Consider the following 102,624-nt stretch of genomic DNA (forward strand, 5'->3'; position numbering starts at 1 on the left):
ATGCAGACTGGTTTTTCTTTATCTCTGGGAACAATTTTTCAGCAAAAAATAACTGACATCAGCATCCTAAGAACAGAAAACAGATACAAAATGTAGCAGATTTGATAACTGATTGCTATTAATTTATGTCAGCTCCTTATTTACACTTGTGGCTATACAGGCTTTTCACATCAGAGAACTAAAGTTGCAGTAAAAAATAAGACTGTCATATTAAAGCAGTGACATCTATATTTCAAAAACCTGCAAGACTGATTTGATTTACCAAGTTTTCTAAGAGTTGAGCACACATCTCAACTAAGACAAAATAAATCCAGACTTTATTGAACAACTAATAAGTATTTTAAAATATCTACTTTCTTCTTCTATAAGTTAAATTTTGGCTTATGAGACAGGGGTAGAAGTATTCTTGCTATATTGACTAAAAGAATAGAAACTAATACTACTGTGGAACTAAAACAAAAGAGGAGCTGGAAACCATGTGATAAATATAGAATAGATGTTTATTACTATGAGATTAAAGATAAAAATAACTGCATTATTCTCTGTATGCTACTTTTACCTGTTTCCCTTAGTTGTCAGAAATGTTATTTCATTTTACACCTATCAAGAACAGAAAAATTCTGAAAGTGTTCTTTTACTCTTTAGAAATAATAGGAAATAGACTGACAACACTAGAACAAATACAAGTCCATTTCTAGAAAATACATGTGTAATATCCCTTTTGATTTTATTGCACTAACAATAAATTAACAACTCCAAATACACCACAACAATGAATGAAAGCAAAAAAACCCAAAACTTCCTGAGTATGAGGTTTTCAATTTCTGAATATTTTTCACATGTTCAAGCTACATCTCCAATGCAGCAGATGCCAAAACAACATTTCACTGTGGATAATCCCAACTGAATTCCTAAGTAAGCTTCTTTTAAGCTCATATTAAAAAGTAAGTTTATAAATACTCTGGTGGATTTTTTGTTTTGTTTTGTTCTTTCAAAACTTTACTGCCTGAGTTATTTGAACAAAGTAAACAGGATTTTTTTTTTCCCTGAACCCACCAGAATTATAAAAGAAATCCCTGTATGTGCTTTTCAGCATAAACAAATATTGACGCTAATAATCAGAAACTCCTGTGGTTTGGTTTGACACACATGATTTCCTCTTCCACTCTAGTTGTCAAGCAGTTGGAGAAAGAACCTGACTTCCACATCTTTCATTTCACATGAACCCAAATTTTAGTGTGAGTGGGGCTTATTGCTGTCCCCTTATAAGGTTGTTGGGGTTTTTATTTCATGTTTTAGTAGGCATGTGTTTCAATCTAAAGTCAGTATTTAGAAATCAAAAGACAATTTAAAGAATGTACAGAACTTGTAGTAAGAAAGATCTCAAAAATTTCTTTGAATTATGTTCAAGATAATTTATTACTGAAATATAAAAGGGAGGGGTGGAAGGTCTTCAATCATATACTTAAATTTACAGTTTAGTGAAATGTGAATCAGCATTCCCAAAAAACATAAAAGAAAGCTGAGGCATAATTCATCAGCCAGCAGATTTACTGGACTTCTTGAATTTAGTGCATCCACATTTGGAAAAATTACTGCAAGGATAAAAATATATGGTGGAACAATTTGAAATGCCTCTTTTTGTTGTTTCATCCACTTAATATTTCATGCTGATCAAAATTAAATAGCTACAAAATTAAATAAACTACATTTTAACACAGATTAGTATCTTGCAAGGATCCCCATTTCATACTGTAATGTAGTATTTACCTTGACAGATACTGACAAGAAGGAATACGATTAATCTACACTGAGCTAGCTCTACATCATAAGAATTCTCAAAAATGTTGCTGTGAATGCAGGAGCCACCCACTCTTGCAGGCAATAGGAGCATTGCCAAGAAAGGTCATCTGATTTGTGCATACCTTCAAAACTTGTAAGAAATGAGAAGCGCTCAGGCCCAGCCTGGCCTACAGTTTTTTGGGGGATTTTTTGTGCATAATATATATGTGTTCTAAATTTATGGCAACATTTCTGGAAAACAACACTATCAGGGCAGGAGTTACATTGTCTTTGACTTTAAAGACATATCTATGTTTCATTTTACTTAACTGAATTCAAAGGCAGACAAATAGTTAGAGATCCTTGAGAGAAAGATCTTTGTTTAAAGAAAGATATTTAAGATATGTCTTTCTTTAAAGTGTATATGTATTCATGTAAGCAGATATCTCCCCAAAGTCAGATTTTAAAATGACACCCACAGGAAGCAGAATTACTACCTTACAGGTATATGGACCAAACTTCACCCTCAGTTTGCAGAGACGCAATCCCTCTTTCACAGACAAGCTAAGTTTTCTGATATATTGGCTTGCTTCCAAAAAGAAGAGCCAAAGGAAACTATATATTTTGCAAAATGAGAAGTATAATCTGATGGGGAATTATATGGGAGCGTTCTATGAAATTATGTTAAAAAGAAAAAACACAATAGGAACCTCTTCTAAATGCTCACAGAAACTGAAAGCATCTGAGCCAAACATTGTGTAGATGATTACTCCAATGACTGTTTACAATGCTGATCACTTCAACATCAATATAATAGTCAATATAAAAACTGGGGACATGCAACTTCCAAATCCTATGTATATGTAGACACTTACAAAATATACCAAACAAATCACAGATCACAAAAAAAAGCCCCCTTACAGCTTAAAATTTACTATGAGCTGTAGTGGAAATATGATTTCTTTTTTTTAATTCAAATATAAAATTTTGTAATGACTAACATTTGAGCATTAGTTTTTTTAATCAACACCAAAGTACAAAGTTGCTTTTAATGGTTTAACCTGTATTAGAACACCAGTTTTGTTAGAAATACTTCTGCTGAAAACTTCTTTTCAGTCTTTATTCTAAAAAAATCATATTGCACAGATTGATTTTTCTGTTTTCTGAGCTTCAGCTGTTATCAGAAGACATCAACAGAAACAAATGTGGATGCTGCCTAATATAATTGCACTACTGTTAGACAACAGTCCTACATTCTGCCTGACATTAACAAGTTAAATGCCAAATGGAATATACTATTCTTTGTGACTTCTAAAATCTTTCTTCCAATTGCAACTTTAAAACATTCAAAAGCTAAAATATTGTAAAGACAGGCAAGTCCTAAAAGTCAGATAATATTCAAGATCTTTGTATTAAATCCACAGAATATTCAAATTCATCAATTCAAAATGAGAAAAATTGATGGTTGTGGGTCCAATAATCTGCTGCTTTATTGTGCAACTTTTTCTTAGCATGTGAAAAGATTTGAAGAAAAGTTTCCTACAAATTTTTCAGTCTGTCATGACTACTGTTTAAACCAAAACTTTATTCTTGGTTTATTTATTCTTGGTTTATCTCTGCATCACAATCAATAATAAAGAGAAAGTAGTATTTCTGCAATTTCCTGAAGAGCCTTTTGCACTCAAGAAAAGTGAGCATGGGGCTGAGTGGGCTCTGACTGAAAATGAATTATTTGCACATGTATACATTCATTTATTTAGTAAGGAGCAGAAAGAGAAACAAAAATTACTACCACTTGGAAATAAACTTGTCACAGTCATCTTCCTAAGAAAATATAACTTGGAACCATGACCCACATCATCAAAAATGGCACTGATGGGAGAGTTCATCCAGGTAAGGGGTGACCCGCTCCTGGTGATTTGTTAATCTGTACAAGAAACGCCACCACAAGAGAATGCAAGCGGAGTCAATAAAGCTAATTCTTTTCATTCCTTGTCTATAGGGTCTAGCTAGGGCAGAGAGATGCTGCACTCAGTCACCTGTATTTTGTAATTTTGGACAAACCCTTGGCAGTGATAAAGAACAGGTTTTGAAGGATGCAAACACATGACCTGTCTGCTTCACAGCCGTGTATCACACTCAGAAGGCTTATCTGCATCATCAGCCTCTTCAGTGCTTGCTTCCACTTCTATTCCAAAGGCTGGACCAGCAGTTTCCAGCGTGTAGTCACTTCTTCTCAAATCTATGGCACGAAAACAAATTCAATAATGTGGCCAAGTGAATGTTTGAAAAGCACAAACATCTCAAGCAGTGTTCAACCCAATAACTCGTGGCAGTTTATTTGATGTTTCCAGGAGGAAGAAAATCTGGAGCAAGGCAAATAAGAAGCAGGGGGTTGAGAGCCCTGGGGAACTCAGTGGTGTGAGCCCATATGAATGAACCTTCCCTGACTGTATTCATTCAGCTGATTTTCCCCTCTATTATCTCCAGCTGCCACAGACAAAAATAATCAAACCAATAATACTGCAGTTTCTGTTTCAGAATCAAATAGCAATTATTACTCCATGTAGGCAATGAAGGGAAGGAGCTTCCTCTACAGAAAAAAAAATCAGTGGCTGAAAGTCATACAGAAAGCATTCAGTTTTGGCTTTCAGTCTTTAAAACCTGCTATACATCACACAGAAGCACATTCTACCAAATGTAATGTGAACAACAGGCAATCCAACCAAGCCTAAATAGGGGCTGCAGCAGGGCCAGAAAACCTCCAGCTTTTCCCCAGCTGATGCATTGCAAATTTTCTATCGTTACTCTTTCTTGCTGTAAAAATTATTGCAGATGTTAGCTGTAGTGATGATCCTGGAAAAATGGGCTCCCATTTAGCAAAGAAAGGGAAAAAATTTAATGGGAAGAAGCTTTCATGCTGAATGGCAACATCAGGCTGATAAGCTCCCACTCTTACATGGATGCTAGGCAATAGAGCAGTATTCTAATAGCTGCCTTTGCACAGGAAGACTATGGCTACCTGAGTCTTTCAGCTCAACAGAACTTCAGTTCTTGTCTTTATAGCACATTGAGGCCTTTACTTTGTTGCACTTACAAAGTTATACATAGATTAAAAATTAATTTTTACTTTGCATACCGGGAAGTTTCAGCTTTCTGCAGCAAGAATTACAACGATGCTTTGCAATGAAGTTTCTTATTGCATCTTCTCCTAGGTTTGCTGGTCCAAATACCATTTTTCCAGACCTAAAAGAAACATTCTTTAAAAATCAGTGAATCTAAAATGAAGCAATTATAGGGGAGGGAGATGATGCCATTTTTAATTTTTTTTAATCAGTTAGCCCTTTTTATCAAGACAATCAAAGGTTAATACACATTAAAATTTTCTTAGATATGAGACAAGAAGACGGTCAGTTCCAGTAAAATATTAGCCTAAATATATCCCAAACTACTTTTTTTTTTCTCTCTCTAAAGGCAGACAGGACACACCCATCGGTGTCTACTAAGAGGCTCAAAGGAAATCTGGGCACAGTGACATTTTGATGATGCTTGCTATAATTGGTATGATTCTGCTGCAGCCACCACTTTTTCCCAAGCAAGTAGTCTGGTTCGAGTTTTGATGCTGGGTATGTGAGAACAAAACAGAGCTAACAAGGACTTATTTTCTCTTCAATTAAAACCAGAAATGCAAAGTCTAGCAGAACCCTTGCCACAAAAACCTGCAGCACAGAAAAATGAAAAAAAAAAAATTAAAACCTCTGAACCCACAGTACACAGCTGACAAGCGAGGTTTTAAAATGTATTGTCTTCATCCTGTGCTCATCTCCATGTGTCAGTTCTCTGACCAATTCATCAATGCTACTAGGGGATCCATTTGTGGAATTATATTGCATATTCTGAAAGAAACTGCCACAATTACAAACAGAAACCACCTCTATCCACACACATATTGGAAGTACCCCACAGTTACCACAGATTCTTAAGGTAGTCTGAAAGCTACACTGTATTTTAGTATATGCACCTTTACTCTCAAGAATTTGACAGTCTAGACACTATGGAACACAGCACACAAGAAACACTTCCAAAGAAACTTTACTAATACCAGTATTTTATTTTAATGATATGCAGAGGGGAAACAGCACATTTCTGAATCTGAAATCAATTACAGCTCTGAGAAGCTATAGAAAAAATACTTTAATTCTATCAAATCTATCTATAATTCACACTAACAAAACTATATTCTCTCTAGGGAAAACAGTGTTCAAACATGAAACTTTTCCCTTTCACACAAGACAACAGCAATGATTAACAAAAAGTACTATACAAAATTTCGTGTCTTTCTGATTTCTTGCAGACCCTGGAGAACATGTGTCTCCTGGATGTTGTGAAGCATTCATCTAATCATCTTATAATGCAAATTAATACATCAAAAAAGGAAAGAAGTGAATTATCAATCAAGGGCCATACTTTAAATAACATGATGCAGTATAGCCATTTCTATGCTTTTCTGGAATCTGATGAAATGCTAGAGAAATAGAATGTACCTAAGTATTTGCTTGAGCAGATATAGGAAATTAGGAAGACTTTGCTAATTTCAAGGCCACACAACCACTCTGATACCTCCTCTAATCTAACCATTACTCCAAGCAAGGTGAAGCAAGTAAGACAGAATGATATCTTCTCGCACTGTTTTGAGATAAAAAGGTATACTCTCTGTAATATACATGAAGTAACCTTTCCTGTCTACTCATTATAGACAATGCTTCATGAGGAATACTGCATTTAAATTTGGAAAATTATTTCAAGGAATCTGGGGATAAATGGGAAATGATCATCAGCCTAGAAACCACAGCTAGAAACCATAACATGTGAAGATTAGGGAGTAGTTTAACATGAAAAAAAAAGATTGAAGGAGAAGACTATTGATTCTTTTTTCTCTGAGTTGTCAGTAGGTAGCATGAGAAAGAAACATTTCAATTAAAAAAATAAAAAAAACCTAAACAAAACCAAACAAACAAAAACAAAACCAGGAAAAATCTTTCAGGCAGTGATAATATCAAACAATTGGAAACAAATGCTCTGTGAATGTATCAGTTCTTTTCAGTCTGAAATTTAGAACACTTTTCCTCATTTCTGAATGTCATATAATATCCCTGAAAACTCTACCCTCATTAACTTTGTTTTGGCCTTACAAACTAGTACATGTTACAAAAAGCACCCAAAGTATTTCTTTTGAGGCAATTCTTCTCAACGTTTGGGTAGGGCAGAAGTCTACAAGGACTCTGTTAAACTGCTGCAGTGCTGTTTTAAAGGAAATCTTCTTGTGTATGTCATATCTGTACCATTTTATCACTTCATACGTTCTGTGCAGTTCCTGTGGCCAGATCTTACACTGATTTGCACTAGCTCAGGTTCTGTCTGAGCTGTCACAACATCAGGCGTACTTTCCAAACAGATCTATTATATTTGTCTTGACATGGATAAAAAACCAAGACATAAAGCTATCTTTATGGACTACAAAGCTATCTTTATGGACTACCGCAGACCTGGAGGTCACACTTCGCCACTGCAAAGACCTTTCCAAAACACAATATGGGATGCATGAAATAAAAGACTTACATAACACATGACAGGAAAATGACATGAGCCAATAAATTGATGGAGTTAAAAGAGCAGAACATAAAGAATTTAACTATAAGTAAAGCTAAAATTTCAATCAGCCCCATAAGTCAGGAGCCATCTATTTTATCCTGGATTTTCAAGAGAACATGAACGCCAGGTATCTTTTGAGGCAGGTTTTGATTGTATCAGAGTATCTCACTTACAAAAGAAAACTTAAAACACATCTTGCCTCTGTCAGAAATGTTTCTCCTGTGAGAAAATGAAGGTTAGAGCAAAGACAGTGCTTTAACAGTGTAATTCTTATTACTCTTTTACAAAGCATTTCTAAGAATTGGGTACCTACTTACAGAAAACACCACAGTTTCACTGCTTTATTCCTTTATAGCCCTAAATCAAACAATATTGTTTTACTAGTTACTGTTCTGAAAGTTTCCCTAAATACAAGAAAATCAAGCTAGGTTTGATTAATTAATCAACACCTGCTCTTTAACTAGGACTAACTATTTTGCAGATGATAAACAATAAAAAGTCCTAAAAATAAGATCAGTAAACAAAATAATTTAATAGCAAAAACAATAGAGAAGAACACTAATAAAAATAAACTTCACGGTAATTAATGTAGGTAAATATTATCCTTATGTTAAAGAGGATAAGCTGACTTGTCTTGTGAACTACTTTGGTCAGTGCCTCTCTGCTGTTTACAGCAATAACTGTTACTGTTTATGTGACCACAGACATAAAAAATCTACTTGAATAGTAGCAAATCAGAATTTCATACATCCGTACCTTAAAGAATTAAAATTTGCTAAAGTCATGAGAACAACTACACGATTGACCTCTCTGCATCTCTAACTTGAGCTATCTATGTGCTTCTGTCATGAACATATGGTCTACTTAGGGCAAAGATTTTGTCACCGATAAGCACTCAGCATATCTTTGCTCTCATATATTTGCTGTTTTCAAAATAAATTTTAAATGTACAATACACCTAAAGTCATAATTAATCATTAAGACAGTCATTTATTAATTATCTTTTTGAAATACTGATTATGGTCCTGGAACTAAGAACTTGCTTACAAAATTAACTTGGATTTCCAAGTTGTAGGCAAGTAATCTGTAGGCAACTAACATTTCTATAGTTAGTTGCTCTTTATATTAAATTAGACTATTTACATTTGCATCTCCCAACCTTCCTACCTTCCAAACATGAGACTTCCCTTCAATCAAACAGCACGAGCTGAGCAAGGGTCAGTCAAGATGAGCAGCAGAAAGGGGAGGGGCAGGGATGTCAGGGCAGATCTGGAGAAGGGTGAGGTTTGGGAAGAGTAGGAGAGCTGTAGGAGAGCAGCTTCTGCTCTTACTGCAGGAAATTCCACTGAAGAGCAAGGTCACAGAATGGGAGAGCAGCCATGGCTCTGATTCTGAAATTTGATTCACAAAGGCAGTCTGCTGTTTCTCTGTGTCTAGTCTATCCAGTTTTTGTAAGTTCCCACTCATGATTTACCATTTGCATATCACATTTCTGAAATCATGCTGCGTGCTTAAGTGCAGAACTAAAATCTATTGGAGAGGGGCATGAGGCCTTCTCTTCGTCCTCTTAAGCCATTGTGGCCCCATATACTCCTAGAAAAACTCAGGGGAGACTGGACTGCCACATTCATATCCTTTGTACAGCTCTGTGAAGAGACTGCTCCCAGCACAGCAGCGCAGACCCTCCCGCCTTTCATACACCTCTTAGCCCACGTGAGAGCTGGGACACTCACAGTCCTTCAAAGCATGGCAGAAGACCCAGTCTCTCCAGTGGCAGCATACTATTGTTTAACTCAAACACCATGTGAAAAAAGAAATTAAAACCTCCCCCACAAAATATAGAAAACCATCCTAAATATACAGACTGCTGGCTGAGTGTCTGAAATGAATGACAATTTCATCAGAAAGAAACCTACTTTTTATCTTCAGGTTTAATCACAGATGGATCTGTAAGGTTTTCCCCAACACCTACAACAAATAAACATTGTGTGTGTTACAAAGGAAGGTAGTCATGATTTCGTAATCTGGCACTTAACAAAAGATGTAATTAACCATTTAATTGATACATCATAAAGTGTCATAGTTAAAGTGGTCATGAGCTAGAATGAAAATGCTATGAGTATAAATATTTGTAAAGTACTGGCAATACAGTTACAGTTCTTCAGCTGCTTTGAGGTTAATTTATTTGTAGATGGAGAGTGTATGAAAATACAATAAATATTATGTTGAAGCTCAACTAACTAAAATGTGACCAACCAAAAACTGTTATTTTACTTGGAGTAAAGGTACTAATCAGATACGGATCTTACCAGTATCAATAGAGCTACTTTCAACATAACAAACACAAGAAGCCACAACTTCATGATGTGCAAATATTTGCATCTGTTATCCCTTTCTCCATTTGGGTGGCCAAAGAAGCATATTAAATAAATAATTACATTATGACACCTACGTTGCAGTTTTCACCAAACTGATTAAAGTATATTACCTTTATGAAAATCATCTTTTCTTGTATCTGAAAAAATTGCTGTGCTTTTACACTAATGAAAAATCTATGGTCATATGACCATGTGATATGTAATTTTTTTTTTTTTATTTCAACATGGTTAATTTAAGTTTTGCAACAAAAATAAAGATTCTGGAGACAGGATAATGCTGCTGAAATACCCCCAGACTGCAAAATAGGCCATTTCAGTTGATTTAAATTAGGCAAAATGTGTACATACATATATGTGTATGTAGAGATGGCCATGGTATTAAATAGTAAATTGTTATCTAGATTCATTCTAGTAGAACTCCAAGGAGAGCAGCCCTTGCACTTTTCCTGAGTTTCAGATTTAGAGAATTAAACATGAGGCAAAAACTAGAGCTGATCTCTGTTTAAGATGAAAACTGAGATTTACACAGATGTTTATATTCTCCATTTTTGAGCCAACACAGTTGCTCTGGAATTTTGAGAGTTATGTAATAAGCCTGAGCAAATTTCATTCAAATTCTTATAGGCTATGGCAGAGACACATTTATTCTTTCTGTATAATTTCTTTTTTTTTATATGCAGCTATAGCAAATCAAGGCAAGGATGGAATTAAAAGCTTATTTTGCATAATAAGTGTGTCTTTTTTGTAACTTACAGCTTCTGGATGCAGTAAAATATAAATATGTTAAGTCTTTGGCTACCCATAGACCTTTCCCTTGACAGAAATGAAAAGTGCTAGTGTTTATACTGTTTGATGGGTGATGTTCATCTGAACATTGTCAACTGTTTTATCTCCTCAAAATATGCCATCTTCCCACTTACATATGTACAGTAAAATGATCACATGCTCTTTGAAGGAGTCACCAGACTTTGTGAATAGCATTCAGGTTTACAGCTTATTTCAACTGCATACAGATCTATTAATATGAACAATAAAAAATGCAGAAAGTTCACACATTTTTGACAGATTTACATACATTTTGTGTGCATACGTACCCAAGTACATTTGAATCTCTGTATTATTTATACATTTATGAAAATATTTATTTATTAAAAATACAACTACCTTAACTGTGGAGTGGCTTTTTTGGGGCTGGATGAAATGTTCCTGCAGTTTATCTAAGTGCTCTTTTGGTCTTTCAGCCTGGAAGCATTTGAAGCAATATTATTTTCCCATTACACCTACATTAACCTAGACTGTTTCTGTGGATTCTCATTTATTGGCATCACACAACAGATATCCAGAGGTTTTTTGAGCTGTGCATTTTCTCATTTAAGTGAGAATTTGGCCCTCAGTACTAAAGTCTCTTTTGAGATTATTTCATCTGGTTTCAAATAGCAGTCCTACGCTAGCAGTCACCTTGCATATCCAGGACCAGGAGCTCCCCACGGGTGTAGACGTAGGTCCAGTGAGAGAAGGCCAGCATTAGCTCTTCCAGCAGGCTGATGGGAGTAATCTCATCTCCATTGTTGTTGTTGTATTTCCGAAATTCGCCAGTCATGTACTTCTCGATGGTCAACCACTGCTTTGCAGAATGGCAGTAGATAAGGAAAACTTCCAGGAACCTGTAAGTATAAATACTGTCTGTCAGCAGCTGGCAAGGTAATGAGCACCCTCACAGTCAGCAGCCATCAAGATGCACAGCAAACATACCAAAAAGGAGGACATGTCTTCTTTGACTGGAGCATTTTCAACAACAGTAGGTAGGTAGAAACAATAAAGAGAACAAAGGCTTTTTTGGTCTGACAACTCTCAAAGAAAAGCACCTTATGAGAAAGTATAGTTTATGAGCAAGCAACATAATCTGATTTACCCCAGTGCGCTGTAAATGAGCTACACCCAATTATTTTAGTTAATTATGTAAAAGGCAGTTCTTGCTTAAGTCTATGGAACAAAATGTTTATTTTTTCACGACATGTAACTGTAAGGACAAACTTCAAAGCTGCCTACCTTTCCTCTTAAAAGTTCATTACCTATCCTTAGACATCATCATTAGCACTGCATTATCAGTGCAACCCACAATGGAAAAGGAGGATGAAAAGAGAAACTTCAGGTGCTTTCACCTAGTACCCAAAGACTTTGAATTTACCTTGGAGTATAGGGAATAGTATGAGGCTTCACTTGGTTGAAGGTATAGATTAACTTCTGGGCAACCCTTTGCTGTTGAATCTCCTGAAAAAAAGATAGTATAAACACTACTTCGTTTTCATGAAGAAAAGTGTAATGAATTTAAAAAAAAAATGAACAATCACACACATACCCTGATTATCTAGTTTTTACAAATCAAATAGGAGATACAACTTCCTCAAAACCTTTTTTCTTTCCAAAAGATAACATCAAAACACATGTCAACCTCGTTGAAGACATTAACAAGTCCAATATCAGGCTAGGCCTGATGTGTTGTTCCTTCAGGTCTGAACTCACCCTGAGACAGAGATGTAATACTGTGCCATGGTGAAAGATCTTTTGCCAAGCTTGAACCACCTCTGGCAGGAAAGACTTCACAATGAAAACCTGTCCCAGCTTTAATACATCACTCTCAGACCAAGTGCAGATGACCTTCATGGCCCTCCGCAGACCCCCATCCATCTCCTCCCGTGACAGGACTTGGATCATTGCAGTTGTGCCACACTGGGACCAGGATGACATGCTTTTATCAAGATTCAGAGGTGAACTCTCTTCTAGCTGATAGACTGTCACTTCCTCTCCAGCTTAAATAAAAAGAAGTCTTGTTAGCAAAAGTCACTGGCAGAAAGAGGAGAGAACAGAAGTTTCATTTGGTGTCTTTAAATAACATAGCTCTTTACACACCTTTCTAAGCCATATTTCTTTAAAAAGAGAATTTTTTATCATAACTGTTCATCTGTCTGAAAACTTCCCCAGCCTAAACTTACTTACTATTTATTCTTCTACACATTCATTCTTCTACTATGATAATAGGTGGTCCAAACAGCTTGTCTTAAGCCTCTAAACAAAGAAAAATTCAAGACCTCCTGGATTCTTCCACACAAATACGGCTCACTGATACTCAAGTCCATAGCAGTCATTTAAAAGAACATATTTTTAAAGGGTCACCATTTTTATTTCCAGTGTGCAAACTCTAAATATCCCATGTGTAATTCCCTCTCTTTATGCCCTTATATGAAATGAGAATTTTTAGTAAGTCTTTTAAATTAATCATAATCTGTGGAACACTCTCTGATTTTTTCTTTTAACTCTGTGTTTCACAATGTAAACCCCAAAAAGCAACAAACACCAAAACAAACTTGCAGGAACAGAACATCTAAATTCAAATCTTAGTATAAAAACAGTTTAAATAATAGTTTAAAATAAATCTAGGGAAAAATCTTAACAACAAGGCAAACAGTTTGTAATAGTTATTGAATATTAAAGGGATTTAATTTTGTAGTTGATACAATATTGGCTGTAGTCAAGAGTGCCACCTTTTGCTGCAGAGAGCTGAGTTTGTTTCAAAAATTGTGACTTGGCCATGATGTGATGAGCCAGGGAAATTAAATTGAAAAAGACATTTCCAGGAGAATGAGCTAAAGCTTGTTCAGGAAGCTTGTTCAGGAAGCTCATTCAGAAATTATTAGGAAGCTTACAGCTTTGGTATTTTAAAGAAATATTTTGATTTTTTTTTCTAGAAATTCCAATGTTATATGCAAGGATGAAATGTTTGAGGTGTTCTGCTCCTGCTAGTAACATTTTTTCTGCAAGCAGAACCTAGTGACTTTTAACTCAGTTGCACTCTTTCCCCCTGGAGAGTTGTAGTGGCATTCTTCTCTTGCAGCAGAAACAACAACACTTTTCTGTTGCCATTTGTAAACTAACAGCAAAGTGGACTGATTTTTTTTAAAATCTGGCTTTCCTTCTTACAACTCACATAATTTGTAACATTAATTAATAAGAAATAGGTTTTCACTGGCAAGTGTGATGAGGTAACTAAATTGCCAAAATAGCAAAGACCATCATAAGCAATTGAATTCAGACTTGTAGATTTCCTCCCCACTTTTGAGCTTGCCTTTCACTAATTAGCACAAATGCAGATGCTGTTGAATCCAGTAATTTAGGCACATTTTAATTTAAAATAAAGCAACTGGAAAAGTCAGTACCTTACATAAAAGACAGACACTTTAATAAAGATAGTATAACTAGACACATTTTTTAATCTTACATTAAGTCTTTATTTTATTATCTTTTGACAGTTTAATACCTAGAAAGCTCTCCTGGGAGCTTCAAAGATTAGATTAGTTGCTATGATCAATTAGTTGCTGTGAGACAAAGTATTCTACCTATTGAGAAGGCAGCATCTAGATACCAAGAGTCTAGAGGCAGACCTTCTGCTGTTGTAAGCCAATACTGCACACTATTTTCAGAACTCTTCCCAAAAATTTATGGATTGTGCTCTACCATTCTTCAGTTACAGCAAAGATTTTTTTTTTCCTTGACAATAAAGACACTAAAAGTTTTCTGTGCCAGATAAAAGGATAATGCTCTTTAAATCACTACCTGGTTTTCTTCTTGATGGCATATCCTATACATAGATTTACATATGCATCTGTGTTTGTGTCAGTGTGTGTGAAACAGAAAGAATGAAGTTATCAAGGTTAAGGGGAAGCTTCTAGCTGTCTTCAGGTATCCTAAGGATGGATACATAGAAGATGGAGTTAGACTCATCTCTGAGGTTGACAGCAGTCACGTGAATACTAGCAGATACAAGATACAGCAAGGGAAACCCCAACAAATACAAAGAAACTCTGGATTCATGATTAGGTCAATCAAACAATGTAAGAGGTTGCCCAATGAAAATGAGGAGTCTCCATTTATAGACAAAATCAAAATGCAATTCACAAGTGCTTCAGCAATCTGATTCAATTGACCATGGAAGGAGTTGGAAAAGGTGACCACCAAAAGTCCCTAACTACAGCACAACTACCATTCTATCTTGTTTTGTCTCTTTCAGAAAAGAAGAATTGTTGAAATAAATCCAAGACAATTTCTCAAACACGGTTTTTTAAAAGATAATGCACCAACTATTTATAAAGCAAACATAAGCTAGAAGTTGGTACTCACCAAAGAGCTGGACTGGTGTAAATGGTATGGTCTGAGCAAGTCTCATTAAGTTGTTTCTTTCAACAGCTGCAAAGAACAAAGATTTCACTGCTAGGTTGAATAAACAAGCTGACTGTGTTAGAAAAATGCTTGGCTGCACTTTACTGCAGTGTACAAAGCCAAGGAGGAGGCAGCAGTGTGACATTGTGTCACATCTGATCACCATTTCCTTTACCCAGACAGCAGCGCCCCTTTGCACACTGTTGTGTTTCAGGAATGATATTCCCCAGTTTGGTGTTCCCACTGAAACATGTCAAACCATGCACCATTCTCTCACTCCTCCTCCTCCCCCTGCCCTTGCCCCTGCTGGGGCTGCAGAGGAGAACAGAGGGCACAAAGGGTAAAGATCATGGGTTGAGATAAGAACAGTTTGCTGGAAACAGCAGCGAGATAAGGAAATCAACAGCAGCAACAAACTGATGACAAGGGGCACAAAAAATGAACAATTCACATGGAAAACCCCTGACAAGACAGCCCTACCTTGATCCAGAAGGGACCCTGCTCCCCAGAAGAAAATCCCTTCCCCACAAGCCTTGGCAATGACCTGACGTGACAGAGAACAACCTCTGGGCCCCTGGCTGGCTTCTGCAAGTAATTAACCCTGACCTAGTCAGAAACAGGAGAGAAAGAGACCAGAAACTCAGCTAGCATTAAAGTCTTGCATCTGGAATCATAACCCAGATTCCAAATTCAGTCATTACTCTCACACAGGCTTCAACAGGCTTCAGTCTCTTCTACAGGATTAACTTCAGTGTAATTTATAGTGACAGCTGACAGTCCAGGTCTCCTTTAGACATGTCAGAAGTTAATATACCCTAGGAAATGGAGATAAATTCTTCACTTTTCCTCTTTTAAGAAACCAAACATCCTTCAACAACCCAGATGCAACTGCCTCAGGCCTCAGCTGTACTACTTGTCCATTTAGGGGCAGGTTAGGTGTAAACATCTGCAAGACTCTCGAGATGTGCATTCTAAAAGAGAGACTTTTCAGTGGAGATGAGTGAGAACTAACTGGTGACAAAGAAGCAAATTTTTTAAACCAACCAACTAACAAACCAACCAAAACCAAACCCCAAAACAACAGGAAGGAAATGCAAGGGGTGAGCTGCTTTAGTAAGGTATTTCTTGATACCCAGAAGCCATGAAATTAGGTCTGCACCCCACTTTTCCAACCCAGGCAAATTAGGTTTGTTTTATTCAATGCTCTGCCAAAGGAAACTGGAGAAGGAAGTCTCCTACACTCTTGGGGAACAAATAATGAAACTATTTTAGTCAGTGGAGAATTAAAGAGTTGTGGCAGACTGGCACTGTAGAAAAGACTTCAGTTCTATTCTCCCATGCATGATGATGGTAAGCTAAAAGTCAGAAAGCACTCAGGGTTACCAAAAGTGTCCAAATTTTTGTCAAGATAATTCAACACAGATTAGTTTTTCTGTATCACCTACGCCTTTTCCCTACCTGAGACACTTAGTGGGATTCCACAGAACTTGCCAAAAAGAAGTCAGATACATCCTCCTTCCAAGTATATACATAGATAGAGATGTATATGTAAATAAGAACTGGTATGTCCATAATCAATGGCCAAGATATCTGTTGAGCTCACTGAGCCCATGGCTGTGGATTCTGTCTGTCCGAGACGCCTTCTAGGGCAGGAGGGCTGCTGTGCTGTCAGGTGGTTGCAAGCTGCATCACAAGCTCATGACCAGTGTATCTGGAGCAGTCCATACTCACTGTCCATGGCAGTTATGGCACACAGTGCCAGTGTCATCCAGCAACCAAAACTACACACACAGTTTGGCATTACAGACTGTTGTCACTCAAAAATCAAATCCCCTTCAGGTACACATCCTGTTCCCCATCCATCTGCAATTCTCCAAAAGTTCAATCAGGTCATTGAACAAAAACATTCCCATGGGTGGCTTTGCCTTTGCTTGAGACAGGCTAATGCAAACTGACTTCCCAAATACATTCTTTATATGCACCACAGGGTCTTTATCCCCTTCTACAGCACATGAAGCTTTTGATTGAGCTCAGTTGGTGGAGCCTCTAGTGTTAACTAACCAGGTGGTTTTTGCTAAATCTAGATCCCAATATTTCAAAGTCCCACCAATGTAGTTTGTAGCAATCCATTTTATTGTTCAACATTCCTAGAGGCTGGTGCATGACAGAGAACACAATACCCATTTTGATACTGTACTCTCTGACCCAGATTTCTACGAAGCTATTTTTGAAATGGGCCCTATTGTCTGACTGACCTCTTTCTGGGGTGCCAAGACAGTGTTCTGGGCACTGGGGTGAGACACAGGGTGCATCTCTGCCATCAAGTGTTTTTGTCATTGTATCTACACAGAGTTTGCCTTGGCACATGTGCAATACAAACAATGCCAGGCCTCTCCATATTTATATTTTAACCATCATCTCCCCATACCACAGAACCTTTATCCCCTTTTCATTTCAGCACATTTCACAGTTATCAATAATGTCCATGGTTAATAGTGCCCATGGTTAATCCACCCCTCACTCATGAGCCCATCTGTATTGCTGCATCTCTTCCCTGACCTGAGGTGTCATGGGCCCAATGAGCCAGAAATAATCCACACTTATGCTGCCAGCCCAGGCCCACCCAAGACACTTTAATCTTGGCAGCCCAATCCACCTGTCCATTGTTGTGATGTTCTTCAGCAGCCCAGCCCTGGGGATGTGTGCATCTACACAATGTGCTTTTACAGCAGCTTCTCTGCATAGGCACTGGTGTCTTTCCAGAGCTCAGCAGCCCACATGGGTTTACATCTTCACTACCTATTTATCTTTTTCCATTGGTCCAGCCACCCCTGCAGTGCATTTCCTGCCATCCACAGGTCAGTGCAGAGGTGCAGCACTGGCCATTTCTCTCATTCAGCGATATCTAAAGCCAGCTGGATGGCTTTCAGCTCTGTGACCTGACCTGATGCACCTTGTCCCTCCATAGCTTCTGTGACTCAGAATGTAGGACTTCATATAGCAGCTTCCTGTCTTTGGTGGGAGTACCCTCCAATAGAGGGAACATCAGTGAAGAGGCCATATAACTTTTCATTTTCTGTTAACTGGTTAAATGCTGGGACCTCCTCAGCACAAGTCACCTTTCCCTCCTCTGCTTCCAAAGATATTCCAAAATTTTCATCTTTGAGCCAATTTGTGATGACTTCCAAGATTCCTGGGTGCTTGGGACTTCCTATTGAAGCTTGTTGTGTGATCTGAGTGATGCACTTATTCCATGTGTCATCAGAGTCACGATGCGTGTCAGGGACTTTCCTCTCTGAACATCCAGCCCAGCACTGGCAGTCAGGGTGCCAGGAGGAGCTGTGCTTCAGTGCCATACACTTCTGAAGAAGCTCAAACACCTTCATGAGCTGCCAGAGTCTTTTTCAGTTGGAGTGTGGCAGGCCCTGAGTCCTTTGTATTCTTGACTCCAGAACCACAAGGATCATTCTCAAGCCTCCATGGGTGCGTTTTGTCAGAGACTCCAGGAAGGACCGTTCTCCTCATCTGCAGTGTAGAGTAGTTTTCACATCTTGTCCAGTCCTAACTGGCCCACTGGCTACTGCTACAAATTAATCTCCTGTTTAATTTGTTTAAGAGCTTGTTGTTGTTCAGGATCCCATTTAAAATCATTCTTCTTCTGAGTCACATGATAGAGAGAACTCACAGTCTGACTCTTATATGGACTATGCATTTGCCAAAAACTCACAGTATGTAGGACAGCCTGTGTGTCCTTGCTGCTGCTTGGTGGGGACGTAGTTCTATTTTGCTAACTATGTCCATTGGAATCTGACAATGTCCATCCTGCCATTTTACTTCTGAAAACTGAATTTCCAGCACAAGTCTCTAAACCTTACTTTGACTGATGGCAGGACTGGCCTTCAGGAAGATTTGAATTATCTTCTCCCCTTTTTCAAAAGCTTCCTCTGCTGTGTTGTCTCACAAGTTGATGTCATTAATGTATTGCAAATGTTCTGGAGCCTCTCCCTTTTCAGAGCAGTCTGGATCAGTCCAACACAAATACTGTGGCTGTATTTCCACCTCTTGGGCAGCTGGTTCCAGGTGTACTGGACGTCCCTCCAAGTGAAAGCAAACTGTGGCCTGCCCTTTACTGCTAAAGGAATAGAGAAAAACACATTTGCAATATTGATGGTGGCACCACTTTGCTGTCCTGGACAGCTCATACTGAAGTTCCAGCACGTCTGGCACAGCAGTGCTCGGTGGTGGCGTGACTTCCTTCAGGCCACAATAGTCCACTGTCAGTCTCCATTCTCCACTGACTTACACACTGGCCACATAGGGTCATAAAAGAGTGAGCAAGTCTTGCTGGCCACTCCCTGACTCTGCAGTGCAAGAATCACCTCATGGATGGGGTCATGGAGTAATGGTTGGTGTGATATTGCTGATACTGCACTGTTGTGGCAGCCACCAGTACCTGTTCTTCTTCAATCCTCAGCCACCTCACAGCAGAGGGGTCCTCTGAGAGACCAGGCAAGATGTTCAGTGGCCCAACTTCCTCTGTCTCAACGGCTGTCCCAAAAGCCTAATTTTTGGGTCATTGAAATACCCTCTCCTGAGGGTATTTCCCAGGAGATCCTCTGCCCAGGATGCACAGGGCCCCTGGGCCAGTCACAGTGGGGCGTGTTTGCCATTTGTTCCCAGGCAGAGTCACTTCAGTTTCCAGTACAGTCATGTGTTGGGATCCCCCTGTCGCCCCAGAAATAGAGACGGATTCTGCCCCTCAATATCTTGATGGCATCAGGGTACATTGTGCTCTGGGGTCAACTAAAGCCCAATACTCCTGTGAGTCTGATGAGCCAAGGCCATGACACCCACAGAGTCCAATAGATCTGACTGTCCCTTTCCCCTGGAGGAGGAAGGACCTGGCTGAATGAAAGAACCCTCTAATTCTGATCAAAGAACTGTTCACGTCTTGTAAATACAAGCTGAAAGTACCTTAAAGAGGACTGAAAGTAACATCAGCCCTCCTATTCTGTCTGAGGACTTGCTCATTGGAAACCAGAGTGATATTTGGTGGTTGTTCTTCCTTTCAACTCATACTTCTGCTGCTAGGCTGAGGTGGGTTTTCCGTCCCACTTCTTCATGCCCTCTCCATGGTCACACACAGAAAAAACCCAGGTTGCCTCATGGTGTGTACCCTTTCTTGAGCATGGGGGTACTTGCTCCCAATAGCAGACACTCTGGTCCATACTGGTAAGGCATGGTAAATTTCCTCTTTATCTTGCTTGATGGACTACTAGGCAAATTCACAGATGACAAAAAATGGAAGGAGATGTTGACTCCCTCAATGGCAGGGAGGCCCTCCAGAGAGACCTTTCCACAGCCAAGGTGCAGGCCAGTAGGGCGGAAAAAAAGATGATCATATTGCCAGAGCTACGTAGTCACCATTCCCTCACACTCGACAGGAGTTGCCACTGAGAGTTTCTGCTCTATCCTCAACCCCTTTGTCAATGCCCACATCCTGGGACAGGGATCCCAGCTGATTGGTTGCACTACCATAAAGTTTCATATCATGCGCTGTGATACCCCAACACCAGAGCCCCCAGGTCAGCAGGGACTCTCCTGACTGGTGGCTGAAATTTTTTCACATGCCTTGTAGTTAGAGGATGATTTTCTCCATTTCTGCTTCCCATTCTGAGGGCCCTGCTTCCTCTTCAGTATGCAAACTTGTCTAGGCTTGAATTTCTTCTTCTGTATAGGAACAACTGGTACCAGCAAGGGTTGTTCCTGGGGTTCAGCTGAAGTTTGAGTGGCCACAGTGCCTGTTGTTCTGCTTTCCTCTTCTTCCCCCTAAGGGTGAAGTCTAGTGTTGAGAGCAGTGTCTGATAAAGAGTAAACAGGGCCCTGCACATTGCAGAACTTTGTGTTTCTCTGTAACTGCCACAGCATTTATCTTTCAAATATTCTACCACCTTAACAGGGTCCTGTAGCTGTTCAGGGGTGAACTTCCAAGCCATTGGAGCAGAATAATCCTTCAAAAGCTGGCCCATTTTCTCCCACATCACAGGCCAATCATGACTATCCACCCTCAGGGTAGATCTCTGAAAGACCCTCTTAAGAATCCCTTCTTCTAATCAGGGTGTAAGACTGCACTGAAGAGACCTGGCAGACTTAGCAACAAAAGCATGATTTCCTTAATATCCAAAGGGAATTTAAAATCCTCCAAAGCTGTTGTAACAGGTCTCAAGAAGGAAAAATGAGTGAAAAGCTGGGGAAAATAACGCTTCCCTGTCCTGCTCACAGACTGGGTACCATTATTCAGAAACACAGTATCATACAATATGCTGAGGGACCCATCAGGAAGCAGACCCATTAGGATCATCAAGTCCAAGTCCTGGCCCTGTGCCTGAGAGCCAGACTGTGTGCCTCCAAGTGCTTTGTGAGCTCTGTCAGGCTTGGTGCAATGACTGCTTCCCCGGGGAGCCTGTTCCAGTGCCCAAACACTCCCCAGGTGAAAAACCTTTTCCTGATATCTAGCTCAAACCTGACTAATTAGCCTCTGACTCAGTTTCATGCCAGTTCATTGAGTCCTGCCACTGGTCGTAAGAGTGAAGAGATCAGTACCTGCCCTTCTGCTTCACTATGAGGATGGTGAATACAGCAGTGAGGTCAACCTTCAGTCTCCTCTTCTCCAGGCTGAACAGACAGCTGCTGACCTCAGCAGCTCCTGACAAGGCTTCTGCTCCAGGCCTCATGGCCCTCTTCTGGATGCTCTGTAACAGCTTAATGTCTGTTTCACATTGTGGTGCCCAAACTGCACACAGTACTCAAGGTGAGACCTCACACCAGTGCAGAGCAGAGCACGACAGTCATGTCCCTTGACCAGCTGGAAATGCTGTGCCTGACACAGGCCAGGACATGGTTAATGGTTTCCTAAAGGCAGTACCTGAGGTAAGGATAGAAGACCAACACTGAAAATATATCACAAATGACTCTCGCTGCTCTTGAAGTTATCATTTCATAAGCTGATATGACAGAGTTCAGCAACAAAGCAATCCTGATCCCTCTCCCTGCTCTGAAAAGGTGTGGGAGTCCACAAAATTAGAGGGTAAATTAGAGGGTTTTGGGGAAAGCTGCAAAAGGCAGGCCTCAGATACAGCAGAACTGTGAGTAGAGCTAAAGCAGCAGCCATGAGATAGGTCAGCAGAAAAATTATTTAAACTGTAGAAAAAGCAAGGGCAAATAGAACAATGGCCTGTGTATTAACGCTTGTCTGAATAGCTCTCTAAGCTGCAGAAAGTTATCTAGCAAGATATTACAAAGGTTAAAACTCAGTAATGGAGCTCTGTGCATTGTGTTTTAAGGCTTACAAGTAGATATTGTATTCTAAATAAGCAAGCATTGTTTTAACCAAAGGTACATGTGTTTAAGGTGATTGGATAGAACTACTGCCAATATGCTTTTGCTTTGTGTGATTGGTCAAGAAGCTTATAAAGTAAGTTGTAACATTAAGATTTTTGGCCTGCTGCCTAGATTGTGAGCTGCTAGCATCTTCCCATTGTCATAATCATATAATGAGACTGATGCTGAAAAATAAACAGCTCGAGGCACTTCCCACAGCAGCCCCGTCTCGGGTCTGTAAATAGCCCCCGGCCAGCATCAAAAAGGAGCACCTCAATGGGCACACAGTGCCTACACTGAAACATACAGGGTTAGGTTACAGCATTGTGACATACCTAAAACAACAAGTACTTGTTTCCCACCCACTCTTACCAGATCTGTTGTTATCTCAGCTCTTCGTGTTTCAGGTGAAACACCAATAAGGTTGTTGTGGTTTAGGAATGGTGCTCCCCACGTCAGTGTTCCCACTGAAACATTCCAGACCAAACACTGCTCACTCATTTCCCTCCCTCTCCTCCCAGCTGTGGAATGGAGAGGATTGGAGACACAACAGTTAAAGACCATGGGTTTATATAAGGTCAATTTACTGGAATTGACCAATGGAAACAGCAATGAAATAGGAAAGTGAAAGTAACAGCAGCAGAATTAATAACAGAGGGTACAAGAGAGGCAAACAATTCACACGTGAATACTCACTACACAGAAACCAACAAGTCAACCTCCACTACCCCAACATGAAGGGACTCCCTTCTCCATCACCAGAAAATTATGTGAATTGGTACTGAATAACCTCCAGGACCTAGCCATGACCCCATCTGGCCAGATACCGACCCATCATATCTCACCGTGTTCGTGAATTCCCTCCTTCCAAAGAAGCAGGCTCTCTGGGAAAGCCCCTTGCAGCCTGCCTAGAAGGACTATTGCTATCTTCTCATCCTCCTCCTTTCACAAAGGGCTGGCTGCTTCTGCATCCTGCTCCTGCCAACTCCAGTACAGCAACACACACTCACACTGTACTGATGAGATTGTCTGTCTGGTCAGGGTTAGAAGCATCTGAAGACTTAGCAAGGTATGACCGGAAAATCTAGACTTCCCCTGCAGAGAGTACTGTTTCTTCATTCAGGCTTCTTGCCAAAAAAAAACATCAGTAACATTGTTATATCTCCCTAACTTGCAGCATATTTCTCAGGCAAACACCTTCAAAACTTCAGAGAGCCAACCAAATACTTATGGATTTGTCTTCACCATGACTGAGTTATCAGGAAGGGGAAGAGAGATGTAAAACAAGGCACTCCTAGAACTAGGAAGCAACCTGGATGCTACTGTTCTGACTGTCAATGGATGAAGGCAAAAGCATCATCCAAAGCAGAGAGTGAACCAAAGCAGAGAGTTAACCACAGCAGAGCTGTGTTTCTTTGCAGAGTATCAAAAAGGCCATGGTAACAAACTCTGGAGCTTATGGAACTTAGGGAGTTTGTCAGCAGCTATCCTTCTTTTAAGATTATCTCTTTAAGCAAGATGTAATTGGAGATTGTTGAGTCCAGAAGGGCAGAGCAAATGGCACCCATGACACATCCACCCCATGAACTGGGGTCCCCATTTGAGAAGATCTGCTCTTCATACTCCAGCTCAAGATTGTTTACACATACCAAATTCAACAGGAGTTGGCTACTATGTCTGAACAGTGTTGGAGCATGCACTGAAAAACAAGATCTTCTTCTGGTGCTGCACTAAGAGCACACTGATCATGAAATCAGTGCATAGCAGGAAGAAGGATGTGAACAGAGGAGCTGCTAAAATCCATGCCATCTGTCAGACCCTGCCACAGTCTCTCTGGAACTTTGAGAAGCCATGTGACATGGACATGCAGCAGCTGCCGAACTTGGGACAAAGATCTAGCTCTTTTGGGTATGCAGAGAGGCAGGATTATATTTGCTTTCTCAAACTGATAGTAAGAATAATACAAAAGCAGTATGTGGTACAGAGTTCTATTGCAGGATTTTTGAGCCTAGTTGGCTAAATTCTGTCCTAATCTTCCTGCAGAAGGAAAACATACACTGAAAACCTCTGAAGACATTTGTCACCTCAAAAGGGAAACCTCTTCCATCTGTGCTAAAAAGTCCAACATCAACTCAAATAGCACGCCTGACAAACAACGAATCAATATCTGCAACAATGCCACCTTGTCAGAGAAACTGTGTCTGTACAGTTGATTGCAAGCCAGGAGGTGTTATTCCAAGTGACAACTCTGTAGATTTTGGACCTAAGAAGGCTGCTGGCCGCTTTGGTTTATTTCAGCCCTGTCTGTCCCGGAGGCCAAGTCCTGTGGGCAATGGTGACATCTACTGGCAATTTCTGCTCTCTTCTCCTCCTGGAAAAACTGACATCCAGGCCTTGTGGGAAAATCCGTGCCGACTCAGCCGGGGGAAAGGCAGGACTGCAGGAAATTAATATTCAAAGGATTTATTCCCTGCCAGATTTTCGGGAGTTCATAAATACACAAACACAGATTAGGTAGTACAGGACCAATTAACTGAAGAAAAGAACTCCAGAAAGTACCAAGGAGAGTTTGGGAGGTGTGAGGAGACTGACAGCTATAAACAAACTAGTAGGGCCTCTTCTGCCTGCTTAGGAAGCTGACCTGTATTCATGATTTCCACTGACATATTGACAGTGATTATCTACATTCTGCTCTGGATTTGCCATAAATACCCAGAATGAAGCAATTATCAACAGAAAAAAAAATCAAAAATCCTAAATTCATGTTAGACATGAATTAAAACAGAACCTTCTTAGCAGTGGGCAATTGTGCAAGTCCTAAAAATGAAAATCGCAGTGGATGACAAAGGGACGACTAATGTTTGTTTTAATTTCTTAAATTCCTCAGCTGTCATTTTTGTGTCTCCTGCTTACCTGAGTAGTGAAGATGCAAATCTTGAGATGTTTTCAAGCAGGAGAAGATATCTGAAATAACGTTTAAAGGATTGTTGTATTAATTATTATAGCAGACACAAATGCATGATTTTTAATTCCTTCCATCCCAGAGTTTGTCGCAAAACAGATTAATCAGAACTGCTGACTCCGCATTCTAAAGAGGAGAATTACTTATGAGCTTTAGCTGCATTATCATGTACTGTATACTGCCAAATTTCAGTTGTCAGTGTAATGTAGGCAGACGACTTATTTATTCAAGGAAATTGTGGGGAAAATCATATATTAACCTCAACGACATGTTAAGACAGCTAGACCCCACGGATATCAAAAGTATTTTACTATCCACTGTGCTTCATGGCCTCCCAAAGACATGTTTTCCTACTCCATCCTCCATTAAGTATTCCATTAACTGTACTATTGCACCAAAACTATAATAATACTGTCCCATTAACCCACAGCATCCAAAGTGCTGTTAAAATATAAGCAAACAAACATTTTTGGTGGTTACATATGCTCAGACAGATCAATTTTGGTCCAAAAATGTTTGCTTTATAAAAAAGCCTTTTTAATACAACCAAGAAAAAGGAACACATTTTCATTAATTAGATGAAATAATTTTGTTGTCCTGGAAAACCATACTTCAAAATGCCAGATTTCAGTATCTATATACTGTACTACTATTAATTTTCAAAAAATTACATAATCAAAACAATGTTCACCAAAATTTTTTGAACTTTACACTTTTCTTCTTGGTGTATGACATTTGCTTTTAGTCCCTTATCTAGTGAAAGAGATCTCATATGAAAACATTTATGGATACTGGGGGAAGGGTCAGCATTTTTCACTCCTCTTAGTGATTCAAAGTTCCTTGTGATTTTTTTCTTGCTGGACCCATCTACTTTTGCCACATTTTGCATGTTGCAAAAAAAACAAAACATGAAAAGGGGCCTTCTGAGAACAGGAGAACTGGATTTTAATCAAAAGAATGGTGCGCTCTAGAGAGCAGCCTTACAGCTCAGTGTGCTTGCAGCAGAATGCTTCAGCACTGCAGTGTTCTGGGCACAGATGGACCCACAAAGAGCATCACTTGCAGTGGAGATAAGACCAGCAGCAATTGATTCCTGCACCACTGCTAATCTCAAAAAGAGATAGGTGCCCAGCTGCTCAGCCTCTTACGGCTAAGTGTCATGCCAGGAAAACTGGGAGATGGACTAAAACACAACAAATACTACACTAGCTCTCTGCTTTTCAGGAGCAAACTGATTCCTCACTAAAACCTTTAATTTCTTCACTGGACATTTCATAATAAATTCAGTCCACAGATTTCAGAATTCCATGTAGACAACCCAACTAGAAGTATTACAAATAATTGCAATTTGAAAAATCAAGCATACATTAAAAATTTTATAACTTCAAACATACACCCTGGTTTAACCCAGGAGATCACTTGGACTGTTAGGGATCAAAGCAGCAGCATCTTAAAGAGTTTCTTCCTGCTGAAAGGACAACATTACTGGTCAGACTAGAGTGAAAATAAATGTTTTTCTTTTAAGATTATGCAGTTGTTATGAGAAAAACATGTTTCTCATAAAAAATCATTCACTTTAAAGTAAAAAATAGTTATTAACACATGAAACAATATCTGCGCTATAATCTTCAACTACAGTAAATTAGCTCGTTTTTGGATTTTGCGCTTCAGAATTGTCTGCATGAGAATTGCAGATGGGAATTAAAATGAGTGACAAGCAGTAAAAAACTTACTGTCAGTTTCCTCTGGAGATCTCAATCTGTTTAAAAGCAAATATTTGATATTTTAATCCAACATTTATTTCTGTCATTAAGCTAAAACTAGTACACATGGATCATATGTGACTAAGCAGAATTAAGGCAAAATAACCCTCAGTGAAATTTTGTTCAACAAAGCCATGAGCAAACAATCTTCAGGCACTGAAGAACTGACGCATTTTTCTACATGTTTCTTTCTCTGCTTTATGTTCAACTGCTCTTGAGTCTGCACTGCTATTCACATCTTTTACACTGCAATAACAGTATCAGTTACAGAGTTTTCAATCCCACACACAACTGCTCGTTTTTAGTCAATGCTGAGATGCATTAACAGTTACTTTTGTCATTCCTCGTACAATAGCATACTTTTAAAATTGATTAGAATTGGTGATTCTTTGGATTAACAAGTCTGATTGCAAAAGCACTGCTGCATTAAAGCAGTCTTTGTTACAGAACACAGAAGATGTGATTCACCTCATCTACCAGAGATATCCCACTGAAGACAACAGACTAAGCAACAGATTCAGGCAACTCAACAGCCCCTACATCCTGATGGTAAGTGTGCAGTTTGTCTACCTCTATAAATGGTGGGGTGTAAAAAAAGAAAAGAGAAAAAACACCCTAAAAACCCCAAACCCACAACAGCAGCAGAACACCCAACCCCGCTCCTCTGGCCCCACACACACACAGAGTATCCATAAAACCCCCAATAACTCTTTTCCTCTCCACAGTGAGATCATCTGGGATGTGACAGCTTTCTAGTATCTTCTAGTAATTACCTGCTCAGTGCTGAAAAGAAAAAAGAAAAAAGAAAAAAGAAAAAAGAAAAAAGAAAAAAGAAAAAAGAAAAAAGAAAAAAGAAAAAAGAAAAAAGAAAAAAGAAGAAGAAAAAAGACAAAACAAAAACAACAACAACAACAAAAAAAACCCCAAATAACAAAAAACAAAACCAAAACAAAAGTTTAGAAGAAACTGATGAAAATAGGAAGGAAAAGGAACATAAAGACAGATCTGCATGTAGCAAAAATACTACTAATATTACGATAATGATTAATCAATCTGGGAAAAAAATTGAAAGCATCACAAGAAAACAGAAACCACTTGTGAAACCAGTATACTTTCACTAAATGTAATCAAAGCTTCATAACTTCTGAAAATGGATTAAGAAAACTGAGCTAAATATTTAGTAAGTGTATGAAAGAGATAAATCAGTCAATGAGAGAAGTTTTCAGGAGATGCTCACATTGCAATTATTAAAAAATAAAACATGCAATTGCACAGCAAAAGCAAATACAACTTTTCATGCTAACTAGATTGGAAAAAGGGCTAATTAAAGATGCTATGGCCATAGAACCATGGAATCACCACAGAATCATAGAACCATTAAGGCTGGAAAATACCTTGTAAATCATCAGGTCCAGCTGTCATCTTAGTGACTGAATTAGAAAATTCAGTTATTGTTAGAATTAGAAAGGGTGTCTATTCCACCTAAAATCATACACTTTTTTTAAATGGATCTCTTTGGTCTCCATTTGTAAGATTTCCTTTAAACAAACTTAAATACAATGAATGGCCTCTTCATGTCTCAGGAATTTGTCATCCTGAGAGTATTGCGGAACTGAAATGGAAACCTGCAGACACTACAGACATCTCTTTCTGAAAACCTGTGGTGAATATCTTAACATACTAATGATACATACGAGGAGTTCCTGTTCAGATTACTTTTCTTGATATTTCCAAATACGCTATTACTGAAATCCTAAAAAAAGAAAGACACTTTTACTGGTAAAATATGGACATCTTTATCATATTCATATTGCACAGCTCAAGAAGGTACAATGCTGAGAATGGTTGTTGATATGATTTTTGTTAACATGAATAATGACCCTGACAGCAGGTGAATCATAACACTGCCATACCTACACTAAAATGGAAATAACTTGCTCACATTGCCATTTTCCATGTTGTCTCCAGAAATTTGAATTAAATACTCAGGTCACCACCTATATCTCCATACACTCACAAAGCTGGTTAAAGGTCTTCTAATAAGCACAATATTAGAGAACTTTCTTTATGTTGGAAAATTCCAGTGTAGGCATAACTTTTACTGTTGTTGAAAATAAGCCCTGGAACAGAAGAACGTAACACACTGAGCAGCTTTCCAGGGATATTTAGATCACATATTTTCAAGGTCTTTTATTTAATGAAATACTCAAATAATCTTTTAAACTTCAAGCCATATTAGGAAAAAATGGGCCAGCCAGGTCCTCCTAGTATGGTAGTAAGAAATGGAATTTTTCTTCTCAATAGTATTCAGACCAATTTCAATCCTCAAAACACACACACACACTAAAGTTTAAGGACAGCTAAGTTTAAAGATGAATCAACTAAAGTTAAACTTTTAATTTAAACTTCAACTTAAATAAATTTTAATTTTTTTTAAATTTCCCTCACATTTTGAACGTGTACCTTGCTTTGAAGATGAGAAAGTCTTTACCAAAAGCTTCCTACACACCCCTTCCTTTGCTCTCTGCTTCCTCTCAAGAGCAATTTCTGAGCCCCTGGTATGCCATGAGTGAGAAGCTTCACTTTCAGAAAGATACCTATCTTTAAAATACATAATTCTCCAAGTGGAACAGTTGGATACAGAAACTTTGTTACATCTCAGTGTAAATACAAACTTTCATAGTCCAGAGAGAGGCACAACAATTCAGTGGATACTGGAGGCTGTACCTTGGCAGAATAAATAATTTGAAGTTGATGTTTCAGAAACAACTGGTTTCGACGTAACTCCAATACTGCTATTAATCAGCAGAATGGGTTCTTTTACGATTTAAAAAGTATCACACTTGTGTCTTATATAAATATATCTTAATATGAGCTATGAAACACCAGATTACTTGGTTACCTCACACAGTTTTCCTGACTTTATTTTGCCTGGCTGCTCCTGTGATTCACAATTAAAAGACGTATTGATTTTGAGTCCAAGTTTCAGTTTTACAGAATACAAAATCAGTAAATTTATTTCTCTTTCTCTCTCTTGTCACTTTTTCATACAAAACCCCACAATTTTTTAAAATTAAAACATTAAAGATCTCATCCATGGTATTTCAGATTCAAATTCTACAACACTCAGAACAGCATAACTGGAATTACTTGTTTCATTTTTATTCCTAAAAAAAGAAAAATTATAACATTTTCCGTGAAAAATAAGTCTTTGAAAGAACTCCATTTTCATAACCAAAAGTCCTATAAGTGAAATTAACAAGGAAGAGTGCTTTGGTGCCCTTGAAAAGAAAGAGGAAAGGATTCGCTCACATTTCCTTTTCTTAATTTATTCTTTGGTAATTTCCTTTAATTTCTCTGAGATATCCCAATAAAACTGAATGAATGGTACATTCTCTTTGATTAGCTATTCCATTTCTTCTATTAGCTACATAGTTTTAAAACAGGTAGTAGTTTCCACAACCCAGATTCCTGCTCACGTCTTCAGGAAATATAAATTGGTCTAGTTCCATCAAATTCAAGGAGTCTATATTAGTTTTCACACATGAAATGAAACTTTAGATTACAGAGCTGCAGATTAATTCTAGTAAATAATAAAATACAATTTTTATAAGAGAATGGTTAAAAAATCCATGCTTTGCAACTATTATCAATATTTATCCACCTTTTTGTAAGAAACAACTGTGTGAAAAAGTGAATGCTATGTAGTTAACTCTCCAAAATTTTCTTCTAATCCATTCTGCCCACAAGTTCAAGACCAAGTTGTGTGCTCACTCATTGCCTGATGAAACATCAACACATGTTATTTGTGACTAAGGTCATATTCAGAACCACTGGAAGATTCAATAATTTAATGTTGTATTTCAATAATCTTAGGAGAGTGTTAGTAGAGCAGCTGTTAAATTATTCATTTACTTCCACATGTGCACTGTTCCAGAAGACAACAAAGATTCTCATCTCTCAAAGAGTTATGTCGTGACAAAGAAACTCTATTGGCAAATCCAGGCATGACTGTAGAGCTACTGTGGGCTCATCCCAGCCAAAATTATGGACTACAATGTGTAATCCTAGGTCTTACCTCTCGAGAATGCCTCAGGTAATCACGGAATGGTATGGTATGCCTACCAAAGTCTGGATTTTTAATTTTCTGGTGCTTGTAATGGAGACGTTCCAAACCTAGTCAAAAGAGAAGCTGTCAGCTATTTCTAGAGCGTAAATGAACAACTCTATTGCTATAAACTAAGTAGATATGCAGTGTTATAAAATAAACACCTATACGCCATATTGTCCCAGTAAATGTGTAATGGGTTAAAAAAACAGTGATAGAATTTCATAGGGCTAAACAGACTATTTCCACTTTTTTCAGCAAACTTTGGAGTACAGCCCTCCTCCTTGGGCTGAGTGCCGAGTGGTAGTGAGCTGCAGCTCTGTCTTGTACTTCTCCCAGCAGCTCACAGGATGAAACCAGTGAGCCACATCACAGCAAAGCTGAAAGATGAGATGAATGATGCATAAAATTTCTGAGAATGAAAGAGATTGAGAATTACTAAATGAAGGGTCAGAATGCCATTCCTTTTCACCCCAAAAGAGACAATACAGAATTAATTTCTTCCCTTTGGAGGATATGTTTCTGAGCAATGAGAAATGAATAATGCAGGCAGAGGATCTGCCAGTAAATACAGTGTCACAGCGCTGCCTGTGAGGGTAAATGTCCTGAAAAATAATGAGTTTATTTTTTTGCAATTAGCCAGGATATCACTTTAGAAGACACTTCAGGAGAGGAGACAAAGACATCATTCTTCTGACTTATTCCTAATGATTAACACTCAGCTATCTTCCATGGAAGACAGGCAGTGGTCCCAAATAAATTCACCTGATCTTCCATCCATCCTATGAGTCTTTTGCCTCTTCAATGTTGCATAAATTACCAAGGCAAACTAAGTCTAATTCCATAAAAATTATGCCATAAGGGGAAAATGGTGGATGACACTTGGATTCTCTGAATTACAGTTACGGCTTCTTTTTGAAAGCTGTTCTGAAATTCACTTTGTGTAACAGGTAACATACTTAGCTGACTGAAATTAGACACAGTGAGCCAATTCTTGCTGTGTTTCTCCTGCTCATCCCAGACATTGATTTCTGCAGGCTCTGAGTTCACTTGAGTGTTCTGGGGACAATCATCCACTCTAATCACCTGCCAAGACACAGACAAAACAATACTGAATTTACAGGATGACTAGTATCTCTACAGTTCCTCTGACAGCATTATGATGTGGCCTTTCAGAGCACCTCTGAAATGCCAGTGAATGAATGAATGCATTCCCAGCTGAGAAACAGATGTTCCCAGTTTTGTTACAAAGTGCAGAAGACATGTTGCTCTTGTCTAGCAAGTACTGTGGTCTCACACTGTCTGAAGGCATTTGAACCTTGAGACCTAATACCTTGAGAGATACTGGATTTCAAAGTTCAAGTCCAAGATCCTTTGCTGACCTGTGTATCTTCTGTAAATAAACTAGCCTTCAGTATTCATCTCATTAAACAGTGATAATTCTTTCCAGATAATGAAGACCCTAGAAATTTCTGTATAGGCTCTAGAAATAGATTTTTATTTATGAACATACAGAATCAGTTGCAAAGGTTGCCCCACACCTATACACACACAATCAATATACTTTCTGCAATGTGCTAAATGTTTGATGGATTCAGAGAAAAGTCCATGGGACTCTTGCAGGCAGGAGAAAATGTTATAAGGCCTATCTTGCCTGAGTTCAGCTGTAACCCCCCCCAGATATGGTCACTGCTTCAGTCTAGTCTAGATCACATGAAGCCTCCACAAGTTCTCATGAAAGCTGAAATGCAAAGACTGATTTACATTTGTGAATCATCACAAAATCAGTATCAGCATGGTATAACAAAGTCCCTGGATGGCAGCAATTCAAAACAGAAATCTCACACATCCAAAAAAAAGTAAAATTGAACCAAAACTAGACACACACAGGAGATGCTGCAGTTTGTGTGCAGCATTTTAAATGCTTGCATTTTCAATTAAACGACACTGCAGAACTGCTCTTAAGGAATGAAAAAGACAATTTTGAGATACACAGTTCTCTTGCATCGGCCCATACCGGCACCTGAAGAGGTTTTTGATTCCTCTTTCCTCTCCCAGACTTTCTGTCTCTGTTTTGCTGTTCTGCTTTTGTTGTCTCACTGTGGTGTAGCTCACAGGATCCTAAAGATTCTGCAGGAAAGAGTCAAAAAACACCTTTAAGCTACAGAATATCTGTTTACTAAGGGATAATCTGATAGGACCAACAACTGGCAGATGTCTAAAGCAACCTGAGAAAGAGTTGTGATAACCAAACTCAGTACTCAAGCAGTTCCGTGCAAAGATGTGCACCGTCACAAGATATAAAACAACCAATGTCATCCATCATGTCATACTCTTCAGAATTAAAACTTGAATCTGATTTATTTTAACACTTGGTAAGCAAACCTGGTGGTGGACTGAGAGGTATTTAAACTGACTACAGAAAAGTATGCCTTTTAATTCTCCATGCACCCATCTCTGATACTGCTAATGTATCTCTACAGGATCATGTATTTTGGTTCCTGCAACTCTGTCTTTGCATCCCCAGGGCAAGAGACTTCCCCAGAGTGAGCACAGTCCTTCTGCCACCTGGCTGTGTAGCCACAGACATGGAGATTCCATGAGATGGGGCAGATCAGGGTGGCTGGCAGACAGGTGTGTTGCAGCTTGGATACCAGGCACACTTTGGATATTCCAACACCCAGACCCACACTCTGGACTCTCAGCTCCCATCCTTCACTGCATCTAATACCTTCTGGGTGCAAATGAAACATTTTTGTCATGTCTTGGACTCTCCAGTAGAAGATACTGTACACATTTAATGTTTTGTAATTACCGCCTATGGCCTTGCAGACTTTCCCTGATCTCTCTTTCTTAGGGGACGGTAAGCTGTTGCTTCTGCAGAAACTCCAGTCCCTCCAGAGAGGGCTGATCCAGAAGGAGATGCTTCTCTTCAGCCTGTTCTGAGAGATGCTGCTGCTGGGACATGACTTGAATGAGTTGTAGGAGAAGGACTTCGAATGACTTAACTGGACATGCCTGGTGGGATTGTTCTGGCAATTGTTATCCCTGTCATAGGAGGAATGGAGGTACAGAGCTTTCTTCTTTGAATTTGAGATGAAAACTCCTTTTTCATCACCTTCAGAGAATCCCCAGTTCACATAACCACCTTCAGTTTCTTCCCTGTCATCACAGGGGGATGCTACACTTTCTTCAATATCCAGTGGTAGCTGGAGATCAAGAGGATGATCAGCTTCTGCAGCATCAATCTTTTCTGATGGCAAATGAATAACAAAGTCACTCTGGCTCCACTGGCAATCTTCTGTCTCTTTGCCAAGGAAGCTGATACCCGGCAAGTTTTGAGGAACCACAATGCTACTTTGCAGGTCATCTCTGAATGCTTCATCCTTGTACTTGGCAGCAGTGTTCAAAAAGGACAAACTTAAGGTGACATCCTCAGGAAAAGACCCTCCCTGATGGTCAGGGGGCACCAGCAAAAACTGCCCATACCTAGGAGTCGACCTAGTCTCAGAGGATACTCCTGAAGTGAGTGTGTCTGTTTCTATTTCTACCTTCTGAGAGCTGTCTTCTACCACCTTGTCACACTCAGACTTCAAGAGTTTGCACTCTGATGGAGACTGAGTCCTTACCAAGCTCCGTAAGAGGGAGGGTGGCATGCTGTAATAGTGGTATTTCTTGTCACACAAGCCCTCCAGACTGCTCAAGGTCTTGGAATAGAATGCATTGCTCCAGCTATGGGGCAGCTTCCTACGGGTTTGAAGTTTTGTGTCAGCCAGTAAGGCTTCTTCCACCTTCAAGGTGTCTACAGCAGAAAGCACTTTGAGAATGTCCACTGTCAGGGCAGACAGGTCTTGCAAATGTCCTAGCTGGCTGTCCAGGGAGAGTAAAGACTCCTTGATATAGAATACCTTCTCATGCACTTCCTTAAGTTGTTGAAACATCTCTTCCACTCTAGGTCAAAAAAGAAAACATAACTAAAATACCAAAACATAGATCTTTACATCTGTTGGAGACATGATGAGAGAAACCATTAATAAATTTCAAAAAGTCAGCGTTTCAAATAGGCTTTTTTTTAAATGGTGACTTTCATTCCCATTAATACCTGTGTTTGACAAAACCCAGCCAAACTGCCAGTGGGTTTCTTAAGGAAACAGACATTTTGCTCAAGGAATATCTATTTTAAATATTGTTGTTTTCCTACTAATACCCATTCATTGCCATAGAACTACTAAAACATTGGTGGCAGGTTACATAGGGTATGGCTGCAAATGAAGTATACTTCCTGCCAGCTGGACATCCTGATTTTACATTTCTTGTGCAAGCATGAGAAGGATAAGGCTCACACAAACTCTTTAATTTAACCTTGCATTTTTCAAATACTAGAGACTGCTGAGAAACAGGTCTTCCCAAGAACATATTTGGCCTCCAGAAGCAGCTCCTATGCATCTTATAGCTTTGGTTATCTTCAGGTAAAATTCAACAGCCCAAAAAACTAAAGCCTTTTTTATTATCCTCAAATCCCCAGTGAAAAGTGCAGGAACTTCTTGGCCTGGAATTAAATAATTTAACCAAACCAGTATCTTCATATTTCCTGAAGATATTCTCTCTTACTTTATCACTAAGATAATGATAAATTATCTGCAGGCAATATGCCATAGTAATTTCTTTTCTTCATCACAGAGTAACTAAAATATGTAGTATTAAGGCATTGCCGTATCAAATCAAGGACCAGTGTTCCAGAACATTTTATTAATCTAAATTAATTTCTTGCATTAATGTCATGCAATGCTGTGAAGAGTGTTTCACTTGCACTCAGAAAAAAATTTCTTTCCAGATATATATATATCTCCAGTAAATGAGACCTTCTTGAAGTAATCAATTCTGCAGTTTCTGAACAAAACTACTTATTTAATATCTTTTGCAGAGGATGTTTCTTGGCTTCTGTGTTGAAGAAGCCAAGAAACTTACTTGTGTTCAACTTCTGTGTTGAAGAAGCCAAGAAAATTATTTTGCAGAAAATAATGCTATGTTTTCTCTGGCAAAACAAATTTGTTAGATGAAATCACTGTTGGCATTCGGTAAGATTTTTATAGTGTTCGTTTTTTTTAACTGTTCACATTAAACTTAATGGTATTTTTAAGATTGATTTCAATAAAAAGCTTAATTAGGCCAATACTGACAGTTTTGAAACCCAGTTGGTAGCTGTGTATTGACATTGTGCAAACCAAGACACCATACTGCAAATAATGCTAGAGTGGTTGTTTGCAGGCTGTTTCTGTAAACAGCAATTACACCCAATCACAAGCAATACTCTCTGTGTCTGTACACTACTAAGCTTTTAAATAAAATTACATGTTGTATGCTGTTCTCTGGCGTGCTTCTGTAGTGCTACCTGATCTGCACAAGTGAAACTGAGCAGCACCTCTCTGCACCCCTTTAACCATGTGCACACTGCATGGGTTTGGGGATTCAATTCTGTCAGCAAGGCTGCCCAGTCAGATCTGACATACACCTCAAAGAGATGCAAATACAGAAATAGACACAAATCCATCAAATTAACAAGGCCTATGCATGTTCAGAGTGGCCATAACCAGCTTCAAAAGCATGAACTTATCAAAGTCTTTATATATGACAAATTTATACAGAGAACATAAATATGTATCAAAACACACCTTTCTGTGGTCAAACGGATCCTTTCACTGACACTGGAACTCAGGTTTTCATTCTTTTCAAGAAAATATTCTTCTACACACTGTTCCTCAAAGTCATGGAGTTTCTTTAACTCCTCATCACTCAGGTAGAGCTCTGAATAAAGGAGGTAGGAATCAATATGAAGCATGTTAATAATTGCAATCACTTATAAGTATGCATGAGGGAAAAAAAAGAAAAAAAATCCAGTCGAAAAACTTGTTTACACTCCCTCCTTTGACAAGAATGAATCAGGCCTAAATGCATTAATTTGGGCTTCAGTATAAAGACTCAAATATATGAAAATGTGTGATTTTGTCTTTCCTTACATAGGGAACAAAATCACACAGGCAAAAATTCCAGTACACTCTTTTTAAAGCTTCAAAAATACATATCTGAATGGCAGGTCACAAAGATTAATTTTCTCACAAATTTTTTCCTGTACTTTGTTATACATGTGTCATTCACAAGACTTAGATATGAACATGCAAACCTTACAAAACTTTCACTCCATTTTGGCCCAGGCATTCATTTAGTGCTAGTCACCTACAACAATTACAGTTCATTCAGGTGCTCAAAGCTCCAAAGCTTTTTTTTTTTTTTCACCTGATTAGTTAATATGCTCATATCCATAAAACATTCAGATATCCTTAATAAAAGTTCATATGTACAAAACATTAAGACCTTCAACTCCAAGATTTTTGGGGGGAAAAAAGCATTCAGAAGTTTAAAACTCCATAACTTGGGCTGCTCATGGTGCTATTCTTCTAGCACACCAAGACTTCTGAGACAGCAGCCATTACTGCCATTACAAGGTAGTATGAAGAAATGCATATGGTGGAAAGCTGCTTCTCTGGCTCAAACTCCACATTTTCTAGGCTCCTCTTTTCTGTCATTTTCTATGTACCAAAGTCCTCACTGTAGTTGCTAGAGAGGTGCCTGTTCCAAGCAACAAGGCAGTGTTTGCTATAAGGATGTAGTACTCAGCTGCAACACACAGCTCAGCAGTGAAGACCCCTCTCACTCCAAATGAGACTTCATCACCTTCCAGACACTTTTCTACCCTATTTGACCTGTGTTATTTCCTCCCAAATTTTACTCTGTGTCTTGGTATTGATTTTCCACAGGGTGGCTCTGGGTACTCGTTGTGAAAATGAGTTAATTATAACAACACTACAACTAAAGTAAGAGAAAGCTGCCAAGCCAAAGTGTATAGAAAAAGGTGCCCAGAGGTACCTAAACAGAAAAAAAATTCTCCTTCTGAGAGACAGTGAAAGCAAGCATGAGCGCTCTTCTGTGCAAGGACTTTCAGATGTGCTAAGCAATTTTCCTTCAGCTCCTTACAGGACACCCTCTAGGCTATGCACCTGACTTATGCTGTGCTTGCACGTAAAACAAGCAATGGCACTTCCAAGGCAGGCTGGTCTATACCGTCATGATGGGGGAGCTGAACCAGCGAGCAGCAGTTCAGTAGTTCAGCATTGTCATGGTTTGATGCTGGCGCAATGCCAGTGCCCCCCTGAAAATATATGCTCTCTAGTGTCTGCTGTGAGATGTGACTAGGAATAGAGCAAAGCAGGCTCTAACTTAGGAATAAAGAAGAAAAACTTTATTAACTTACAACTATATATAAAGAGAAACACACACAGAACTCGGAATGAAAACTTTCTAAAAAACTTTCCTCTTCCCCCCACTAAATTTCCAGTACATCCACCTTTCAGATCACCAACTCTCAGTCTATCAATTCTCAGTTCATCAAGGAGAGAGGAGTCTTTCTTGTACTATAGGCTTCCCCAGGAAACACAGCTGGGACCTCTTATGTTTCCATGTCACTCGTGGTACCACCCGGAGATCATCTGCCATTGTGACCTCTTCCTTCCATGCCAGTGCTCTCACCACTGCACATGGACCAGAGCTGCTTCTAGGGTTTTCCTTTTAAGGATGCTTTGTCCCATTCCAAAAAGAGCACAGTCTCTCATCTTTGGGACATCTGTCCCCCCCAGATTTCACCCTCTGGGGTCGAGGGGCCTCAAGAACAGAGATCTTCTTCTTCCACTGAAGATCGAGGGCACCACCACCCTCCTCACCCGTTGTCTCTGTTCATGCACTCTTTCACATAACATCACTGCACTCTCTTGGCTCCAAGCCATTGCCTTCCCCTAAATGCAGTCTCTGTCACAGGAAAAAATGGTTCCGTCCATGGCTATACAAGAAAAGTCCAGCTAAAGGCCACTCCATCACCTCCTCCCACCCAAGATGCTTCTCCACTTCTCTCATGGCCCATTTCCTCTTATCTCATCTCTATCTCTCTTCTCATTTAGCTCCAGGAGGATTAGCATTTGTAAGGTTTCCATCATCCAAGAAAAGGGTTAAAAATCTCAGGCTCTGCCTGTCCAGAGCTCCCACAGCTGCCCTGCTGGGCACCTTCTCACCGCACCTCCCACCGCCCCTTCTCCTTTTCAGCACAGACACGAGCGCTCTCTCTCTCTCTCTCTCTCTCTCTCTCTCTCTCTCTCTCTCTCTCTCTCTCTCTCTCTCTCTCTCTCTCTCTCTCTCTCTCTCTCTCTCTCTCTCTCTCTCTCTCGTGGGGCCTACTTCACCAGGCCGCATGGCTTCCCCTGCCCCGCCCAGCCCGCAGCCGAGCAGGGCTGCTCTGAACCCTTCACTGTCTGGAACCAAGAGAGCTTCCCCCTAGTCAGAGGCGTATCCATGTCCTCAGTGGCCACAGCAGGTGCTAATATCCAAATCTCAGCACCTATTGGGGTTGATCATAGCATCCCAAAAAACTCACTTCCTTTTCAAACCAGGACAAGTATTGATTAGGGAAGCCTGTTTTGGTGCTCTACAATCACCTGTGAGCATGCCAGCTATCTTCAGGGATTCATGTTCAGAAGAGAAAATTCTAAGTGAGGCATAACCCACACAGGATCTGCCCACCTCTATTATAAAGCATCAAGGCTTTACGATACATCAAAAAGGATGAGACTGTATAATATTAGATACCAATGCTTCCCAAATTTTTTAGATGTAGTTACAGTCACCTTTTCCCCTGCCTTACACCCACAACCAAGCCCCACTACTTTCCATCCCATTATCTTGAGATTCTTTTCCCACAACAGCCCAGGCTAATCCAGGCAGAGGTGGTGAAAGTGGGACAGGGAACTGGCCTAAGGAGTCATTAGGAAAGACGTGGCATGAAGAAAAGTGGCTTTAACACCCTTCTCTGGGTGGGGAAAGTGAAGGCTGGGAAAAGTGAAGAAGGTAAGGTGCAGTCAAAAGCCAGTGCACAAAGGGACAAAAGCAGCAAGGAGGTGGGAAGCCTCTGTGCATCTGCAATCACTGGATCTCCTCTACCCTTGGGCTCTGCCACTACTTTCCCCAGGTAGTGATAAAGGAATTATTCGTCTTTTCATGACAAACATACAGAAATTTATACCTTTGGCACTGCTTAATTTCTTTTAAAATATGATATTGTTTCGTTCCTACACAGTAAGTTGCTGTCCCTTTATTTCACCTCAGAGTTGTGAGGTATCTTGACTGATGCACAGTATGCAGCACAGCAAAAGCAAGGCATTACCCTCCTTTTTTTCTGTCTTTTTTTTTTTTTTTTTGGAACTCAACTCCTCAGTTATGGGAGTGATGATGAACTATTTCTTTTGGCTCCCAGCTTACTTAGTCCAACGTCGCCTTCCTCTTGGTCCGACTCATTTGGGGGCTGGTGGTGGAAGATGCACTTTAGCAGAAGCCCAATGTGACTGAGGAGGATGAAGGGTGGAGGCAGCCACGGCTTCTCACGGTAGGTCATGATGTAGCGGTAACGGTTGTACTTCCAGAGCTTGTTCGAGATGGATTTCAAGTCAAAATAAACATTACTGAGGAGAGAGCCACAGAGGAGAGGAGAAGGAGGGTAAATATTCCCAATATAGCACAAGACACTTCTCTACAGATCTAATCTAACGCTGGTCTCATTCCTCCAGTGAGGTAAATCAGCTTAGCAACTCATGTGCCTGCAGCTAGTGCACTTAGAATGAGATCTTCAAAGCTGCCCAACAGATTTGGAGATCCAACTCCCATTCACATTAATGGGAGCACGGCAAAAGATGCCACCGACATGGCTTTGAAATCCCAGTCATACTATTTAAATTTTAATATATACCCTAACTACAGAATTCAGCATTGTTTTTCTCTTTGGACTGGATTAAAAGTAGGTGTCAGGCTAAGGGAAGACTGTGACAAAATAGTTTGCACCTACATGAGCCATTCTTCTGCAGAATACTCACTGGAGCTGCAAAATTAATAAACATGACTGCACTGAATAATTTTCTGTATCTACTATGATAGACTCAAGCACAGGAAAGAATTGTTGTGGCTTCTACCATTCCATTTCTAGTAATTTCAGATTCACTGTCATTCTACACAGCCAGCATATAATCACAAAAACATCAACTTTCCTTCTGAGAGCATAATTAAATGTGTTTCTCATAGCCACCCATTTCTGGTCCCACTTCTGGAACAATCAAATCATGATGCAGAAGATTTACCATATCATCATTACTAAAGGTTTAGTTCCAGAAATAATTCTGATAACAATTTCACACATGTAAAATAATACATAATGTGCAAGATAATAGATTGATTCCTTGACACAGTTTCAGGAAAGGGATTTCTTATTGGAAGTGGAAATAGAATGAGTTTTCACAGTTCAGGGTTTTTTGCATATGAATGAGTTCTTTTATTAATTTGAATTTTTTAAACCTGCAGCTGACTTCTTCTTCCCCAGAAATGCTAGAACTATAAGAAAAAATAAATAACTGCTTGGGTTAGGCTGCTCTTTACTAATATTTTACAGAACATGATCCACTACAAGGGGTTCCTGTTAAAACATAAAGGGTTTAGAATTACTATAAAGACACTGATAAAGTACTATGAATTTCTATAGAATTAATATAAAAACCCTTTGTACTGTGGCAGCACACATTAAAAGGCAAATTGCTGAAAACACTACTGTAAGATTTCAGTCTAGAACATATGGGATTGATTAAAGTAAGTAAGAATTTTCAAATTATTTCCTAAAGGAAAAGCATACTCCTCCTTTATCCTCTTCACTTGAATGCCTTTCACTTATCTGCCAGTTTGGCCTGTGCTATGATGAATTTTATATAGGCTCTTAGCACAACAAATACAACTTTTAGGAAGGGAAAGTTACTTCAGAGATGAATTAATGCTGGTTTTTTTGCCAACTGCAATTGTCCGCTCTCACAGAGTCACATTCTTTTTAAGTGGCAAAAGAGCTTAGCTGTCTTCTCACTATACCTTGCCTTGCACCATCTGGCTACCACCATTCTTTCCTTCATTTGACTTACCCCCATGGCTGATGGGGTACAACCACCACCATCAACATGCCCTTGCTGAGGCATTTTTGGTGAAAATCTTTCCAGAAGTGCAGGCACAACACACCTTAGTTGCTTTTGCAGCAATATACCAAGGTACCTACTTAAAGAATGCGATGAGCAAGTTGACCATGATGATGTACTGCACAAAGAGGTAGACAGCTTGCAGAAAGGGTGTGAGAAAGGAGCCGGGAGGACAGTCTTCATTGGCTTCACAAACTGGAAATGAAAGACATACAGAATGTGGGTAGCACAGGAACCAGATCAGAGCACAGCAATGGCCCATGCTTCTCATTTGTCTCAGCAAGAAACAGAATAGTCTTCACTAATTTCACAGAGATTTTGCATCACTGAATTTCCAACCTAAAGATCAACCTCTACCAAAAGGAGAACTGAGACCCCTTTGTGCTACTACCATCTTAGTAACCGCTGTTCAGAAGATGCAGACACCACTTCATACAAATCAGTTATTATGCCAGTCGTTCCACTTTTTGTTATGGGGAACATAACACAGCTGAAATGGGGAATACACAGCTGAAATGTATTTGGGGGATGGCTTTTACCCAAGTAAGCTGAAATCCAAATCTTTGATCCTTTCTGATGCTTTTAAATCATAAAAATAAATACTTCCCAACCTTTTAAATTTCTAATCAAATTCAACTCTTTGGAGGAAACTTTGAAACATACTTATAAAGAAGCAGCCCTAAATTCGGGACATATTCTGCAGGATAAAAAGTCACTAGAGAAATCATAGCTTTAGTTGGAAAGTGTCAAATTTCTAAAAGTTTAGAATTGTTAAGTGATTAAATGGATTAAACTGGGGAACTTAACAGCGTGCTTTCATTAAAAGAATTTTGATTTATTTAACCAAAATACATATGATTGTTTCAGCAGTAATAATGGAGGCAACATGGTCAATTATTTTAATGAATTGGGTCTATGCCGAACTTAAATATATATTTCTGTACCTTAAATATATATTTCTCTTTGGATTACTACTTTTCTATTTTAGGGACTGTTTTACTTTTACCTTCAGTCAGTAGCATGAGAGTGCCTTACATCAGTAATGCTTAAATATCTCTGGGGTGCCTGATTACTCTCTCTTACTGAAACAAGGTCAAAGCCATAATCAAGGTACACAACTTTTCCTGTTTAAATTGATTGGTTCTACTTCTCCTATGTACATGGTTTATCTGTTTAAGAATAGTGCCAGGCAACTTATTTCTCCCTTTCTTATCCTCCTTTATTCTTTCTTCCTTAAAGACAGCTTTTCTCTTTTCTCCAAGAAATCAGCAGCTTTGGATTCACTTAATTGGAAATTTATTTCACTGGCAGATCCCCTGACCAGGAAGTATCTTAGTATTAGTTCCCATGTGCTAGCCCTGATACTTGCAGTATATTTAATTTGAAGCACTAAATTTGAAGGGTTTAGATTTTAAACCTCTTTATTTTTCACAAAGAATCTTGTATTTTCAACTTCATTCATGCAGTATTACCCATTACATATACTGGAATATACATATATACATATGTACATATGTATATACATATACTGGAATCAGAACTGTTTAAGGAAGAAGAGACTCAGTAGGTAGTCAAAAGACCAAAGAAGACATGCTTCTCCACATATTAAATTTAAGCCGTGAGCTATAGCCTCAAAATTACCTACCATCTATTTCTCCAGCATAGACTTCACCAAACATCATCCAGTAGGGCTGAAATACAATATCCCGCGCCAGGGTCCAAGAAGGAGGCTCCTCTGGTGAAAGAATTGCCTTTCGTGACACCCCAAAACTCAGCAGGACTATGGCCATCATGATCACAATATAGAACATGTTTCCTGTCTAGAAGACATGTTTGTGTAAAAGAATTACTTGTGTTAATTATATGTAAAAGAGACATTCATTTTAGGGAAGAGTATCAATCACTGTTTTTACAAATCGGAGGTAATAATCTAATATGCTGGAGGAAATAAAAATATTTTGTTTCTATGACCTAGAGTACATGAGCATTTTATAGATGTTAAAATCATCTTAGACCAAAAAAGCCCTACTTGCCTCACATGTCCCTCTTATATCTTAAGCAAGATCTAAAAAATGCGGAGATCTTACAATGGTGATTTTGCTCAGTGGTGCTCTTTTCAAACTGAGAGCAAGGAACAGCAGTGAAAATTATTTTGCCTCCTAAACAATCACCATGAAAGACAGAATATAAAAGTATTAAGAAGAAAGCTCTCAGTAAAGGAGGCAAATTACGGTAGGAATCTTCACATGTCCGCCAGGACTAGACAGCTGTTCAGCAACAGTTCTTACAGCAAAAGAGAAACAAAATTAACTTGGATTTCACGGAAATTGTGACAGATAAACAAAGAGGCAGTTATTTGAATCAACAAGTAAAACAATAATGATACTGTTTCCAAGAGTTAGGGGAATAACCTGTCGCAGTGAGCGCATCTCCAAGAAGCAGTGACTTTTCTTTCTCCTGTTACCAAGCTAGATTGGCAAACTAACTCAAACAAAACCCTTCTCTAAGGAATTAAGTAAAAATGGATTTTGTGAATAAATTCATGTAATTAATAAATTAAAGAAAAGTGTAATCTGATTATGGTCAACTCACAAACAAAAAGAATCATGGTATTTTCAAGTAAAATATTCACTGTGAGCCATTAGACCACTTCTCCTTTTCTGTCACTTCTGAGATTTACATATTCCTGAAGGAAGATGCCTTAGCTACAGAAATACTTCTCCAAAGCGCATTACTTACCATTTTCCCAATCATTGTCAGGTATGGGCCAGCATGCTGATTCACAGCAAAAAGATCAAGGAGCCGAGTGTACCAAAATATGATATCCAAGCAGTAAAGCAGCCTCCCTGCAGTTTGAACAGGGGGGTTGGACCACCGCAAACCAAAACCAATCATAAACAGGATGATTGCTACAGAATCAGTAAAATTCCAGTATTCATAAATCCACACCTTCACCTTTTGGCAGAATTTTCCAGGTTCTGAGATAAATACCTAGGTAGAATTGGGAGGAAAATGCCATTAAAATCACATATACATTATTTGGCCTTTTCTGCATTATTCTGCATTATTTCTGCATTGGTCCGCATTATTTTATGATACTTGAGAATGTCTAATTTTCCCCCCTTTTTTTTCTTTTGTCTTGGACCCATTTACTGCATATTGCCATTCATCATCAATTGAGGTTTTTACTTAATCCACCATGTCATATTGCTCAAGATGCAATATCAAATGGGATAGCTCTTCCCAAAAAAGATGGATCCTGAACCTGAATCTATTCACTAAAGGGCACATAGCTCAGCGGAAGAGAGCAGCCAGTAAAGAATTGTTATGCACACATATTATTAGAAATTAACAAGCATTTTCTAGAGGGATGGTCATGATCTGCAGTGGCCTTTTCATTAACCCCTAAGTCATGGAAAGTACTGGCCTAACCTTGCCACTGGGAAAATAACTAATGTCCTTTATTTCAGAACAAAAATATAACGAAAGATCCTTGTATTCTGCCAAGGACAGGTTAAAAAAAGAAGTGCTGGCAACTAGCAAGGTAAAGAATGAAATGTTCACTCCTTGAACTGTAAGGTGCCCCAAAGGGATTTTAAGCTTCACTGAGCAAACATGTGAAGTGGAATCCTAGGGAGGAGGCAAATAAAATGTTTGCACATTGCCACAAGTGAAGCCAATTATGCAGTGCTATGTGAGATTACACTGATAAGTACCGAGCAAAGGAGAGATTTTGAAACATTATGCCCTGATCCTGCAAGAATTTATGCATATGACCACATAAATGTAGACAAGTGATCTAGACTAACTCACATGAGTAACTAGTTGCAGGGCCTAAGGCTTCAGCAATTATTTGATAAAATCTAGAGCAACAGAGCTTTGCAGCTATATATAACAAAGCCCTCAGCAGCTAAGCAGCTGCCCAGCTAAAATAGAGTGTCCTACAAAGTCTTTGCCAACAGACCAGAACTAGAACATGGATAAAGAAAATCAAGTAAAGACATCAATTTCAAAGTGTCCAACCAATGACACCAGAAAGAAGAGCTATTCTTTCTGCTGTCCTAGCATCAAGATGGTGCAAGAGCACAACAGTGATTTCAAAAGTATTTTTACTGTCCCTTGGAATTCTTCACCTCTCTCATACTGATTTCACAGCCATCTGAGTGATCTGTATTTGCAGTGTCCTTTGCTCAGAACTGTGGCTGGCTTTTTGTGGCTAGCTTTATTCCCCTGAAAGCACAGCGTTTCAAAAGTTATACAAAAGAGTATTCACATTACTGTTTGCTGATTTGTTATGTGCTGATTCTGCAGTGAAGGCATGTCAGAGCAGATACAATAACTGAGGAAATACATAGCTGTATTTGTCCCTAGACTGAGGTTTGGAGCTCAAGTTACATTCAGAAGTTTGGATCTAATCAACTGTAAATAATTGCAATAATTTTGATTGGAATATCTTTTTCTTTTTTGTGTGTGTTCAATAAATCCAGCATTAAAAGTTGATTGTATTTTTTCCTAAGTGCATTTATGGAAGGCTAACTAGACTTGAGGGAGAGCCATGGATTATTCTATGTAAAACATCTATTAATTCATAACAAGTTCTCACTCAGATTAAATATCTAAAGACAAATTTTATTACTAGAAGTCTAATGGTCAGCTTAAGAAAATTAAGGACCAGGTGCCTACATCAAGGTGCTAAACATCAATTCAGCAGTCACCTACACATTACCAACCAGCTCTACACAGAAAGGTAGAGAATAAAGGCCAAAATTTAAGATGCATTTTGACAGACCAAGAACTGGTCTTTGAATAAAAGAATTCCAATAAATAAATTCTCTGTATAATTCTCCCTAAAATAAAGCAGGATTTAGCATTCCCTGGTTACAAGAAAAATGAGAATGCAAATGGAAAAACTTACCTCCCTGACTTTTTCAATAGCAGTAGTGAAAATATAAATGATAACAAACCACTCTTGCACGCTTGGTCTTGGTTCCATCTTTACCAACACAGTGTAAGTAAAGAGCATGAGGAATGCCAAGTACGACATCTGCAAAACACATGGTGCATAATCCATACACACAAAAACCTCAAACAAATTTCTGCAAATAAAACAGCTGGTTGGCTTCACTATAGGTACTCAAACTACTGGGACACTGCCACGTGTTTGAGCCCAGAATCTTTATTGCAGTTCTTGAAAATTTTGTTTTGTTTTGGTTTGTTTTATGGGAATGTCCCTAAACATCATTGGAAATTGGCACTTTAATGCTGAAAAAATAGGTGGGAGCAGAAGGTAAACAATTGCAGCATATGCTCATCCCCATAAAAGAGACATATTTTTTTATCTTGGATGTTGGACTAGATGGTCTCCAGAGGTCCCTTCCAAAAATAACTATTCTGTGATTTTATTCTGTGATCTGCACACCATTCCTTGAATGCAAGGGCTGTCTTATGCCTTTATCCTAGCCTTCCCTAGGGATGAGCAACAATTCTCAAAGTTAAATAGGCAACTGCTAGTTAATCTGTGCCTTCCAAAACACAGGAATGATATTAGGTGGAAAAGACATATGATCACACCCTGATCTTAAACATCCTGAGCTCTACTGACACAGAGTTACTAAAACTGATTTAATAAATGTACATTTCCTATAGCAAAGGATTCCCTATAGACAAATATTTGCTTTTCCGGAGACAATTCTTAAAGAAAGGAACGTGAATATCAGTGAAGTATTAAAGGTACAGAAGGTCACTTTCAAATCTATGTCAGCTTTTGCAACTGACCATTGTAAAAGGCTGTGCTTGAGTTTTTCTTTAGTTCCTTATAATTGTTTTCCTGGGTTTTTGGGTTTGGTTTTTTGGGTGTTTTTAGTTCAGTTGCATGATTTTAGCAGACAATCTTTACACTTAACTGTCAGAGAAACATTCAAATGTCTTCCCATTTACACCCACCACTAGGTGACTGCAAATCCATGCTAGAAAAAGTAAAAGCAGGATTAAGTGGCATTTGAAGGACCAAAGGAGGGGTTTATCACTCCAAGTTCTAGAATGATGACTAACCGTGTGAAACCAGAACTTGACAATTGGTGCGTTGTAGAACTCATAGATTTTTCTAGCTCCAGTCAGGTTTCCTTGTCCACCATCTCCTTGGCTTTCATCAGACTTCTGAACAGCCTTTTCTACATCATAACCCCTCTTTAAAAGAAAACAGCATTTTTTAAGTAAAAAACAATGGTCTATAATTGCAAAGGGAGTGTTGTTTCAGGGGGAAGACAGACACAAATGTCTAAACTTAGTTCTGAATACACCAGCCATTACTGCAGCTTGGTTTTGTCTGGTTACAAATATCTCATTTGCAATAATCAACAAGCACTCTGTGAAAGATGCCCTATATGGTACAGCTACACTGTCTGTATATTTTGTATAGTATTTTGTATAAGAGTATTTAAGGAAAATCAGTAGCCTGGACTTCTGCTAGAGTCTGATAGATAAAATCACAAGCTAACATTAAGCAGAATGTGTGTGAGCACTTTTCCTAGCTGCCTCAGGTTGGGCTGCTCCCTTCCTGCACTAGGAATACATGTGAGGTTGGGAAGGACTTTCTCATTATGGCCAGCACAGAAGTGACATCCAGGACAGATGAAGTAACTTGTACCACATTCACTTAAGTCCATATCCAAACTAGGCACCTAATCCATACTTCTGGAGAGAACTGGCCTCCAGCCATTTCATTACACCTGATGAGCATCTTCTCACTCCTCAGAACTGCACTGTGGTAAAGAGACAGACTCTGGCACACAAATGACTGATCCTCACAGACTAACCAAAGTCTCTTTAGAGCTGACTGGGCTCTGTTCCCCGTGATACCATAACTGGTGGAAATCTTGGGACTGAGGCACGTGAGACATTTCTGCCTTGCTTTTAAACTCCAGCATCAGGATGGTGGGAGGCAGGAGAATACTCATAATGACCTAAAAGAGAGACACAAGATTAACTAAGCAGTGATAGCATAAACTTGAGGCCACAGTCAGCCATGCCTGGTGCCAGCACAAACCCAGTGCAATTCCACTGGCTGCAGAAGGAGTCACTGGTGCTTGGAATCTGTATCACAGAGTCTGACAGCCTCTGAAGATTTGTGCTGCTCTTGCCTGATTTCTGGCTTTGAAGAGTGTCATTGTATCTGGGATGCTTTCAATACAGCTCCCTGTGTCTGGAAAGCATCCTTCCCATCAGCAGCTCTGCCAGGGAATAGGCAATGTGGGGAACCACGAGCAGGTGAGGAAGGACTAAAAAGTGCTGAGAGAATGGGAAGAGCAAGAAAAATCCTTTATCCTAATGTGATCCCACATATGCTTTTGAAAAGAAATAAAACAGAAGCAAGAACTGTTTTCCCTCCCTTGCTTTTTTTTCCCCAGATGTTCACATTCCAACATATGCTTAAGCAGTGCTGTCTGAAACTGCATAAGCGGTGTCCATAGCAAAAAAACCCCACATATTAAGCATCTAAATAGCACCTGAATGGTCGGAAAAAAACAGAGCAATGCTACCTTAAACCAGGAGTTCTTCCGCATCTTCAAGCGTCCCATCCACATGTCGGTCAGCAGCATCTGTGTGCACGTGTGGGACACAAAAGGCCGCAGCCCCACGGACACAGCCAGCTTCAGGCACGTGGAGTTGCTCCAGTTTTTCAGTTCATAGGTCAGCAACTTCATGGCCATCTGCTCATTTTGTTTGAATGCCTTGTCCAGCACATCTAAGGCAAGCTGCCCAAACTCCCTAAAGCAGAAAGGAATTAACAGTCAATATAACAGGATTCAGTCCAAACTCAGAGTTACTGCTGAGAAGAGGTTGCTGTGAATACTCTGGTAACTCAAGTTCAGCTATCCATCTCAGTAAAGATGCCTTCTCCCATTTTTCTCATTGCTTTATCAATATACCTAATGAAAAACAATTTGGGATGTAAACCTAACTGTTTAGTCCTAATCATAACGTTTAGGGCCATCCTGTCTTGTCATTTTTCATTTGTTTTGTTCTTAATCTCACTCAGTGATCAAAATGAACTGTACAAAGCTTTCTGCATTTGCTTCAACCAACAGATTCACCACCACTGTGTGCAAACATTGCAGCCAGTTGCAAAAGTCTTTTCTTTTTGGACTGACTTTAAAGCACTTCTGCAGAGAAGAATCTTAATGGAAGGCACATACCCTCCTTCAAATTAAGATTTGGAGCTGCATACAAAAGAACAAAGTATGTTTTATTGCACCTTAAGTTTTTATTGAATCTGAGCATGAAATCTACAAAGCAGAAAATACATTTCTAACCAGAAAAACTACCAGAAAACACTAAATGGAAATTACAAACTCAAAGAAAAATTTTGGTCCACTTCCCTTTTAATTCAATCAGTTATCTAACTTTCCACTTAGTCTTACACAGAGCAGGATTTAAGCACTGATTTTGGTTTGCTCATTACTACTTGCTATAAATTTGAACAGGGCAAACCTATGTGCTATATGGCTTTTTAACAAATTGAACTGGAAGAAAAGCTGCAAAGGAAATTTCAGCCTTTCACCTGACCATTTAGCAGATAATGAACTATACATTACTCACCTATATTTTCAAATATGCATTCAGGTAATATGCAAATAGTTTTCCTTTAACTCTCAACATTACACACCTGTACATAGATCCATTATATAGTATTAATAGTGAGTATCTGAAAGTACTTTTTTTATACTCCATAATCCACAGCATCACTAACTTTACTAACTCTCAGTGGATTAGGGCAGTCTCTAACAATTCTCATCACCAGAGAACTTTAAATGAAATGAAGGCAGAACTCATACTTTGAATACTTCTTGAGTTCTTCTGAAGTGTCATCCACCATGTTGCTCTGTTTAGCTTCATGTGCCATTGCTCTGTAGAGTTTACAAGCAACAACAGCTTTGACCATGGCTTCCTCTCCATGCTGCCAGAAGAACATAGCCATCTTCTGTCTTTTCATTAATACTGCCCAAACCAGGAGGTCATTATACGGGTAGATGAAGCCAGTTGACTCATAATTCTCTGTGTAGTTTACATCCTCTTTTAATTTCTTCTTATACTTTGGGAAAGGGCTGGATCTTTCCTATAAATTTGTAAAAAAACAAAAGAAGGGGAAAAAAAACACAAAGAAAATCCCAGTGAATTGTTGAGATTCAGATTCATGAAAATAAAACTGCACGCAAATCTGATTTGCAAGTAGCAAATTATTTGATAGCTGTATACATTTAAGTCATAAACCACAGCTAGGACTATGTTCAGATTACCAATGCTAAGAAGCTGGTAACGTTAATGAAGGAAAAATACACCTTGCTCTGCATCCATGCCTTTAATAACTTCCCTTTCCATAGTGTTGGGCACTCTCCAAACACCATGATTCCCCATGCTTTTACTCCCCATGCTTTTATATGTGTCATGATAGAAGAAAAAGTACACAGTAGACTGAATTAAACACCTTAGATCCTTAAAGATTATTTTGTCTGTCTGTCACATTTGCTATACTTTCACATCTGGGTATTTCTTGGTGAATAGTACAGGGAAAAGAGTCTTACTGACGTAAGTGAGGAAGTCTCAGTGCTATCATGGGTTCTTTTTGGCTCTGACTAATCCCAACACAGCCATTTAAATCCATATCACTTTAATGTTTTGTCAGATAGATAAATAGATAGACAGACAGATAGATATTAAAGCTAATATTAAAGCACATCTTTGCTCTTCTATCATTCTTTCTCTGAATGTTTTTCTTCTTAACAGTCTTACTATAACACCTCAATAAGCCCATCATGGGAAAACATTGGGAAAGTCAGAAAACTCCTATGTTTCTTCCAAATTCAGAAGAATTTTTACACATGCTTGATACTCAGATATTTGGTGATACTACATGTCAGTGAATTAAAGCCCTTAGCAACTAAAGGATGGAAGTTAAAAATTATCATAGAGTCTGAGCTTGGTTTCACCAATAAAATGGCAAGATTTGTACTTTGTGAGCAGTAAAGTATTGTTTCCACTGCAATTTAAGTAGAATTATAAAAACTAAGAGCCTGACCAGCATGTCTAAAATTTGTCAATAAAATTATTAACAGCCTGATATTTCCTAAGCAAAGCCTAGAATAAGCAATTATATTACCTTGTATTTGTAAGGCTGTGCAGTCCTGAAGAACTGAGAATGCAAAGTACCTTCACTGGATCCCATGCCACTATCCATCTGATTACTCTGATGAAAGGCAGGAGACAGGCTTTGAGGCAAGGTGGAGACCACTCTCTAGATCCAAAAGCAAACCATAAAACATAAGAGGAGAAATACAAATTAGAAATAAACTTTTCTGGTACTTGCTGACTAAAATAGTGCATGTAGAAATTTATGTTATTCAAAAACCAGTGAGTCAAAAATCACCATAACTACCACTGAAACTTATACCATCAAGGAAAAAAATGGCCTGTTTCACATTTCAGTTAACAAATAAATATTTTCTGAGTCTCTGAATTCAAAATAATGATTTTCCACTCACAGCATTCCACGAAATGCAACAAGCAGGGTTTCAACAGATGGAATCTCCCAGTCTGGATGCTCTTCTGAGTGCCAACCTTTATAAAATGTGTCATAAGCTGTTTGAAAGACAGAACTCTCTGAACTTTTTGCTGACATTTTCCTTTGGAGGATAGCTCATCCAGCATCTTGGCAAATTTTGTTCAGTGTTGGCTAAGAGGTAAGGATGTTAACAGCTGAATCCCTAATGCTCTTCCCAACAATTTCTAATGATATGATTATATGGTTTCACCTATCACTGTGAAGGTCATATTTCATTAGGAAGGAAGCAAAAAGTGTTAGAACTGCTCACATCTTTTTAAAGCATTATGCTAAAAACTAGTGACACACAGAAAGCTCTGTCTCCCTGTTTCTAGTCACTCCAAGTTACAAGTTCCATTACTTCTTCTCATTTTCCCTGATAATGATGAGGTTTTTCTATTAGTCATGGAAAGATTTCATGGGGATGGGAGGGTTTTTTTGTTTGTTTTTTAACATATGGAAGTACTTAAATGTCCAGTTTTACTTCAAAAACTGGGGGTCATTTTTATGCAGTAAACCTATACCTTCTGCAATGTTGGGAATGACTTTCAACTAATTTATTGAGAAGTTTAGCTGTTTTTAACCTACTGATTTTGGAAAACCAACAGGGTTAAATCTGCCCTAAACCTACTTCAAGACACGTGGAATTTAGTATTTCCATGAGGTGGTTCAAGCTGCAAGAAGTAGATATGTAACTGTTTCAAAAAAGAAAATGGTAATTGGCACATTCTTGTCATACCTTATTGATAGACAAAATGCAACCCAGATACTGGACACAAAGGTAAATTTACTGAACTAATAAATAATTTAACAACCACCAATGCTCTTGGGGATTTCTCTCTTTTATTTGCAACCTCTCTACAGTTCTCAAACAGACAAGCATGGCACATATTTACATGATACTCCTCAGACAAACCAGGATGACAACATGAGCTATTTTCAGGTGTCACATTTTGGCTTTTCTTGGTAACCAGTGTTTTGGAAGAAGCTACCTTGTGTTTTCTGTAGAGATCATTGTAGAGAATTCGGAAATTCTTCCTTGTGTAGCTGCTCTGATAAGCTTCACCAAGGAGGTATTCTATCACCAGTCCAATGTCAATCAGTGATATCTTGTAATCCAAAGAAAGGCTATTCTGAAACACCAAAGGTCACAAACATTTCATTATGCTGTTATGTGCAACATTCAACCATGTTATAGCCCTCCTGTTGTAAGGGAATGTCTGGATAAATGTGTCAAGAAAGTGTACACATTCATTAGGCATATGGAACTCTTCTAGAAAAGAGGGGAAAATGTGATTCCTGCAGTTCACTGTACCCACATTGCATATTTTGCAATGTTCACAAGATCAGCTGCATCCAACAGTGAGGGTAACAGTTCTTCATGACAAGGACCAACAGCAGAGGTACAGATAAAAACCTTCTCACAAGAGAAAATTAGCATGGTACGATCAAGCACTTTGATTAACTAAAATTGAAGAAGTAGCTGAAGCATGTATTTAAGCTGAAGCAGAGTCATAATTCCTAGAGACTGGAAATATCCTGTTGAGGCTCAAGACTGTCTTGACAACTAGGACAACAGCAGTACGTGCACTAGCTCTACCTTCTGAGTATCTCACCTCTTCTGCTTAAAGCACCAGTGCCCATCTTACTTCCACTGTCCTTCCAAGACCCAAGGTTTGTGACAAATTCTCTGAAGAATAAATTCACTTCCATGCAGATTTTAAAACTTATTGGTAAAACCTCAACTGCAACTTTTTGAAGTGAAAAATGAGCCTGTATATAAATGGGATCAGAGATGTTATGCATTCCTGGCAGTGTAAGCCCTTCAGATTGTGAAAAGTCTTTTTCTTCATTGGGCTGTTTTTTCAATATACTTCAGTAGCAAACCTCAGTACAGTCAGCTAAGGCCACTCAGCCCCACATCACTGAAAATTAGGCAAGTATTTTTGAATACCTAAGCTTGTAGATACTTCTCTCTGCACTAATCCCTATCTTTTACATCATCAGAGCAGACTGCATGTATCTTCATTCAATTGCAGCAGCATCAAAGCTGTTCACAGTAACAGAAAATATTCTAAAATCCAGGGTCACATCACTCTGTTGACTGCCCCAACTACAGTGTCACCATGCTTAATCAGACTGCAACTGCACAACCCATTCACAGAACACTTTTGTGAACTTACAGAAGCTCAGGTAAATAAGGCTTTTCAGCAATTAGACCTGTTTGCAGATCCCAAATTTAGCTTTGAAATTGTGCAGATATTTTTTACATTAATTCCATTACTGTATGTCAGGTGCCAAAAGCTTCTTATTAGATCACACACTGGGTTTTCCCAGTGTCCTGAGATATAAAGACATATATATATGAATATATGAATTTTAGAGATGTGATCATATCAATCACTTCAATGAACAAGAGAATTTTCTCAGCCTGGAGAAGCTCAATGTTTTTTCAAGATTTAGACCTTTCAACCTATAGAATCCAGATTTATAACATAAAATAGATCTTGAATATGTTTATCAGTATGGAAAAGCACAGAAAACAGTTTTTTGGGAGACCAGGATACCCTACATCTATCTAACGAATCATAAATGGAATTGACATGAAAATGACCCACAGCAGCAAAACAACACCAAAAACCCAACAGAACTCTGCAAATAGTCAGACTTGCTATTTCATCTTAGCAATCACACCCTGGAAAGAATTAGCCAATTAGTCTAGACTTGGATCTAGGAATCTCCTGTGCTGAAGTCTAGATGCAAAAAGCACAGCTCATCCCTTTCTGGCTAAGCAGTGCTGTGAGGAACAATAGCAGAATTGTGAAATGAATTAATGATGTATCTAAATAACAAGGCTCCTACTAAATCACTAATGCAACCAGTGCTCCATGCAGTGGTCATCCACTGCCACCTTCTGTTCTCCTAGGCAATGCAGCACATCCAAATATTATCTCATGTTACAATATCTTTTCATTACTGCTCTAACAAGGAAAGACCTTAACTTTGGGGGAAAAAATAGAAAACCTTAAAGCAAGGATCAGAAGCACTGCATTAATTCACTAATCCTTTTGTACTATCACTTCAAAATATCAATTTAGTAACGTGAGAGAGTCTGATCTGGGTGAACTACTAGGCTTTGAAATTAAGGTACAGGACCTTGGGAGCCTCAGCAGCAGTATATTGGTTAATTGCTTAGGGGTCAGTGGAATTAAGATTAAACTATTTAGCAGATATAGCACTGCAGTAATGAAACTGTCACTTCTATTACCAAAATTCCCCTGTATTATCTAATAGCAGCTTGCCAGTGGACACTGAAGTATTAATCTAGCATTTTTGTCCTCAGCCTTCCCTATGTCTATTACCTGTTTCACATCTCGAACTAGATGGTGTAAAAGCAGATTTGATGGTCCTTGTTTCTGTGGCATGAATAGAAAAGACAGTAAACAAACATGTCACTCTACACTAGAAAATCAATACATATAATATATATAAGAAACATATAACATAACATAATTAATACAGCAGCTTAAGAAAATCTACAAAATAAACTATTGTGATTCAAACTCTCCCCACTCTACCCCCAAATCTTTAAAAAAAAACTTCAAAACCAATCAGCAACACCTCCACTACCTTAAATCTTGACTTATTCTAGAAAGAAGCTGATATAGCTTTGGTCTAAACAACATATCACTTACAGCAAGGTAAGCATGTATTACATATCAGATTAAAATCTGAACATATTTCTTACCAGCTTCCAATGAGTACTCAAGCTAGTGACAGTGAGTCAAAAACAACAACCTGGTACACCATTCTCAAACCCCTGCATTACAATCAAAAATAACCAAACCCATTAATTTTCCTTTTTTTTTTCCCCAAAAGGCCTTCATAAAAACATGGCCTAATCATCATACCCCTTAAGTAAAACAGCATTGTTTCCAGGCTTTCATATCTAAAGTGGTACACTGGGATTTCAAATACTCACTGTATTGTAGAGTTCTTCCAAACGAGATATGGTAAGAAAACGGTGCATGTTTACTCCGTGTTCTATTAACAGTTTAACAAAATCCACACGATCCATGACTAAAGCATCCAGCATTGCCCGTTCCAAGGCACCAACCTCCAAGTGGACAGAGTTGAAGGAAAATATTAGAAAATTAGTTTTGGAAATAAATAAAACATTCTTGAAGCTAGTAATCTCTCCACCACAGTGACTTGTCTCTATGTATATTTAAAGCGCAAGTACAAAAGAAAAAAATGCTGGAGGAAACATCTGTGTAAAATGCCAATAGAGGGGAAGGAAAACAGTTTCCATACACCCAACATCTCTAGAGCCTTCTACAAATGTTGCTTCATGACCAGACTCTGATAATCCATTCTCTACTCTGTAATTCAGTTCAGAAGATAAAATAGGATATTGCAGGGCATGGAGGGAAGCCTTTTTCTTTTTTTTTTTTGACACATGACAAAAGCTCTTTCAAAGTGCCCTAGAGAAGTCTCTCTAGAACTGCAAGTTCTTTAATGCAAATTTTCTTTCAAATATGAGAGAGAATATGTGTTAGAATAAACTCCCTCAGAGGAAACATGAAGCAGAGATCTACCCACAAGCAGTGTCCAAATGGTGGAAGTACTCTACTCATGGCATTTGAACAGAGCTCAGCAGGGCTCATACATGCAAAGTGGCAAAGGAGTTAGACATACAAGGTTTGTATAAATCCATATAAAGTTTTTCTACAGAACACATATGCACAGGAAACACCATGGGATGAGCAGAATGAGGAGGCTGGAGCACTAACAGGGCAGGTGCTAGTGCTAAATTGAAAATATTACATTCAATGTCTGTATTGAGGTTTGACAGACATTATTTTAAAAGATGACTAATAAATGTTACAGAATTCTTCCACATAAAAAGAAAACTTTTCCACTGATCCTAAAAAAATCCTTATTGGGTTTTTTCCAGAAATATCTGAGAATGACTGGCCATTCTTGCATTAAATTTCTTCTAACAGTCCTTGAGCTGGCAGTGTGTCTGAAGAGGTCAGCAGCCCATTGATAACTATTAGAATGGTATTCTTTGGTATTTGAGGTAGAGTCGACACTTAAACAGAAACACAACCACAGCTGGTTATAACCTTCTAAACTTCTTTCTAAAAAGAAATGGCCACAACACGTGCATAATTATACGTTTCCAACATCTAAGTAAACAGAAATATTATAGGAGTACCCAGACAATCACCAAAAAACTGCCCCTAAATATGTAACTCAAAATTTGAACACCCAACCACAATAACTTAGCAGAAACTGGAGAACCTGACAATTGCAGGTCTGGCAGTACCATGACAGTCAGAGGGTTGCTTCACTTTAATCAAGAAAGCAACTAAGTTAAAGGCAAGCTTTAAAACCATTCTTGTATGTTTTCTTTCTTTCTTTTTTTTTTTTCTTTTCAGTGCAGGAAAAATTTTGGGGTTTTTCCCTACCTCAAAAGGAAAAGCATTCAGGTATATATGTCATCCCAATTTTTGCTTGGAGAAGAAGTAAGAGATGTGAGGCTTGTTTATTATGAGATCTTTAAATCTTACATGAATGGGAGAACACAATGGCTTTTCATTCAAAATAGTGCTAAACTTTGTACTGAAATAGATATGAACAGATACATTGGCTTTTTTCAAACATATCAGAAGCAGAGGAGTGGGAGTAGGGGGACTGCCAGTGGACCTGTAAGGACAGAGGATGACCAGGTATAAAAGAAACACTTAAGGCTATTGTAGACACAGTAAACTAATCTGTTGTCCTACTGTTTACCAAACAGGCTGGGAAAGTCACCTATCAAAGCTGTTCTTTATGGCAGAAAAATCTGAGGAACTGTGTCAAACTGAAGTATCAGCAGAAAAGATTATAGAAACCATCCATGAAGTGGTAGTGGCAAATTGTCAGGACCCTGTGGTATTCACCTAAGAGTTTCCAGAGAACTGAAGTACAGTTGAAATTGGCCCCTTTGACATCAGAAACACAGACAGTAGATATGAAATATGCAAATTGTTAAAAAACCAAGTTGTCAAAGTATGGCATATCAATAGAATTAGGACTTCGTAAGGGCAAATATAACAGAAGTACAATAATAACAACATGAAAAAACACAGCAGAATAAGTGGAAGCAAGGTAGTTACTTTGTAGGAAGAAATCAGAATTTTGGCAGTGACAGGTAGAAGAAAGTTTTAATGGACCTATCTTCTGCAATCATTAATATAAACCAGCTATAAGTTAGTAACATTTTTAAAAGGCATACAGCCTATTAAGATTTATCCTTTAGTTAATACAGAACAATATGTAAAATAATAATTTTTCCCTAAATATCTAAATGAGAATATTGAGTGCTGATCTACCTATCCCAAAAGATAACTTTTACATCTGAATATTCAAGTACACAGAAGAGCAGGAAATATTGTTAAAAATATGGAAAAACCAAATTGATATTCACCTTGGAAAAGCCAAGAGTAAAGAGGCTGAACTGCTCAATCAGTCCCTAATCCCTTCTGTGTTGAAGAGGTAGGAATCAGAAAAATGTTATTTCCCCCCCGCACAGAATCATAGAATGACTTAATTGGGAAAAGATCTTTAGATCATCAAGTCAATCAGCAAAGCTAACACTGACAAATCCACCACTAAACCCTATCCTTAATGCCACATCTATGTCTTTTAAGTAGTTCTGTGGTTGATTACTCAACACATCCCTGAGGATCCTGTTCCAACAGCTGATAACACTTCTCATTAATAAATTTTTTCCAATATCCTGTCTTTAATTCATGGATCTTCTTCTTTAATTCCTGGATCCCAGGCATAGTCCTCCATATATTCAGCCTTATGCACCACAAAAAAATATGGTCTGGTGATTAAAAAAATCAGGTCTCTTGTTGCAGCAAACAACCAGCTATGGCCACTCAAATACACACAACTGCCCATTTTTCAAAATTTACATTTTAAAGAAGAAAACACACTGGGGACTGAAAAAAAATCAAAAATCAACCTTGTAATTCTTGGCAGGGAATGAAAGAGTACTTCTGGAAAGTACTTCTCTGACCATTTTATTTCTTGAAGAAAATATTAATTCATGTAACAAATGGGAAAAATGTGTTGCGGCGCATGGAGTTTTATATTTGTCACCTATAAAAATCTTCTTATGTATCAAAAAGACTCATTTATGAAGGGTTATATTTAAGTACTGGGTTACATATGAAAATTTGAAAACCATAATTTAAATTTAATTAAATAATTAATTAATTTAATTGCTACTGTATGTTCTTTCATACACATGCAAGTCTAAATCCTGGCTTGCCTTCTGCAAGGACCTAAAAATGCACTTAATTGTCCCAAAACACGGTCCTGATAAGATAAGCCACCACAACAGAACCTGAGATAAGCACAGATGGCACAGCAGGAAAGAGTTAATTCCATGCCTAAGGGAGGTAAATGTTTGGTTAGCATCTGGACAAAAATTCCCACTGTGGCAAACTGTGAGAAAGGAAGCAAGTGCTTATCTGCATGCCAACTCAAGTAATGGGAATGGGATTTCCCATATGGGAACAGCACATCTTGTGAGTATCTGGTACTTAAACTGTGTAAAAGTGGTGCCTCCAGAAGGACAGCTCAGGCACCACACCTCTGAAGACCAGGGTGAAGAATAAGCAACAGGACACTGCAGGAATCCCTGTGGTAGTATCTTCTGTTCAACCCCTCTCTCTCTCACTCTCTTTCTCTGTCCCCTTCTCATACCTCACACTCACTGTTATAAAATCTCTACTATTGAGTATGGTCACTTCTACACCTTAAATTGAGTAGAGACATCTCTTATAATCAGATCATAACTCTCTCATTACAGCTATTCCTAAGAAACTACATCTAAAATAATGACATTACTTTTTTTTTTTTTTACCTGGTGATTTACGCTGGGATTTCTGTATTTCTGTCTAGAGCTAGGAAAACAGATGCAACATCCTTTTGGGGTTTATATCTTTGGAGAAAAGAGTATTCTAAGCTACAATGACATATCCCTAAGCACCACTGACTGCCAACACAGGCTTGAAAAATGCATACCCAGAATGAAACTGAAACTACTTGGAAAAGCTCACAGCAAAACCAACCTTAGGATATCATCTCTTCTCTGAAAAAACAAATACGATCTGACGCACTGCATAGTTGAATACTTCACTATTTTAAGGGTAATGCTCTGCCAATATTGAAGCAGACTACACAAGACTGAGTCCAGTCTTCAAACGATTAATTAAAGCTTGACAAATGCAAATCATTAAAAATTCGTCACCAAAAAAAAATGTAAAGATATGGTGAGAAAGAGCGGGTAATAGTACCTTCCAGTGTTGTCCATAAACAAGTATGTGTTTCTTGGCAATATCTAGCTGGTTCCAGGCCAATGCCAAATCTAGCTGATCTGAAGCAGATATATTCGTACCTAGGAGGCAGCAAGGATTTATCAGTTTCCACATATTTAAGTTACTCCCTTACTTTGTAAAGATAAGTCAGTGAGCCGGCATGTCAGATAAAAACAGGTCGTATTTTTCAATACCTTTCAAGAGTGCTGTCAGAATTGCCAAATCAATGTCCTGCTCGTCTTCTGACTCGGCATCAAATATGGTTATCTGTTAGAATTGCAGAAGTACACTGTTTGAGGTGAGGCAGAGAAGTCTGTAGTTATTTCTCCTTTGTATGGGCTGTGGTAGATTAAATCATACACATTTCAACACAAACAATGGCAAGGGTCCAGACACAATTTTCCTTTGCTTCAGACAGAAAGGGCACCATTTTGGTTTTTAATGCAATGGCACCCCAGGAAAATTGGAATAAACCTACTGCAAGAGTCTACATGAGTTTGTTTCCTTTTGATTAACCTCTAAACCTGAGAAATGTACAAATGCAACATTGCTGATATTCACTCAGTTCTCAACTAGAAAACAGACACTCGAATAAAGTAATACAAAAAATACTAAAAATGTACTGGGTAGTACCCATTTTAGTGATTATTAGTCCAATTATCATTATTTGTTTAAATACTGGGAACTTCATCATATTTGAAATGTTGTGACAGAGGTAAAGTAACTGGAAAAGGGGAAACAAAACTACCGTTTTTTAAAAGGCTAAAAAGAAAGACCTAGGGAACTACAGGCCTATCAGTTTCAGCACAAACATGGAGCAGATGCTCCTGGAAACTACGCTAAGTCACATGGAAAATAAGATGGTGACTGGTGGCAACCACTTGAGTGGTTTACTCAAGTGCATGGCCAGCAACTGGAGGGAGGGAGGGGATTTCCAGTTACCAGCGGTGTTTCAGAGACAAGTTCTAGCACAATTCTCTTGTGAGAAGGAGAATGGAAGGAAACCTTTCTAAATTGTAAATAAGACTCTAGTGGAGAAGAAAAATTTATGAATTACTTGATCTTTCTTGTGAAAACAAAGATATTTGGTCTTTATTAAAATCAGAAAGGCTCTCATTTTATTAACAATGTTTGAAACTGAAACTTGATAAGTTAACTAAACAAGCCCTGTAGAGCTATTCAATATAGAAATTGCCACAGACACAATTGTGTTATCTTTATCTTAGATATAACACCTTTGCCTATGCCAGCCCACCAGAGAAAGAGCAAAAAGAGTAACAGGAAATGAAGACCTGGTAAACTCAGCACATGAGCCCTACTCACAGAGTCTCTGTGTTTCATGCATTCCATCAAGACATGAAATAGACGACTGGACTTCTTCTGTTCCAACCTAAATATGTTCTGAATCATCATTAAGATCTCCTCCTCCACCTGAGGGCACAGATCCCTGGAAAACAGACATATAATCAATGACAATTCTATTTTAGATATTTCTTACCCACCCAAATGGCTCTTCAGGAAAGCTGAAACTTTCCTGAAATTTCTTTTTCTTCTACTTCCCTGTTGACTTAATCTGTTATTCAGCACAAAGAAAAGTTGTCCCATAATATAAATTATTATTCACATACACATTTGTTCTGACATACATATTTACTGTTGAAAATACAACACATGAGTAAATTAACAATGTTCAAAGGATTTTCTGTGAACATAGAGCTAAAAATTACTGAAAGTGATTTTTATTTCTTTCAATAAAGAAAGAAAAATAGACATAAAATGAAATTCCTTACCATTTACTCATTTGACTTCATCTCTCTCCCATTTTTCCTCATTTTTGTCTTTATGTTAACCTTTCCATTCACATTGTCTTTGTTTTTAATGGAAGGAATTTTTTTTAAATATCATAAATATAGGGGGAAAAGCAAGTGAAGAAAAAAGTTCTCAAACACACTAGGGGTAAGTACCACATATCCAAAAGTATACTCATGAAAGACAATAAGTAAACAATTAGGATATGAAGTTTATTAAATTTTAAAGAGGTGCCCTGTGTTGACTCCCATTTTCTTAAATGGGAGTGAACACAGGGCACCTCTTTAAAATTCAATTTTTTATTTAAAAAGCTCTTTGACTTTGAAAAACTTTTACATATAATATTAATTTGCTGTACAAACATATATTGTTATGTCCAGTTCAGATGCAGAATTTTCACCAGGGCAGGTTCAATAGAGTCTGCAGCTGAGACTGGACTGGTGGTGACACAGACACCTCGACAAAGGTGACAAATCTGGGCTACCACTGAGTAACCCAAAACCAAAGATGAAGAAACGTAGTCTTCCTTCTACTCCAGCCTGAGGCTTCTCCAGCAGTGAACCCCAGCTCTAGTCTCAAAAGTTTTGTACAATCCAAATCCAAGCCCACAGACAGAATATTGATAGCTAGAGACACGGCTGAGCTGAAACAATAGCAAATACTCTGGGGGTAGTCCATGAGTGTGTCTCACCAAAGGTGAGAAATTTCATAACTCAGAGTAGCTACATGCAATTTTCTCTCTTAAAAAAAGCCACAGCAAATTTGGCAGAGTAATAATCTCAGCACTAGTTTGAGGCAGGGAAGAAAGAAACTCCATTCTCTTACCACAGAAGTTAAAACTGGCAAAAGACCAGAGGGGCATCATTACCAGAAGCATTAGAAATGATCCCAGTAGTTTGAGACAGGGGTTTGCCGCCGCATGGCAGGCCAGGGAGGAGGAGCATGGTGCCACTACTCACCCCGTGTCCCCCGTGTGCTTGTGGGCAAAGGCCAGGATATCTGCAGCTCTGCCAGTGCCCTCGTAGACCACCACCGGCACAGCTGGGCTGGCCCTCACGTACTCCCACACCATCAGGATCACACTGGGGCCTCCTTCCAGCACCAGCCCGACCATGGGAACACCTTGGCCCATTCCTGTTTCAAAACACACCTAACCAGTTACAAACCAATCTCAGTCACACACCCAAAAGTCAAAACATTGGGGAAAAAATACTTATACGTGGTTCAACATGGAGAGGAAATCATTCCTTCACCATCTGTCATTTCACTTACATCTTTTAAGACTTTCAGAAAACTTCTTCAACTAGATCAAAAAAGATCATTAAAAACTACTGAAAAAACTGAAAACATCAGGAAGAAAGAACATCCTTCTAAATATCCCTCTTCCCTTTATAATAGCTGTCACATGCAAGGGCAATTGAAACATGTTCAACAGCCACATATTTACATATTACCACATATTTACAGACATAGAAAAGTAATCAGGTATTTCTTCAGAGACTCTTCTCAGTGTTACATCAGCACTGCAGGTTTTTTAAACAAACAGAAAAGAATTTCAAGTACAATGCAATAGAAATGAAAGTGAAAGCCTGACTTGCAAAAGCTCATACTAAGAAAATAAGAGTCCAAGTAAAAAGCTCTATACACAAACATGTTAAAAATTGTGTTGGTTTCTAAGTTTGTCAATTCTATTATGTGAGCAGATAAAGGAGGCAACATCAACGTCATAATACTAATGCCTTTTTAACATACCTCAAGATTTGAATGACTAGGTAAGAGTGCACTTCCAAAAATAATTTGTACAATAAGTGCATAAAAGGAAATAATTGTCTATGTAATAAATACTTATTTAATTATTTCTTTACTGTAACTTCTTTACTCTATAAATAAACAGTGGAAGCAATGCAATCTGTCAAACATTGGCTAAAGGTTTTGCTTCTTCAACCACTCTTCATTGCTGTACTTGAGGAGGTCATAGACTTGCAATAGAGAGGCATGATGAGGGCAAAAGTAGTTAACATGGTAAAAAGAATTTGAATTCCACTGAATGTAACCATCTTTCCATCTCACAAAATGCTGGAGAAGTGTCTAGTGGTGAAATAGCGACCATGTAAAACTGTGAGCAAATGCTCAATATTTTCTAAATAATCTGAGTCATTTAGATGTCTCTACAACTGAGAAACCCATTTGTAAGTTCAACCATACGCATAATGCTGTATAAAAATGCTGTCCTTTTCATTTTCCTGAGTTTTAGAGTTCAAGACACATACAATTAATGACATTTGACCTCAGTGAAAGCTATGGCAAATCAAGATGTACAATACATAACATGAAAGGTAAAGTACCTCCCCATATTTTAGGGCAGGTTTTTCTGTCATAAAGCAGATATTTCCACAGCAATACTCACTTGTGTGTATTTTTTGAAGTGACATGTACTTCTCCAAATTCCTCCTGAGCATCATTTCATTCCCATACTTGCCTACTGTCCCATCATCTGCCATTAGAAAATGAGAATGCATGCTGTTGAGGGTACTCAGCTTGCTGAGTGGGTTACCAAGAGTCTGGTACAGGCAAACTACCTGAGAAAACCAAAATAAAAAATGTCCTCAAAGAAACCAACAAAATAGCACAATTTATGTTTCCTCACTTGCATATATTTCTTCATCACAGTGTGGCTGTTCAGAATTCTCCATCATGCTTTTAGAGCTACTCAAACATTTGATTCTTAACAGCAACAAATCCATAGATAATACCGTGGAAAACACTTTTGATTGGGTTTGCAACCCCTAGAGTCACTGCCTGGCATTCTTTGCAACAGCTGGAACATCATGGCATAGTTTCCCTGGGTTGTATTCCCATTAATAATACATGAGCTAACATTTATCAGGAATGATTTTACCTTGCTACTTAAGTTCTTTTAGACACCTGATTAGATTATGCTCTCACATAAAGTCATAGTTTGTGAATATAAAATAGACTGTGAATAAAATAATACACATTAATAGCTTATTTGTGTACATTGCTAACCTGACTGTTCATTCTGAATCTTAATATAGAAATACAACTACAAGAGAGTTGCCTACATAATTACAAAATTTTAAAAAGGAATGGCAATTTCCTGTAAGAAGAGAAGTATTTTAAAGCTGTTCATTTATACATAAAAAGCAAAATTCAGTGCCTCAACATGCCAAGCAAAATTCTGTTGTTGAGTAAAACCTAATCCTCTATTATAGTGAAAAAAAGATCAAATTAGTGAAGTTAATCCACAAGACAATCAGGTATGCAAGAAAGCTCTAACATCCCATGAACATGAAGGCTTTTGTTATTAAAATGCATCCAACTCACATCTTTTCCAATGAGATCCCTCTGATTCTCAATGATACCCCATGGAGGAATCCCAATAGCACAGATCTTCCTCAGGTGTGGTGAGGCACGGCCTTTGAGTGCATCCCCCACGTGCCTGGACACTCCTAAACAGATAATCAAATGATAATTTTTTTCCATATTCAGAGACCTGTTACAGGACACCAAGAAAGTTTTCACATCACATAATTTGTAGTTGTGTTTCAACCAAAACCAAAATGGTGTACCCAACTTGTGTATTTGATGTACACTTCACAGTTCGGGTGTAATGTACCACTGCTTCAAATTCAGCACATATTTCTAATTAATAGTACTCTTACATGTTGCTAATGGTGCTTTTCACACCCATAAATCTTCATTAGTTACATAAATGCCCAGGACAGTTCTTCTGTAAAATCACCAGATTAAATAACAGCTAAAGAAGTAAAACTTTCAGTTCCACAGTTTACTGACCCCTCTGAGTTTTTGAGAGTAGTCCAAAGAGATTTTCAGCTACTAATAGGCTAATTATTGGATTATCCTGATTCAAAACTTTATCAATTATAAAACACAAGTTAAATTGAGCTTTGAAAATTGTTTCAAAAATACTAATCATAGTCCACAAAACCCAAATATTTTAAAGAAGCAGATAAATTTACTGCAAATAAGTTCTGGCTATATGCAGTGTTTCTTAATACATGCAGAATACTCTGCTCTAATTAAAATATGTAGAATGTGTGTCAACAGCAAACTAACATGATCCCTCTCTTTGAATTATGCACTGCTCTTTATATAAAAACGTCTTCATTTTGTATTAATATATCACCAATTTTCAGATAATTTCACTCTATTTTGACCCTACATGCTATTATGCAGGGAAAAAACACCAAAAGGAAAAGTGAAACAAAGAAAAATAATTACACTACCGCTGTTGATGCCTTCTGTAATTATCCATGCTCCTGTAGACTCAGCTGCTTTCACTAGCCCTTTGCTGAAAACCTGCTTGACCTTTGAGGGAAGCTTGAAATTTTGAATGCCTCCATGAACAGAGATCACTAGCTTTGGCAATTCCATCTGCCATTCTTTAACCATCAGGTGCAACAGCTGATCCAAACTGCTGTCATAAGAAAGTCTAATATACTAAAAAGGAAAATAATGGGTAAAATAAATATCTTTTAAATTCTTCAGGAGAAGAAACTACAACACATTACAAAGTTGTAAGGATTAATGTCCTGTAGATTTGTGAAGGGTTAGAGCTGTCATACTACCCTGACATGATAGCACCAAAATGCATGTGCAAAATGCAATACAGACAGTGTATCCCTAACCACACTGAAGTTCAACATAAAAATATACACACATTTTAAACCGGTTTGCTTTTAGATTCCCCTGCCCTCTTAAGGCAATCAATCTGCGATGCACCCAATCAAATCTTTCCCTTTGTTTGCCTTTCTTTTCTTATGCTGAAATTGCAAAAACAAGTCAGACATATAAACACAGCACCTATTACCTTGGCATGGTATGTGCGGTCTCCATCTTGAAAATTGATTGTACCAAACGCGTCTGTCGGACTCATCTTTGTGTGTTTTTGCACAGACCATTCTCCACCATCGCTCTGCGAGCCTGCCTGATAAACAGGCCAGCTGCATTCTGTTCCGGGGTGCTCTCCAATCAGCCGGCCACAGCAGCACCTCACATTAAAAATACAGAAATTATTTTATATCAGATTCACTTGCATACACCTTTAGTATTTACATGTGAATGGCCCAAATAACTTCCGGCAAAGAAAAATACTGCAGTTGTCTCACATGGAATGCAGTAAAAATTAGCTGTGTTGAAAGAAATTGCAAGAATAGCAAAGTGACATGGAATTATATCATAAATATGTTCAGTTGGGTATAGAATTTGTTCTCTATCTGAGGAACACTAATAACAGTTGGGGGGATTTAACTGGACAGTCTTCAATAGTCCCTTCCAATCCAAACCATGCTGTGATTCTGAGCGGTTCTGTAATTGTTTGAAAGTCCCATACAGAAATTCTGACCGGAGCAATGCAGGTTCTGATCTGTTCCAGTTCAGAGGAATGTTGTAGGACACTGAGGTTTGCTATGAGTAGTACCACTGGTTATTCTAAGTACTAAAGGAAGATCTAGGAATTATCTTCAACAACCAGGAGGAGAATTTCAGGGTGACCTTTATGTTAACCCTTGGAAGCCAGCAAAGTGCATATACGAAATACATGGATTGAAGGGCAGTATTGAGGGAGATTGTCATGGTTTGGGTATGGTAATCCTCACTTTAATGCTCCCACTGAGACTCTCCAAACCACACACTGTTCACTCACTCACCCCTTTCCCTTCCCTTCCTTTCTCCATGCAGTGCACTGGAGAGAAGAACTGGAGACACATATGGTAAAGATTGCAGAATGGGATAAGAACAATTTACTGGAAACATCAACAAGACAAGAGATCAAACAGTAACAGCAACAATACTAATAATAAACAGCACAAGAAATTAATATTTCACACAGAAACCCCTCAACAATAGACAACACCTAACCACTACCTCTGTCACTCTATGCCAGCCCATAGCTTTGAGCCCATGGTATGACTCTTGGGAATAGCCCTATCAGTGCTCAATGCTCACTGTAGATCCTTTCCAACCCAGCATATTCTGTGATACTCCCTGGAAGAGAGAGAATCCCTCACTCCCAGCAGTGATATGAGGTGGTGGAGAATAACCCCTAAATCCTAGCCATGCCCCCCTTGGCTCCTGCAGAAAATAATTCTGTCCTGGCAGGAATGGGGACATTTTTCACCTCTTATTCTATACCATCTATGTCATGACCACATCATATGCCTTACAATTACATACATACATACATGCATATACATATACACACACATATACATGTGTATCTATACATATATATACATATAAACATACAGACACACAAGCTTGAGTATCATCTTAGGTATCATAGTCAATGGCTATCCCTTCAAGATATCTGTAGAGTTCATTCATTGAGCCCATGACTGTGGGTTCTCTGCCCTAGATCCCTTCCAGGGCAGGAGGGCTGCTGTGCTGTCAGGTGGTTGCAAGCTGCATCACGAGCTCATGACCAGTGTATCTGGAGCAGTCCATACTCACTGTCCGTGGCAGTTATGGCACACAGTGCCAGTGTCATCCAGCAACCAAAACTACACACACAGTTTGGCATTACAGACTGTTGTCACTCAAAAATCAAATCCCCTTCAGGTACACATCCTGTTTCACAGTTCCTCTGCATTATCCCCCAAGCATACCCAGGTCATTGAACAAAACATTCCCATGGGTGGGTTTGCCTTTGCTTGAGACAAGCTGATATAAACTGACTTCCCAAACATATTCTTCATGAAGACCTTATCCTCTTCTCCCCTTCTACAGTATGTGAACATTTTGATTGAGCAAGGCAAGTTCAATTGGCAGAGTCTCTGGTATTAGCCAGCCAGATGGCTTTCCTAAATGCAGATCCCACATGGGTTGAAGGTCCTACAACCCATTGCTTTCAATGTGGTTTTAACAGTCCGTTGTACCATTCAACTTTCCCAGAGGCTGATGCATGACAGGGAATTTGATACCCCCTCAATACCATATGATGTCTGAACCAGGGATCTATGGAATCAATCTGCCAGGCCTCTCCATATTTATATTTTACCCATCATCCCCCATACCACAGAGGCTTTACCCACTTGGCCTGCTTGATCACAGTGCATGTTTCACAGTTATAGATCACTTGGGAAGCAGTGACCATCATTAAATCCACCCCTCACTCATGAGCCCATCTGTATTGCTGCATCTCTTCCCTGTTGACCTGGGGTGTCATGGGCGTAATGAGCCAGAAATAATCCACACTTATGATGCCAGCCCAGGTCCAACCAAGACACTTTAATCTTGGCAGCCCAATCCACCTGTCCATTGTTGTGTTCTTCAGCACACCAACCCCTGGGGGTGTGTGCATCTACACGATGTGTTTTTACAGCCAGTTTCTCTGCATAGGCACTGGTGTCTTTCCAGAGCTCAGCAGCCCACATGGGTTTACCTCTGCACTGCCTATTTATTTTTCCACTGCTCAAGCCACACCTACAGAGCATTTGCTACCATTCATGGGTCAATACAGGGGTAGAGCACTGGCCATTTCTCTCATTCAGTGGTATCTAAAGCCAGCTGGATGGCTTTCAGCTCTGCAACCTGACTTGATCCATCTTGTCCCTCGATAGCTTCCGCAGCTTGCCACATGGGACTCCAGTACAGCAGCTTCCCATTTTTGATGTGTCCCTCCAATACAGCAGGAAGCCTCGGTGAAGAGAGTATATCACTTTCCATTTTCTGGTAGCTGACTATATGGTGGGATCTCTCTCAGCTCCTCTTTGTCCTCTTCTGACAAAAATCCAAAATTTTTGACTTTGGGCCAGTTCCTGATTCCTAGGTAATTGGAGTTTCCTGTTCAAGCCTCCTGTGTCATCAGCACACTCCACTTACTCTGTAAAGCATCAGTGCCATGATGTGTGGCAGGGAATTTCCCTTTGAACATCCAGCCCAGCACTGGCAGCCAGGGTGCCAGGAGGAGCTGTGCTTGGTGCCCATCACTTTGGAAGTAGCTCAAATTCCTTCATAAACTGCCAGGGTCTCTTTCAGTTGGGGTGTAGCAGGCCTCAGATCCTTTGCATCCCTGTCCTGCTTGTGCCCGGGACAGGGTTAATTCCTTGCAGTAGCTGCAATGGGGCACGGCTAGGGCCCAGATGTTACTCTTCAGCACCTCACATCTTTGCTGTAGGCAGAGTTGCGCCTGTCTCTCTCTCTTGTGGGAAGAAGGGATTACTTCTGGTTGAATATGTGTAGTGGAGGGAGCTGGTTTCAAGCCAGAGACACGTTCAGGTAGGGCCAGTCCCAAGAGGGACAGAGCATTGAGGCTGGCCCTGCTGAGGTCACAAGTTCCGCAGTGAGCATTTCATTTCTGCATTATCACTCCTCTTTTTTTTTGTATGCTTTTTAAATTAACATTGTTGCTGTTACTGTTTGCTTTTTTCTTATCAAATTGCTGTTTCCAGTAAATTGTTCTTATCTCAAACCATGATCTTTTGCCTTTTGTGTCTCCAGTTCTCAGCTTCACCCCACTGCAGTGGAAAGGGGGAGGAAAAGATGGAGTGGGAGAGAGAGGCATGTGGTTTTGGAGAATCTCAGTGGGGGCACTGCACTGGGGAGTACCATTCCACAACCAAGAACATCTTTGACTCCATAACCCAAGGGGTTCCTTGAGCCTCCCCAGATACACTTTTCCAGAGGTTCCAGAAAGGACCATTCTCCCCACCTGCAATGTAGAGCACATTTTTCATGTCTTGTCCTGTCATGACAGTGCAAGAGCTGTCGCATGATCAGCTTCCAGTTTGATTTTTTCAAACGCTTGTTGTTCAGGACCCCACTTAAAATCATTCTTCTTTCAGGTCACTTGATCGAGAGGACTTTCAATCTGACTGTAATCCTAAACCCAGATCCTTCAAAAACCCACAACACCTAGGAAATCCTGTGCTTCTTGCTTGCTGGTTGTCTGGGATCACAGGTATTAATGTGTTGATCACATCCATTGGAATTTGATGACATCCATCCTGTCATTTTATTCCTAAACTGAATTTTATTCCTAACTGAATTTCCTGGGCAGTAGGTTGACCTTACTTTGGTTTATGGCAAAAGCAGTCTTCAGGAGAATTTTCCATCCCACTTCCACACATCGTCTCCATGATCATGCAACAAAAATCACAGGTTTGCTCATCATCAGCACCCTCTCTCTTGAAGGGGTCCACTTGCTCCCAATAGCAGAGACAAAAGTCCATACTGGTGGGGCATGGGACATTTCCTCTCTACCTTACTTGAGCCTTTTGAGTCTGTCTGCAGTCTTGGACAGTCTTTCCACAGACAAGGTGCAGGTCAGTAGGGAGGAAAAAAGATGACCATCACATGGCTGTAGCTAGGTAATCACCTAAAGCACTTTGTTCCTCCTCCTGTCATGGACATGGATGCCAGAGAGTTGGTGTACGATGATCATGTGCTCCGTACAAACTTCTGCCACGTGGATTGTGCACTCTGGACCTCATCCAGATCTACAGGGGACTGCACCTTAACTGAATCCCTAGACACTACCTCCAGAACACTCATTCTCCCAGGTACTGGATACCTTTCTCCATGGTGCCCCACCTGCCTGGGTGCACTACTAGATCATCCCTGAGAGAGAACCTTTCTCTCACGCTTGACAGGAGTCACCTCCAAAGGCTGAGAGCTTCTGTCCTCTTCCCAATGCCCTCGTCAGTGCCAGACCCTGGGACAGGGATCCCAGCTCCTCAGCCTCATTACCACCTAGTTTCATATCATGGGCCACAACACCTGAGCATCAGAGCCGCCAGGTCACCTGACTGGCAGCTGAAATCTTTTCACATATCTCACAGCTCACCCAGGGATAGGGAACAGGGGATCTGGCTCTCCCTCTTCCTCCTGTCATGAAGGCCCTACTTTCTCTTCAACTAACTAAGTGAACTGATTTGGTCTTGGACTTCTTCATTTGTAGGAGCAACCACTACCGGCACTGGCTGTTCCTCTGGTTCAGGTGCAGTTGAGTGGCCACAGTGCTTTTTGCTTTGCTTTCCTTGTCCTCCACCTGAGGGCACATTCTAGTATTGAGCAGTGTTCAATAAAGAGCAGTCAGAGCCTAGCATGTTGCAAAACTTTGCACCCTTCTGGAACTGACACAGCATTTTTCCATGATATATTTTATCATTTCAACAGGGTCCTGTAGTGGTTTAGGGGTGAACTTCCAATTCACTGGAGAAGTCTTCCAAATACTGGCCCATGTCCTTCCACATTGAATGCCACTCATGATTGTCCATCCTTGGGGCAGAACTCTGAACAACCCTCCCAGAAATTTCTTTCTTGACTCTAACCATGGTGTGGGCCATGTTGGGGAACCTGGCAGACTTAGCAACAAGAATGGCTTCTTCAACATCCAAAAAAAAAAAAAAAAATCTCCAAAGCTGTCATAACAGGCCTGAAGGAGGAAAAGGGGATGAAAGGCTGGAGAAAATCATCCTCCACTGTTTTCCCAATGGACTTGATACAATTATTAATGGACTCCCAAAGGTAGCACCCAAGATCAGGTTAGGAGAGCAACACTGAACACATATCACAAATGACCTTCATGGCCCTTGATGCTATGATGCCATAAGTGATATCACACAGCAGAGCAACAAAGCAATCTTGATTCTTCACCCTACTTAGGGAAAGATCATTGGAAGGAGCTCATGTGGCAACATAGACAGCGTTGGGTACCACAGCCACATGAATAGACCTAGTAACGTTGTGACACATGGCTCCATGCCTACTGTGAAATAGCGAGATCAAACTTGTTTCCAAGTGGCTCTGTTATCTCAGCTCTTCCACCTGCACATTAGGTGCCAAATAAGGCTGCCATGTTTTAGGAATGGTATTCCATGGTTTAGGAAGACATTGAGACACTTGAATACAGCCAGAGGAGGGCAACAAGGCTGGTGAGGGGTTTGGAACAAAGGCCCATGAGGAATAACTGAGGGAGCTGGTGGCGTTTAGCCTGGAGAAAAGGAGACTCAGAGGTGACCTTATCACTCTCTGCACCTTCCTGAAAGGTGGCTGCAGTCAGGTGGGGGTTGGTCTCTTTCTCCAGGCAGCAACTGACAGAACATTCACAGTCTTAACAGGACATAGTCTTAAGCTGCACCAAGGGAAGTTTAGGTTTGATATTAGGAAAAAAGTGTTTTACTGATAGAGTGATAAAGTACTGGGATCATCTGCATGGGGAAGTGGTGGAGTCACCCTCCCTGGATGTGTTTAAAAAAAGACTGGATGTGGCAGTTGATGCTATGGTTTTGTTAAGGTGGTGTTAGGGCATGGGTTGGACTCAATGATCTTAAAGGAATCTTCCAACCTAGTGATTCTGCAATTCCCCAGTTTGGTGTTCCCACTGAAACATGTCAAACCATGCACCATTCTCTCACTCCTCCTCCTCCCCCTGCCCTTGCCCCTGCTGGGGCTGCAGAGGAGAACAGAGGGCACAAAGGGTAAAGATCATGGGTTGAGATAAGAACAGTTTGCTGGAAACAGCAGTGAGATAAGGAAATCAACAGCAGCAACAAACTGATGACAAGGGGCACAAAAAATGAACAATTCACATGGAAAACCCCTGACAAGACAGCACTACCTTGATCCAGAAGGGACCCTGCTCCCCAGAAGAAAATCCCTTCCCCACAAGCCTTGGCAATGACCTGACGTGACAGAGAACAACCTCTGGGCCCCTGGCTGGCTTCTGCAAGTAATTAACCCTGTCCTAGTCAGAAACAGGAGAGAAAGAGACCAGAAACTCAGCTAGCATTAAAGTCTTGCATCTGGAATCATAACCCAGATTCCAAATTCAGTCATTACTTTCACACAGGCTTCAACAGGCTTCAGTCTCTTCTACAGGATTAACTTCAGTGTAATTCCTCTTCTACAGGATTAACTTCAGTGACAGCTGACAGTCCAGGTCTCCTTTAGACATGTCAGAAGTTAATATACCCTAGGAAATGGAGATAAATTCCTCACTTTTCCTCTTTTAAGAAACCAAACATCCTTCAACAACCCAGATGCAACTGCCTCAGGCCTCAGCTGTACTACTTGTCCATTTAGGGGCAGGTTAGGTGTAAACATCTGCAAGACTCTCGAGATGTGCATTCTAAAAGAGAGACTTTTCAGTGGAGATGAGTGAGAACTAACTGGTGACAAAGAAGATTTTTAAAACCAACCAACTAACAAACCAACCAAAACCAACCCCAAAACAACTGGAAGGAAATGCAAGAGGTGAGCTGCTTTAGTAAGGTATTTCTTGATACCCAGAAGCCATGAAATTAGGTCTGCACCCCACTTTTCCAACCCAGGCAAATTAGGTTTGTTTCATCCAATGCTCTGCCAAAGCAAACTGGAGAAGGAAGTCTCCTACGCTCTGGGACACAGGGCTCAAGCTGGAGTGGCAATAGCAGGCTGAGATGATGATTAACACAGGAGCACTTGTTTCACACATATGTCAGGCTGCACCCCAGGGTGCTGAGGGAGGAGGCTGATGCCCTTGTACTGCCAGATTCCAAGGCTGTGGAGATCAGGGTGTCCCCAATAACTGGAGAAAGGCAAATGTCATGCATGCCTTCAAAAACAGGCAGAAGCCACCCTGTGGAACTGCAGGTCAGCCATCTGGCCATAAGCCTGAAGTAAAGTCAAGGAGTGAGGCCTCCAGGAGCCCACATCTGGCCACAGGAAGGAGGAGACAGTGACAGGAAGCAGTAAGCAAGGATTAACCGAGGGTCAGTCATGCCTCACCCACCTCACCGTTTTCTGCAACATAATTGTGGGGATGAGAGGAGAGTACCTACCTTTGCTCTAGCCAGGTTTCTGTATCTGGGCTGTGACATTACAGTGTGGGAGGGATGCCAGGCTAGCGGGTGAGGACCTGGCTGGGTGTGGGCCAGTATCAGGAAGGGTTCCTTGGCCTCTCCTGTTCAGCCTGTCCACCTGCCACCTGGAAAAGGGGATGGAAGGAATGTGCAGCCCTAGGGGCATGGCAGCCCTGAGACCTGGTCCTGGGTGTCAGCGGGCTGAGCCAGGGTCATCCAGGTGCCTGGGCAGCAATGAGGGCCACAGGTGCTTGGGGTGGTGTGAGCAGGAATGGCCCAAGGGACCAGGGACAGCAGGGCCTGTCCCCTCTGCTCCGTGCTTGTCACCGAGCCCCTGCCAGCTTGGTGCCTCCAGCTTCAGTCCACAGCACAGGAGGGACACCAGCAAACTGGAGAGGCCTCAGGGGCAGACTGACCATGCTGGGCACAGGTGGTGGGGCTGGAGCCCTTGATCTCTGAGAAGAGGGGATGGTTTTCTGCTGGGATGAGACACGGCTTCAGGGGCTCCAACAACACACCCAGCTCTGATGGGACAGGATGCAGAAAGATGTTGATAGGCTCCTCAGTGAGTCATGGCAGAGGGGTGAGAGGCAGCAGCACAGCTGAAACATGGAGTCTGAGGCTGGAAATAAGAAGCAGCCTTTCTTCCAGAAGAACAACCCAGCAGTGGAGTTGGGACCTGGGGAGGGTGGGTCATGTCCATCCTTGGGGGTTTCACACAACTAGTGAAGCATCCTCATCTGACCCCCCTGGCAGAGCACACTGGAGACCATGTCCCTGACACCCTGAGTTACTAACTGTGATCCTATGGATATGTGGAAAGCATCTTTGCAATGACTTTGCCTTTCTTGCCTCAAAAGCTCATCAAGCTACTGGAGAAGATGGGGACATCATCAGTAACATAAAAGCAGGCTACTAGAAAAGTCACCCTTTGAGCAACAGTGGAAAACCCAAAGGGTTGGCACTGAAGTAAAAGTAACTGCAGGAGTCAGACTGCAATACCCAGGCAGCAGTTTAGAAGCTGTGTCTAAAACTTTCACCTTAAAGGTGAGATATATAGACAAGTTGCAAGAACATCTAAGATGTATAAGGATGCAGGAAATTGACACCTCACTGCTAAATACTCATAGAGAGAGTATTCTCATATATGAATACTCATATAGAGAGTCCATTCTAACTGTTGTCTGGGATGTTTTTGTAAGTACTGCACAGAAGAGTAAATAGAGACCAATTTCAGCTCACCAGCGGAGCATGGACAAAGGTGCTGGGAAGCAAATTTGATTAGCAACTTCTAAATGGAGTAATTCTACTTAGAATCAAAAAATTAGTTGCATAACCCAATTCACAAACTGTTTCCATTCACAAACTGCTTGCAAATCTTGGAAGTTCTCTACAAAATAAATCATTAGGGGATTTTATTTGCCTACAATATTAGGTCAAATTATTGTAGGCATCAAGTATATCCACATTATTTTTTGACTGTTGTGGAAAACTACAGAATCCAGGAGGCCCAAAACCTGTTTTATTGCTGATCTAATAAATACAAAATAACTAGTCATAACAATTATATGGAAATTATTTTTGCTTATTAGAAATAGAAAAATTCTCCTAGAACAAAGCTCTCTGTACACTTTGAGATACTCAAAAAGACAAGAACTGTTGATATTTGGGAAATGTACTTGCTAGATAAGGGCTGACTGAAATGCGCATTAGACACCCACACACAATCTGCAAACATAGACCAACAAACTCGATTTATATTAAATTAAACAGCATGATAATGCTCAGCAAAAACTGAAAGAAACAACTACAAGACAAAAGACACACAAAGATACAGGATGTCTTGACAGAGAAAGGTGAAAGAAAAAAATCCATCCAATGGAGTGCACATTTCCTGTTCCTCTTCCTCCCTCTCCAAGCGTTGTATTCGCATTTATGCAGCTAAACTATGTTTGACTAGGAGGCTGATTTAGTGAAAGCTCATCTTTTGGTTTTCCACTTCTGTACGTTAATTTTTGTCCTACTGATCTTCCCAGGCTAATTAACAACATGGTCTGAGGGGGGAGAGGGGAGAACAACAGAACTGCTGTAGTCTTGACTGAGATGAAATTAAACAACTGTATTTTGAAGGACAGTGTAACTTTGGTTGCAATTCACAGCTGAGTATCTGGAGGTTAGCAGGAAGCATTAAAACAACCCCTACATTTCTTCTCTCAGAAAGACCTGCAAAAATCTTTGAATATCTATTCTTTTGCTCTAAAGCAAGATATACATGAGACCAGCCTCTTAGAAGGAGCTCACACTTTCTGAACGGAAACACAAATGAGTTGCCTTACAATGCCAGCACCACTCTGCATATCAGCCCTTTACAGTGATCTGATTTCAGGAGTAATTTATTTACTCATTGTAAAACATGACTCCTGTAACTCACTGAAGCAAAATGAAATGTGAAGCTCAATGAAAAGGCAGATAATCGTGTTAACACAGATTGTCGGACTACTTGACACCAGCTTGCTAGTCACCAGTTGTTGCCTCAGCTATCCGATGCCTTTAACACAAAACAAATGCAAGTTGAAATTTTTGTTCCAATAACTGATAATGTATTATCATAAATACACAGCACCAAAATGTGTTTGGTAATACCATTTGAATGACAAATATTGGATTGAAAACAAACTATTTAATACAGGTCACAAGATACAATTTCCCTGAAAATAACACAATTTAAAAGCACCAAAGTAATGAATTTTTTGTTGTTTGCCTTCCCAAAATCAAATCTTTAATCCTCACTCCAGAGAACTCCTCACTCAATCCTCACTGCAGAGAAGATGAAACATTTTCAAAAATCCTATTATTGCGGTATTTCTTCTACCCTTTTTCTTCTCCCTTAATTTTCTTTATTCCTTCCATAATTCTCACTGTTCTCTATTGCAATAGACTCCCTCTCCTTCATATAATCTGGGATATAGCTGGAATTGACTCTCATTTAAAGACACACTTCTGCCTTCCATTCCTCAGGAGGACATTAAAACAAAATCATGCACACAAGGTATTTGGGTAGAATTTTCTATTGCAAATAAATCCAAGGTTATCATACCATTTATTCTACTTATATTTATGCCAAGCATTCTCCAGCACATCCCTAGAAATGCTGCTCTGACCATAAAACAAGAAGGGTATTTCTCTTGTCATTGCTTCCATGACCAGGATTGCCTATTACTAGGTCACTATAAAAATAGTACATATATATTTATGCACTCTTACCTGATTAAATTCTGGCACACCTGGCATCCTGTAGGACATCTGTGATGAAAAGCGGATGATTAATATATGCTAGTGTAGAATAAGACAGCTTTAAAATTATTCTTAGTATATCAATTCAACAGTGAAAGAATTCTCATCAACAACAATACAGGCTGTCATCTCCACCACAAACCCCTGGAAAATGCAGTGGATAACTTCAGTGATTTGTTCGGCATTTCACCACTCAGACTGTATGTCAGATCTTCATTTCATAGATGAGTTATCTATCTTACATCTGCTACCCTGTCCATGGGTTCAAAACCAAATGATCAAAATTACAAGTTTACATTCTCAGAGTGTGATCTCCAATTTATCTAGGCCACACCATCCACCTGATGGATAATATGGAATGCCAAGTTATGTTTGCTTCCTAAAGCATAGGTTGAGGATTTGATCTCTTCCCTACTCTTTTCATACTCTACACCAGTATGACCAGTAATTTCTGTATCAGAAGACTGTGATCAGCAGCAGTAATTATTTTAAGGAAGGGGGAAAATGGTGCAGCAGTAACTCCATGTAACTCAGTCTCTTAATCGGATACTGTACTTGTTTTTATTACCACACTGACAGCAACAAATCTAAGAAGCACAGTAAGGTTAATTGCTACCAATTTCTAATTCAAATAAACAGTTTCATATAAAACAGACTGGGGATGGGATCCATGAAAACTCACAGACCAGCAATCATTGGCTGAGACACTAAAAAACACTGTCCAAACCAAACACAATGCCCATAAAAATTACTTTGATTATTTTTAAATGTAACAGAAAACAAGAGAATTTGCTTTCTTTACCTGTGTGATTCTTTTGAGCTGGGAATAATGTGGGAACATTCTCTTTTACTGAAGACTTCTTCGATCCAAGATTTGGGGGGCTAAAAAGACACTTCAAATATAAATGCATTCCGGAACTTGGGAACATGATGTCAAAAATTGCACTGTAATGACAATACATCTGTATATAGATAACTCAGAGCTATTCCCATTATGTTGTGTGTAAGACTACTTGCTGAAGCTACAGCTCTGAGCAGTCTTAGCCCTTCAACTCCAAGCTTTACAGAATTCCCCAAGAAGATCAATATTTAAATTTACTACCACCATGAGAATTATTTAGATGTTCTGTCAAACATATGTACAATAGAGAAAGTGGAAAGGATTAATCAAAATTGCTGTAAGTATTGCATTCTTCTTCTGCCAGCAGACTAGCAAACTGCAATCTTACTAAAGCAAGCTGTGCTTTAGCTGCGGCAAAAAAGGCAAGATTGTCATTCTACCTGAAGGAGATGGTTGAGTCCTTCTTTTGTTATTCTTCACAGATTAATAGGTCTAGAGTGAAATGCAAAAGCAGGGGCCCAGCACTCAGGGTGGATGACAGGTGGGCTTTCTGCCCTGCCTCCTGGAGAGCTGTGTCAGTGATGCCTGTCACAACTCAGCAAACTGAACAGCCACTATAGCACTCAGATTCTTCAAAGACTCTCCCTGTAAATCTTTGAACCTTTCTTTTCAGGTTTATCAGGATCAAATTCCTTGAAAGGAGCAGTAACTGCTGGATGCAGAGCTTTGAAACCTCTGGGACTTAATTAATTATTCTTAATTTTTATAGGTGAAATCTTCACATAGTATGTACAATTTACAGCAGAACCTGAACATTTATTTCTTAATCTTTAGGCTTTTAGACTAATTATATCATTAGGAAAAGGGGTTTGAAACTTCATGCTTTTTTACAGTCATCCGTGACTTCAGGCCTAGGCAAAGAAAAATGGAAAGAGGAGACTTCTGAACTGCAGACTTTTGTAGTCTAGCTCTTGATTCCTAGTTTTGTAAAAGACTTCCGTAACATGTACAGAAGTCCTAGAACTTGATTCCTAGTTTTGTATATGACTTCTGTAGCATCTCCTTTCACAAAACTCTGAATAATATTCCAAAATGTCATAATTTAATTAGATTTCAACAGCAAATGAAAATATTCCCTGTCACTACAATGAGGCACATATATCTCAGCCATCATTGACACATATCCTTTTCACCACAAAATCCTAAAGGAGGAGACAAAAATACAACTACACACTCCTTCTCACTGGCAAATTTCTCCTCTGATATACCAAAGACCTGAAGCCAATTCTATTGTAGCTTTCCTCCTACTTTTTCCTCTAAGGAAGTCCTGAGACCTGTGTTTGGGACTTTTGGCTTCTCTTTTCTCACCAGTCTGAGGATTAAGCTTGCTGCTTATAATTCCCTGCCACAGAAGAGGCTTTGGAGATTTCTAGACTGATTTAGTCAATGGAGTGGCAAGAGTTTGGCTCTGAAATTTAAGGCACATGAGTAGTTTTTAGAAAATTGCTTTTAATCACTTTTCCAATATCTTTAATGTCTGAGATCCTTGCATAATGTGGTATTAAAGGGACATTGTCAGGTCAAAATGTTCAAAAATTAAGGTCTCCAGAAGTAAAGAAAGAGATCACAGTGTAATATATAAGCAAACATATGCGCCACCCATTTCTTTAAAATTCCTTCTGTTGAGCAGTGAGAGCAGACAAAACCTACAAACCCAGCCTGGCACAGAGGTCCTTCAAAGGGCAGGGGTGCCATCAGCAAGGAGAGTGAGTGTGCCACCATGGCACTGGGGTGTCTGGGCAGGTGCACAGAGCTGGGCTCACCAGCCTCCAGGGAAGGGCAGCGCCGCCCTGCCGCGCCCTGCTGCGCTGCTCCCCTCACTGAGTTCACCACCCCCCATCCAGCAAAAACACATGAAGGCTTCCATTTTTGCTTCTGCTTTCTTCTGCCTCAGGCCACCCTCCACCACCATCCCTGCAAAGACCACCTGAAGCCAAAGCCTGTAGCTGCACTGTGACAAATAAACACTGCCAAGCAGGGGGTTCATGTCTGCTCTCCCTGCTCTGAAATTGGCTTTACTAAGCCAAGAGCACCAGGAAACATTCAGCTCCTTCAAGCCCAGACAATAAACACTGTTCAGGGGTCAAGTATCAAACTCAGGAAAACTAGGTTACACTGTCAATATGAAACAGCAATCTTTTAGTTTCCTTAGCTGTACATATGCCTGCTTTAGGGTGAAACGCAGAGATACATATCTTTTCTAATGAAACGCCAGGCTGCTCTGGACATTGTTCAATTCCCTGCAAAAGAAAATTAGAAGGCACACATCTCTGCGCAGAATAATGTCATCCATTATTGAAACACAATCAATTTTTGGACAAAACAGCAGCAATTGCTTTTAATGACACATTGTAGCTCCAGACAGGTGCAGATAATTAGAAATCACACAATGACTAGCCAGTTTACATAACAGGTTAGTTCATTTAGTCCAGCAAAATACCGTTGTGCTGGAAACCAGGCAGAACAATCAAGTTGTAAGTAGCTTACTGAAACTGCAGCAAATTTGTACTGATAACAGAGAAACACAGTGCCTTAGCCAAAACAGTACTTCAAGAGCTGAAAAGTTCTGTCTAGCACCATACGTCAGCTCTTCATACACTCTCAGTTTAGTGAAACCAATACACAATGTCACTTCCAAAGAGCTGGGGTTTTCTAAAAGATCTTAACTACTGGTGCCAGTATTTCTACTCCTGCATGGTTGGACAGATTTGTCACAATAACAGAAAAAAAAAAAAAAAACCAAACTTTAAAAAAAATGCATCATATACAACTTTTATACAGCCTTTTCTTGCCCTCAAAATTATTAGATGAAAGCAAACACTCTGTAAGAAAGCAACAGATGATCATGGGGCTAATAGAATTGCCTCAGTACGCAAGCATACCTGCAAAGAACTTAGCTAATAATCAGAAATAAAAATATAATAATCAGAAATATCTGAAAGATCCAAACTAACTTTTAGCATCTGTGAGGAGGGAGGTACTATTTTCAGGTGTCTGTGAGAAGTCAGCATGGTGCAGTCTGTGACAAACCTTTATTCAAATACATCAGAGGAGGGAAAGAACTTCCCCTAATTACAGGTGGTGCAAGAATCCACTTCCCCAAACTGCAGGTGGTACAAACAGAGTGTCCTAAAGTATCTTAAACCCTTTGCAAATTAACTTCCCATGTAGCAAGTCACTTGCAGTAACATTAGATACCTGAAATGCAGCCAGAGTTCCTGTAAGCTAGTACTCAAGACTATTTCACAAGAGCTTGGGGCTTAAGCACCCTGGTATATCTTGAACCCTTCCTTACCCCTGAAAACTCTGCATGGCTTCATTACCAACTGGTTAAATTACTGCCAGCATTAAAGAGATTTCCAACTTAACAGGCTGTCTCACACAAGCTTTTCAGAGCAGGAACTTTGTGGTTCAGCACCCACTCCATGCATGCTTATGGTACGAAGTAATGTAACAATTGATTGCTAAACAAAGAGCACCACTCTGGATCCACGTAGGGCAGAAAAACATTGCAAAACTCCAGGGTCACATGCAGTAAAATATGAACTCATGAGAGGTTTTCCACGGCCTCACAGGACTTCTGGAGTTTCCTGGTGTTCAGACTACCCTGTCACAGGACAACCACCTGGCTCTGTAATACAGACAGGCTATGGTTCCTCTGATCACCATCACTACAACACAGTGGTGCATCTAATTGGCAGCTTTTGCTTTTACAGTCTTTCTTACCTACTGCTTTGCACCAGTGTTCAAGATTCTGCATACCTATGGAAATACACAACTATAAGCAATAGAATTCATTAGAAGATTTTCACACTAACAGTCACTAAGATTTGAAAGATATTGTGAAAACTGTGAAAGATATTCAAATAATTTCATTTAAAAGCTTCCAAAACCACCATGTCCAATCATAAAACAGCTATCAGCTAATGTCAAACTGCCTTTGCAGGCAGACTGCTGATTCAGTAGCACTGAGAAGCTTTTATATTTTCCCCTTTTAAAGATAGCATGTAATTTCAGGTCACAGCAGAATTTCTGTGATTTTCTCCTCATAACCAATTTAAATTCATCCACTGGAAACATATTCCTAGGTGTTCACAAATACCGTACAAACACTAACAGAAGTCACCTGTGCTTGCAGGATAAATGTGGACCCAAGTCAGAGAAGGATAACAGAACTTCTTAAAACTTGTCAGCCATTCTGAAGAGATATCCTAGGGGTTTTTGTCATCAAAACAAAAGTAGTGTGCTAGCTTTTCAAAAATACACTAATTCAATCTTTACTCCACAGAGTGCTGTAGCACTTTCTTTCACAGTTAATCAACTGTACTTAAAACCTAAGTAGGTATGCTTAAGTGATTTTCTGGATTAGGGTCTTGCATCAAAGGCTCATGAAACTGTTTCCACTATTTTGAACACAAGCTTAGCCAAAAAAACAAAAACTCTTTGACTTTATTAGGCTTTCCAATGTGGTGCTTCTGATCCAGAGTAGACCACACAACACAACAAATACCAACACATATACCAAATGACAACAAATGTAGGAAATACAAAATGTAGGAAATACTAAAACTAAAACTCTCCTTGTGAAAAAAGCTCATCTTGACTCCTGGGACACAGGGAACAAAGAACTGATGGAAATCTTATCTTAGTCTGGAATATTAGACCTTCAATTAGTTTATTACTTTCTACTATTTAAGTTTATTAACCGATCAAGTAAGCCTTTCTGCTATCCCTGAACATGCAATGTCTTAGAAAAACACACCAAGGCGTGCTGCTCCACCCAAGAGCACACCCAGCTCAGAAGGCAGCGCTGGTGGAGGAGCTCCTGCCCTGCAGAGGCAGGGGCTGGGCACTCCTGTCCCTCTGCACAGCCCATGGCACTGGGCTAGGTGGGAAAGGACACACCAAACCTCGCCTCAACACTGCTGCCAGCATCCCAGGACTTTGCAAAAGAAGTAAACACAAGGAATCTCAAACCGCAGTTTGTATTCTTCAGCTTGATCCTTGAAACAGGTCTCAAAAACATTGCTAGAAATCTTGTACTGGAAGGAGATATCTGCGAATTGCTTAGAAACAGGTTTCCCCGACTCTAAATGCAAAAAGTGTATGTGACATGAGACGCAATTCAGTGAAAGCAGGTCACTCCAAAACCCACTGTTCTAGAAGCATGGTGATTGCTGACAGTTTGGATCTGACTGCTTTATAACTGTGGCCCATAGACATCATAAAAACCTGCCTGTGGCTGATGGCAGCCACCTCGCTAAAAGCTGATATTTGGTTTATTTTGGCACTACGTACAATATAATACTGTATATCATCTCTTATAAAACCAGTTCAATGGGCAGCATAAAATATTAATTACTGAACAAGTTAGTAATACGTAAAGATACAGAAATACAAATTCTAAATATTTTTATTGACAAAAATAGTCCAAATTGCAGAATAAATTATAGGAGATGCCTAAAACTTGCAGCAAATAAAAGCAGGCACCAGTAATAGAGGAAGAAAGGGCAAATTGATCCAAACTATATTTGAAAATTATTATACATCTTTAAAAATAACCATGCCTTATTTTACTGTGTCTCTTTTGGAGACAAAATTGTCATCATTTTTTAATGCACAGTCCTACCAGTCTTACCAACAATATTTGGGAAGTCAGTCCCAAAGAAAGTCAGGCATTTGGTGGTTTTTTAGTAATTAATGTGATATAATCAGAAAATTATAAATATTCAAAGCAAGTTACGTATCCCAAATTAAATGATCTTATTGTAAGCAATTTTAAAGTGAAAATCCAAGAAGCCGTAAGAAAATGATGTTTCAAATGTATTATTCAGAGGGTCAATACAATGCTTCAAGTCTCATTCAGATTTCCACTTAGAAAGCCAGTCACAGAAAGGCAGTTCTTGTTACTTGTTACTTGTTAAGCGCCTGATCTTATCAAGAGCTAATCAACTTGCTATTTTTAAAATTTGGTCTCACCTACCCAGCACTGAGCAATCACAGAGGTCAGCTACTCATTGCTGTGACAAGTGTGTGCCTTCATCAAAGGATTCAAAATCACAGAGAACAAAGGTCTACCTAGTTTAAACCAGGAGGAGGAAGAGAAAAAAATTATCTGATAGTAAATATCAGAGCTTTCTTTTGCCTTTTTTAAGTTTTCCCAACACAGGGTTTAACGTTGACTACAGAGGTGACTCTGTAAAGGTCAGATATATCTGTAGTATCCGACGTGAAAAGCAAATGCAAGTTGCAAAATTCAGCTGGAGGAAGCACGAAGGGCCCCAGGAAGTCACATGTTATTAACAACCTGCTCTAGAAGAAGGTGGCAGGTAGGTAAGAACTAGCTGATCTTCAGGGTCACTGCCAACCCAAATTATTCTGTGCTTTTATGATTCCATGATGCGAGCAATCCACACAGCTCATGTCTGGAGCCATATGAGTGTTCACTGACATTTCTATCAGAATTCTTATTTTTGCTTGTCTCACATAGTCACAAAATCTTCTTGGGCCTGACAGCTGCATACAGCGGCCCTTGCACACATTACAAGACAGGTCACAGAACTGAAATTGCATTTTCCAGAGAAAGAGGAAACGCATCTTGGGCGCTTTCTAGAGAGGCTGAAGGTATGGTCAGCCTCACTTCTGCATTTCTCACTTGGACATGTTTTATCGCTCTCCTCAGCTCTGCCCTCCACACCACCCTCCAAAAAAAAAAGTTTTCCTTTTCCATATCAGCTCACAGTTAATAATAAATTGTTTTTAATGACAGATAAGTCACATCATCAATCCATCGAACACTGCAGACCAACAAACTAGCTGGAGCAAGAATCACCCATGGCCTGAGAGCAGCCTCAGGGCACTGCAGGGCCCCTTTGCACCCCTTTGCCCCAGAGACCACCTGGACACCCCCCTAAGCTCTCCACCAGGTCCTTCTGCACCTTCAGCCTCATGTCCGAGACATATTCCACCTCACCAGGCTTATCCCCTTGTTTATTCACTGGGGGTTGCAACAGTGGCCAAAGTGACTCCCCAAGGCCGAGGTTTCCCCGGGGCCAGGCAGAAAGGAGCAGCTGTGATTGCAGTTTAAGCCAGGCTGCACAGAACGACTTGGCAGCCATCAGCACTGCCCTCCTGGCACAACGTTGGGCTGTGCTCCAGGCTCCCAGCCCGCGGGCTCTGTTCCAAGGCATGCTCTCCTGTCTGCTCCATCATGATGGCAACTCCTCTCCCTTAAACGGCAGCTCCAAGTGCCACCCAGCCTTCTGGCAGCACTCTGCTCACCAGGATGCCTGCATGTGTGTCGGGATGGTCTCAGGAGCTGTGGTGGCACAAGTGATGAGAGAAGGGGCAGGGCAAGGAGGGAGCTGTAAGGAGAATGGACAGCAGGAGCTCACTGTGAGGGCTGAGGTTGCACAGCACTGCCACACAGCCTTTCGGAAACACTGGCTGAGCAGCAGACAGAGAGGGGGACGTATTTCATAAGCACTTGGGATGTACTAGTAGAAGTTCTGCTATGCCTCTTTGGGGGTTAAATGGAAAGCCAGTCAATACAAGGTAATAAAATGCACTGGTTTATAGGATTGATAGGTCTAGGACTGATCAAACCTGGGATCATCCCACCCCAGCCAGGCTGGTAAAAAATGTATTTCCACAGCCTGACCTTGACAATGAGCCTAAAGAGCAGGAGAGTCAGAACAGACTGCCAACCCTTCAGAGATACAACCGAGTCCCCATCACCCATGTGCAATCTGTAGCATTAGAGGAGGAGCTCACTAGGAAAAGTCTCACTTGTGTTTCCATTGTGGAAACACTAATTTTCTTACATCACAGGGCTGACACCGAAGCGCAGCCACGGTGCTTACCAAGTTCCAGACCACTGTACCTGAAACCATTGAAGGCTGGCAGGCATGCATCTGCCCCAACACCATTCCTCTGCAGACATTTCCATTACTGATAACACAGAAGAGGGTTGACCTCCACTCACATCTCTAAGACTTAACAACTATGAAAAACCAGAAGCAGCAATTTTATTAGCTTGTGATTTGGAAACAGAGATGACAATATGTCACATCACCAATGAGTTTTAAAAACCCCTTCTGCTGACTAGCATTTATCAAAGTACATCATGACAGCACCTGGCTTCTGTCCTGGTAAAAAGAACAAGAAAGTTCAGAAACTGTTTTTAGATGCCTCATTCTGTTCCTATATGATGGACAGAGAGTACTGTACAACTTGGAAGAGGATGTAACAGCAACTGATCTATGACAGAGATGCAAAGGAATGGCAATCCTACAGAAAGGATGAAGACGAGTGCTTTAATGCTATCTGCTTTCTTTGAGACTTAAACAGCTATGGCCCCTGACCAGGGTCTCTATTCTTTCACCTGGAAGGTGAAAGTGTGACCACCTCAAAAACTGAGGGAAAGTGTTAGAGAGGTGAACGTAAAGCAAAAGTACTGGTAATTCAAGTCACACAGAGTCAATCACAAGATTTTACCTAGAATGTATGTTACACGGTAATAAGTTTATACATTACAAGACTCAAGGAAGGTTCACACAGCATTTGATAGAGCCTGTCTGAGAGCAACAGAGGGAAGACCAAAACTTGAAAAACTGTGATCACCTCAGGTTGTGCTGTAAATCACCCAAGGAGTCTCAAATTCATTGCTGCAATACCCAAAAACTTGGATTACCCTGTTTGAACCTAACACCTCCATGGAGAGCACAGAAAAACCTATAGATCAGCCTGCTGGAGGACACGCATGCAGGGATCCACCTTTTCACTTAACATAGTGCTACTAAGTAAAAAATAAACTTAAGATAATCTGAACCACAAAAAGGAGGGATGAAGGAGCTATTTATGCAGGAAAATAGGTATGAAGAGTAATGCAATAGTTCACATAGATTTTTCCTCCTGGAATAGTTTCATTTAGCTTCCACAGACCAGATTACAGCTACACTGTGAGACATTGTAGATGGGATACAGTAGTCCAGCATGGTCTGTGCATTCCTATTTGTGACAGCAATCACGTTCATCCTAGTGCTGACAGCCCCACGAAGGGACTGACCTTCCCCTCACACCACTGCAGCTTTCCCGTGACATGCTGCCCTGCGCTGCAATCCCAATTTACAGACAGCACAGTTCTGGCTTCATGGCCATTAAATCCTGTTTTCTATTATCCAGGACACCTCCCAGTGTGGTTATGCAGAGGCAAACAAGAAGTCCTGGGGAGAATGAAGGAGTGACGCTCCACTGTTTCCAGGCCCATGAGGCTCTCCACAAAGCCAGTCAACATGTACACAAGGTTTCACTGGCTCCAGAGGGATCTCTGCTCTTAGGCGCCAACATCAATTTTGAAAACTGAAATGGAGGCAGGTAAATCATTTACCCGCAGCCCAGACTGGAGTACTGTCTCTACTGCATAATCATATGTATGCCTGAACAGACATGTTTATTGAAACTATGTTTTCCTTTATGAGCAGTAGACATTTCAAACTCACCTACCTTCTGCTCTTTTCAAGCTAGTACGTGCATTTTGCCTTTCACTAGGGGGTCACAGAGGGGCAGAAGGGCAGAGCAGTAGCAGGTAACAACTATCTGCTCCCTGTTTCCGTAATAAAAAAAAAAAAACAAAAAACCAAAAAAAAGTCATGGTGAAGCTCAAAGAGAAATGTCTTTTACTGACATAGCTCTGGACGATTGTAATGTTTTCTTCCTGAATCTGGTTACTACTAGAAACAACCTACTTCAATACATTCATTACTAGGCGGTCCCTGCGCCCGACTGCGCCTGCCTGCTCTCTGTGAAGAGAGCTGCGGCTACACCTTCACCTCGTAAACGTCATGAAATCTACATTTTTTCCTTATCAAGCCACAAAACAATTAAGGAAACTGGTTCAAACACAGTAACCTATTTGCTGCTTAATGTGGTTTTACTACTACAATATAAGCCTGATATTATTTTAAATAAAGTTGTTATGGTATAAGATAAACTTACCAAAAACCTGTAAATTGATTTCACAACTTTACAGCATGCTTCAGAGAGAAAGAAAAGAAAACTGTGATGATATTTCCTTTAACTCATTTTAGGCTCACATCAGTATCTACTGATTCTTATAAGTAACACTGCAATTCCCCTGGCAGGTCCAAAAGACATGAATCTCTAAAACTCGGCTACGGCAGTGTTTTGGTAGCAGAATTTTGTGGTTTGACTTCAGGTGTTCACAACTCAAAACACTAGCTCATATTTTTCCTTAGTTTACAAGATATTTTGTATTTTGAAAAGGGTATTCATGAAGAGACATATAAAGAATATTCCACTGTATACACATTCCTTTTATCCGCAAGCATATCTGAAAAAGATTCAGAAGATACTTTGCTACAACAATGTTGCTACAGCATGATCTGTGTGAAATATTATCCAGCTTCGTAATGTTATGTATAGTAGCAGACCTCTCTTTTTCAATCCCAAACATCTGAATCACAAACGTTCTATCTTTAAATTTAAAGAAAAAACAAACAAACAAAAAAAAACCCTCCAAAACCACAAACAAAGAAATAAAAACATTCACTCAGCATCACAGTAGAAAAAGTGACAATTTACTAAAGCTGGAGGCACTTTTCTGACATGTTGCACCTAACCTCGTGGCCATTTGGAATAGCACTACGGCAAAACTGCCTACCCCTAGCGTGGGCAGTCTTTTTTTTTTTGCCAAAAGCCTTTCACGGCCACGAGAATACAAGCAGATCTATGTGTTTATATGAAACCACTCAAGTCTCCGTCTGCAGAAATACCCGGAGCTAAACAGCACCGGCCCCAGAACACCAAATCCCTGGTGAAACAGCCCCCAGAAGCCATGGGGTTTCTCTTTGCCGTCAGCTAACGCTGACTGCTCCCCGCAAGCCGCCTGCACTTTTCAGACGGAGCCTGCTGCCCATTGCGGGTTGGCCCCGACGCCCCTCACGGCCGAGCCGGCCGAGGCCGGGCAGGACCGCTCACAGCCTCGGCTGCCCGCCGGGACACGAGGGACACGAGGGACACGAGGGACAGGAGGGACACGGCACCGCCCGTGCTGGGGGACAGCGGGGTCCCCGCGGGCCGCGCCGCCCTCACCTGCGGGCCGGCGCTCTCGCGGTGCGGGGCCTGCCAGCCGCGTCCCCAGCAGCGCCACACGGAGCCCGGCGGCGACAGCAGCAGCTCCCGCCACGCCGCCATGGCCCGGGCCGCGATCCTTGGCCCGCGGCGGCAGCGCGGGGCGGGCGGGGCGCCGTCCTTTACCCCGGGCTTCTGAGCGAGCCGGGCGCTACCTGCCCCCAGTGCCCCAGTGCTGGCAGGCGATATCTGCCCCCGGGGCTGGCAGGCGCTATCTGCCCCAATCCTGGCAGGCGCTATCTGCCCCCGGGGCTGGCAGGCGCTATCTGCCCCAATCCTGGCAGGCGCTATCTGCCCCAATCCTGGCAGGCGCTATCTGCCCCCAATCCTGGCAGGCACTATCTGCCCCAATCCTGGCAGGCGCTATCTGCCCCAGTGCTGGCAGGCGCTATCTGCCCCAATCCTGGCAGGCCCTATCTGCCCCCGGGGCTGGCAGGCGCCATCTACCCCCAATCCTGGCAGGCGCTATCTGCCCCCAATCCTGGCAGGCGCTATCTGCCCCAATCCTGGCAGGCTCTATCTGCCCCAATCCTGGCAGGCGCTATCTGCCCCAATCCTGGCAGGCACTATCTGCCCCAATCCTGGCAGGCACTATCTACCCCAATCCTGGCAGGCGCTATCTGCCGCCAGTCCTGGCAGGCACTATCTGCCCCAATCCTGGCAGGCACTATCTGCCCCCAATCCTGGCAGGCACTATCTGCCCCAGTGCTGGCAGGCGCTATCTGCCCCAATCCTGGCAGGCGCTATCTGCCCCAGTGCTGGCAGGCGCTATCTGCCCCAATCCTGGCAGGCGCTATCTGCCCCAGTGCTGGCAGGCGCTATCTGCCCCAATCCTGGCAGGCGCTATCTGCCCCAGTGCTGGCAGGCGCTATCTGCCCCAATCCTGGCAGGCACTATCTGCCCCAATCCTGGCAGGCGCTATCTGCCCCAATCCTGGCAGGCACTATCTGCCCCCAATCCTGGCAGGCGCTATCTGCCCCAATCCTGGCAGGCGCTATCTGCCCCAATCCTGGCAGGCACTATCTGCCCTCGCAGCCACGCTTTCCTGCACGGGGCAGCCGAGCACCCGCTCTGCCCTGGTCGCCGCAGGACCCACGATGGCCGGGCCGAGCAGATCGCCGCTCACATGCCTCCCTCCCGGGCCCAGCTGCGCTCTTCCACCCTGCCAAATTCTTTCTCAACATAGGAGACTGCATCACAGGCACCCCAAACCCAGCACATGCTTTTTGACTCTGGTTTGCCTCCCTCTCAGCCCCTCTCATAATGCCTCAGTCATTTTTCAAGGGGTTGTAAAAGTAAATTCATGGTATAATTTATGATGAAAGTAACAAAAAGGTCCAAGAGGAAAGTAGCAATTTGCTTGAATTATGAAATATGAAGACTTGAATCACAGGTAATCAAGACATTATTGAAGGCAATAAGGTAAAAAAGGAACAGTAGCAGTATTACAGCTCATGACAGTGAACACAACCAATGAATAAGAAAACAGTCTGTGACCAGTGTATTAATTAAAGTCTTTATAAAGTGATGAAATCTGGATAAAATTTTGAACACTTAGGTTCTTGATCTTCCTAGTCATCTTCACACACTTTCTGTATTAGTTTTTCCACACTGACAAAACTTAAAGGAACTTCAGCAGCCCCTCAGCAGTTACCACTTTCCCCTACAGGACTGGAGCCCTTGAATGTCCCAAGGACCACAGCCATCAAACCAAACAAAGTCCCTATAATAATTACACTTGGTTGTACCACATTCTTCTTTATCCTAAATTAGTTTCCAGTCTTTGTTTTCTTCAACTTGTTTCTCAAACCTTACTTTTCAGCCAATCTCCATTTCCTCTTATCTCAAACTTACCCTCTTCCTATAATAAACCCCAGGCTCCATTTCCTTCATATCTAAGCTCTGCTCTCTCATCTGCTTCTTGACTGCTGTTTCTTTTATTTTGTTGGTTTCTGGCCACTGCACCGACTGTGAGCTCAAATGTCCATCCAATTCTGGATTTTGTCTATATTTCCTATCCACTTGTACATTCTAGATCTTTCTTCCATTTTCTGTCTCAATTTCTAATTTTCCTGCTCAGCCAATTCTTATCTTTCTCTGTTGTGCTCCTGTGTCCCTCCTCCTCCCTACAGGAGAGGCTTGCCTTCAGGCTTGCCATTGCCGGCACCGGAGCAGAGCCTCTGTGAGCACCAGGGAGAAGAGAGCTCGTACACACAGTCTGAGCAGCACCCCGAAAAAGCAGAGTCTGCTTGGTCCTTGGGCATGCCTCAGGACCTCTGGAAATACTAGCTGTCAAACTTGGCAGTAGTTTCATATGAACTGTTGTTTCAAAGACAGAGAGGATAATAAAACTGTTTCCAGCCCCCTGCCAAACATGGTTTTCTACTTCTTGTATTTCTTCTATTTTGTCTTTAGACTTTTATATTGCATTTCCCACATGGTAGACCTTAAGAAAGTATTACAGCTTCTAATAACAGGATGGACTTCTAGAATTTTAGCAGGTGTTGAACATCATGTTAATTCTTCACCTAGCTACATCCTTTTTTTAAGGTATTACGTTACTGTCAATTAAATTTTCTCAATCAAGTCATCCTGAGTCAGCATAGAAGCTTTTGGCTCAATTTGCTAGTATCATCAATGTTTATAAATGAAGAAAATAAATCTTATAATAGGATGTATCAGTAACTGTTGCTGTGACCACTCTTCATATGAATCTGAACTCCATAGGGAACTTGAAACACAAGTATCCCAGCACATGCAGCTACTGTGTCACAGCTAGCTGTACACATTCCACTGATTGCAAGCATTTTCTTAATTCCAAGTTTCTGCCATTTTTTTCTAAGTTGTGAAGAGTCTTTCAGACATAAGATATTCTCAGTCTTCCCTGAAATCAGGTCTTGCCATTTCTTACCTAGTACAAAGACCTAAAAATCTGCAAAAAGCTATATGAGCCAATTTATGCTGCAAATTCCCACACCCAATTCCTCAGAACTTCACTGATATGAGAATACATGTGGTATGTTTTATAACAGCCACTTTAGTAGTTCGAAGTCCACATCACTCTCATGTACTCTCTTGTTTCCTCTAGAAACCAGAACTGCTGAGATGTTTCCTCCTTATCAATCTTATTTCTACAGACTTACCTTAAGACCAGTGCTGTCTTGCTTGTCCATCTTTTAAGCTTCTTTTTTGTTAGTCCTTTATTTCCAGTGTCTAATCTGTCACCTCAACAGCAGTGCAGACAGCTCAGTTCTAGGACACTCATTAAGAACAGTGCATCATCACATCTCTTGCTTTTCATGTCCTAAGTAAGTTAAATGTATACTTGTCAAAGTACGACTGCATTAATTCATTAATCACCTTGAATAGTTTACAAAGTCCAAGTGTACCAAAAAGCAATCTCAAAGGAGGAAGATATGCTTAATACAAACACTTACCACAGAGGAATGGTTTTGTTTCTGTTGTTTCCATGGGTGGCCTGCAAAGGCATAAACATCCAGAGATCCACTCTGTTCTCTAAGATCTGTTATATCATACCTCATATCCAGCAAAATACACTGAAATGTTTTTGGTGTTTTTTCCATCCATCACGTTTAATCAAGCAGAATCTACTAGATGTTCATACAGAGTTCAGAATGAAAAAGCTCAAGCTAATTTATATGTCAGGCACTAATCTGTTTTAGAGGGAACTCCCAGTTTCATTGTTTCATCGTGTCCAAGCACACCAAAGATACCGAGTTTCATAAGACTGTATACACACCTTTACCTTTGCCTTAGTGCCCTAGCAGACCTTCAAGAACTGATGATGCAGCAAAGAGAGGAGCAAGGAAAAAAAGTGGTAGGCTGCTTCTAGATTTCTCCCCATTTATATCATCAGCAGCAAACCAACCTGCCTTCAGGCTTATCTTTATCCAATAAAACTAAAGGAGTAGTGTAAGTCAATCCAAGACCAAAGGCTGGCAGCAGATATATTGAACACACTCATCAGATGATGACTTGTTTCAGCCTCTGCTTTAGCATGATCGGGAAAGGCATTGTGGCAGAATGTTGTTCATTATAGCACAAAATACAAATATTTTTTTTACCATGCAGATTCTGAACTACAACAGAACAGAATTTTCTGCTTTGGTCTCTGCCTTCAACATACAGTGTATGAAGACAACCTCCTGGGAGCAAACTTAAGTCATGCTTTTTTGCTTATTTCACAGTATGCATATATACAATGATTGTTCCAGGTCTGATCATAGTAAATCTTCTCTCCTGATGCCCAATGCACACTGGTATTAGAAACTGATCTGCCAGCAAAAGAGAACATTACTTCCCTCATCACAAATACAATTTTTTTATTATTAAAAGATGATAGAACACAGACAGGGATTTAAATGTCAGTCATTTACTTGTTCACACGATAAATGTGCTTCAACAGGAGACAAGAAAGAATTTTGAATATAAGTGACACATCTACACATCTTTTGAAAGCCTCCAGGGATGGTGACTCTATCACTTCTCTGAGCAGCCTGTCCTATTACTTGGCAGCCTTTCCAGGGAAGAAGGTTACCCTAATATACAATCTATTACTTGGCAGCCTTTCCAGGGAAGAAGGTTACCCTAATATACCCTGGCACAATTTGAGGCTTCATCTTGTCTTCTCTTGTTAATTGGGACAGAACACCAACATCTGCCTCACTACAATCTCCTTTTAGGTAGTGAAGACACACACAAGGAGGATCCAGGATAAAAGGATAACATTGTGGTCTTTACTTCAACATTCAATGACTCATCAGATAGTATGTGTAGCTAAACAGTATCACCTTTAAAAATGTCCAAATTTCTGGGGAACCTTTATTGACCAATAACCCAATTCTTACTTCTAAGAATAAGCAGTCTTGAGGGGTTTGTAAAATCCTTCTCAGGGAATATTGCCTCTCTTCTGTAGCTCTCTCATTCCTGGTCTCTCTTAGAGCGGTCAACAGATTTTTAAAAAGTACTTTCGGAGTACTCCTAGAAGGTAAGATTACTGTCTGACTTAGCTTCCTGGACTGTGTCAAATGACAGCCATATGGATTCTTCAAAGACATTTCTTCCAGACATTACCCCAGAGCTCTCAAAACCTCATTTTAAAACAATTTTCAAAATCTGTATTTTCCTTTCCCACCAGTTTTTTCACAGCACAAGCTGGGGTTGGTAGTGTGCAGATACTATTCAACATCTTATTGGTGACACAGATGCTGGGGGCAAGAGCACCCTAGCATGTTTGCCAGTGACACCAAGATGAGTTGTGCAGTCAAACTCACTGGAGGGAAGGGATGCCATCCAGAGGGACCTTGACAGGCTTGAGAGGCGAGCCAATGCAAACCTCATAAAGTTCAACAGACCTAAGTGCAAGGTCCTATACCTGGCTCAGGGCAATCCCAGACACACCCACAGGTTGGGCAGAGATGTAACTGAGAGCAGCCCTGTGGACAAAGATTTGGGGGTGATAGTTATGAAAAAACTCCGCATGGGCCAGCAGTGTGCATTTGCAGCCCAGAAAGCCAAATGCATTCCAGGCTCCATCCAAAGGAGCGTGGCCAGGAGATTAAAGGAGGTGATTCTGCCCCTCTGCTCTGCTCTTGTGTGACCCACCTGGAGTCACCCACCCTGCATGCAGTTCTGGTGTCCCCAGCATAAGAAGGACATGGAGCTGTTGGAGCAAGTCCAGAGGAGGCCCATGAGGTTGGTGAGAGGACTGGAACATGTCCACTACAAAGACCAGCTGAGCAAGTTGGAACTGTGCAGCCTGGACAGGAGACCTCATAGCAACCTTCCAGTATCTGAAAGGGACCTGCAGGGAAGCTGGAGATATCCCAGCCTGGCAGCGTTCTAGGCCAGATTGGAAAAGGCCTTAAGCAACCTGGTCTAGTGGCAGGTGTCCCTTTCCATGGCAGCAGGGATTTGAACAAGATTTTAAATCCCTTCAAAATTATTTTAAAGCCCTTCCAAACCCTTAACATTCTATGTGTTTATAGTATTTTTCTCACAGGGACTATACAGAAGTTAGAATTGGGAAAACAGAGGTATTCATATTCAAAGATGTGTCAAAGAAAATGCTTCGAGCTTTAGAGGAGACAAACAAAAATCTTTGAGCTTAAGACTGAAAAAAGAGCCCTGTCCACATGACTGATCTCTTTAATTTGAACTAACTGAAAATTATTTACCTAAAAATCACTATTCACAAAAAAAGGAAAAAACAATTTAAAAAGTTACCTACAAATCAAATGCCTGAAAATCAAGAGTTAAACAATGATGAATGTACATGAAGCAGCACACTTGACTAAGAAAGAAGGAAGTCTGTCCTTTCGTGACAGACTAAAATAGAGAAAACCTGAATTTACTAGGGTATCTGTGAAGTACACTGAGCACACCCATTCTCAGAGTGGAATACAAGACTTAAAGCAATGCCAGATTATACAGTGCAAGAAGATGGGCAGTTTCATGATGAATAATACTGTCTATTGTCGGTGCCAGCCTTCCAAGGGCTGAAGGCAGATCCCTGTTCATGAGATACGTGCATTTAATAACTGCTGGGTGCTCTGCAGGCAAGGGACAAACACTTGACGGTTGGCTTTCACAGGCTACCCAGCAGCTGTGGGGTCTGGGCAAGGGCTCCCCATCACGTACTGCCTGGTGGCCAAGCCATGGCAGAAAAGGCAGGGAACCATTTGGATTCACCTGCACGTGGCCTGCGGGCATGGTTTTGAGTACCCCGTGTTGAAAGCAGCAGTCAGTTATCAGCAGATGCTGGTGTCAGCTAGGCAGAGCACTGTTATGACAACTATTCTTTAAATAGTGTTTTGAGTAGCTATTCCATACTAAATAATAGAAATATACCATAATATGAACAGTCAAACTCATTAACTTGGTTGTTACTGCTGCTGCTCTAATTTCACCTTTAGGTACCCAGATTTCTAAAAGGAAAGTAAAGTAAATTTAAGCTTCAAGAAATTAGGTTTACTCTTTCCTTACAGCAATCACCCATTTCTAAAACAATATTCTTCTCTTATAACCCAGTGTCTTAGTTCTTACATAATTTTTATACCAATCTGTTTGCTAGTTGCTATAGTGTGCTTTTAAATTGTAGGTTTTTTTAATCACAGGAATTAGCATAGGTGATATTTTAAGTTGTATTCTCTTAAATTTCTTCCTCATATGAAAACATCTTAAGTATTTTTCTTTTCTGAGGAAAAACTGACTAGCCTAGGAGACAGAATGAGTTTAGTTGCATCCTTGTGATCCTTGTGAAAATCACATCAAATTAATGTGACTGATTTTTATTTTCATACGGTATTGCACAATCTTACTTCAGAATTATTTTTATGAGTTAAATTTCTACAATGAAAAGCTGTCTTTGATGTCTCTGTATTTGCACATTACACATTTAGAAATATAGAAGTTTGTCTGAAGTACATTTTCCTCTTTTCAATCACAGGTTTCTCCAACTTCATAAAGGTAAGAGAAGAAAAACTATTACAGCATTCACAGATGTAATCTTTTGCGATTATTTGATTTTTAAAAAAAATGTGATTTCCAACTGATAATCATGAAACCAAAGGATTTTGGTAGCTTACTTTATGCCAAAGCAGTTTTTACATAATAATTATTTAATCAGAAACAAAATAAGGTGGTGCTTTTTGGTTTTTTTGGGGTTTTTTTGTTTGTTTTTTTTTTTTAATTCCAGGAATTAAAAGAAACTGAAAGCAATTTCCATACTCTACAAGTAGAAGCATCAAAAGAAAATATCCTGCATGCAGCATCAGGCTTCAGAGAGAGGTATTTGACACTTTGAGTAGATCCCATAAAACTTATTACTGTGTTTCAATTTAGGTAGAATGCATGTGTGTACTACTCAAATGAAGGATACAAAATTCACCTGTGGAAGAGAACAATGAATGCCTCATTTCCATTCATAGCTCTGCATGAAAGGCTTTTCTCTAGCTTAAACTTCACTGCAGACAGTACAATGCTATTTTTGTTTCATTTTCTCAACCTAATACTTGGTAAATCACTTAATTAATCATATTCCAATCCAAATGTGAACTGCAAGCATTCACATAAAGAAAGTGGAAAAAAATTGAATGCTTAGCTAGTCCATATCCCTTCTTTCAAAAGTTCATTTCTGTAAAATAAGACAAAAGAAGCAGGTAAACAATCATCCACCATAACATTTTTTTAAAAAAGTAAACACAGAAACAAAAATTTAGCTTGCCTCCGTTCTGCTTTCACACTTTTTCCCCTGGGAATGGTAACATATCACTAATAAAAAAAACTACTTCTTCCTTCAGTAGGGGAAAAAGTTATTGTCTGTATGGTTTTAAGAGAAGAATGAACAGTATTTTTAAAGTCCTTAGAAGTTACTAAGAAGTCATGAATAAAAGAATACTTCACCAAGAACATTAAAACCATAAAATACTACTGACTACAACTACTACTTTCAAATACAACACTAATTAAAATATACTGTTAAAATATACTTTACATCACCATCAAATTCTCTAACACAAAAAGCATGAAGTAGGAATTTTATTCAGGAAATAGGAAAATAAGTATCTCCCTTCTCTTAATTTTCTTCATACCCTGCAAATAATTACCTATATACAAACATTTAAATACTTCTTTGTGAGTTAGTTTCTTTTGAATTAGCACTTACCTTTTTCTTCCTCATATTAGACATTTCAAGTAGCCTTCAGACACCAGCTGAGGTTTTCATCCAACACACAATTGGATAAAGCTTGTTCCCCAGTTCTCACTAAAGGAAACAGTGATACAAAGCAGTAACAACAAAATCCCATGTATTAAATTGATAATTGGGTTTGGTTGACTGCTTTTTGGTTTTGGGGGGATGAGGAGATTTGAAGAGAATTAAGAGATGAATCAAAACTCCTTGACACAATGTTTTTACTCTAGTTATGCTGACAACCTTGTGTCACCTTATGATCAGGGACTTGAGTTGATCTGCCCTTATTTATGTATCAAGTAAGGACATGATTAGCATTCATGATGTCACTGCTTGAATTTTGAGTAGCAGTCTGGAGTAAAAGCATGCCCAAAACATTTTCATGGTAACTTGCTGTGAATGTGTATTGCCACCTAGAGTGTCAAAGTTATAACTGTAGGCATGGAAGTAATTAAGCCAGCCCAGGCATATTAGTTATTATGAAATGCTCCTTTGAGCACAAGTTTTGCTGCAGAAGCAGTGAGTCTGTGCAGTCTAACTCCTCTTCCCACAGTCAAGGTCAGAGGCTTTCACAAAAGAATACATTAATTTCCCCAAATGAATCTACCGCTCTAGTTAAAACATGCTGGCAGATGCTGGACACTAATTAATCTTTAATTTCACCTGGTAACATATATGTTTGCACACTTTTATCTTCTTTATGAAGGATCCTATATATTTTCCAAGTTCCTATATACAAGCATGTTTTTTTAACATCCACTAAACTCCTGGCCAACAAGAAAAAAAATCAACCAGCAACTGTCAAAACATTGAAAAACCTATTATTTTATCAACTATTTAGTTGATACTATGTTCAAATTACTGTAAGGTTGCTGTGCTGAAATGGGGCTAATGCTGAAAATATTGTCATTGATCTGCTGGCCAACTCACAGGCCAGCATGAGTTACTTCATGATCCACCTTCCATCCCCCATTTTCTCCCTTTCCTTCTACCACAGTCTACTGACCCAACACACGTTCACTTATGCAGCCTGTTTTTCTCAGTAGTTCTTCCCTTTCCTGATCTGGACTGAGCTCTAATCTCTTCCCAGAAACTTATCTATCTTAGGAACAATAGACATAATCCAACTCTTCAATAAACACAAATCAAACAATATAAATTAGGCCTTTAGTTTAGAATAATGCAAAAGACTTATTAAATGTTGGTCATGCTACTTTGCTGTTTAAATCTGCTTTGAAACATATTTATCTTTCACTTGCTATTATTCCTGCACCCTTACTGTGCAACTTGCTGATACTGCACCTGATCAACCCAGGTGGTGTCTTGTTACCCCTTGCAAGTTCTTAAGCGCGTGACACTGGTCTTTCCTTTTAGAAAGAAATATTATAGAGAATACAAACTCCCAGTTAACTATAGAAAATATAATTTTTTTTTTCATTCTGAAATTTAAAACCGTATCAAATTAAAACTGTCAGTCGGTATGCAGCTACTGAATTGCTGCAATGTGTGATGGCATTTCTTTATCCTAAAACAACATTTTCTTTTCACTGGATGTTAATGTATATGCAAATTAAAACTTACACTTACATACAGTTTATATACAGCTTTGGAATGAAAGGTCTCTAGAAAAATGGAGTCAGAAGTCAAGACCAGCAATTTGGCAGTTCAGTGTCACATGGCATCTGGAGACACCAGACACTGAGAAATGCAATTTCTTATACCTTTTGTCAGCTTTAGTGCAAAATTTATGTGATCTGTCATCACCCCTCATTACTGCTCCAGCCTTTTGCATAACCCAGACTCTCAAGAGTAATTTCAAACAGTTTTCCAAGGCTTTTAAATTTACTCTATTTGCAAAGAGATGAATGGAAAAAATGAATCAGCTCAGGAAACACTCTAAAAGTAACCATAACATTCCAGCCCGTAACAGAGTCCACAACTGGAAAAAACTATGAGGAAAGTGCTTGCCTACAGCACAATTGCAAATGAAGTACACATATGGTTTACAGCACACTGCAAGCTTAATTTGTTGTTTATCTGGTTATGGGATAGATCAAACATGTATTTGAAAAACCACAATAAAACATCTTCTGTTCCATGAAAGGAGTGGAATGACAGATTTTAATCAAATGCAGGCTATTGCTAGGATGTACCTACCATGAATGAAGCACCAAGCTGATTTTAAATGAGCAGTGTGTTGCAAACATACTAGCTAATAATGCAAAAAACTGGATCCTGAGAAGACTGGATGATCTGAAATATTATAAAACTCACAAATACAGGAAAGCATGTATTATAGAGGGTCAAAAACCCCTAATCATATAACCAATTCAAATACCTCAACAAATTAATAGATCTATTTTTTCACTAATTTATTTTGGTTCTAGTTAACACGAAATAGCAGTTTTATAGCCTTCTTGCCAGAAAAGAAGTTTGTTTTTAAAAAAAAATTTCAAAGTATCTCCTAAAACAAATTGGTGTATTTGAACTTAAACAAAATGTTAAAACTGAGAAAAATACATATTGTCCAAATACGTATCCAGCTAATCTGACAGAAGGTAGAAGGATATCCAAAGAGGCACCATGAACTGCTTAAGTCCCTAAGCCACCTCC

The 102,624-nt window shown here is 39.9% G+C and overlaps 1 protein-coding gene across 11 annotated transcripts; it reads right to left on the reverse strand.

The window, feature by feature from the left end:
• Nucleotides 1-482: 482 nt before the first annotated feature.
• Nucleotides 483-100,330, reverse strand: TRPM6 (transient receptor potential cation channel subfamily M member 6). 11 transcript variants are annotated; one of them, XM_063179965.1, is made up of 41 exons: nt 99,985-100,320; nt 94,736-94,776; nt 94,442-94,602; nt 80,049-80,128; nt 79,217-79,255; nt 67,981-68,161; nt 67,397-67,610; nt 66,474-66,598; nt 65,536-65,707; nt 64,088-64,262; nt 62,643-62,766; nt 61,514-61,586; nt 61,299-61,399; nt 56,921-57,055; nt 56,301-56,354; nt 53,931-54,071; nt 52,498-52,632; nt 51,176-51,456; nt 49,880-50,108; nt 49,157-49,303; nt 48,393-48,527; nt 47,257-47,385; nt 45,081-45,332; nt 43,987-44,161; nt 42,422-42,536; nt 40,600-40,799; nt 36,912-37,044; nt 34,055-35,190; nt 33,257-33,369; nt 32,199-32,325; nt 31,210-31,307; nt 28,826-28,884; nt 27,102-27,127; nt 25,320-25,370; nt 14,988-15,053; nt 12,336-12,622; nt 12,001-12,083; nt 11,271-11,476; nt 9,351-9,402; nt 4,922-5,028; nt 483-4,024 (listed from the first exon to the last, which is right to left on the reverse strand). In XM_063179965.1, the coding sequence occupies exons 3-41, from the start codon at nt 94,469-94,471 to the stop codon at nt 3,903-3,905; spliced, it is 6,108 nt and encodes a 2,035-aa protein (XP_063036035.1). In that variant the 5' UTR covers nt 94,472-94,602; nt 94,736-94,776; nt 99,985-100,320; the 3' UTR covers nt 483-3,902. The 11 variants fall into 11 exon arrangements, 8 of the variants coding, with proteins under 8 accessions (XP_063036035.1, XP_063036033.1, XP_063036037.1 ...); XM_063179963.1 differs by lacking the exon at nt 94,736-94,776; XM_063179967.1 differs by lacking the exons at nt 67,981-68,161; nt 79,217-79,255; nt 80,049-80,128; ... (1 more) ...; nt 94,736-94,776; nt 99,985-100,320 and having other exon boundaries at nt 65,536-65,703; nt 67,392-67,478.
• Nucleotides 100,331-102,624: the final 2,294 nt, after the last annotated feature.

This window comes from Melospiza melodia, chromosome Z (assembly GCF_035770615.1).
Source record: "Melospiza melodia melodia isolate bMelMel2 chromosome Z, bMelMel2.pri, whole genome shotgun sequence".
Taxonomy (NCBI): domain Eukaryota; kingdom Metazoa; phylum Chordata; class Aves; order Passeriformes; family Passerellidae; genus Melospiza; species Melospiza melodia.

Bases quoted from the DNA above. Each gene is read 5' to 3' on its own strand.
- TRPM6 (XM_063179963.1), bottom strand. From the start codon at position 94,471: ATGGACAAGCAAGACAGCACTGGTCTTAAG. The intron at 50,109-51,175 runs GTATGAGTTCTG...TTTCTGCTTTAG, and splicing joins GAACTCAAGAAGTATTCAAA to GGAGTTTGGGCAGCTTGCCT. The intron at 48,528-49,156 runs GTTAGTCTGTGA...TTTCTTTTAAAG, and splicing joins TCAGCTCTAAAGAGACTTTG to AGGGGTTATGATGTAGAAAA.